The sequence below is a fragment of the Equus quagga genome, chromosome 1, assembly GCF_021613505.1.
Source record: "Equus quagga isolate Etosha38 chromosome 1, UCLA_HA_Equagga_1.0, whole genome shotgun sequence".
Lineage (NCBI taxonomy): Eukaryota > Metazoa > Chordata > Mammalia > Perissodactyla > Equidae > Equus > Equus quagga.
The window spans coordinates 43,060,121-43,204,299 of NC_060267.1; the positions used below are offsets into that span (position 1 = coordinate 43,060,121).

At 39.1% G+C, this 144,179-nt stretch overlaps 4 protein-coding genes across 8 annotated transcripts in view; 3 read left to right on the top strand and 1 right to left on the bottom strand.

Moving 5' to 3' along the window:
• Nucleotides 1-49,187: 49,187 nt before the first annotated feature.
• Nucleotides 49,188-52,975, bottom strand: PDE6H (phosphodiesterase 6H). The gene is made up of 3 exons (XM_046646464.1): nt 52,842-52,975; nt 51,771-51,811; nt 49,188-49,264 (listed from the first exon to the last, which is right to left on the bottom strand). Exons 1-3 carry the CDS (start codon nt 52,973-52,975, stop codon nt 49,188-49,190), a joined length of 252 nt encoding a protein of 83 aa, XP_046502420.1.
• Nucleotides 52,976-66,301: 13,326 nt separating this feature from the next.
• ARHGDIB (Rho GDP dissociation inhibitor beta) lies at nt 66,302-87,716 on the top strand. Of its 4 annotated transcripts, XM_046647914.1 has the most exons (7): nt 66,343-66,453; nt 71,060-71,112; nt 75,555-75,738; nt 76,392-76,475; nt 81,757-81,833; nt 85,199-85,262; nt 87,017-87,716. In XM_046647914.1, exons 3-7 carry the CDS (start codon nt 75,561-75,563, stop codon nt 87,214-87,216), a joined length of 603 nt encoding a protein of 200 aa, XP_046503870.1. In that variant the 5' UTR covers nt 66,343-66,453; nt 71,060-71,112; nt 75,555-75,560; the 3' UTR covers nt 87,217-87,716. The 4 variants fall into 4 exon arrangements, with proteins under 4 accessions (XP_046503869.1, XP_046503870.1, XP_046503871.1 ...); XM_046647913.1 differs by lacking the exon at nt 71,060-71,112 and having other exon boundaries at nt 66,302-66,453; XM_046647915.1 differs by lacking the exons at nt 66,343-66,453; nt 71,060-71,112 and adding an exon at nt 66,650-66,777.
• A 1,023-nt stretch (nt 87,717-88,739) lies between these two features.
• On the top strand, nt 88,740-109,581 carry ERP27 (endoplasmic reticulum protein 27). Of its 2 annotated transcripts, none has more exons than XM_046643524.1 (7): nt 88,740-88,861; nt 89,232-89,332; nt 91,340-91,477; nt 103,057-103,173; nt 107,051-107,176; nt 108,337-108,534; nt 108,775-109,581. In XM_046643524.1, the coding sequence occupies exons 1-7, from the start codon at nt 88,768-88,770 to the stop codon at nt 108,820-108,822; spliced, it is 822 nt and encodes a 273-aa protein (XP_046499480.1). In that variant the 5' UTR covers nt 88,740-88,767; the 3' UTR covers nt 108,823-109,581. The 2 variants fall into 2 exon arrangements, with proteins under 2 accessions (XP_046499480.1, XP_046499469.1); XM_046643513.1 differs by having other exon boundaries at nt 108,941-109,581.
• Nucleotides 109,582-143,666: 34,085 nt separating this feature from the next.
• Nucleotides 143,667-144,179, top strand: part of MGP (matrix Gla protein) — a 3,345-nt gene continuing 2,832 nt past the window's right edge. Inside the window, exon 1 of the mRNA XM_046645849.1 lies at nt 143,667-143,818. Coding sequence (XP_046501805.1) covers nt 143,758-143,818 — 61 coding nt within the window. The 5' untranslated portion in view covers nt 143,667-143,757. The remainder of the gene's footprint in view (nt 143,819-144,179) is intronic.

The window sequence follows — 144,179 nt, forward strand, 5'->3', positions numbered from 1 at the left end:
GTGCTTTATGATTTTATAATTGATAACTTTGCATCAGTATACATAAGCAAAAGTAGTCATTCTTTAGTGCAGTTTTTATCTGATATTGGTATTAATGTTATATCTACATCATGAAAGAATTTGCTAAGTTCTTTTTCTATGTACTGGAATAGCCTAAATGGCATTGGGGCTATCTGGATCTATAAAGGTTTAGTAGAATTTCCCAATGAACTCACCCAGAACAGTGATTCTGTGCAGGGGAGTTATTAGACAACTTTCTCTACTATTTCCATGGAAATTGGCCTGCTAGGATCTACTGTCTCAACTGCAGTCATTTTTAATAAATTATATTTTCTTAGAGACATTCATTTCATTTAGGGTTACAAATTTATTTCCAAAAGATGTATATAGCAGTCACACGATGTTTCACAACTCTTCAGCTTTGCTATTTATTTCGCTTTGTCAACTTTTTATTGTATATTTGTGCATCAGTGCCTGCGTTTTTAACTAGACTAGAAAAATGCCTTCCATTTTGTTGATAATTTCAAAATAGGTTTGATATATTCTTTAATTTATAATTTTTGTTTTCTAACGCAATTTTTTTTGGTTTTTATCTTTATTAATTACTTCCTTCTGCTTTTTGTATAGTTAAGTTTGATGCTTTTTCTCTAACTTTTTGAGTTAGAGATTTGATTCACATGTTCCCCATGAGCCCTTGCTATCTACTGCCCCAGGCTGTGTGGGAAAAGTGCTCCGGCAAAAGGCTGTACCTTTGCAGATCTTACCTGTTGCGTTTTCCTCATCTACGCTAGATTCCCTTCAGCCTGTACTTAGTCACTTGCTAGTGTCTTCAAATACAAGTTTTTTATGTAGTGTCTAGATTTTACTCTTATCTTAGAAGAGTTCATTTGACCCAGCAATTCTGCCATTACCAGAAGTTAGGATGTCAATCTGTTTGTAGAAAAAAGTTTGAAACGATTTAAAAAAACTGCCCTGTTTTCTTTATCTTACCTCCACAAATCTCACAGCTTCTGCCTTAAATAGAAGCAAAAAGAGGGACGCATTCTCTATCTAATGAGCTTTTCATAGGATTTCAAAAGCACATGTGAAATAAAGATAGGCTGAGCTCAGGGAAATAAGAATGGTCTCTGAGCCTTAAAAAATAAAGTAAACCTATAGTATATTAGAGATTAAATAACCAAAATTATTTTTCAGAGAATGAAGGGCCCTGAAAAAGAAGTGACTGATGATATTAACATAGGTGAAGAAAAATCACCTGGGTGCCAAACTCTTAAATAAAATATTTTCTCTCTTATTGAACTAGTTATTATTTAAATTTTTTGTTTAAATTTTAAAATTTTATTATGAACATTTCAAACATACAGAAAAATAGAGGTACCACTAGAATCAATCCCCTATACCTCAAAGTTTCTTTTCTTTTTAAATGCCTGATGGTAATGTAGTGTATGACTCAGAAATATGAGGAGGATAAACACCAGAAAATCTGTCATAGTGTTTCACCAAGTTACTAAGTGAAAGAGAAAAGTATCAATAGATGAAGAAAAAGCCTGTTACAATGTTCAAAATCTATTAGTAATAAAAATTATTAGAAAACTATGAATAGAAGAGGACTGCTTTAAACTCAGGACTTTCTTGCAGTCAACCTTAGTATAAAATTTTTAGACAAACTTTATATAAGTTTAGGAAGCTGACAAGAATTTTTGCCATGACAGTGACTCCTCAACAAAGCATTGTAGGTCTTGCTAGTGAAATAAGACCAAAAAAAGCTATAACGACAAGTAGATATTATTTATTAAGGATTTCATTTAGAATGAAATCCCAAGAGAATTACGATATAAACTATTAGAATTATAAGGAGTTAAAAAAAATTTACTCAATAAAAGAACTATATATAAGAATTAATACTGTTCCTCTATTGCAGCAATCAACTATAAAAAATTGATATTCTACAAAATTTATGATGTTGCTAGGAATTAATGTAAGAAAGAGAGTACAAGACCTTTATAGAGAAAATTTTAAAATTCTATCAGAGGACATAAAAGATTATGTGTATGTGTGTGCGTGTATGTGGGGGGGTGTTAACAATAGTTTGCCTCTAAAATAATTTATAAATTACATACTCCATGAAATTACAATTAAAATCTCAGAAAGTTTTGAAATAAGAGAGCTTAACAAATTGATTCAAATTTATATTAATGAATAAAAATCTCTTCATAGCTAATACATTTTGGAAAAAGAAGAGTAAAGATGTTTGCATACAAGCAACATTACAAAGCCAAATAATTAAAATAGTGTGCCATAAAACAAGAACAGATAAATAGGACAATATAACAAGTAGGAAATTCATAATAGATTTCTATAAATATTTGACAATATATGATATCTGGGAAAGAATGAAGTGATTTTGTATGTGCTTTTAGGATAGTTGGTCATTGTATGGAGAAAAATAAGGTTGGATATCTACCTCACATCATGTATTAAAATAAAATCTAGATAGGTAAAATCTAAATGTAAAATAATAAAGAGACACAGGAGAATGTCTTTGTGACTTTATAGGGGGAAAATTTCTTAAATACCATCCTAAAGTACAAGCCATAAGAGGAAAAATATATACATTTGACTACATCAAAATTAAGATTTCTCTTCAATAAATGACACCTTACACAAAAATGGATAAAAGACAGACTGGGGAAATTATTTGTAATATTTATAACTGATGAGGGTTAATATTGAGAATACACAAGGAACTTCTGAAATGAGCAAGAAAAATATTGGAAAGCCAATAGAAAATGTAAGGTGCATATACCTTTTAATCTATCATTTTCACTCTTGGATGTATACACCAAAAAGCTCAATCAGAAGGTTGAGTGCACCTGAGCATTCACACCATATGGCTTGTGGTGGCACAGGTGGACGTAACTAACACAACCATCGCTAGTGGAATGGCTAAGTAGCACGTGATGTATACATAGAGTGGAACTATCATTGCAGCAGTCAGGAGCCATGAACTAGACTTCCCAACACTGATGGTCATCAGGAATATAATGTTGTGTGAAAATAGTAAGAAAGAGAATGCAGGGGCTGGCCCTGCGGCCTAGTGGTTCAGTTCAGCACACTCTGCTTCAGGAGCCTGGGTTCGGTTCCCAAGCATGGACCTACATCACTCGTCAGTGATCATGCTGTGGCAGCAACCCACATACAAAATAGAGGAAGATGGGACAGACGTTGGCACAGATGTTAGCTCAGGGCAAATCTTCCGCAGCAAAAAAAAGAGAGAGAGAGAATGCAATTATAACTTTTATTTTATGGAATTAAGTTTTGTATGTATTAAACTGACAAATTCACACCTTACATTTTTCAAAGATTAAAATTTTTATGGCAGGTGGATTGGAGGGACATATATTACAAATACTAAAGTGGGTACCTAATGAGGGGAGAAGGAAATGGAATTGGGCATGGGAGCTGGTAAAGGACAAGATAATAAATATCACAAAATAAACATGAAGTATTGGACAGGATGCTGACCATAATTAGCCATAACTGAGGAGTATGATCAATTCTGTTCTATTCTCCCAAAGGGAAAGAAAAGTAGTATTCAGAGTGTTTTTAGGAAGAGACGCTGTGGTGGTCAGCAATAAAAGTATAAAACAAGAAACACTGACTTTATCATTCACTGTCTGGAGATTACTGTGTCCTGACAGACTGACTCAAATGTACCATCCACCTTGCACATGGGGCTGCTATTCAGCAAGCATGCACCATTTTGGTAGATTATGGCCAGAGTCCTAATTGGTGACAATAGCTGTTCCAGTGGGTTGGAGCATGTGTTGACCCCTTGTAGAGGCAACTACATGGTGGAGACTGAAGCGTCAAACTATCTGAATTTGACGATATTAAGCATTTAGATCATATAATTAATTCTTCTGTTCTGAGCCCAATCCTCCGGGTAACATCATCATTATTTTGCCTATAGGAAACAACTGTTGTACCTGACAGCTTTATATTTTAGTGTAAATTAAGAACATTGATACTGTGGCTAACTTTTTATAATACAATGTCTTGAACATACAAAGTTGAAGATGAGATCCTGCATCTTGATAAATTCATCAAACTGAGATTGCTTTTTATGTGTACTTGATTTAAAAAATAGAATTTCTGTGGATTTTAAAAAATATTTCCTAGCCCCATTTCAATATTTGTACGAAGTCTGAATTTGAATCATTAAACATGAAATTTCTCAGTAAATTTTTTATTGTTGAGAGAGTCTTCCAATAAAAAAGGAATTTTATTATTCCGTTAATATTATTTTATTGTTCTGGGCCGTTGTCTGAAATCGTTCTAAACTGTTATAAGATAATAATCAAGTTGCCCTATGCACGGACATGAAAAATAAACCATGACTCCCAGAATGTCTTATAAAAACAAGAAATGGTATTTGATTAGCTACCTTCTTTCTTGTAATGCCTTCTTGGAGTTGACATTTTAATTACGCATTCAACCATTTATATTTTAGTCCTGCAAGAAATAATTTACGCTTCTTTGGCCATTTGAAATACCTACAAACTAAGGGGTCTCTGAGCTGAAATTGTCTTTCTCTTTTCCAAGAAAGAACCTCCTTCACAGTGTGTGACCTGCTGTCTCAAAGAGAAGAAGACATAAAGGAGGTATGAACACTTCTACCTAAAGAGTGGTGCTCCTGCTCCAAGCCACAGCCTCTGCATCCCTCGGGAGCTCCTCAGAACTGCGGAGTCTCGGCCCCCACCTCAGGTCTACTGAATTGAAATCTCCGTGTTAACAAGAGGCATGGGTGAATCACAAGCCCTTAGAGTTCAAAAAGCACTGCTGGTCTCCCCGAATCTAGCCAATCATCAAAATCACAGTGGAGAGCTTTTAAAACTATCAAGTCTTGGATCTTGCCTGTGGAAATTCTGATTCACTTAAATTGGGATGGGTCTAAATCCGTTTTTAAAATTTCCAATGTTTCGTCAAATTCAGGAACTACTGTGTAAGATGTTTTCATCAGTAATGTCCAAAGATTAATTCCATCAAGGTTAAACAACTGTTTGGTTACATACAGGAAATTGCTCCCATCCAAGATGACAGATGCAGATGCAACTTTGAAGCATTTAACGACGTACCCTCTTGAGATAAATATTCTGTTCTATGGAAAAGAAAATTGTGTATGGAGATAAGAAGTGATTTGTTTAAAAATTACGTTGTTAGTAATTCCAGGACCAGGGATTGAACACAAACATCCTGCCTCAAAAATAAAGGAATCTTTCCACTATGCCAGAACTATCCTTTCCTTCTTTGTCTTTTACAATCATTGAGTCTAGATTGACAATTTCCTTATTGCTGCCTGTTAGGGGAGGAGAGTGAGGATGTGGGCAGAAGAGCCCACTTTCACTGTAAGTCTTGTGTTCCCTTCTCTCTGGAAGACAGTAAATTAGGCTAACTGAAATCCAAGTTACATCTATTTTTTTCCTATCAAAGCTATAAGGTATACAATTTACTAAGCTCCAAACTCTAAATTTGAATATTATTTTCACATTTCATAGGGAAAGAAAATCCCACAACCTCACCACACTACTACAACTTCTATTTTTGTATTGTCACGTCTGGGTTTTATATTACATGTATTGTATAGACGTAGTCTATATAGAGATAGTGAAAATTACTAAAGCCTTAGCTTCAAGAATTCCTCAAAATCTCCCCTCCAAAATCCAATGGTGGTGACATGAAAGTCACTGGATTCAGTCTGGTACAGAAGGACAGCAGCAAAGGTAGGGAAAGGGAGAGTCTTGGGGCTCACAAAGAATGCTTCCTGTTTGCAGTCAAAACTTGGATTTGGAGCATGTCTTTGACACGGTGATATCAGCATAATTTCTGCATAGACTTTCTCCTTCTCCAGTGTCGTACATCATTCTGTTTACTTTGGTTCTGAAGGTAATCAGAAAGAGTGACATTAGCAGTGACTTTGATTAGCCTCCCATATCCAGACTTCAAAAACTGTGTAATTTTAACAAAAAAGACATTGGCTTGCTTGAATATTTTCTCTCCCCTCAAGCAATTGTCCTACATATTTTTCAGAGGAACATGGGTTAGGACAATGGTTTTTAAACTGTTGGCCAAGAAAAATGGGTTGGGCTTGAGTCTCCTCCCCAGCTGTCTCACTTCTACCAGAACCACTCAGATCTATATGTTTTATTTCTGTTATATATCCATGTTAAAATCTGAAAAAAACAAGTTCCTTTGATTTTACAGATTTTAAAGATTGGTCTGGCAATGGGGCTTCAATGTACGATGTTAATAAAGAGTGGAAGATAGGGATGCAGGGGGAAAGGGTGGCAAGAGGAGTCGCAAATGCCCAGCATTTCTATGTTTTGCTACTCATAGTGGCCACAATTAGAGATGTCTGTATCACTACTTTCCCCAAGGTGAAATTTATTTTCCCATAGGTGTTTTGCATTTCAACCTGTTTATTTCTGACTGAATAAGATAATTTGGTCCCTCAAAATTTTTCAGTCATCTTCAAGCATGAGAACATCTACGGTGGGACCCTTTCCAGTATTCACACAAGTAAGACAGACACAGCCTGGAAGAAAAAATAAAATCTGTTTGTCATAGCTTCCACATATTTAAAACTCTCAGATCCTAGTGAGAGCAGAATTCTGGGAACTCAACAAAATTTTAGCGAATATAATGAAACATCATATAAAAAAGGAATAACAATACATACCAACCGAGTAGCACTTATTCCATGTGTGTACGCTGGTTCAATATTCAAAATTTAATCTATCTAATTCACATAACAACCAGTTAAAGAAGAAAAATCATATGATCATATCAATTAACACAGAAAAAACATTTGACATAATTCAACTTCTATTCATGATAAAAAAAAATCTCAGTACACTAAGAATAGAGGAGGACTTTTCAAACCTCACAAAGAGCGTCTGCAAATAACCGACAGCTACTGTCATATTTGATAGTGAAAGATAGAATTCTTTTCCTCTAAGATCAGAAACAAGGCAAAAATTTCCATTCTCACCACTTTTATTTAACATAGAAATGAAAGTTCTAGCCACTGCAATAATAAGGCATGAGAAGAAGCAAAAGGCATACAACTTGAAAAGAAAGAACTAAAACTACCTCTATTTGCAAATGACATCCTGGAGATAAATAAAATTCCAAGGAATCTACAAAACAAAACAAAACCTCCTAGGACAGTTTAGTAGAGTCACAGGATCCATGATTAGTACAAAAAGTCAATTGTATTTCTATAAGTTAACAATGAACAAGTAGAAACCGAAATAAAACATGCAATACCATTTACAATTTCTTAAAACAAAATGAAATAGATATTAATGTAACAAAATATGTACTGGATCTGTATGTGAAAATTATAAAATGCTGAGAAAAAAACTCACAGAAGACTTAAATACTTGGAGAGAACATACCATGTTCATGGATTAGAAAACTCCAGACAGTAAATGTGTCAATTCTCCCTAAATTTATCTATATGTTTATCAAAACTCCAATCAAAATATCAGAAATTTTCAAATAGACATAGACAAAGTTACTCTAAAATTTATGTGGAAAGAGAAAGGCTCTAGATCTTTATTTTTCAAAGTAATTTTGAAAATTAAAGTGGGAGGAATCACTCTTCCTGATGTTCAGGCTTACTACGTAGCTGAAATAATCAAGAGAGGCTAGTACTGACAGAGGGATAGAAATAAAGATCAATGGAATAGAATAGAGAATGCAGAAACTGACCCTCACAAATATAAAGATCAATGGAATAGAATAGAGAATGCAGAAACTAACCCTCACAAATACGTCTAATTAATTTTTGACAAATGAGCAAAAGCAATTCAATGGAGGAAGGACTGCATTTTCAATAAATGGTGCTGGAGAAATTGAGTATTCGTTGGCAAAAAATGAAATTCAACTTATATCTCACACCATATACAAAAATTAACCTACACAAAATTTAACTTATATAAAAATGGGTCATGGACTTAAATGTAAAATTATAAAATTTCTAGAAAAGAACATAGGATAAAATATTTGAGACTTAGGACTAGCCAAAGGGTTCTTTGACTTAACACCAAAAGCACAATTTATAAGAGAAAAAAATTAATAAATTGGATCTAATTGAAATTAAGAAGTTTGATATGCAAAATATCCTGTTAATAGACAGAAAAGACAAAATCAACACTCAGAAAATATTTGTAAATCACATATCCAACAAAGGCCTTATATTCAGAAGCACATGAAAATATGTTCAACATCATTAGCAATTAGTGAAATGAAAATTAAAATCATAATGAGATAAAATGACATACCTACCAGAATGGCTAAAGTAAAAAACAATGACAATGCCAAATGCTAGTGAGGATGCAAAGAAACTCATCACTCATACACTGCTCAGGCAGATGCAAATTGGTATAGGCATTCTGGAAGACAAACTGGCAATTAAATAAAAAGTAAATATGAAACTACCTTATAGCCCAAGAGTTGCACTCCTGGGCATTTATCCCAGAGAAATGAAACCTCATGTTCACACACAAACCCATTGTTCATAACAGCTTTATTCACAATACCAAGAAAGGAGCAAAATCGCAGATGTCTTTCAGCAGCTGAATGGTTAGACAAACTGTGTTACATCCATACCATAGAATACTACTTAGCGATTACAAAAAAGAACTAGGGGCTGGCCAGGTTGCCTAATGGTTAAGTTTGCATGCTCCACTTTGGCAGCCAGGGGCTTGCAGGTTTGGATCCCAGGCGTGGACCTATACACCACTTATCAAGCCATGCTGTGGTGGTGTCCCACATACAAAATAGGGGAAGATTGCCATGGATGTTAGCTCAGCGACAATCTTCCTCAAGCAAAAAGAGGAAGATTGGCAACAGATGTTAGCTCAGGGCCAATCTTCCTCAGGAAAAAAAAAAAGAACATTGGTACATACAACAACTTGAATTAATTTCCAGAGAATTGTGCTGATTAAAAAAATCCAATACCAAAAGGTTCATACTATATGATTATATTTGTGTAACATTCTTAAAACAAGAAAATTATAGAAAGGGAGAACAGATCAGTGGTTGCCAGGGGTTAAGGAGGAGGGAGAAGGGAGGTTAATTTCAACAAACCTTTCAACAAAGGTTAATTAAAAATTTTTAAAAGAGGTCTGATATTACCTCTGATGCTAAGAAACTCAATCAATTATGATGCTTCTCCCTCCAAGAATAAGAATTTTCTGTGCCTCCTCTTCCAGTCCTTCTCTCCCACTCTTGACCTTTGCTGGAGACACCATGACGTAGACACTGTCAGTACCCACCCACACCCCATATGATCTTGTCATTGCAGTGAAAACTACCCAATTTTCAACTGTCTGAGGGCTTTCTCTGCAAGCTGGAACCTGCAAAAACCTTGTTATGTGTGCTAGGAAATCAACGTTCCCCCTTTACACCCGTCTCTGCAGCATCCCTTAACTCTCACCCCTTGAGCAAACTATGAAGTGCATTTTCTACAATAGGATTAAGCTCTGGCTAGTAACAAACAATGATAACTGGCTTGATCATGCACCCTTTATTGACTGACTTCCCTTTCCTTTCTCAATTCCTCACTCTCCAACTGATTTTTCCTGGAATCATCACATCCCAATCAAACTTCTTGCATTGAAATCCTTGTATTAGGGTCTGTTTCTGAAGAACCCAAAGGAAGACACTTAACTCCACAAACCTAGGAGGTGGAATGGTCTCTTCCCCTATGCACGTTTCTGCACTTCGCATACCCTTACCCAGACCTTGGAAGCATGAAATCCAAGGACCCATTCTTTTCTCCTATTTGCTTTCACCTAATGAACAATGAGTAGAGTCTAAGCATTCCTAGTTCTAATACAATTCCCTCTCCTTGTTAACTGCCTGAATTCAACAGAGACAAACAACCTCACCGAGTCTGGTTTTTTTCTTGGATAAATAGGAACAACAGCACCGGCCTTGCTCCATCACAAATTTGTCGTGAGGATAAAGTAGGAAAGTGATCGGGAAAGAAAAAAGCATGATGAAATGTGAAGTCAGAACATTTGTCCCTTTCTTTTCACAGGGAAAATTCTCTCTGAAATCCCACTGCTCTGGTGTGACCGGTGGCAGCGGGGGGGAGAGGCTCTGAGTCATCCATTTAACCTTCCCCTTCAAGGCTTTCTCTGCATTCCACCAGCACCACATGGCTTTCATAAGCAGTGTAAATCTGGTTGTGTTCCGTCTTGTTAGGAACATCAGGATATCTTATTCCCTTTTCACAAACCCTGCCCCAACGTCACTTCGTGTTCAGTCTAAGCCAGCAAAGGAGCTTCGGTTCTGTAAAAAAAAGTCTCCTGTTCACTTTGTTGTTCTGTGTGAATCTCTAACAAAGCATCTGAGTTTTAGGAATTTTCCCCTCCCCACATTCATAACAGAGATATGCTATTTCCCCCTGCTTTTTAATTCAAAGGGAAGATGTTGCCCAAGGCAGAGACTACTTATTATCAGATATTCATTTGTCACGTAACTTTCCCGCTGCTGTGGCTTACTGTAGAGATGATGAAGCTAAAGATCTCAGATAATTTGTGTTTTCAGTAAGTATGACAAAGGTCTTTCTTATACTTCTTGGCTGAACAGATGCAGATCTCTTGAAATGAGGAAAACTTTAGGAGTAAAGAAGTGAGAAATACTTGATGTGCCAGGTTCTAAGAAGTTAGGCCTCCAAAGTCTTCTCCAACTTCCAAATTCTCTGTTTCTACATTCTCTTAGAGGCAGTAACAACTGTAATGCCAAAGAGGCCTTTACAGTGTCTCTTATTTAATAGCTGTGTGGCCTTCAATGAGACACTTAACCTTTGGGAAGCTTCATCTGGAAAACAGGGATAATAATCATGATTTCTACCTTATGGGTAAAAATGCTTAGTTCCTGGCACAAAGTAGGCTTTCAAAAAATATTCACTGGTGCTGTCATTATCAGGGTCATCAGTAGCATTAATACTATTTTTTTCAAGATTAGTGTTATGGTCATTAGGACTTTCTTTTTAGAGATGTAGAGCTGTTGACAAATACTTTTTAGTCACCATTTTCCCTTTCTTTAAAAAGTATTAATCAACAGCTCTACATCTTCTAAGGAGAAAGTCCTAATGACCATAACATTAACCTTGAAAAAATAGTATTAATGCTACCGATGATACTGACTTTCTTTAAATAGCAGCTTATTCATTTGCTTCCAATGGTATGGCGATCCTGGCTCCTTTGAGAATCTATCCCACTCCACAGAAAGACAAAATTTTCATGAGTACCCTGAGAATCACCAGTTTTTCCCCTGTAATGCTTGGCAGTAACCATCAATGCCAAGAAAGAAATGTCTGCCTGTGTTTCACAAATGTCATCTTTACTTTAGCTTCTTAATGTTCCTGCATTCAGTACCATCAGGGAAGGCGCGTAATAAAGCAGATATAGATGGTAAGTAAACTAATTACTTGCCTGTTTTCAGGAATTGGGGTGTACTTTTTAAATATACAATTAATAGAGTTAACTTTTTTGAGTAGTTTAGGTATATGGAATATTGAGCAGAAAGTACAGTGTCCCCATGTACCCCTTTAGTGCCTCACTCCCCAGTTTCCCCAATTACTAACATCTTGCATTATAGTGGTCCATTTGTTGCAACTGATGAGCCAATATTGATATATTATTGTTAACTAAAGCCCATAGTTTTTATCAGGGTTCACTTTTTGTGTTGGGTACGTCATATTGGTTTTGACAAACATATAATGACATGCACCCACAATGAAAGTGTCATTCAAAATAGTTTCACTGCCATAAAATTCCCTTGTGCTCCACCTACTCATCTCTCCCTCCTTCTCTCTCTCCTCCCAAACCCCTCGCAACCACTGCTCATTTCACTGTCACCATAGTTTTGCCTTCACCAGAATGTCATTTGGTTGGACTCATACAGTATGCAGCTTTTTTCAGATTGGCTTCATTCACGTAACAATATGCATTTAAATTCCTCCACGTCTTTCCATGGCTGATAACTCATATCTTTTTATTACTTAACAGAATTCCATTGTATGAATGGACACAGTTTGTTTATCCATTCACCTATTGGAAGACTTCTTAGTTGCTTCCAGGTTTTAGCATTTATAAATAAAACCGCTATAAACATTCATGTGCAGGTTTTTCTGTGGACATATTTTCAACCCTTTTGAGTAAAGGAATGTGATTGCTGGATCATATAGTAAGAGTATGTTCAGTTTTATAAGAAGCTGTCAAACTATCTTCCAAAGTGGCTGTACCATTTTGCATTCCCACCAACAATGAATGAGGGTTCTTGTTACTCTATACCCTTGCTGGCATGTGGTGTTGTCAGTGTTTTGGATTTTAGTCATTCTAATATGTTTGTAGCGGTATTTCTTTGCTGTTTTAATTTGCAATTCCCTAATGAGATATGATATTGAGCATATTTTCACTAGCTTATTTGTCATCTGTACATCTTCTTTGGTGAGGTGTCTGTTTAGATGATGTGTACTTTAAAATCAATAAACTAATAATTTAAAAAGTCATGAATCACCTACAAGTAAGACTCTATATGGCTAAGAAAAGGGCATTCTCTTTATGAAAGAGCTCACCAGGCAAGCTTTGCAGGAGAGTATTCCAGTTAAAGGAAATAGTGTGCAATGGTACAGAAGTGAAAGCAAGCCTAGTGTGTCCTCAAATAAAGAGTTCAATTTCGCTTGCGAATAGGATGAAAAGGTAATATAAGTAAGGGATGGTGCTTGAGAAGATGGCCAAGAAAGAACTCAAAAGACATTGAAAACTGTAGAGATTTAATCTTATAGGTAACAGGGAGCCACTAAAGAATTTTGCACAGAGAAACGTACATACTCAGATTTGTGTGTTAATGTCACTCTGAGAGCAATGTGTCAGATGGATTAAGGACGGTCAAGGCTCGGTGGATAGAAACTAATGAATCTATTAGAATAATTCAAGTGAGATCATTCAAATGAGAACTCAGGCAGTGGCAGTAAGATGAAGGAAAGGATGTCATATCTAAAAAGTGTTAAGAGATGAAATTAACAGACTATGTTGGGTCTTTCTAGGTGAGGAAGGAATATAGAATGACTCCCAGTTTCTGACTTGAGCAATTAAACTGATTATACAATTTTCTGAAACATAGCATGTAAGAAGAGATGAAGATCAGAAAAGGGGATAAATTGAGTTTTAAATACGCTGAGTTTGGGACATTCAGGTAGAACTGTCTAGTAATATATAAGATGTAATTATTCTGGAGTCCAGAAAAAGCAGTTTGAACTGGAGATAAGATTTGAGGTCAATAGCTAATTGACGAGATTTCCTAGGGAGTATGTGTTGAGAAGAAGGGCAGCTTAGGATCGAACACTGACAAATACCAATATTTATGGAGCAGGCACACAAAGCAGCTCTAGTGGCAAAAGAACCACGTGAAGGTAATGTTCTGGAAGCCAATAGAGAAGAAAGTTTTAAGAGGGAGGAAATAGTCGATGAGGCTCTATAAAACATGCTTCTAATGTATGTAGTTACTAGAAGGTCATTGCCAACCTCAGCAAGGGGGAATTTACAAGAGATGCGGTAGGAAATGGAAATCAGTTTTATTCATTGCTGAATTCCCACCACCCAGCACAATGATTGGTCCCTCCTAGCTGTTCAGTAAATATTTATTGAATGATTGCATGATATATCTTTTTCTAGGTCACATAACAGACAGTGTGCAGCAGAATTGTTGTTCTTTCCTCTCAGCGTGCTCAAAATTTAGTGATTCTCATTCTCTAATCTGAAAGTTTACCTGAGAGACTAACGTAATCACCTTCACTCAGCTACACCCCATACATTCTGTGCTCCTACTCAATTAGTCTTGCCAGGATTTTGAAACAAAGTCTTTTTCTTTGCCAAATAGTTTAAAAGAAATTTTAATACTTCTTTATTTTTAATTGTGGTAAAAAAAACATAAAATTTACCATCTTAACAATTTTTGTGTGCAGTTCCCTAGTGTTAAGTATATGCGTATTGTTATGCAACAGAACTTTTTCATCTTGCAAAATTGAAACTCTATACCCACTGAACAACTTCCTATTTCCGCCTCCCTCCCCAGCCCCTGGCAGCCACCATTATACTTCCTGTTTCTATGAGTTTGACTACTTTAGATAACTCATATAAATGGAATCATACAGTATTTTGTGTGTGTGTGTGACTGGCTTATTGTCCTCAAGATTCATCCACGTTATAGCATATAAAATGGACCTGTTTTTTAACAAGCTTTCAGCGTTTTTCTCACAAAAGTTCTAAGCATCCAACAACACATATAAATCATACAATTTCAAGTTACAGGAGGAATCATATGGGTTTGCTCACCTATTTTGTGAGTTTCCTTAACGTGGAAGAAATCGTTCTTCCTATTAGAAATCATTCAGTGATAGAGAACCCACTAAGTTTGGGGGTACCTACTCCATTTTTCAATACACTTCACCATTAAAAGCTAACACCAATCTGTTCTCTGTAGTTTTCTGGAGATGCATTTATTGGAATCCTAGCATTTGACAGAAATAAAGCAAATATCTAAAGCCAGTTGAGAGCACTTATTTTCCTTAAAACCTTATAACGTTCTTCAACTTGTCTTGAACTTTCCAGCAGCCAGCCCATTCTATTCCTTGTATCATTAAACTGCAGTTACTTATTAATTATCCCCCAACAGATGACTGTAGTAACAATGTTTTGCAAATACATTAACTCTGTGGTTTTGGGGGTGAAAAGAGGGAGAAGTATAGAAGAGGAGGGTTAGAATCCATCCCCAAAGACCAGAAACAAAGGAAAAACAGTCTGGTATCTCAGCTGCTGATGGCTACCTCCTACACTACTAGATTTTACTATAATTAAGCTCTCAGTTTCCAACTTGGTAAGATTGCAGTCTCCAACAGCATTTCAGAAATAGAAAGCCTAAAGCAGATTTCCACACATTTTTATTTGTAGTTTGGTCACCAGAAAATTCAAAAATAAGAAAGGATGATGTCTAACTTTCCTTGTAAACAGAAGATGAGGATAACCCAGTCGTTGTGTTTATAGCTTCACTTCTCAATTCGGCCACATATGTAGTCCAGTAAAAACTGGGTTAATTTTAGCTGAGGTGGTTCTTCCTTTCGGCCAGGTACAAAAGTCTAGGCTCCCGAGGGTAAACATGTTTAGTTATTTTTACTAGACTTGAGCAAATAAGCACCAAATCTTTCCTTAAAACTTGAACTGATTCTCAACATAACCTTTTAGAAAGTTCCAAAAGGTTTTATGGCCTTAGGTTTTCAACCTGGTGTGTTCACTTGTTCTTCTCTTGTCTAGTAGCCAATCTTAGTCTTAAAGAAAATGCTTTGAGAAAGATTTTATCAGGTCTCCATACAGGATATGAAAAAAATTTCTCTGTACAGTTACCTAAAATACCTTTCTAGGTTTGTGTCGTGTAAGTATTCTTTCCACCATAGAACACAAGCAGTATAGACAGTACCATGGCCTTATTACTAAGATTTACTAAGAATCTTTTTCTTTGGGAGGACCCATAAGTATAAGTTGAGATTCACAGAAATTCCTTTATATGGAAGATGATAATAGTTGAATTTTACTCTCCTATCTACTCAAATAAAGCTTTACACTCTTGGAAGCCCTTCATAAATGTTCCTGAAGCCCAGAAATTCAGGGTTAGATTATGAAGGATGACCTAGGTTTTTATTAAACTACATGAGTCTGCTCTGCGATGGAGCTGACTCTCTCTATCCCAGGCCCTCCACAGTTTTGAGTTACATCCTCTTAGCCTTCCAACTTATGTATGAGACACAGCTGTACAAAAATAGTAATTCTTGACACTTTTATAGAGAACACAATTATAAAATATGTTCTCATATATTTCCTTAACACAACAATCTGAGATAATCAGGTATGGAAACATAGCTACATTTTATAGATAAGAAAACTAAGAATAACCCATGATCTAAAGACCAAGAAGGGAGTCGAGGGGAAACCAGATCTTTGGTTTTCTGACTGTCCATTGTGTTTTCTTCCTTCTGGTTATCTATGTAAGCCCTATAGAGAAGGCCACATTGTTCTCAATGTTTCCTCGTCCGTTCAGTTGTCTTTCTTTATCCCTCATCCCTGACTTGCCCTCATCCAGTCTTCTTGTGGCTTTTTAGAAGTTATCTCTGTCTCCTAATAGCCAGTTCATATCTACACTCTGTAGCCACTTCCTGAGACTTTCTGAGCTTCTAATTTTCCTGTGCTCCAGAAACTTCTCATCTGAACGTCCTGCTACACTATTGGAGCCAATTCACAAGGAACTAATGAGACGTAATAGTTTAGTACTGTAGTTCTCAACCAGGGTGATTTTTACCCCCAGGGGACCTTTGGTAGTGTCTGGAGACATTTTGTGCTACTGGCATCTAATGAGTAGAGAGCAAGGATGCTGCTAAACATCCTAAAATGCACAGGACATCCCCCCAAGACAAAGAATTACCTGGCACTAAATGTCAATAGTGCCCCAAAATGTCAAGGTTGAGAAACCTTGGCTTAGAGCAATAATCCATGCCACAATGTTTATTACAAGCATTTAACAAAAAGAATGACCAATGTCAGGGCTTTTTGTCACCATGATGGTCAGAGAAGATAATAGGTTTCAACAGAGGGGGAGGGTGACAGAGGGGTGGGGGTGGTGTGGTTTTCAATCAGGCCACAGAAGCAATAACCTACTTGGACTGAGTGAACTGATAATTCTTGTGGAATTATGGCAGCAGAGCAGAGACTTGCTGTGAGAGGAAAGCAGAAAAGTGAATGTAACCACAGAGTTCTCCATCACAGAGACACTAAAGGTTTGTTAATGAGTGTGTCCGACAATGAGCCTCCTGCTTCCAGAGGTGAGCTCTGGGCAAATGAGTTACACACAACAACATGAGATGATTATGTGATGGACAACAACCTTGAGGATTAAAAGACAAAAAAATATTTTTGATGTGGTATCCCACGATGAGGAACACATTGCAGAGGTGAGAACTTGAATGTGAGATCCATGGTCTACTCTTGCTGGATCTATCAGAGCCATGAGCCATCTAAATCCACTCCATCTACGGAATAAAATATTTTAAAAAATTCATTCTGGGACCTGTGCCATGTAACTTTCTAACCAATGGTGCAAAATTCCATTTCATCTCAAGGGCAAAGAATAATTTGCTCTCAGCTATGAGCTTCCTTCTTTTCTTCTCTGACATCATCAATTCTGTTCTTCTTGGTTCCTCCTGCCTACCCTCGCGTAAAACAAAGATGTCCCTTCTCCCCATTGTCTTTCCACTTTCATTTTCATGACATGCATTTTCAATATTTGAATGAGCTATCATCACTTAATTCTAAATTGTTTTTTGAAAGAACATTTTTCTCAAACTGCTTACTTTCCAACTTGAATTCTCTCAATCCAAAGACATCTCTCCTCTCCAACTTAGCTAAATCCAGGGACCACTCTTTTTTATCTACCTTCTGGACCTCTTTTGCATTTGACATTCTTTTATACTCTCCACTTTCCAGATGTAGCTGCAGAGGCATTTGATTTTTATCTTTCTTCTCTTATTGCTTATTTATATTACAAGAGCATTACATGTGCTTACATCCCTCTTTTCCTTCCTTTCGTCCTATAGGATTGGAAATATATGAGGACATAAGTTCTAGTTGCTGCCACACCTGGAAGAATGTATTTATTTTGAGCTTTCATCCCAATTAACTGTAACCCACCAGTTAGAGTCTAATTCATCTCCTGAGATAAATGGGCTTGAGTTCTCCTAAAATTTCTCCATTCCGTAAGCAATTTTGAGCAAAACTCCATGTGGGGTGTGTGCCTGTGTGTGTGTGTGTGCGCACACGTGTGTGTGTGTGTGTGACTATTGGACTATCACAAAAAGAGAGAAAGTAGGAAATTATTTTCAGGTATTTAAAGGTGATAGAAGTTTTTTTCCTTAAATTAGGATCTATCTATGACATTGGCTAGTATAAGTATGCAGAACATAACACAGTTTCCCCTTGTTCTTCCATTTCAAGGTTCAAAGCTTAAGGGTCATACTAAGAAAAGAGGGATTTAGGGCTGGATTAGTTTCAATTCACTATTGGAGTCTCTTCCAATGGGTGACACTTTTTTCATCCTTTGGCAAGGGGAAATTTTTGTTTTGCTTAGAAAATCCTTGGCAGTAATAGAAATTTCAAAAGAGGGTAGAATGAAGAAAGCAGAGACAACTATGTGACAGAACATTTTTCTTGATCTTTTTTCCTCAAAGTGGAAGAATGGAGGTCATTTAGAATGAGAAAAATAAGGTATACTTTGACCGCCATGAAGCAAACACTGTCTCTATTTTACCTTCACACTGAGCCTAGTTAAACTTCTACACCAAGTGAGTATGAGTAAGTATTATTATCTGACTGTTTTTGTCCTGAAAGTCTAATTAGAATACTCAGATAAGAACTTCTTCATGTGAAAGTACACATGTACCTTTCTAAGAAATCAGTTTAGAAGGTTAAACGAATCCACTCAGTGAAAGGGTACACAATGCCTTTAAAGTCTTCAATGTGCTGCTCTCTAGTGAGCATTTGTTAAAAAGACAGCACTGCCTGAACTCTTTGTACCATAAGCCAACAGCAGGGCTACAGCCTGTGGGGCCAAATGGGTGGTGATGGTGGTGGCAATGTGTGGAGGGGATCAGAAGAGGCAAGAAATTCACCAAGGAGCCTGAGACAGAAGGTCAGACATCTGAAATATGGAGAACAAAACTGGGGGGGGGGGGGGGGAATGACTGCTTATCAGAAGTATCTCTGACACATTAATAGATTTTGTGGATTAAACCAAGCCCAGGCGTAGGCATGGCAAATTCCAATGATTACCTAGACACTGTATTTTGGAAACCAGGGACTAATGTGAGTAACTGGGAGGTTGGCCTACCAGTTGGTGGTAAAAAAACAAAGAAATAAACCTGAGCTTCATGTATATCATCAGAATCCTATCTGACAGAGCTGGCTGGCTGTGTAGAAATACTCCAGCTTCCACACATCACCTTCTCTTTGTAAGTGGCATCTTCTTACCTCCTTTTATCCTTTAAAGTTACCCTTCCTACACACCAAAATTACTGTGGGAAAGGGAAGGCCACAGTGTGGACTTCGTGCCATATTGGGAAGTGGCTGAGGCTGGGCCCTGGGAGTCAGCAGGTCCAGAGTTGACATTCTGCCGAAGGTGCAATGCAGGAAACTGAACCACACAGCTTACAAAGGATGAGGAGTCTGGAGGTTTGACCACCCCTATAAATGCTGAATTTTTTATTTCAGCATTCTAAGGTAGCTTACTGTCCTCTTCTTGGGGATGGAATAAAGGATTAACTTCCTCAAAAGTATAAAAAGGTAAAATATATTTTAGATGCCATCTTTTTATATAGCAACTTTATTCCCTTTTGCAGCCTTATTATTATTAATGTAGGAAACATATGAGCCATTATTTTTGAATACCTACTGTGTCTTTCTTTAATCCTAAAGCTAACTAACTCTGGATGTAAATTTAATTGCCCCAGGGATTGCTGCTAAGAGAGTTGCTCATGATTTGGACACTAGTACATGGTAGTACTAAAAACTGAACTGTTTCGTCTGACACTAAAGACAAGTCTTTTCACTATGCTCAAGTTGCCTTCATTCCTGTTTAACAACCACTTCCTTTCGAGACATACCTAATTCTGTTTGCTCTTCAGGAAGATAATTAGTGAAGTTGATGGATTAATCTGACCAAAGGGAACCCTCCCTCTTCTCCTGAGTAATGTGGGCATCTGTCACCACGGCTTTTTGAGATGGTGTCAGATCCAAGGAGGTCATTGGACATTTCCAATGAGGCATAAAGGGAGACTAAAACTATGACAAAATAGTAGAAGCAATTCTGGGCAGATGAGACCTTACAATTCCTCTCAAATTAAACCAGCATTAGTTTGGACGAGCAGACTTTCCCCCCGCTTTCTCTTATCAATCCATTGTACTGTGTTGAATAGTATCCCCCATGATTCATGTGCATCTGGAACCTCAAAATGTGTCCTTATTTAGAAATAGGGTTTTTGCAGAAGTAAGTAGTTAATATGAGGTCATAATAGATGAGAGTGGGCCCTAAATTTAATGACTAGTGTCCGTATAAGAGAAGGGAGAAGGAGATTTATTATTTTTTGTTTTTTTAAGATTGGCCCTGAGCTATCTGTGACCAATCTTTTTTTCCTTCTTCTTCTCCCCAAAGGTCCCCAGTACATAGTTGTATATTCTAGTCGTAGGTCCTTCTGGTTGTGCTATGTGGGATGCCGCCTCAGCGTGGCTTGAAGAGTGGTGCTAGGTCTGCACCCAGGATCTGAACTGGTAAAACCCTGGGCCACCAAAGCGGAGTGCACGAACTTAACCACTTGGCCATGGGGCCGGCCCAGGGAGAAGGAGACTTAGACACAGAGACATAGAGGAGATGTAAGGATCAAGGGACAAAAGGAACAGAGACTGGAGTAATACAGCTACAAGCCCAGGAACACCAAGGATTGCAGGGAGCCAACAGAAGCTAGGAAGAAACAAGGAAGTTTTTGTCTCTTAGAGCTTTCAGAGGGAGTACCATCCTACTGACACCTTGACTTTGGACTTGTAGCATCCTGAATAGTGAGAGAACGAACTTCTGCTGTCTTAAGCCACCATCTTGTGGTACTTTGTTACGACAGCCCTAGGTAACTCGCACACCCATCACCGCTAACTGAATTAGCCACGTAGTTATCTCCTTGGACACTGAAAAAGCATAGACTCTGAGAGAATGAAACAGAGAATAGTGAAGTTTCAGCGGCTGCCAAAAGCAAAGGAGCAAGACATCCCAAGTGGCTGGAGGACAAACACAGCAATCTAGGAACGGAGGAGAAAGAAGACGAGATGAAGGGGATAGGTCAAAAGTGTGATATTGAAGGGAGACTACTTTTGTCTAAGGGTCCAGTGGAGGGCAACCAGCCCCACCGATGTCCTAAATATCATTTAGGAAAGTTAACTTAGAGGATGTTTTTAAAACCAGCATATTTCTTTCAAGTTATGCTTTTGATATGTTATATAAATAAAACCAATTTTCCCAATAAAAACATTATTTAACAAACTTTGATTCTGATACACTAAACCAAAACACACATTTTTAAATAAATGAGTGATTTTTTTCAACATAAATAAACTTCAAAAACTGATATTCATATGAAGGCCTTCCTAAAGTCAACAGTAAATGTACGTTTATATTAGTTCTAGCCAGAAAAACCTTTCAAAATGGTATTTGTACAAACAGTTCTTTGTTTCAGGTTTCTTAAAACCCTTAGTGAATACTTTTTGAGGCCCTTTAGAAAAACAAAGTTGGAGTTAAGTTGATTGCTTTCTCAGAATAAGCAAGCAAGAGTCTTGGATGGAGTGTGGAGATCCCTTCTAGTCCCATTCATTATTAAGAAAAAGACCAAAAGACTTCATAGTTTAATAAAAGGAGCCTTGTGCTAAGAGTCAGGGACTCCAGTGAAGTTACAGCCCAGGCTCTGACGTTGATTTACTCTATGACTTTAAGGCAAATATTTCATCTTCTGCTGTCTCGAGTTTCAACTTACTTTTTGCTGTGTAACATTGGACAAGTTATATAATAATGCTCTACCTCAGTTTCCTCATCTATTAAATGAACAATGACATCTTCTTGGGTTGCTGTATTAAATGAGTTAATATGTCCAAAGCACAGAGAACAATGCCTGGCACAGAGTAGCTAGTATTAGTAATTACAGTATTACAAGTCTTCTCTCTCCTTCTCAATCTTAAGCTTCTTGAGGACAGAGATCATACCTTACTCATCTTGGTGTCTCTCAAAATAACTTGAAAAAGTATCTTGCATATAGTAGTTGCTCAATAAATATTTACTGGCCTAAATTGAAACTTCACAGACAAAGGCTGTATATTATCTAGCTTGTTGGGATTGTATTCATTTAAAAAAAAATTTAAGAAGTTGTCTGGAAAAATAAGAGAAAGCATCTTTTGGGAAAACATCTGTGAGTGAAACATTCCCACGAGAAAGTTTCTATCAGGTTGGAAAAATACTTAGAAAAATCTTCCTCCAGTGAGAGCAGGAGAGTTTTGGTCTCTCTAGGCACCAGTCTCTGCCTTCTTAGAACAGCCTGGAATATACCCGCTGTCTGGAAGAGCTTAGTTTCTCTCTTGATCCCCTTCTCTTCTTTCTACTTCCCCCTTTCCAGCCCCACACCTCACCCCAGTTTCTTTCCCATTCTGCTGGAGGTCTCCTCCTTCTGGGAGAACTAACAGTAAATTCTTTATTGCTTTAGCTTTATTGCTTTAGCTTTATTGCTTTTAGCTCTGGAAACAGTGTGCTTTCAGGCGGTAATTATATTTCATTTATAAACGTTATCTCTAAGAAAATAGCTAATAGCTTTTTGGTAATACCATCTATAATTCTGTAGCTGCTAAATTTCTGTCAACTAGAATCTTGAAGTAAACAAAGTTTATAAATTGATTCCTGCAGAATGATGTAAGATCTTGCTAGACTCTAAAACTTCTCAGATCAGAAGAACTGAGTTCGTCAGCTAAGCTAGCAGTGAAATTAAAAATACAATTGAACATTCTGAGGAGTCTTCAAGAACCCTGACAAATTAACAATAAAACCCAAGATGTGAATGTCAGTTGCCTTGTGAAGAAGTCCGGTTACTGGTTACTCAGCCTCCAGAGGTTCATGTGGTTTTTCCCAAGTTGCTCCAAGCTAGCTTTTCCCATAAAAACAATTCAGATAGAAGGAGCCTTTAACCTTCACAGCAAAGAGTTCAAGGAATTGTAAAGAAGAATATAAATCACAGGTAGCTCTACTGACCTCTATATAGGGTCAGTAGATGAAAGCGCTTCTCAAATAGAAATTAATGTCTACTCTAATGTAGCTGTAATGACAGCGTCATGACCAGGATAGGATGGTGGTTGGATCCCATCTTCACACAGAGAGGCTTCTAAGGAAAACTACGTGCCTTCCCAACACTAAGGAGCATTGTGTTAGCAAACATCTGGATACTTTGATGGGATTCACTTTCTCTCTAAGAGGCAGCATTATGAAATGATAAACTGCATAAGCTCTGAGGGCAGAACTTCACGGGTTTATGTCAAAAAACTCTTTGAGTTAGACAAGCTGTGTCAGTTTTTTTCATTTGTAAAATGGACAGTAGTGGCCAAGACTAAATGAGTTAATAACAACTGAGGGACTTGGCACACCATAAGATACCAATAAGTGTTTGCAATTATTATGTTACTATTATTATTATTTAGAATATTTTTATTTAGAATAATTATTATGATTATTTTATTCTGAATTACTATATTATTTAGACTCACTATTTCGCTCTTTCTTAGCTCTTGCTACCTGAATTTTAGTTCAGGAACTGCCAAGCTGCTGCCACCAACTTTACTGTCCTGAAAAGGCATTCTGACATCCTTCTCTCTATGACCCCAGTAAAGACAATTCTATTAGTCCTAGGAAGGAACACCTCTCTCACTCTCTCTCTCTTTCTTTTAATTAAAGGACCAAACAAGAATAAAAATAATTACAATCTGGAAAGAAAGATAATACACAACACACCATTCCAAAGTGACTTGTTTTTACTTGTAAGGGAACTGAGGTCCCCCAGGGATCCTTTATAGTCCCTGGGGGGCCCGATATTCCTGGAAGCACAAGGAATTTAGACAGTTTTCCCTCCTCCTCTGAGCTGTGGCTTCTGTTTTCATCTACTGCAATTGCTTTTTCCTCAAAACTGGTTTCCGAGTAGACTGAAATCCTCCTGGGCTTTTCCCTCTTCGTGCTGTCTCCCCAAATTAACAAACAACAATTTTTCATCCAAGAATTTTATTAGTGATTACTATAGAGTTAAAGAATGGTGCTAAAAATTTTTTTAAACAAAAAATAAAGTTGGGAATCTACAGAGTTCCCAAAGTTCTATGGAACTCTGGGATTTTGACCCTGCATGCCTTTCCCAGATGGAGCACAGACCCCATTGTCCTCCAGCTCTTCTGTCAGTCTTAAAGGTGGCATTTACCAAAATATCATCCATTATTAAACCTTCTCCAAGTCCTTTCCTTTGTGAAGACTCTCCAAAATAAAGATAAGGACATAATTAAGGTGGATTAATTAGGCTCTTCTCAAATGAGTGACTTGTACCTTAGATGAATTCCTGATATACGTTTCTCATTTGGGGCCCTCTCCGTGTTCCTCCACTTCTGTACATGAAAGGTCACTAGGTGAAACCTGTTAATTTCAGGACTCAATTTTCATGCTTAATCCAGTGGTTCTCAAATTTGACTGTGCATCACAATCATCTGGAGGGCTCGTTAAAGCGCAGATTACTGGTCCTACTATCAGAGTTTCTTATTCAAAAGTTCTGGGATAGTGCCTGAGAATTTGCATTTCCCAAAGCTTCCAGGTGATGCTGATTCTGCTGGGAACATTCTATGAGAACCATTGACTTATGGTTCTCCTATCCTGGCCACCCTGTTTCTTCAAATGGGGAGAGCCTTTCTGCAGAATGAAGCCAGAGTGAGACACACAAAATAAAGAGAAAGGAAGGGACACATGAAGAGAAACTTAAACAAGACTGTTCAACTCTGGGATCCATCAGGTCTGAAGCCAGCTTCCACACTCCATTTCCAAGTTATATATAGTTTTTGCTAAGCTAGGGCTTGTTGGGTCTATGCCACATGCAACAAAAGAAGACACAGCCAATATAATCTCAGTAAAATGTATAATTATAAAAGCGTCCACTCAAGCGCATTTCTCATTGCTCTTGTAGGTAATCAGAAGTAACTTCTCCACTTCAGTTTATCAGCTTCATCAACAACAAATATCCATGACCAACTTGACAGCAACCCGGTGTTTATTCATGGAGATCTGATGGTGGTTGAAGCAGATGGAAATTCCTGCAGGTAGATATAGGCACAGAAGGTGAAGTTGAGCACATGTTTGGTGAGCCAAGAATCATTCATCCATTTATTCAATAAATATTTGTTAAATTCCAACTACATGCTCCTCAGTATGCCAAGTACTGGAATGAAACAGTGAAAAACACCCTTCCTGTCAAGTTGGGGTGACAAGTAAACAATGAGTTACAAAGGAGTTAGATGAGTGCTCTGCAGGCATCAACACGGTACCATTGGCTCTGGAGTGAACAAACGGGCACCAGAGCAGCAGGCATGTGCTCTGTAAACCATCACTCTGAGACAGTTTTGGGTGATGCTGAGAACGCAGTGGACGTCAAGGGTGGATAGATTTCAGTATTTCAGGGGACAGCTCTTGGGTTTTGAATAGACTTGGGTTTGGGGCATGGCTCCACTATCTTCTAGTCTAGTTAGTTATATCAAGTAATTACTCCTAAGCCTTAGTTTCTCTTATTTACAAATTGGGCTATTCATTTTACCTATTTTAGGTAAATATTTCAGTAAAAAGTGCACACTAGTGTCAAACCTATAATGAATGTTCTATCAACATTTGCTAAAGAAAATACCCCCAAATTGCATAATTTTAGAAAAACAGTAAAGGGAGCCCCCGTCTTCCACTAGAAAGCTACTTACAAGGGAACCGGGAAACCTGAAGTTCCAAGGACCAAAGTGACACTAAAATTAAATAAAGGAGGAATTTTGAGTGATCAATAGCTTCAGCCCTGAAACCTGAGGGGTTCTTCTTTAAGAATCAATACTGGTACCACAGAATTTGTTGAAAACATATAAGAAATGGCATCATACTGTTTTTGAAAACGGAAAACTAAGGGCCGGCCTGGTGGTGCAGCAGTTAAGTTCGCACATTCCGCTTACCGCTGGCCTGGGGTTCGCCGGTTCGGATCCCAGGTGCGGACATGGCACTGCTTGGCACACCATGCTGTGCTAGGCGTCCCACATATAAAGTAGAGGAAGATGGGCACGGATGGCAGCTCAGGGCCAGTCTTCCTCAGCAAAAAGAGGAGGATTGGCAGTAGTTACCTCAGGGCTAATCTTCCTCCAAAAAAGAAAGAAAGAAAGAAAGAAAATGGAAAACTAATGCGAATAAAATGAAGCCATGAGAGACCCGGGAGATCAGGAACAGTGAAAAATGTAAATCCTCTGTGGCCCTGATTAATGGAAAACAGGAAAATTGCCCCTGCAAGATTATGCATGAGTGCACATCATATTTTATAGTGGAAGGAGTGGGGAGAGAGGCAAAACATCAGGCTTTAGACTTAGATTTGACCAAGAACCAACTCCACCACCTTCTAGTTGTGGGCATTAAATTCTCGAATCATGGCTCATGATAAATGCTGTCGTCGTAACACCTACAACACCGGTGTGGGGAGAATCAAGCAAGCTAATGAGCTTAAAGGGCCTAGGGTAATGCTTTGCACCCAAGAGGCACTCAAAGGATGGGAGCTACAATAATTGTGAGAGGGAGAGGAATGAATTTATTGCCTCTCCATAGGTCAAGCAACACTCTATCCTGATGGCCTGAACCTTCCCTCTCTATCACTTTTTCATCTTTTGCAGAACACAAGAAAATGCTGTTTTTAGCAACGTCAAGTTGGTTCCTGGATCTTAGGTCAACAATTTCAACAATTCTGAGGCAGAAAGCCTACTGGGGACATAATGGCGAAATTACAAAGAATTTCCGCAATCTTAGATGGCAATTTCTAGCCCTGGGCTGGCCTCCGCCAGGTGTTCCTAATGAACAATCAGCTGTTGGAAAGCTTCTCTGACTCTGACCCAGGAGGAAATATAGTTTCTTAAAATGTGGGTCTCAAACTCTAGGCACCTGCATCCTCTCGTTCCATGAGCAGACTGGCAGGAATAAGCAAGGGGTCTGTCGGATTGGGCCCTCCTGAAAACTACTCCAATTATTCCATATGAAAGATAATTACCTTGCTGGGGATAGGATTTTAAACCCATAGGAAGTTTTTCTTGGCTCCAATATCATAGAAAGGGCTGATCTCAGAATTCATGGACTACTGAGTTTTCATGTTGCATTTTTAAAAAGAGGTGCTTTTAAAAGTGAGCGAACATTGATCCAGCTGAAATGTGTTAAAATTGATAAATTGGACCATGGCATTTATATTCTGCACGTTTATTTTATGTATTTAAATACCCACCATCGGAAAAACATTTTTAAATTAAAAGAAATCCTGCAATTTAAATTAAAGGAAGTCCTGCAAGTCTATGGTGAATTGTTGGAGCTTTGAAATATGGAATTTGTAGAAACACACACAACTGTAGGATAAAGAAGAAGGTGAGAATCTTTATCCATCCGAGTCCAGTTCAGGAAACTAGAAAGCACACTAATTACTTTAGTAGACGGACTTTATTATAAATTAAATATAAGAAATTGCCTAAATAGGTGTTAGAGGGCTGAAAATGCAAAAAGAAGACATTGAGTTAGTACAGAGGTAACTTCCAGAAGCAGGAGCCACCGTAGGGAAGGTGGAATAGAGGGAAGGAGTTGGGGGTTCAGAAGGGGTCCTTCCAAGCCCGACCAGACCTCTGAGGAGACAGCACTGCCTGGCTGCTGTTGACTCCTCCACAGACAGTAGGGGGAGCTTAGAAAGAACTGGAGAATAGAACCAGAACAGCTGCTACCAAGAGAGCGGAGCTGTTGCTGGGGGATGCTGCTGACAGCAACAGAAACTTCTCCCTCCTTCCCTCGGCCTCACAGCATGCCCCCAGCGCCGCCTCCTCCTCCAGGGAAACAAACTACATTACCGAGCCTTCCAGCCCAGGGTCACAAAGATGAATATAGAAAGGTGAGTTTGGATTGGAGACAGTAGCTTCACAAATCAGCACAGTATCTTCTTAACCCCTTCAGGTAAACTGAGGGAGAGTCAAATCACAGCAGGTGCTTCCACTGGCACCTGCAGTTGGCAAACTACGAACAGCATTGCTGTCTCTAGAAGAGGTAAGCCTCTGTTTATGCCATATTGATCTTTGCAACCATCCGTGCACACAGATAATCGTCTTATTCATTTATTCATGTATTTGTTCACTCGAGAAGTATTTATTGACATCCTTCTATTTCCAGGCATTTTCTAGGTTATAGGGTTATATAGGTTATATGGGGTGGTTATAACAATAAGGCAGACAAATTCCCTGTCCTCGTGGAGCTTGCATTCTAATGGGGTAGACAGACAACAAACAAACACACAAGCAATGGCCAGTACTGCTAGGTCCACGGGGGCAGGGAGTATTCAATCTACTTCCTTTTCCTAAAGTGACAGACACAGAACATTTTATAAAAGTAACTAAGTGCTCTAGTTCACCTAGACTGACATTTCCCTTTAACTTTCTATCTTTTGTAAGGCACCATTTCAGCTGTCAGTGGCTCATATGAAGCAGCCTTGCCGACACCGTGTTCCTGCTACAAGTCCTAAGATTTACTGCTTCCTGGGAAGAGGAAAGCACAGATCCGTCACCTGCAGCCCAGCACACTGAGGCGGGGGCTGCAGGACGCACTCTGTGAGGATGTTTTTGCGTCCCAGACTTTTCTGTGGGTGTCTGAAATGATCCTGTCAAAGAAATTTAGTGATGAGCTGCAGGCGCAGATTTTGTAGGAGGAATTAAAACCCAAAGGAGATGTCCCAGGGACCGGTCCTTCTTTCAAAGCTTCAGTGGCAAATCACTTATTTGTAGCTTAGTGTAGAGTTAGTTGCCTAGATAGAATAATATTGTAAGATGATTATTATTCTAATTTGCTTTTTTTTTTTTACTTTGGACAAAATATATATTATAGATGCCTTGACTCGAATTTGTTTTGTTTCTCCTAGGCACCACAACTATTGAAATATGGAGAATATGAATCAAATCTGTGTGTGTGTGTGTGTTGTAGTAACCTATGTTAGAAAAAGTAACATGTTATAGCATATATTTACTGATTCTTAACTAATTTAAACTCTATGTAACATCTACAGATTAGGTATACTAACTTTTTAAAATGCCATGAATATAAACTTTATTTTCAGGGGGATTAAAAAAAATTCTTCTCACCATATTCTTTCTCATACCTAACATTAAAACCCATATTCTGACTCCTCTTCTGACAATCTAGTAATACAGGGCATCAATTCCCAGCGGCCACCCCTTGTAGATGTCCCGTAAAGTGAAGCCTACACTCTCCAGTATGTCATCTCTGGTTCTGCTCAGCCAGCTTCACCCAGTTTCATTACCTACTCGCCTCTGGAGGCATTCGAGTTTCGCAGACTCTGTGTTCTACTGAATGGCTCAAAAGAGATATTAAAAACATTTAATAACAATAAGGCACGGGCAATAGAGTGAGGTCCCAGAGGTCTCATGCCTTGTAAGGCATTAACCCATGGTTTCTGAGTGTGTGGAGAAGAGGCTAGAGTACAGGGGTGTGGGAGACACTTAGGGGACCCAGGACAGTAGTTACTTACTTATGTTATGGAAATATCAATATTTGAGCAACCCATATGGTCTTATCAACTGAATATCAGAACTAGGTGCATACGCTTTGGGCGAAGGAGTCATGAAACTCATTCATGAGTTTACGGTGACTATTGCAGAAGGGAAAGATATAGATGGGAAAGAAGAGTTGGAGTGAAGAAAGAGGATGTGGGGTCTTCAGGTGCCTAGAACTTGAGGGTAGAAGAAAGTGTGCACGTGTGCGTTTCTGCCAGGAAACCTAACTAAGGAAAGCCGGTAGAGATTAGATGGAAGAACTAAGAAAACAGGAAGCTCTAACAGATGCTGTATCCAGCTTACCTGTCTCCTTCCACAGGACTAAGAGTTTCTTGTGCCTTTGTATTCCCCAAACAGAAGACAGTGCCTGGCACATCATATTCCTCCTCCCACTCCCTTCCAGCTTCAAGCTGATTTAGGTGTTCTCCCTTTGTTCTAGTTTATGTATCTCATCTGGAAGGTCCCTGAGGGAACAGACTATGTCCTGTCAACATTGCGCATAGTGCCTGACTCAGAGTAAGGCTTCATATATTTGTTGACTGGATAAGTGTATGAATATCAATCAATAAACCATCTTGGCAAATACTTGTGGGGAAAATCTGTGAGATTAAGAATTTATTTGTTCAAAGTATGCTGCTGATTTATGGAATAAGGGGACAGACACTGGTCATTGGCTACCCCAACATCATTCCCAGCCCCTTCATCCTTGTGGTCTCTTTGCATAGCAGCTGGGAATCTTTGTGGCTTCATTTGCTTAAGGATATCCACGTCATACAGTTCTGATCTGTAAGCAGAAGTTGACTGGTGTGGGGATAGGAGTAGGTGTGGTATTCTCTGGCTATTTTGGATCTTTCTCCTATTTTCTTCATCCTACCTTATGGATGTGATGGCTGGTGCTGAAGCAGCCATCTTGCAGTCATGAAAATCCAGGCCATGACATCTTTAAGCAGCCCTCACATCTTTGAGCGACTACACTGTCTCTAGCATCTGCATACCTTCAGTCTCTGTCTTTATGATTAAAAAAAAGTAAATGTTTAAAAAGAAAAGGTTTAAACTAACAGACAGATTTCCTGTTACTTGTAGCTGAACACATTCCTAATCAACAAATATCAAATGATAAATTTATCTGGAATAGAGCCTCTCTGATAAGCACATTGTGGGGATAGGGAATGTAGATGAACATCAGGGAATCTTGGATCTGAAAGGGTGAGGTGTTGGAAACCAAGGTATATATATTCTGAATTTTCCTTACAGTCTTCAGATAATTTCCCTTTTAGACACACACTAAGAATTAACCTACCCTGCTGGAAAATGACAAGACGAACTTAGAGATTTACCTCCCCCCTTCTCTGGAATGAGACACTGAAGCCTCTACTGAAGATTTTCACTGTAGAAAATGTTGGTAAACTTCTGGGTATGATCTCCATCCCTTTCCCATTTCCCCAGTGGCCTCTGCACCTCTGTGATTGGCTAAGAATAGTCCGCTTAGCCCTGTCCAAATCCTTCTGGATTTTCACAATAAGACTGTCTCAGTAAAAAGTGCTTTAACACCCTGTTACAATGTTACAAAACCAATTACAGTGGGAAAAGATTAATCATTATATTGCTACCCAGTAATATGTATCATTGAAAGACTAATGAATATTGATGAATTCAGCTCTGCCTGTCCTTATCATTCCATTCATTTCCAGCAATTTGAAGGCTTCTAGACCCAAAATAGAATAGGCTGGCAACTTTAAGAACTTCTAACTGTGATTATCGAATAATAAGCTGCAGTCATTGAAGGGAAGCTTAGAGACTCTATCACCTAATCTAACCTCCTTATTTTACAAATGCAGAAAATGAGAGACCTAAAATGGGAGTTGTCTTTACATATATTTTCATGCTTCCATCAACTGTGTCTACTTACATAAACTGATAAAGAACAGAGGTTTCTTTCACACATCTTTTTCCCTGTCCTGCCCATCTAGTGCCTGACATAACACCTTGTACGTAGGAGATGCTCAATTAGTGTTTATTGGAAGTGAATCCACCCATCTGATTGGGCTTTTTCTCATTCATTGGACCATAGTAGGCTGGCCTCCTTAGGGTCCTCATGGGCCTCTGAATTTACCTTGATCATTCTCATCTGCCCACCTTCTCTCAGTCCTCCCTCCTGCCAGCTCGGCTTTCTCTCTTCCATGGAGCCATCCACACAGTCTGCAGTCCTCCTGGCTCTCAGTCTGCTAAAAGAGCTTAAAGGATAATCAGTCTATTTTCTGCAATTTAGGATTTAATTATATAGTCTTTTACTGATTCTTGTTTTTCTTGAATAATTTTGTCCCTGTTACTGTCATTTAAACTCCAAGAAGGCAACAACAATATGTTATATTTTCTGCGTACCAAAGTGCACATCCCATTCCAGAGCACATCAAGGTCCTCAGCTAGTTGCTGATTTATTAATTGGAAGGAGCAGAAACTATCTCTAAGTTTCTTTATAAATCTCTACTCTAAAAAATAGATGTGAAATAATTTCTATGTCATGAAACTAACATCATAAAAAGCAAATAAAGGGAAGAATATTTTATTGAGAATCAGAAAATCACACTAGCACTAATGAAATAGAACATTTTAGCATCAAAGGGAATCTATCAAATTGTTCAAGATGGTGGACTGGGTACACGAATTTATGTTCTGTTCCTCCTAGAACACACTGAAATAGTTCAGAAGTGCACACACACACACAAATCAAGAAAACGGCAGGGATGAGGGCAAGAATAACAAATAGATGAGAGATTTCAATAAATCCCTGGAAGACAGAAAACAAATGGGAGTATATTGATGGACCGTAGTAAAGGAAGTCATAGCCTGGAATGTTCCATGAGGGGGCTGGGCAGGGGGGATGGGAGTACCATAATCAGCCAACCAGAATCTTAGAGTGATTCTGGGCTTAGGAGGAAGGCCTGTTCTAGAGCCTGGAAATAGATGGATTTATTGAAAATATAAACAGAGAAGAGTATGCCAGTTGAATTCTCTTCTCTCCACCTCCCTCATTGCTGACATTTGCAAGTCATCTGGGGAACTAATGCTTCTAGTGGGATGTTGGCACCCACAGTTAAATCCCCTTACTCTGACTTTTGGGGGAACCCCACCTGACAGTGGGAACCCCACATCTTCTCATTGTAAAGCTAAGCTTGCCATTCCACAAGCTCTGCCTGTGTAAAGAGAACTGCCTCCAAGAATTTCCATTCAGTGGAGCAGCCTATTTGGAACCAATATTGGAAACCAATATTGGAAACCAACAGCAGGGGAGATGCCTGTACTGGATCCCATCCTTTGTTCTTAAATACGAAGAGACAAACCAAAGATGACCAGACATGTGAGGAAAATCAGCAGAATAAAGAATAAAAAGAAGATAAACAAAAAGAAAAAAAAAACACAGGGGAAGAAAGAGAACTCAGGTATAGAAAAAGATTTTTACATCCATGAACAGGATGAAAAGAAAAAGGAGCAAGCAGAGAATAGTAAAGAGGTTAAGAATAGGATAACAACAGCCAAAAAATAAAATGACAGAAAAATAAAGGACAGAAATATCCAAAAATGTAAGCAAAATGATAAAGAACAATATAATACAAGAGAAAATATAAGAGAAATAAAGAACCCGTCTTTTGACTCAGAATCCAAGGGAGACAAAACAGAGAAAATGGCGGAAAGGATATTATCAAAGAAACAGTAGAAAAAAATCCCCAAAACTGAGAATGACAAAAATTTTCAGCAGAGAAGTGTCCCTTGATTGCTGAGTAGGATGAGTGAAAAATCCTTGTAAATTTTAGAGCACCAATGATGAAAGATAAACATTTCCAGAAAGAAAAACACAAATATGATCCAGAAAAGAGTGTACCTGAGATGGCATGGCTCTGCCACAACCATGGGAAACAACCAGTCCAGAGGAACCCAGTAGGATAGAGACTTTGGTCTCCCCCAAAACAGTTAGAGGACTTGGTGGCGATAGACAAAAGAACTATGAAGACAGATAAACTTAAGAGTATGACAAAGACATATCATTCTTTTGCCAGAAAAGAAAAAAAAAGACAATTTGAAAAACAAGAGGGAAATAAACAAGTAAACAAAACAAAATCTTCACAGGACTTTAAGTAATTGATGACGTGTAAGGCAAGAGATTCCTTTTGATCTTGATGCCAGAAAAATATTCCACTGAGCAGCCCGGAAGTGTAGACATCGAATGGATAGAGAAGGAAATGTCTTCTAAGCATATTTGGCCCTTCTTTGAAAAAAAAATTATATAGTCATAATAATGTAACTGCTGTGGATTAGTTTTGCCTCTGGAATCAACTTACAGGAAAAGTATAGAAAGTTCGTGTAAGGCTAGTAAACGGAATTGTTAATGCTGAAAACCCTAGAATGTAAAAGAAAAGTTGCGCCTGACAGAATGGTGACAAGAGACAGAAAAGTTAGAGGGAGAGGTAAAGGCACTAGGAGACTCATCCTGAATGAGCCAAGATGCAAGATAATGACTAAAGCTGACGGAAGAAGAAATATCACTTGAACTATGTTAGTGAAATTATGGTGATGATCAACAGGAGCTCTAAAGATAGTAAGTATTGAATTCAGAGAATGAGAATGGATAGGGAAAGTAGCCAACGGTATGACTTAATACCTTTTATAGCAGGGAGTCTATAAATATTGTTTAACTAAATAAAGGTATAAGCCTATTATTTAAAGTTATCGTGGTAACTATGAGAAGATAAAAAATAGAAACAGATAAAGAGCTGCCTCTAGGAAGTGGAGAACAGAAAGGATATAATGAGTGTTTGCTATGTACAATAAGCTCTCTAGCTTATTAAACCTGTATTTTTCCACTAACTTTATAACTCTAACTTTGTAATAAAATAATATATTAAGAACCATCTTCAGTCTCACCCCATTTCTGAACCTCATCCTATCTTTATTCTCATCCCAAATCCCATATCTTTCCAACCTGTGACTTATGCCATCTGACTCCATTGCTGGGCTAGAAAGGAGAGCATAGCTGACGGATCAAAATGACATATACGCTTGGCCAAAGGAAAATATCTTGAGTGACCAGTCATCGCATTCTCTGGGCATCAAGTTTTTTATTCTGTAAAATGAGGGCACACAGTGAATAATCTACAGTCTCTTCCAGTTTCAACATTTCTCAAGAATGTATGTGTACACATTTTGTCTTTTTGTCAGTACTAGAAAATGAAGCCAAATATCCACAAGATGGCAGTCTAAGTCCAGTTCTAGAAAGATTCTGCTTTTGTGTGTGTGTTCTTTTCTTTTCGGCTTTTTAATTTTCCTAGTGCTGCTGGTAGAAATTACACAGCATAAAGAACTAAGAAAAATATTTTGAGAAGAAGTTTAAAAGGGCCATAAGTAATACCCAGAGACCAGGCTTACTCCCCCATCCTCAGCCTTCAAGCACTTACTAAACCTCTCCAACAGCATGTGAATTGCATTGCCACAAGTCACAGCAGCCTGAGTGTTAACATATTTTCAAAATAACAATCACAAAACCATATTTCTCCAGTTGGGACCTCCACTGCCTCTGTGGGTAATTCAGTCTGCTGCCCACTACCCTAGCCCTTCCAGCTATTTCTGAGATCCTGGCAGGTGCTTCATCAACCAAACCTCTTAGCACCTTCATTTCTGTGTCAGTCAGCATTCCACCAGAGAAACAGACCGAATAGTATGTAAACACATTACGAAATTTATTCAAGAAATTGACGTGTGCGATTACAGGGCTGGCTGGGCAAGTCTGAAATCTTTGGGGCAGGCTGTCGAAAGGGCAGGCTGTCGAAAGGGCAGGCTGGAAACTCTCAGGTAGGAGCCGACACTGCAGACCGCAGGACAAATTTCTTCTTCATGGAAACCTCAGTGCTGCTCTTAAAGTCCACCCAGATCATTAGGATAATTTCCTTTGTTTAAGACAACTCACGGTAGATGTTAAGCACACCTACAAAAATACCTTCACAGCCAAACCTAGTTCGTGTTTGGTTGGATAACTAGATTCCATCGCTTCACCAAGTTGATACATAAAAGTGACTGCCACAATTTATTTGTCATTTTCCTTTCCTCTTTATCGGGCACTTTGGGGCAAATGTTGGCTCCCAAAGATGCTGCTGTTGCTGGTGCTGTTTAAGTGCAGTGTTTCTGGGACACTCCCTGAGTTACTGAAGCTGCAGCCACCTTATCCTCTTAACATTTCCCCTAGATTTCGGCAACGTGGACTTTGATGACAGCCTCCCTTCCCTGGGCCGTAGAACATGGGATAATCTGAGTGGGAAGAATCCAGTACACGCTCATGTGAAAACACACCCTCAGCCACTAGCTGTTTACTTTGGACTAAACTTATACACCATGACTTTCTCTTCCATCCTCTTAGACTGGACAAATAAAGGTCTAATTCTTGGCATGGCCTCTGAGGCACACATTGTCTGACCCCTCCGTCTCTCCAATCTCATCTTGCAATGTGTTCCCTCTGCCTCCCTACACTCCTGCTTCAATGGTCTTTCTGCAACTCCTTGAACTTGCCAGGCTCCCTCCTGCCTCGAGCCTTTGTACTTGCTCTTCCCTCTGCCTGGTATAGCCCCATCAACACCATCCTTTTGTTACCCCATCATCTAGATAATTACATTTTTCCTTCAGATGTCACTTTAATTGTCATTTCTTCAAGGATCTTACCTGGTTATTTCCCCATAATGCACACTTATAGTTTTATGTACCACAAATAATTATGAACCTTAGCAAAGCTGGAATTTTATTTTTCTATATGTCATTTTTGTTTACTATATTTCTTCCCAACTACAGTGTAAGTGCCACAAAGGCAGGGACCGTGTCTGTTTTTGTTCTTTTTTATGTCTGCTGTACCTAGACAAATTGGTACTCAAAAAATTGGGGGAATGAATAAATAATAAGCTTCGGTATCCCTTTCAGGACCTAACCCAGTGTATTAGTTTCTTAATAAACTGCCATGACAAAGGCAAATAGGGCTGCTGTAACAAACCACAAACCAGATGACTTACAACAGAAATTTGGTGTCTCACAGTTCTGAAGGCTAGAGGCTGAAATGAAGGTGTTGGCTGGGCCACGCTCCCTCCAAACCTCTAGGGAAGGATTTTCCCTCTCCTCATCCAGCTTCTGGTGGTACCAGGTGTTTCTTGGGCATGTCAGCACACCTTCAATCTCTGCCTTCATCTTCGCATGACTGTCTTCCCTGTGTGAATCTATGTCTGTGTCCAAATTTCCCTCTTTTCATAAGGACAATTGTCATATTGGATTACGGCCCCACTCAACTCCACTATAACCTCATCTTAACTTGATTATGTCTACGAAGATCCTATTTCCAAATAAGGTCACGTTCAGAGGTCCCAGGGGTTAGGACTTCAACACAGCTTTAGGGGAAGGATGCAATTTAACTTATCACACACAGAGGTTTAAAACTAGTTGATGATAAAAAGTTTATTAAATTTATATAAATTTCTCTAAACTTCAAGGAGAAATGTCATCACACAATTGAATATGTTTTAACTGAGGCCATGTATATGTTATTCCCAGAATATCTTAAAACAGTACCACTTTTTCCATGTCCGCGGAACTAATCATTTACTCTTTACTGTTTAAAATACTTTAAGTCCTTTTTAATCTTGTGCAAATAGATGTAATGAAAATAAATTTTCAATTGGTGTTCAGAAACCAGCATAATCAAAGTTCTGCTACTTTAACCTCACTGTCTTATTCTCCCATAGTGTAAAATGGTATTAATAATGTATATATTGGATTGTTATTCTCAGGACTAAATTGGATTAATCTAAATCATCAAGTACATAGGTGGGAGGTGTTAAATAAATATTAATTTCTTCTTTCCCTTGTTCAACAATTTTTCTACTGCTTCATCTGAGATCACACACACACACACACACACACATACTCATGCATACTATATATACATATGTATATATACATGTATGTATTTGTACATATATACAGTTTTATATATATTTGAGGGGTTGCTATGTCCACGTTTGCTATGAAGAATGGGAAAATCCATAACAGGAGCTGAAGCTTTAAGCCAGGAGTTGGTCATCTCCCAGGTTCTCATTCATGTCCCACCCCTAGCTTTCTCTGTAATTCTAGAGGATGTCACTCACTCCCTCTGGGCATTGTCTATAAAATAAGACTGTCCCACTTCAAAGGGTGGATATGTATTCAACATAATTAAAAATAAGATTGATTACAGCATCAAGGAACTTAGCTATATCAGACTCTGAAGTGTGAGACAAAATTTGCCACCACAATGTTTCCCTAAGCATGTTCAAGGGTATTAATAGAAAGGTTGAACAATAGAAATATAAAGAACAAAACCAGAAGCTTTGTAAATTAACCCCACAACTAATTATCTCTAACGGCCTTCTCTATACTGCTAGACAGTGTATGTTATATAATAGAGCTAAAAACGGGAGCTAATATGCCTAAATCTTTGCAGCCTCTAATAGAAAACAAAAGATTTAGTTACTAGATGGTGATTCCTAAAAAACATGGAGCAAAAGAATTCTGCTAAACCAGTGAAGAATGTGCAAGTAGGGTTCTGGTACATATGTCTTTAACTGAAATTTCACATGAAGGTTCTTGACTTTCAGGAAGAAAAGAGTGTATGTGGAAGTTTCAGATGAGCTTGCAAATGCTGAGCCTACGAACATCTAGGGTTTTGTCAATTTTGCCAAATGAGCACTCATGAATACAAGGCCAGTATGAAGGAGGATGCCTTTAGACTGATAGGAAGGCTACAGCCAGAGCCTTTTAATTCATTATTTATTAATTCATTCAACAGATATCTACTGAGTGCTTACTATCTGCCTGGCTCCATGCCGGACACTGAGTACACAGCCAAGAATAATAGTACAAGGTCTCTGTTCTCACAGAGTTTGTGTTCTAACTTCTGGGGAGACAGACACTGTGCTGCAATCTGGAGGACGTATTGGAGGGCAAGGGTGAGAACAGGGTGATTATTTAGAGGTTGTAAACCTTCATCCATGAAACGATGGAAATGGAGAGGAGTGGACAGATTCACTCATGTTATTACTCTTCCTGACTTTATTCCTCATCACTCCCTAGACACAACCACAACATCTACCAGTGCCATCGTGTAGCTGATGATTCCCTTCTCCTAGCAAACTGCAACCCTGTGCTAGGCTATACACACCTTGAAAGCAAGAGATTCAGAATAATAATAATAATAGAAATCATAATGTGATCATTGAGTATTTACTATGAGCCAGGCATTACCTTCTTATCTCATGTAACCTTCAAAATACACTCCCCTGAAATAGATGCTATTTCCTCCACTTTACAGATGTGAAAATGCATTTGGAAAAATCTTTACTTATTCATCTCTGTAGCTCCAGAGCCTTGTAAAACTATCCACAATAGGCCTCCATAATGTCCCGTGGAAGATTTATTGAATTAATACAGCCAGAGCATCCTATTTGCTTCTTTTTCCTATTCTGATCCTTACCTTCATGCCTGCATCTCACACCTTCCACCATGACATCAGGCAGGCCATGGAGAAGATCTCAAGTTGAGAAGACTGAAAAATGGCAAGATATGTAATTTTTTCTCTTGGCAAATGTCAGCTTATTTGGAAAAAAAAGAATTTATTCTGCCCAATGTCAGCATTTTATTTGATTCAATATTTGTAGACAGACATTATACTTTTCAATTCATCAGTCTCATGTGATAACATATTATTGATATAAAAAATACATTAAGCCTTAAATGACACCTTTTTTGGTTTTCAATTCAATTTCTCTTCAAATGGTATGACAGTATAGCAAAAGAAAAAGAAGTGATTAATATATATCTGGAAACCCCAAAGTTATCAAATAAAAAATGATTTAAAATAATCTAAGAACTTATTAAATTAGTTAAGTATGCAGTTGATCTATAAATGTCTATAGCTTTTCTATATGAAAATAATAACCAATTATGAAAGATAGTACTACTTATAACGGAAATTAATTAATAAGAAACATAGAAGTTCTATATGACCAAAACTTTAAAAGACTTTTAAAGTATTTAAAAGAATACTTGAATAACTACATATATTCAAGTGTATGATACTTGAATAATTTCCTGTTATTGAATAAGAAACTTTGATAACATAAAGGTATCAATTCTTTCTTAATTATGTACTAAATACATTTCTAATAAAAATACCAATAGAGGAGATGACATCACCAAGATGGTAGAATAGAAAATCTAGCCTTTATTCCCCACAAACACTTATTTAACAGAATGCCTTTATGAGATTTCCAGAATCAAATTAAGAAGCTGCAGTACCCCAGGCAAGCACAAAGCTGAGAACAGCTGCATTGAAATGAGTAAGATGAGTGATTTCACTTTATCTGTGTTAGCCTATTCCCCAGGCTGGCATAGCTCAGCACTGGGAGGGAAATACTCAGGCTGCAAATTTCCCCTTGGAGGAAAAGAGAATACTGGATCATGCTCCAAACATTCTAGCTTTTCAGAGGGCTCCCAAAGGGCTGGTTTCTGTGTCATCTCACTTGGAACACTGACAGAACTGGCATAGTTTGGATGCTTAGAGGCCACTGAGAACAAAGAGAAGGAGGCAGCTTTCTGCAGGTTGCATGGCTTCGTGCAATCAAAAGCTGCACAACTTGAGGCTTTTCCATCAAGAAGGAGGGAGAGGAGTAAACTTTTCAATTAATCAGTCTAATTAATTCAAAGTTTCCAGCTTTTTGGAGGGCCACCCAAGAGACTAGCATCAGCCTCATCTGACGATGGGTGCTGATGAGGAGCCTGGATACTTCAGATGCCTGGTGGCTGATGACAACAAGCGAAAGCAGGGCAGATTGCTGCTATAGAACCAGAGAACTTTCAGAACCACAGACATCAGAGGGAGCAAGAGATTACAAGCACCTGAAAAGAAACTGGCAAGCCTTTCTAATTAAAAAATTGTATGCACAGGCCAAGAGAAATTGCATCCCCCCCCCCCCAAGAAGAAAGCTGCCAGAGACCCCAGAATCTCTAGGAAGGCTGATTGGTGAGGGTCTCCCCAACTATGAAGCCAGTCCAAAAAGATTGGTAGACGTGATTGTTTTTTCAAATGTGAAGATCCAACATAAAGTTGTGAGACACACGAGGAAACAAGGAAACATAGCCCAAAAAAGGAAAAAAAAAATCTTCAGGAACTGATCCTAAAGAAACAGAGGTATATGGATTACAAGAGGGGTTCAACAGCAAACTTGATGAAACAAAAGAATCAGCAAGCTCAAAGACAAGTCATTTGAAATTATCAAGTCAGAGGAATAAAAAGAAAAAATAATAAAAAAGAGTCAGGAAACTCTAAAGGATTTATGGGACACTATAAATGAGACCAATATGCATATTATGGGGGTCCCAGAAGAAGAAGAGAGAAAGGGGCGGAAAATTTATTTTTAAAAAATGACTGAAAACTTCCCAAATCCAGAAAGGAAAGGGACGTACTGATTCAAGAAGCCCAACAGCTTCAACCAGGATGAACTGAAGAAATCCACACTGAGACACTTCATAATCAAATTGTCAACAGTCAAAGACAGAATTTTGAAAGTAGCAAGAGAAAAATGACTTGTCAAGTACAAGAGAAGCTCCATAATATGACAGCATCTTATATAGAGAAAACCCTAACAATTCCACACAAAAGACTTTTAGAACTAATAAATTCAAGAAAGTTGCACAATACCAAATCAATATACAAATATCAGTTGTGTTTTTATACACTAACAACAAATCCACCAAGAGGATTTAAAGCAAACAATCCCATATACAATAGTATCAAAAAGAATAAAATATTGAGGTGTAAATTTAACCAAATAGATGAAAGATTTGTACACTGAAAACTCAAGACATTGCTGAAAGAACTTAAAGAAGACACAAATAAATGGAAAGATATTCTGTGCTCGTGGACTGGAAGACTTAGTATTCTTAAAATGTACGTACTACCCAAAGCAATCTACAAATTCAAAGCAATTCCTATCAAAATCCCAACAACGTTGTTTACAGATATAGAAAAAGCAATCCTAATAGCCAAAATGGTCTTGACAAAGAACAACAAAGCTGGTTGCCTTAGACTTCCTGATTTCAAACATATTGTAAAGCTACAATAATCAAAACAGTGTGGTATTGGCAATATGACAGACATACAGACCAATGAAACAGAATAGAATGCCCAGAAATAAATCCATGTATATACAGTCAAATGATCCTCAACTAGGGTGCCAAGACTGCACAATGGAGGAAGGAAATTCTCTTTAACAAATGGTAATGGGAAAACTGCACATCCACATGCAAAAGAATGAAATGGGACCCTTATCCTACACCACAGATAAAATCAACTCTAAATGGATTAAAGACTTAAATGTAAGACCTGAAACTATAAAACTCTTAGAAGAAAAATATCATAACATTGGTCTTGGCAATGATTTCATGAATGTGACATCGAAAACACAGGAAACAAAAATGAAAATAAAGTGGGACTACATTAAACTAAAAAGCTTCTGCACAGCAAAGGAAACAATCAACAGAGTGGAAAGGCAACCTACAGAATAGGAGAAAATATTTTTAACCATATATCTAGTAAGAGATTAATAAACAAAATATGTCATGAACTCATACAACTCAACAAACAACAAATAACCTAATTAAAAAGTGAGTAAAAGACTTGAATAGACATTTCTTCAAAGAAGACATACAGATGGCCAACAGGTATATGAAAAGATGCTCAGCATCACTTATCATCAGGGAAATGCAAATCAAAACCACAATGACATATCACCTCACACCTGTTATAATGGCCATTATAAAAAAAAAGGAAATAACAAGTGTTGGCAAGGATGTGGAGAAATTGGAATCCTTGTGCACTGTTGGTGGAATATAAAATGGTGCAGCTGCTACAGAAAACAGTATGGAAGTTCCTCAAAATATTTAAAATGGACCTACCATATGATCCAGCAATTCCACTTCTGGGTATATACCCAAAATAATTGAAATGAGGATCTTGAAGAGATTTTGCAGTCCTGTGTTCATTACAGCATTATTCTCAATAGCCAGGAGGTGAAAACAAACTAAATGTCTATTGACAGACGAATGGATAAAGAAAATATTGTATATACATATAGGGGAATATTATTCAGCCATAAAAAGAAGGAGATACTATCATGTACTACAACATGAACGTACCTCGAGGATATTGTACTAAGTGAAAAAGCTAATTACAGAAAGACAAATACTGCACAATTCCACTTACATGAAGGATCTAAAGTATTGAAGTTCTTAAAAACAGAAAGTAGAACAGTATTTGCCATGGGCTGGGGTGGGGGGAGACAGAATTACTATTTATTGGGTATAAAGTTTCAGTCATGCAAAATGAAAAAGTTCTAGTGATCTATTGTGCAACATTGTGCTTACAGTTAACAATATTGTGCACTCAAAAATGTTGAGAGGGTAGATTTCATGTTACGTGTTTTCTAGCACAATAAAAAAAGAGTACCAAGAGAATTTTGGGTGAGGGTGTGTGTACAGGATGGGAGTAGGAAGACTTAGACGAGCTGATTCTAATTATAAATTAAAAAAACACATGCGATAATATCCTGAAATGTATGAAAAAGAAGCACAACGAGATGATGAAAGTTCTCTTAGACCTAATACTCTGAAGTTGGTAGCTATTTAAACGTGGATAGATCAGTGTAACAACAGAAAGCACAGAAAAAGAGCCACATAATAAACATAGCAATTCAATAGTGTGGAACTGTATTACTCAATAAACAAATTCTATTAGAATACTTCACTACTTACCTGGGGAAAATACTTTCTGCAAAGATAATTTTCAGATGGATCAAAGATTTAAAGTAAAATATGTAAGATTTTTTAAAATTTGGAATAGGAAAAACCTAAGTAAAATAAAATATACAGAAGTCCTTAAAATTGATAAATATGACTATATAAAATTTGAAATGTCTACATAGTGAAAAGTGATATTAATGAAAGTTAAAAAAAGAAAATGGGAAAAATATTTTTATCACAGATAAAAGGCAGATATTTCCTTTGACAGAGAGACAGAGACAGAGGTAGATAGATGATAGATAGATAGATAAGTGGATAGATAGATAGACAGATAGATAGGTGATAGAGATTAACATCTTACAATTCAATACAAAGATCAGTCATCTCGTAGGAAAACAGGCAAAGAACATAAGCAGACAATTCACAAAGACACAAAAGTGGCTTTTAAACTTATGAAAATCTGTTCAATCTCAGGTAAAATAAAATTTAATAGTATTCTGTGTAGGTGAGAGTATTAGAAAAAATACATATTAATTGTATATTTTCTGTTAACAGTTACAAAATCTTTGGTGGCTAATTTGGCAATATCTTTCCTTCAAAATACCTCCATTCTACTACTAGGAATTTATCCTAGAGATAAATCTGTGCGAATGTGTCATCCATGTGCAGACATTTGAGGAAAGATATAAAAGCCTGAAAACGTCCAAAATGTCCATCAGTATAAGACTGCATAGACAAATTAAATTCCAATCATACAAATGGAACTGTGAGGTAGATAAAAACGTACAGACATGGAGTAATGCCCAAGATTAAAAAAGTGAAAAAGCCAGGCATAGAAGAGGGAATATAGTATATCATTGTGCAAAGAAAAACTGTATATACACAAGTATGTCTATGCACAGATTGTCCCTGGAACCGTTCACAGCAAGCTGATAACAGGGATTGACTGAGAAGTGGATCGAGACACAGGGCATTGGGTGGAAGTGAGACTTACCTTGTGCTGTGTCCACATTTATATCCTTTTAATGCCTGTCTCATGCACGGATTACCTTTCCACAGCCAAGCAGTACAACAGTTGAAATTGGTCGATGAGTGAGAATGAATTCAGAACTAGCTCGATGGATTTACATCCTCTACTAGAAATGGTTACATCCCCACGTGTTCACGGAGTGCTCAGTCACTACAGCAGGTGGCAGTGCGCGACATGATTTGATTGGACTACTACGCCCAGGAGAAATGGGAAAGGCAAGTGTGTGAACTCTCATTCCGAAAAGAGCTGGACCTGGAGCCTCAGGGCCTTTGAACTTCTGGCCATAAAGGGAAAGGCTCGTTTATGCTTGAAATATGTTTAGATTATTCGACTTTTAGAATTTTATGCTGAAAAGGGTCTTGGTGATCATTTAGTCCAATACCCTTGCTTTTTTCCTCAAACGTTGAGCCCCAAGAAGCTGAGCGGCTCAGCTGATGATCCGGCGGTGCCGGGCAGCAGAGCCAGCCAGGACCCAGGCCTCCTGATTGTTCTGCCATGAAAGAAGGTGTGGTTGATGTGGACAATCAGTTTATGATTCTTGCTTTTAAATTTCCTTTTTCATCACTCTGACTCTGCCCTCGTGAAGGAGGAAGAAAGTTAAACAACTCATTTAGAGCTGCAAACTGCACTGTGCTGGTTTATACATCCACACATTTGTGGCCCGTACAAGCCTTTCCCTCTAGCCTTTTATGAAACATAAGTCCTATTCTGTTTTTCTCTTTAAAACAATTCTGTGTCATACTTGCTTAGTTGTTGTAATATCAGTTTTTATGTTTTTTAGTCTTGTGTGATCGTTTTTCCTCTTGTACTAGATATGGGTTTTATCAATTATTCTCGTCTGCATGAGTTTTTCCTTAACTTCTTTAGTTGTCGAGAAAAGACTCTCCCTCCTTTCTTCAGTTTATAGTGATTCTTGCTTTCTTCATTGTGCAAAGAAAAAAGTCAACTGCACAGTAGCAATTATTTGATAACAACTGTGTACATTTGCCTAAAATAGGGCAGTCCAGAGGAGTATTTTCTCCTTATCTCCTGCTTTCTGCTCTGGCTGGAATGCTACCGAGCCCTAGAATGTGGGTCGATGCCTACATCACCAGCACCATCAACCCCAACTTCTAAGCAAGGGTGTGAACAAACAGGAAAGAGGTGGAAGATAAGTGAAGGTCACTGCGGCCACCTGCCGAGACAGAGGATGCAGATGAGGACAGGGAGTGACCTAGGCTACAGAGGGAGGGTGACCATGTGAGGCCATGGCAAGAGGTCAGCCCTGGGAATGGTGGTGCCTTTTGGCCCTATACTTCTTGCAATTGCTTCAGTCCGACACATTCTGAACTCTCTGACATTCTTGCAAATGAAGATGAATTTTGCTGGGTTAGGTGTGGAGTAGCGAGGCATGCCTATTGTATCAGTCAACAAAACAGTCTGAGAATCAGAACACTCGAGTGTTAGCTCCTGTTCTCACACATGTTACATATGTTATTGGGGGAAAGTAGAATCCATTAAATAGATCACTGGGTGGTAATAATTAGTTAATTCCTAATGTTTAAAATATAGGCTTGGACCACATCAGTGTTTTCAAACTGGCACAAATATAAGAATCACCTGGGGCCCTCATTAAAAATACAGATTCTGGGGCTGGCCTGGTGGTGTAGCGGTTAAGTTTGCCTGCTCCGCTCCACCAGCCTGAGGTTCATGGATTTGGATCCTGGGCACAGACCTAGCACTGCTTGTCAAGCCATGCTGGGGCAGTGTCCACATAAAATAAAGGAAGATTGGCATGGACGTTGGCTCAGCAGCAATCCTCCTCAAGCAAAAAGAGGAAGATTGGTAATAGATGTTAGCCCAGGTCCCATCTTCCTCACAAGCAAAATAAATAAATAAATAATAAAAATACAGACTCTAAGATCTCTACCTTGGAAATCTACCTTGGAGATTTTTATTCAGAAAATCTGGAGTGGGGCCCAAATCTTGTGTTTTTAACAAGAGAGTCTCTGTTGTTCTAATTATCAGGAAAGTATCAGAATATTTCAAAAACTCCTCCAAACCCTTAAATTCTGTGGTAATTTCCTTCTGCAATTGTTCTTTTTCATCTATTGTGTCTTTTCTATTTGTTCTTTGATTTAAAACTGTCCTTCTGCCACTCCAGGGGTTTGTAGCAGAATCACCTTTGGAGGTTTTTAACATATCCATACTATTTCCCAACTGTAACTAAAAATCCCTGGCTGACCAATAGTATCTGTTCTTCAATATTATTGCTATGCTGAATCTTTCCCATTCGCCCCATCACATCCACTCTCCACCCTTCTCCATCTGAGCTTTGCTGTTGGAAGTGAACTTTACTGACACATTAATGGGCTCCTTTGCCCTCTGACTTCCAGTTGAGTTTATCCAACGGGAGGCATCAACAGGAGAGTAAAGAATGGGAGAAGAACTCCATTAACGTATTTATTGTCTCACCCGCACCTCCTCCTGATTGCCCACAGGATCCCTGTGGGTCAGCTATATCCCTGTACTGAAGGTCACAGTCCTCTGAGGAGGTCCTTTCTTATAGTTGGAGCAGACCTCCTGGGGTTCCTTCAGGCCTAGGGTTGGTAATGCTGTAGCCCCAAAGCTGTTGCTAACTCAACATTAGTGTGCTACCTTTTGTAGATTCTCCTTAACTCTTCCCCAGCCTTTGTAAATAGTCCCTTTGTTAAAACTTCCCCAATTACTCTGAGTATGGCATTTCTGCTGCCAGGACTCTGACGGGAACAAGGATTTACCTTTATCTCTTTCATAAGTGCTTTTAATATAATAGAGGTTTTTTGTTTCTTATTAGAAATAATAGAGATGATAAAATTAGAATTCAGGAATAGAAAGAATAGAATTCTACAGTTTGAATGGGCTTTATATCATATCTATTCCAGTTTACCACTAAATGCTAGAATACTACATGAAATAGGTCTGCTTCATCCTCTTCATTACAGGCAATTGCTGGCAATTATATTTTTCTCTCCTAGGCAAAATACTATTCATTCCTTCAACAGTTCTTTATTTGCATGGTTTCTAGATCTTTCTCCATCCTGGCCTTTGGATGCATTCTCTTTTTGTCAACGCTATTGCTTCACGTTTAGAGAAACATTTGCAAAGTAAGCTAAATGTGGCCCAGAGTCTCACTCAGCTGGAGAAGAATCCAGACCTCCCTCACTGACAGACACACTGGGGTGAGCAAGTGCAGACCGCAGGCTCTGGCTGTCTGGTGGAGCAGCTGTTTGGCAAGCAGGTGCGTGGGTGGAGGCGGGCGCTCCCGCTGGAGGAGGAAGTGCCCGTTACCTCCCCCATGTCATGGTTCCACTTTTGAATTTATACCTTACTTTCTCTTTTGTCATTTTTCTTTTCCACTAAGGAGGGAACAGAAGTAGAATTCTTGCCAGGCCAAGGGTTACAAGATAAATAGGAGCACTTTAAATTCCACAGTCTGTAAATCTGTAGTCTCCTTACCCTCTACCAATCCAGAAGGTCACTAGGTCGGTTGTGCAAAATAGTTCACACAAAGCCTGCAGAAGAAATTTTCTTGAGCGCTGATCTCTAATTCTCATGCTCAGACTCTGAGGACCTAGCTCAAAGTCACAGAATTCATTGCTACCACGAACCTTAGATTATCTAATTCAGGCAACCTGGAGGATCAAACAATAAGATCTTTGCCTAAAATTATGGAGCAATTTACTGGTAAAGTCAGGATTAGAACCCAAATCTTTTTCCTCTCCATCATCTTACCTCTCTTTTCAGTTAATTTACTCCATTCTTTTACCACAGATTACAAAACTGAAATGAAGAAATTAACACTGCTAGTACCTAAGGCATTCAAGTCAGACAGAGGCAGCGTTTGTGTTACACAATTGCTTTGAAAGACTTGGGGAAAGAAAGTTATGTGCACATTACATTTGACACAACCCCAGGGATGAAGCAAACCATCATTTTATTTAGAGGGTTCAGCTACCTGTCCTTTGCCTCTCAGTCTAAACTTTGTGGTATGTAAATCTTTTCAATAAATGAATCAAGGCACTTTTTAGACTCCCATCGTCAGAGTCCTGAGTTTAAATCTGCAGTCTTCCACCAGCTTAGAGCTGTACAATTTAAAGCTGCGTGAGACCTCAGGAATAGCCTAGTTCAATAAAATTCAGACCCAGAAAGTGCAGGATTTACAAAGTTACAAAGCACAATCAGGACTTGACTCAATCCTGTGCTCTTTGCCTGCAGTGTGCTCATTTCCTGCATGGCTGTGCCTTCTTTGTTTAATTGGTTCTCAGAAAAGGGCATCAGGTATTTCCATATAGCATTTAATACAACTTCATTATGAGATTCAAGGTAAATATCTCCTTTATTAAATAACAAGGGGAGGGGAGTGACATAAATGTTATCTCAAAAGTTTACTACTCATCAAAATAAATGCCTAGCAAAAATAGATTTGTAGGACTTAACAAATAAGCCAAATGTAGAGAAATAGTGGTGACTTCTAACCAGCTGATAGAAAAAGGTAGTAAAGTTTGAAATGCCCTAACAAAGGTTGGTTTTCACCCACTGTTCTGAGCTGAGCTACACAGCAAGAAAGTCTGACACTAAGCGAACTCTTGGTAGGAACTTATAGGAAATGACTGTGTAAGCCAAAGAAACCACATCCGAACAGCTGAATTTCAAGACTCCGGCAGATCAATAGGGCAGAAGTGATCAGAGTCAATATAGATGCTGTAGAGAGCGGCAGAACCTCTGGTGCCTCAGATGATCCCAAACTGAGCGAGCTCATGCAATTCCAGGTGGCTGAATGCCTCCCAGGGACAAATCACCGTGATATCTATAAGAGAGGGAAGAAGAACTCGTAAGCCAACCTCATCCTCAGGAAGGCCTCGTCTGCTCAAAAAGGCAGAGACGCCGCATTCCTCTCTCCTATTCATTGTCCCTGCGACTGGGAAGTTATCTAGAATGGCCCTGCAGCCCAGGAGGGATCAGATCAACTGCTTTATTAATCCTGCAGAGTTCTGATGCCCCTGGAACAGGAGCTCTCCCAAGGATTTTTTTTTTTCTTCCTGAGGAAGATTAGCCCTGATCTAATATCTGCTGCCAATCTTCCTCGTTTTTGCTGAGGAAAACTGGCCCTGAGCTAACATCTGTGCCCATCTTCCTCTACTTTATATGTGGGATGCCTGCCACAGCATGGCTTGCCAATCGGTGCCATGTCCACACCTGGGATCTGAACTGGCAAACCCTGGGCCGCTGAAGCAGAACATGCGCACTTAACTGCTGTGCCACCAGCCGGCCCCCCACCACGAGGCATTTTTGCTGGTTTTATTCTTTATCCTCTTTGGGGAGGTAACCCAAGGTTTTTGACTGAGGCTACCCTTTGGGGGTGCAGCTCACTGATCATACAAGGTCTCCCCAAAGCACAATGACTAAGGAAAGAAGAGAAGTGGGATTCTAGTTAGGCCAAGCGTTAAAATGAGAAATAGGAGCACATTAAATTTCCATAGTCTGGAAATCCACAATCTCCTTATCTTCTACTAATCCAGATGGGTTCCATGGGCCTCCGTCACTTGTTTTTCAGTTCCTTTACATTTTTTTAAATGTGAATATCAAATCACACATTGAGAAGTGACTTCAAGGCATCATCTATTCCAGTCCCTTGCATCAGGCAATAAGATATCAAACAGCAGTTATGGAGAAGCTGAATGATATCCAGAGAGATTAAATACCTAGCAAGAAACCACACAGTTGAGGGATGGCGCCAGAACCAGATCAAAGACCTCAGACTTTCCCTCAGTATAAGCCTTTTTCCACTATTCTAAGTATGTTGGCAGAGTTAAGCATATCTTCTGGAGTCCAAAGTGAGTTGGCTGGTCTTATATATACACAGCCAAAACACAGAAGCAGTTAATTTAGAAGAACAGCAAATGAGCTTTATAAAGTGCCTAGAAAATATATTTGAGATCCCAGGATTGGCAATCCACTGCAAAAAACGAATACACTGAGAATTGCTTGGTAAGGACACTGATTGCTATGAGTGCCACCACTTGTCAAAAGTGTATTGGATGAGTTGAAAAATTATGTCCACACAAAAACTGGCACAAGGATGTTTACAGCAGCTTTATTCATAATTTCCAAAACTTGGAAGAAACAAGATGTCCTTCAATAGGACAAATAAACTGTCATACAACCATACAGTAAAATATTATTCAGTGGTAAAAAGACGATCTCTCAAGACGTGTAATGACATGGAGGAAGCTTAAATGAATAAATATTGCTAAACCAAAGAAGCCAGTCTGGAAAAGCTATATATCCTTTATGAGTCTAACTATATGACAATCTGGAAAAGGCAAAATTATAAAGACAGTAAAAAGATTAGTGGTTGTCAGGAGTTTAGGGGGAGGGAGCGATGAACAGGTGGTGCACAGGGGATTTTTAGGGCAGTGAAAATATTCTGTGTGAAAATGTAATGGTAAATACATGACATTGCACATTTGTCAAAAACTATAGAACTGAACAACACAAGGAGTGAACCCTAACGTAAGCTGTAGACTCCAGTTAATAATGATGTATCGATATTGCTTCATCAATGGTAACAAACGTACCACACTAACGTAAGATGTTAATGATAGAGGAAACTCTACGTACAGGGAGAGGAAGGTGGCAGAAGGCGCATGTAGGAACTCTTTGCTTTCTGTGTAATTTCTCTATAAACCTAAAACTACTCTAAAAAAATAAAGTATTAATTTTTTTAAAAAGGAATATACAGTAATTTGCATTCATTATCCAATGAACGCAATGTTTTAGCCAATTAAAAAATACTGTATTGAATACATTTAGCGTGTAAGGCCCTGTTCTGGGTGCCAGAGGATGTGTAAAAAGAGGAAGCTGGTAAGGGGATGGTTTGCCTGCTAGAGTAGAAAGGTTCTCCAGGCCCCACCCTTGTTTCCAAGACCTCACTCTGTGGCCTCAGATTGTCACTCACTTAATTTATCTAGTCTCAGATTTCTTCTGAAAAATAAAGAAGTTGGGCTAGGCTCATTCTGAGAATCTGTCTACTGTGGAAGTCTCCAGTTTATCATTATATGCCCCCAAGAGTTGTTTAAGGAAACAAGAAGATTCATTAAACCTTGGGCCTGTCTGATTTCTTTTAGTTTTTGCATCTGGGCACACACATACTTACTTAGGAGGTTAAATTAAAACCCCACATTTCTAGATTTTCAAAAGATCTGCTGCCTTAGGCATTTCCGCTAACTTTCACCTGCCCCTTGAGGCCTGAAGTAGATAGAAACATGAAACTCCAAGTGTAAACTCTTCACTGAAATCCTTGGGTGGCTCACCTGTTCCTAGCCCCTCCATGCCTGGAATGTCATCTCCAAACCTATGGGAAAAAAGAAAAAGAGAAATTAGCTGTGATTAGAGCAAAAGCATCCTGGAATGACTCACGTAAAGAGTTTCCTGACTCAAGGGAGAAGAAGAAGAGAAGTTTTGTATTTGAGAAATTCTCTTTGTTTGGATTAAACTGGCGCAAAGAAAATGTTACTTGGGCAAGTTTTAGACAGTATGTCCCAGGGGAGAGAGATTTTTACCCCCTGTGAATATTTAGCCTAAGACAACTGGGAGTCAGAAAGAGTTATCGGTGGAGCAATTTGGTCAAGCTCTACTTTTTAAAATAGACATTGAAATGAGAAAGCAATATGAGATGCATTAAAATGATTCCTTTCTCCATTTGTTTTGTTATCCAAAAGCGTTTATTAAGCATCTACTATGTGCCAAGCATTGTGTTAGACACAGGGAGCTGAGGAAAAACAAACGAATTTTCTCTAAAGGATCTCAGCATCAGGGAACAGATGTAAATAAAGAAACGTAATACAAAATAATACAAGTTGTGATAGCTGAATGTACAAAATGCAAACATGAAAATAATGATATTTACCTAAGAGAGTCAGTAACGACTTCAGAAAGAAGTTAATATGTGAGTGTGTGTTGGAAAATAAGTAGGATTTTGCCAAGAAAAGAAAGAGAAAAACAAAGAAATGAAGACATAACATTTAAAGCCTTGAAAATAAACTGTGTTCTGAAATGAAAAGTTTTTCAGTATCCAGATTAAAGCATAGGATATGTTGGCAAAAAGGGGTGGTCAAGAAAAGTCTGGAAGGTCAAGTCAAAGGTCACTTTGCCAGGTTCCATTTGCCATTTTGAAGTTGGCCATAGGCCTGGGAGCTGAGAGACAAAGATTCCAGGGCTAATGGAAATGATTCAGCAAAGATTGTGTTAGAGAAGAAAATAGAGGATGGGATGGAAATTTTTGTAAGTCTGCTTAACATTGTAAGCACTAATTTCTCAAAACCAAAGCAGTTTTTTTGAGGGGGGAGGACAATAGAAAGTTGTCTTTTTCATCTTGGTCTTACCCTTTCACACCTTTCTTAGGAGGTTTGCTCTTGAATTGGCGAGTCTGCCTCTGCTTGAACTTGGGAGGCCCTTTGCGTGGGGTAGTGGGACCCTGGTTTGAAGCTGGAGGAGCTAAAGTAGTGCTGTCACTCATTCTGATGGTCCTTTGCCGGCTGATGGCTCTTTTTCAGGCTCCTTAAACAATGAGAGAAAAAAAGAAAATCTTTCAAGATGTGGGGACCATTGCTTATTAGACCTTTACTGTAAACTTGGGAAGAAAAGCACCTTGACAAAGAAGCACAGTATTTTGTGTTGACACACAAGAAAAAGTTATCTTTTAAAGGTATTTTAAAGAAAACATGATATTAATAGATGGAGGCACTCAATATAGTGGGTTGTAAACTGGCAACTGATAAATTTAAAAGCTCAAAAATCTAGGTAGATATGTTCACTGCTAGCTTTCTATGTGAATTTATTATAATGTTCTACTTCGCCTCTGTGACCACCAGTTCCATCTGTAAGAGAGGAAAATGAACTAATGATATCTACAGTCTTTACAGCACAGGTATGTTATTTAAGCTTTACATATTTCTCTATCCAGCTGCAAAATAACCTGACTCGATGTTTACTGGCTCATTTTTTATGGGCTTTGTTCTTCATGGTCCTTATTTTGTTTTATCCCCCTGTCAAACAGAGACTTCTCTCTTAGTTCTGGGAGATGACAATGTAGTTGTCTGGACAGGGAGAGCTCTGAACCAGGAATACAACATCCATGTAGTACTCAATACACCCCAACACACACACACACACACACACACACACACATACACAAATAGGGAAGTCAACGCAGAGTGATTAAGCAGGAAGTTGGTACTTTAACTCCACATCCAGACACATTTCTCAGAAATCTTCGATATTTTCTCCTATCCAAATCATGGACATATCCAACGTAGTTTTCACAGACTTTTATTTTAACTACAGAAATGTACATTGTCATTCTTCAAGTACAAATAAAAGAGCATGATTAACAAAGATAAATTTTAAAAATAACTATGCTAAGCTAACGGATGACATTGTTTTTTCTTTCTCCTTTTCTATCACAAATGTTGATCATACTTAGCCTGGGAAGGATGATTCTGAAAATCTCCAAAGAACTTCCAAGCAGCCTTAATTTCTTACCCTAAAACAACCCCTTCCATAGTCTACCGCCTGGGAGCTTTGCTTTATGAAGATTCCTTGTTTCACCCACAGATTTATGCTGATATTCTTAGCTTGGATTCTCTCTGACAATCTTTGGCTCATGCTAATCGTCTCTCTCTCTTTCCGCCACACTGCGCATCTTTCAAATCTTATTGTATAACCTCAAGTTCGTCAACTTTTTCTAATTACTTTCAAAATCAGGTTAAATTGTTATTCTTGCCTCCAAGATATTTTTTACTTAGTTTCTTTTCGCCAATTGCTATTTTCATTCTCCCCTGCCAGTCCTCAACTTCTTCAATAGAAATACATCGACTGATCCGTGAGCTGGTACCAGGGATGATGAACGTCAGGAGCCTGGATCACCTTCTCATGCTATGGATCCTGTCTCAATCCCCCACTGGAATATGCTCCAGGAGGCCACTTTTTCAGTTTTGGGTCATTTCTGTAGCCTCAAAACCTGCAACATTGCCTGGCACATAGTAGGTGCGTCATATATATTTGTCATATGAGTGACTAAATAAATGAAGAAATCTAGCTAATCCCTTGAACCTTGGGTCTTGAGATCCTGACCCTGTGACCTTCTCCATCAAACCAAAGAGAAAGCATCAGCTGATCTTCACCTCACAAAGCCCTAAGTAGCTTTAGGAAATGTATTACCAGCTGCTCTGCTCACTGACTCCAATTCTTGTGCTGTGGGCCCTCTCCTTTCCCGGTAAACAGGCAAAGACTGTGCCTCTCCCAAGTATAGTTGGGACCATGGGAATCACTGGTAGGCAGCCAAGACCAGCATTATTCTCAGAGTGTGCCTCCAGTAACTGACACATCCCAGCTCTGCCAAAGCTGCAGAGGAAAACTAGAGAATTTCTCTCAGATCAAGTTTTTTAGACTTCCCAATTCTTTCAAAGTAGTAAGAAAACACAAACTTTCCTTTCTCTCATCTGGAAAATCTACTAGGACTAAGATTGCCAGATTCAGCAAATGAAAATACAGGGCATCCAATTAAATTTAAATTTCATGTAAACAACAAATAATTTTTCAGTATAAGTATATCCCAAATGTTGCATGGTACATACTTATACTTAAAAAAATCATTTGTTGCTTATTTGAAATTCAAATTTAACTGGGAATATTCTATTTTATCTGAAACTCTAACTATCACCCTACCATGTTAGATCCAGAGTCTATAACATGAGGCCTAATAATTACAATCAGTTAAATTATCCTTTGGGAGACAATATAGTGTAAACAGTATGGGCTTTAGAATCAAATAGACATAGTTTCAAATTCCTGCTCCACAAAACTGGCTGTGTGACCTTGGATAAATTGCACACATTGCATAATGAGGCTCTCTGGGCCTCATTCCATGTATAAAATGAATCAAATAATACCTTCTTTTTAGGGTTATGGGGAACGTTAGAGGGGATAATATAAATAGAGTATTTGGTGAAAAGTACTCAAAAAAGAGTACCTGTGTACCAGATCTTCTGGAAGTCAAGGAAACCATGCACATGCACGCAAACCTGGTTGTGACACAGGTTCACCCACCCCGCGACACCCCTTCTCCTGGGCCGTCTGCTGCTGGTCACGTGCCCAAGTGGCAGTTGTCATCAGCACTTGCTGGATAATACTCTGCATTCCCCAAACCCCGAGCTATTAACTTATTCCTGGTCTCAAAATTCTGTCTTAAGAAGCTTTTCTTGGATTCCTTTGACACCACTCAGCAACTTTGGAGAACTTAAAAATCACACTTGACTTCCATCTTCCCCTGCTTACACTTCCTCCTTTTTCTTGCAAGTTTCTTTGGCAAGTTTATTTAATTTAGAAGTTGCACCTCTAGGCTTGGATAGAGCTCACGTCTAATTCTAGCTGTGATGCATCATGTAAAAGAATTCTCTTCAGGAAGATTACCTAAAAGCTGCCTGGTTAACCCCTGCATCCTCATGGCCCTCAGGATTTGCGCTATGGATGATGATTGTTATGATGTTTGTTGTATGTTTCACGTACAATATTTCATTTTTGAGTACCTAGGACAGTCAACCAATCCCTAGAGTGTTTGTGGCATAGATTCACCCTCTAGGTCTCCCTATAAAACCTTTAGAAGGAGCAGAGCAAGTATGACCCTTTCCTGCCTTGGAAGTCAATCGTGTCAGCCATAGATGTCACCAAGGCTAAACTTATCCCGACCATGCTTTCCTAGGAATTCCAAGGGCACCCCTGGAGCCAAAAATCCTGAATCCAGCATCAGTCTTGATTTTAGCTGTAAGAGGCATCACATTTTTGCCCCCAAAATTGTCAACTAATTCATTCCTTCATGAGGCAGAATGTTTTCCTGTGTTTTAAGCAATGTTAGCCCTTCCCCTTTTAAAGATTACAAGCTGTTCTTCTGCAGAAAGAAGCAGAGGCAGGAATGTAATGTTTCAAGACATAGTTTTGTAGGGAACTGGGGTTAGTGTCGCCTTAGACCCAGGGCAGCAGAGCTCAGCTGTAGGAAGCTGCAGAGGAGGATCCTCCATAAATTCCAGGTAAAAAAGGGCAGTTTCGGAAGATCCTTGAGTCAAGTTCTCTGATGCTGCTATTATCACCCTAGACTTCCAGTTCTGTCTTTCTCAGCAAAGACATGGACAGATAGATGATTCCTTTGTTAATGGACTAAGAGAGTGGGTGGAGTACTTTTCCTCCACTGATGAGGTTGGGCCCATAAATGTCACCCAGCGTCCTGCCAAGGCAGACAGAATCAAGTAATTTGCAGAGCCAAGGAAGACCCAAACCAAGGCCATGAAAAAGCAAAACCAAAAATCCAGCAAGTACCTTGCTTCAGATTGGAACAAACAAACACTTTAACCTCAGAAGAGGAAGGGTAAGCCACCCACAGTGCCCTGTGGTCATTCCCAAGCTGGCTCTCAGCTTCCTTTCTCCTTACCCTCACACGGTCTGTCAGCCTCTTGGTGCCTCGGCCAAGCTTTCAGGCACATCCTGGGAGTAGAGAACTGTTTGCTCTAAGGTCATGTAGTCCCCCAAACCCTCCTTTCCCAGAAAACTGTTTGCCATGGAGCCACAAAAAGGAAGCCTCAGTTTTGGGTTCCTTCTGAATGAATAATGACTAATAATCTAGGTTTGCAGTGACCTTATAATAATCAAATTTCACTTATTAGCTCATGTGGCATTTTAAGGAAATTTAGTTGCGTTTCCTCATGTTTTCTCCCATTTCCAACCCCAACCCCAGTCCAAGCCCACAAGTTCAGTGTGTTCTCTTCTTCCATTTCTTTGTTTTAGAACCAGCTCAACGCTCTCCCCCAAGCCCTTGATTATATTCTGCTTAAACTCATCAGAAATGGAGAAATACTCACTGAGCTGAATGTTGCTCCTATAAGCTGTCCAGTTGCCTTCTTCACAGTGGAAGAATAAAGGATCTTTGCATCCTGATTTATCTCTCTGTAATACCCTCATGCTACCTAATCTCCCCGTCATAAGCTTAGAGCACCAACCTAGGTGCAAAGAAGGTGGAGGAACACAAGGTGAGACTGGGACAGGCTTAGGAGTTTTCTGATAATTGGATTCTCTTACAAAACTGACTTGGGCTCTCTCCTGTCAACAAACAGGTACTGAATTCACAGACACACACAGTGTTGCTATACAAGGGTGGATTTGTGGTTTGTGATTCAATATCTTTTGTCCTTCCCCATTCCCAGCTTTACTCCATGCTACCCACCATTCCTTCCCTGACACACACATCCCCATGCACACAATCAATCTCTCTCTCTGTCACACACACAAATACCTACCTAGATACACACCATGACATAATTTTTATAGGACTCTAGATAACTAGAAAAAAGAGAGTGAACCATAGTGCCCCTTGCTGCAGTGGGGACACTGATCATGTGAGCAGTGACATTGAGAAGTATATAATATCTCTCCCTAATTGGTATTGTATGTATTTCCTCAGAGAGAGGGAACCACAAGTCAGGAACCACAGATGAGGACTGACATAAAACTCAGTGGTACTTGACAGAGAAAGAGCCCAAGAGATAGCTGGGAACTCTTAACTGATGACATTTATTCGAGAATTGATTGCTGGATCTTCCATACCCAAAGGCTTCAGGTCGTACAACTCAGGCTACAATCCAATTCAGTGGGACACTTGACTTCAATATTCCAATTTCATTGAGCCACTAGTATTATTTTGTACATCAGTTTATACAGTTTTAAATAGACCTTAGCCCATATGCCAGTATCATTAAGCTCTTTTGACAAATTTGTCATAGAGAAATTGTGATTTATTTAAGACTGCATATAAAGTTAGTTGTGGCACCAAGAGCAAGGCCCAGGCCTGGGAATACTTTTCATACTCAGCTGTCTCTCTACAATACTACAGCAAAGCAGACACGGACCAAGATGCATGTGTTGCCAGTTACTCTCATGCCTTGCCAGTGAATTGCAGTGTGCCTTCTCTAAGTTGTTACATCTTAGAGAATTGTCCTGCATAAGATTATAGAGAAAGAAGGTCAATTTATCCTTCCTAGGCAGGGAAAGATCCTTAACCTGCAGCCCCAAGCAGATCACATGGGCAGCTAAACAGCTTAAGGGTTTTAAAACAAGCTTTCCCATGGTCTTTACCAAAATTAGAGGAGTTTTGAAGGTAGCAAACACCTTGCAGAGCCAGCAGAGTGTTTGGTCTCTGGATAGGTCTTTCCACTCCCTTCTCTGCATCTCCATTACCATTCACATGTTTCTCTACTTCTACTCACCAGCTCAGGGATAATTAGGGGCTTATCTGTCAAACTCTCACATTTTCTCCATTTATTTGGTGAACGACTGCAATTCATAAGGGCAGTGGAAAGAGCAACAAGCTGAGTGTTCTAGAATGTTGCTAGTCAAAGTGAAACAGCATCAGCACCACTTGGGCACTTGTTAGAAAAGCAGGATCTCAGGCCCTGCTCCAGATCTACCGAATCAGAAGCTGCATATTAACAAGGTACCAAGGTGAACTGTTTGCACATTAACGTCTGAGAAGTATTATTCTAGACCCATGCGTAGGCTTGGTTTGACCACAAGTCTGCTATGTGAGAAGATTGCCACCTCTTTGAGTCTCAGTTTCCCCATATACAAAATGAACGATTTAGCATGCCAGGGTTCTCAATTGTTTTCCGTCCCAACACACTTGAGAGAGAGAAACCACATTCATCAGTGACAGGGTTTGTAACCCAGTGATTCTCAATGTTGAGGGCAGCAGGGGAGGGCTGCTATGCCACAACTCTTCTCCCTCCGTGGGAGACTTAGGAGAATGGAGAGTGAGGGGGGAAGGGGGTGTGGAAAGGCCAAGTATATAATTTGAAAAGACTCTCCCAATGTGATTCTAATACAGCTCTCAAGGGTGTAGGATTAGAAAATTCTTAAATTGCTTTACAGACTTAAAAGTTTATGTTCTTGCCAGTTCTGGACCAACATGGAGTAGACATACTTCTTCCCATGCTTCCTGCTAAATACAGCTAAAAATCCTGGATATTATACATGAAGCAAGCATAAGAATATTTTAGGAAGTCAAGAGAAGAAAGGAGACCAAATAGGGAACTTAGGACTCAAGAAACAACATGGTAATAAGTTTCCCTGTTTTCTTTTTGCTTTGTATATCCTGAAGTGCATGCAGGACAGCAACCCAGAAACATCAACAGAAGCAGACAAAAAAAGCCTCTCAAAAAGCCTGTTCTCTCTAGACAAATGACCAGGAAGATGAAATCCAGTAAGGCAGAAACCATTTAAGCAGCAAAAAAAACCCTACTCCAGTCAATCATCATGGAAAAAATATGGTCAACCTCAACTCCATCCACAAAGGCTGAGTAGGGAGATTTCCATCTTGGCCCAGCTATAATAAGGTAACCCTACCCCCACCTCGGGTAGTATCAGAGAAGGCCGCATGGGTGAACTTTCATCTCCAACCAGCGATAATATTCACCCCTCCTCCTCCCTATTAGAGTGATGTCAGAGGAGCCCCAGTAAGCAACCTGAATTTTCACTACCATTGTGCAATAACAATGTATCTAAAGAAGAATGAAATGAAAATTTTAGAACTGAAAAATACAATAACCAACATAAACGACTCAATGGATGTGCTCAACAACACAATGGAAAGGACAGAGAAAAAACTCAGTGAACTTAAAGACAGAACAATACAAATTTTCTTATCTGAACAAAAGAGAAAATAGACCAGAAAAATTAATAGAACCTCAGTGATCTGCGAAAGTAAAATCTCTAACATTCATGTCATCAGAGTTCCAGAAAGAGAGGAGAAAAGGTTGAGGCTGAAAAAGTACTTGAAGAAATAATAGCTGAAAATTTCCAAAATTTGGTGAAAGACGTAAGCCTATCTATGGTGTCACGAAGCTACCAATACCCAATGGTATAAACCCAAGAAAATCTCTGCCAAAATACATCATAACCAAACCAGAAAAAGAAAAACAAAGCAAAAATTTTGGAAGCAGTTAAAAAGAGATACCATCTTGCCTACAGAGGGAAAACAACTTGAATGACAGAGGATTTCTTATCAGAAACCATGGGGGAAGTGGCACAAAATTTTCAAGTCCTGAAAGAAAATAATTGTCAACTCTGAATCCTGTAGCAAGTGAATTTACCCTTCAGGAATGAAGGGGAAATAAAGACATCCTCAGACAAAGGAATACTAAGAGAATCTGTCACCAGAAGTCCTACCCTAAAAGAATGATAAAAGAAGTTCTTGAAACAAATAAAAGAAGAAATTTTTGAACATCTAGAAAGAGAGAACAATGAAAATAGCAAAAATATGGGATACAAGGGGAAGACAGGGAACTCAGTGACCCTCAGCAAGGCTTTGTGGAGAATGACACATTGTTCAAGAAACTGTGAAGATCTAAAGATCTGATTGTCTTGTGTCTTCATGGAATGCTTCCACTGTTCCCCGTTCCAAGTGGCTGCTCTTTCTATCTCTGCCTCTACTACTTCTGCTGCCACTGAGTCTTAAAGGATTTGGACAGACTGGCCAATCAGCAGTCAACACACACAGCCTCTCTTGGACAGAGTTCTTGTACTGCATCACTTCATTGGTCATTGGCTAGACTAGTGACGACCGACTTTTGCTCAGTTGTCTGTCTATGATCTTAGCAGCCAGCTAATGGGTTCACATGGCTCTAAACAAGGTGACGATGACCAAAGAATTCCTCTAAAAGAAATTGGGTGTGTTGGACACTCTAAGATTTCACAGACACAAGAAATAAAGCCAGCAGGAAACTTGCAGGGAAAAAAAATAGGAAAGAAATTGATAAAAATATGTAATGACATAGATGACTATGTACATATGGACAAAGATGATTCTTTCATATAGTAAACACATTTTCCATACGAAAGAATCTAGAGCCAAAGGTCTCTATGTTGTCTGATTTTATGTATGATATTTTGGAAAAGCCAAAACTACAGACTTGGAGAACAGATCAGTGGTTGCCAGGGATTGAGGGGAGGCGCTGACTATAAACAGAAAATGCAAGAGATCTTTGAAGGGTGATGGAACTATCTGATATCTTGATTGTAGTGGTGGATATACAACTCTACGCGTTTGTCAAAACTCAGAGAACTGTGCATTACAGAGAGTGAGTTTTACTGTACACAAATTTTAAGACTGAATATCATAAAATGCTTTTAAAAATATATATTCTATAGTTCTACAATCCTTGGTTATTGATGCCTTTGGACAGATAGGAAAGCATTATTAATTATATACAGAAAAGGAGTTAAAGGGCAGATGTTAAGTAGTTAGAAAGTAATTAAAATTTTAGCTGTCGCATAAGCTTCTTACACAAGAGCTAATCTCTAATCTTTCTTTTGTGTTTCTTAAAGTGCCAGTGAGTAGGAAGACACACATCAGATTCACATTTCCTCCACACTAGGAGTCTCATAGACTGAGCGACAAATACACAGTGGACTCCAGAGAGGAACACGCTAATTGTGAAGGAGGAATGTGCAAAGTTGGTCCTTCTTTCCCTTAATATCCTACTATGTTTATGGATTCTCCAGCACATTGTTGTTAATCTTGAAAAAATAACATTACTTAAAAACACAACATTCTCTTTCAGAAAATAGAGAGCAAGGAACACTTCCTAACTCATTTCATGAGGCCAGTTTTACCCCTATGAAATTGTTTTCAACCAAAACCAAAGACAGTAAAAAATAAAAAATACTGACCAATATCTGTCATGAATTTAGATGTAAAAATTCTTAATAAAATATTAGCAAATCAAATACAGCAATGTATAAAAATAATAATACATCATGACCAAGTGGTATTTATTCCATATATGCAAGACTTGTTTAATATTCAAAACTGAATCAATGTAATGCACTAAATCAAGAACAATTATGTACCAATTAATGCAGAAAATGCATTTGACAAAATTCAGCACCCATTTACAATAAAAGCTCTCAGCAAACTAGAAATAGAGGGGAGCTCACAAAGAGCACCTCCAAAAAACCTACAGTTAACATTGCACTTAACTGTGAAAGACTGAACGCTTTCTCTCTAAGATCGGAAACAAGTCAAAGAGACCTGCTCTCATTACTCTTATTCAACATGGTGTTACAAGTTCTGGCTAATTCAATCAGGCATGAAAAGAATAGAAAGCATACAGATGGAAATGAAGAAATAAAACTGTTTTTATTTACAGATGACATGATTGTTGACACAGAAAATTCTAAGGACATATAAAATCCTTCCTATAACTAATAAGTGAGTTCAACAAAGTTGAAGGATACTAGATCAATACACAAATATCAATTGCATTTGTAGAAAACAAGTGAAAACTGGAATAAAATAAGTAATGCCATTTATAATTGCTCTAAAGAAAATGAAATATCTAGGAGTAAATCTAATAAAACATGCACAGGATTTGTATGATAAAAACTATAAAATGCTGACTAGAGAAATCAAATATTTGCAAATCACATACCCAACAAGAGATTCATATCTAGAATACATGAAGAACTCTCAAAACTCAATATCCAAAAGGCAAACAATCCAACTAGAAAATGGACAAAAACTCAAATGAACACTTCACTGAAGAGGAGCTACAGACGGCAAATAAACACATAACAAGATGTTCGTTGTACCTGTCCATCAGGGAAATGCAAATTAAAACCACGGTGAGGAAATGACTCAGGTATACATATCTGGGGGAGGGGCATTCCTGCAGCAAGAAGAACCCCTGAAATGGGAACCTGCTTCTCATGCCAGGATTGGCAAGGAAGCAGGTACCCAAATAGAGAGAATAGAGGCTAAGTGTCAGCAGATGAGTTTGGCGTGGTACAAGGGGCCAGCTCATGAGTGTATTAGTTATCTAATAACAACATAAAAATTCCCCCCAGACGTGGCAGTTTATAAGAGTAAACATTTGCTATCTCCCATGTTTCTGAGGGTCTGTCCAGGAGTGGCTTTGCTGGGTGGTTCCTGCTCAGTCTTCCATGAAGTTGCAGTCGAGCTGTCAGCTGAGGCCGCAGTCATCTGGAGCTGGAGGATTCGCTTCCAACATAGCTCACCCACATGGCTGTTAGCACAATGCCTCGGTTTCTCCCCATGTAGACCTCTCCACAGGGAGCTTGAGTATCCTCATGACATGGCACCTAGCTTCCCAAGAATGAGTGACCTAAGAAAGATCAAGACAGAAGGCACAGTGTCTTTTATAACATAGCCTCAGAAGTGACATAGCATCATGACCGCTGTTTGTTGTTGGTCACACAAACCAACCCTGATACAATGTAATCAGGGCTGAATACCAGGATCACCGGGAACTGTCTTGGTGGCTGGTTACCACCAAACCTGCAGGCCATGGTACTACTTCGATTCTATTGTAAATGGATGAAAGGTCTGCAGAAGTTTGAGAGAGAAGGAATGATGTGATCATGAGTATGCTTTTTGTGTTGACTACTGCGAGGAGAAGGAAATTTTAGAGAGGCTACTGTGGAAGTGGGAAACACAAAGGAGGCTGTTGTAACAGTCCAGTGGAGGCACAACAATGGTGGGACTGGGATGCTAGCAGAGGAGGAGATGAGATGCAGTCAGCAGGTTGCAAATCAAAAGTAGAGCTTTCATAAAACAGGACTTCCCCATGCTTGGCCAACTTCTCTCTTGGTGATATGGTTTAAACCAGTGTTTCTCAAACTTCACAACTTACCTGCAGAATGTTTTAAAACATAGATTCCTGACTCCAACCCTAGAGATTCTAATATAGTAGGTTTGGAGTTGAGCCTAAGAATTTGCATTTCTAACAAATTCCTGAGTGGTGCCAATCTGCTGGCCCACAGACCATGCTTTGGGTAACCTGCACGGTTTAAACTACACAAATTTAAACTACAATCCATAGCCTGATGAAATATAAATCTTTAGTTTGGGGTTGAAATCCAGGCTTATATATCTTACTCTCTGTCAGAAATCACCTCCTAGAAATGATGCACTTTTTTTAAACTAAGCATTCAACATATCCAAACTCAAGTCATTATCTCTCCCAATACATTGCCTTCTTCTTTCGTATTCTCTCTCATTTGGCGGTACCACCAAGGACCTAGCCATGCTAGCAAGAAACCCAAAAGTCACCTGTGATTCCTCACTCTTCCTCACCCTCATCCTTCACATCCTATTAATCACCAAGTCATGCCAAGTTCATCTAAATATTTCTCGAATCTGACCGCCTCTGTCCATTTCTATTACGGGCACTCTATTTCAGGCCTAAAGAATTTCCAAACTGGCGTTGTTCCCATCAAATCCATCCACACAGCTACCAGAGTAGAACACAAAACAGATCATGTCCCTCCTTTACTGGCTCTCCATCACTCACAGAATCAAGGCCAATTTCCTTATTTACATAGCACAAGAGGTCTCCTGTGGTCTGGACCCGGTGCCTGCCCCCTCCAGGCACATTTCTCATCTTTATGTAATGAGCCCTTTGCAGTCTAGCAACCTTGAGCTGCTTCTTTATAATTCCCTGCACATACCACACCATTTTAGGATGTCATGCCTTTGCTCATGCTTCCCCTTTACCTCAAATGCCTTCTCCTCCACTTCTAACCCTCCCCATATCAACTAGCCAGTACCAGCTATCCTCTAGCCAGTACCAATTATCCTTCCAGACTGAGTGCTGTAGTCACTTCTTCCAAGAAGCCTTCCTTGATATCTCTACTTAGTGCTCTCGTAATAGCCCACATATATTTGTTTTCCTAAGCTCAAAAAAGTTTTTAAATATGTTTATTTCTGTCTTCCCCCACTATATTGTCAGCGACTTGAGGTCTAGGGCTGTGTCTTGTTTATCTCTGTACCAGTGCACAAGTTCTGGTATGTAACTGGGAATTATTACAGGTTTGTTGAATTAAGAAATGAACTTTATGCCAAGGCTATAAAATTCTGCAGAATGCAGTTCAATGTGTCATATATATAAAAGAAAAGAGGAAAAAGAAAAGTCAGTCTCACTATAATTAAGCATTTATTACTGGCAGCAGCTATGGAAATGTATAGAGTAACTGTGGCTTGGGTGCTTTAAAATCTGTTGGTTCCCTCAAATGGTTTATATATGGCCCCTGCAACTTGTTCCCATTTAAATTACTTCATAAACCATTTCCTCAAATACAATACAATGCCAGTTTTAGCACTTGTTACAATCAGAAATTCCGAGTTAGAAGACTGAATTAATGAAGTCTTACTTTATCTTATAATCTGCATGCCGAGGTCTAATCAAAAGCAATGCTTTGGAGTTTTTTTTCTAATTTAAATGAAAAATTAACGAAAACTACAACAAATAACATTTTATTGTTTATGCCGCAATACAAAGCTACATCTTGAAATTAGGACCAACAAAACTCTAAAAATTTGTTTGAGGACAATTTTTTAAATTTAAGACCAAATATATATGCAGTTAACATTTACAATTTTTTAGCACTCTGCATTCGCTGCCAGCAAACTTTCAACATATCTGGCTGATGAAGAAGCTGGCAGGGTCCCTGAGGGAACAGAAGTTAGTGATGTAAAGCCTATGTGAATTTACTGCTACTGGGTTTAACTCCCTGCCTCAGCAGGCTTATGCACTGAAATGACTTGATTTTTAGACATATCTGCAAAATTATTCATATCACTCAAGGCTATAGGCACTATACCCTTGCGCGAACACTCACGCGTATCCATGTTCACATGGGCAATCATGCTCCCACATGTGCCATTAATTGACAAGACTGCTGCTCAGAGCTGGCTGATAAAGAGATAGGCAGTGCAGAGGAACAGGATTTGAGACAGCCCCGGGTTTCCTCTTCTAGTAGGTTTAGAACATTTTTTTTTTCTCACTAACTTCCTTCCTGTTCTAACTGCCTGACTACTCAGAAGTCAGAGTTGAGAGACAGAGGCACCCAAGACAGAGACGTGAACCACTGAATGTAAGTTGAAATACCACGGGGGGAGGCAGGCTGTGGGTGGGCACAGAGAAATGTGGGAAATCTCTAAACTGGGCTACGGCCCTCAAAGTTCATTTTTTTTCCGAGAGTGGTTCTTGTTTAAAACAAACTTTATGATAAGAAAGTACTAAGGAGGCTGCAGAGACAGTCCTGCATAGAAGGGGAAGTCAGAGCTGGGAACGGTGGCAATGAGTCAGGGCAGGGAGGAGAGGGTGTGCGCTGCAGCCTGGGAGATGAAATCTTGAATATCCTGGAGAACCGGCTGAGTACAATCACTGGGGAGTGCCTGGAGGGCTTTCCTACAAGGTAGGAGCAGGCATCTGGCCAACCTCAGAAGCAAAAAGACTGTAGCTCTAAACTGATGCGAACGTGTTGGTGGATGGTGGTTTAGGGCTGGGGTGGAGATGTGCGGTTTCCTGTTTTTAAGTAGACTTAAAGAGACTGGGTGAAAAGAAAAAAAGTGGTTCAAAAAAATGACACTAATGTTTAGTGTCAAACATTAAACTGTTTGATACTAAAGAATGTTCTGGTGATATAAGAGAAATGCATAATGATAGCCTCCCTCTGAGTACAATAGGGTTTAACCATCAAGGGGGAAGTACAGTAGAAGGCGTTGTTATTTACTCATCAGTCGTACAGGGATAGAATTTTTACCACTAACAAAAACCATGTATTGAATTCCCGAGGTGAGATGGGCAGAGAGATAATTGCTGTTGTTGCCAAAGAATAGCTCTGACACCTGAGAGAACGAAAAGCCAGCAAGGAAGACATCAAATAATTTATTAGGAGATAGGTTCTAGAAAAATCCAAGTGGGCCCAGCTAGGATTCCTGGCAGTGGGCCTTCGAATTGTCAAGGTCATTGGCCGCCATTAGAAGTGCTTTAAGCTTGACCTGAAATACCTTCTTCCTTTTAAAGGATGTCCAAGTCAGCATGTTTTATAAGCATTGTAATTAAACTCTAGACCTAGGGTAACTTGTGCCATGGGTCAGACAAACCCTGAGCTGTTCACCTATTCAAGGTGAGGGAAGGCAGACTACTCTCACGGGGATGTTCCATTGTCACCCCTTCTCATAGAGACCAAGAACCACTGAAATCAGCATTAGCATGTTGGATGATCAAGCCAGGGAAATCAAGAGGTCTGTGTTGGCCACAGCGGGGTTCAGTCACAGGCAGGCATCATTCATCTTTGCCATGGCTTTCTTTTATTAAATTTAAAAGAAAATCTCCCTCCCAAATTCAGATATGACACAAGCATAGTAACAAGATCATCTTAGTCTTTTATGAGAGGTGTGGAATTCTGAGAGAACAGTTCATTCTCCATCCACGCTGCACAGATCCAGCACATGTGGAGTAACCACGTTACAGCTTCACAAAAACTAGCTGACATCTCCCAGGCACTGGAATTTGGTCCTCCCTTGCTTGGAAGAATATAAGTTTGTCCCTAGGGAAGTATACTCCAAGCAACATCAAGGTTCTGTTTTCAGTGGAAGTTCAGCAAGGGCAAAGTCATTCTGACGGAAAGGCGAGGGCCTGGGCCAATTTATGGGAGCACAATATGTTAGAAACTTCAGCCAGCTCTGGGAAGGAGAAATTAAGCAGATAGAAAAAGAAAGCCAACATATGTGGAGAGCCTTCTATGTGTCAGGCCTAGCGTTAGAAACTCAAATTGAATCCTGAGTGGACACAGGGAGGAAAGCAAGCCTTGGAAATGTTAAATGGCTTGACTAAAGTCATCCTGGTATGGAAAAGAACCCACAGGTACAATGCCTCAGAACAACATTTTAGGAAATGTCCCATGGAAGAAATTTTCTTTAATCTCACATTCTGAGCATCCTTGTCCCTGGGTCGGTGTTATCACTGCCCAGGATCCTCGATTAGAGTCCACACTGGCACAGCCAGAGGTGGGTCTCGTATTGCTCCTGGAACTTCAACAACATTTATCCATTCAATAAACAATTAGTCAGTCATTCTGTGCTGGTGTCCACACACTCTGGCTTCCACAGCCAAAGCTGGTAAAAATTCACATGAATTTTCTTAAAGGGGCTGATAGTCTAAGTACAAGAAGTCATAAAAATTGGCTTTACTTTTAATTTTTCATGCTTAATTTAAATCCTCTGTGAATGTATCGAGTTATTGCTGTCCTGTCTTTTGCTTAATAATGGCTTCTTTAAATGCATGTTTCTTTGAGAATGATTTAAAATAAATATTTGTGAAAGCACCTAGCACTATGACTTCACATGGTGGACGCTCAGAAAAGTTTAATGAATTGAGTTCTCGATCTTTTGCATATGAATCTGGGTTAGAGTATACTATGAATGCACAGATAAGAAATAATATATTGTTTCTCTCACGAAGGGGAATATTAAAGAATTCTGCTTCTAGTAATTTGTATCCTCCTCTGGATTGGTTTTAGTGTTTATCGTATCTAAGAAGACATTTCCTCCCAGGCACTCGGTTGATTCTTCTCACTCAGCTTTGCAGTGTTAGACATTTTTCTTTTTCCTCCCGAAGCCCCTCAGTACATAGTTGTATATTCTAGTTGTAGGTCCTTCTGGCTCTGGTATGTGCGGTGCTGCCTCAGCATGGCCTGATGAGCAGTGCTAGGTCCGTGTCCAGGATCCAAAACCCCAGGCCACCGAATCAGAGCATGAAAAATTAACCACTCGACCATGGGCCGACCACAGTGTCAGTTTTCTTAATGGGGCAGAGATGGTAGAAAACAGCCGTGAGGATCCCAGGAAGCACCAGTTCCTCCATGTTGCTAGGGAATACTGAGACACCATGGAGGACTCCAGGACTGAGACAGCTTCTGGTGTCCGTGGGATAAACCTGGATTCCCTAAATGAACCCAATCATCAGGCAGGCAGCAAAGCAGACCCAAATCCTTGAGTATCTCTGAAATGTCAGCAGTCTTTCAGAGATGACCCAACTCTCCATGACCTGCTGTAGAGCTGCAACTCCAGATTTGGGGAAAGTAGGACATATCCTGGTCAATGGGGTGTGGAGATGACAGAGGTGACAGAGAATGCTGATGCTTTCATAGGTACTTCTCTGATGGAAATCCCCTACTTCTGGTCCTTCCACATTTCTCTCTCTCTCTCCCTCGTCTCCTCCTCCTCTATCTCATATTCATGGCCTGTGCATCTAGCTGCACGATCTGGTGACTTTGGGACGTGAGTTAAGTCTCCACAGCATTTTGCTCCACAGCAATTCTCTCCATTCGCTGTGCTTGTGTCTTCTATCTTTTCTCATCATTCACACAGTGACCTCTGGCTTCAATTATGAAAGAGAGCAATAAATAGAATCTAAAATTAAATTGTTCATGAGGAAGTTTTTTAAAGAAATATTAGTGACAATTCCATTTTAAGACTGATTCAGTTCATAAACAATCGTTGCAATTCCCAGAACTCCTTGTCTCTTCCGTACTCCTCCAAGAAACAAAATCTATTTTTAAGGAGGAAGGAATGGACGTTGTCAACACAGAAGAGCCGAGAGAAAGCATTTGGTGCCTAAGGAGTCAGCCACTTCGCTTCGCTGAAGCTGTGCAACAACACAGCTTCACGGGGAAGGGAGGAGAGGAAGGGAATGGATAGTTACTGAACATCTACTAATGGTCATGATAGTTCTAGAACTTTCCATATGTCTCTCCAACTCTTCAACCCCGCATAGAAAGATTGATATTCCCACACTACTGATGGAAAATCTTGGGCTCAGCGGTGTTAGAAACTTGCCTAAGTTCTGTAATAAGTCAGTTGCAGAGCCACATTTTGAATCTCTGATCCATCAAACTCCAAGACCACGTTCCAGTGGGAATAAAGATCATCTTTCTCTGAATTAACCAGGTGATCGGTTTCATCTAAACTCAAGAGTTTCACCTTTTCTTGCCTTCAACTTATTTGGATCTGCATGAATGAATCAGACACGTGTTCTCTATCCTGAGATTGGCGTAAATTCTTAAGCGTAATTCACTTTCAGTGTCTTGGAAATTTCACTGAAATTGCAAGCAAAAACACCGATTTGTGCTATGTCATACTCATGCCATGAGCAACCAACTTAATTTAATTTGGCATTTTAATTGAGCAAGAGAAGATTAAGGCCCCACCTCAGCACATCTAACCCTTGACATTGTTTCGCTGAAGAGCAGACATAGGGGCGTGAGGGCTCCTCTGTGAAAATTCATCTGTGTAGGCATCTGTGAAGCAGAAAATAGAGATAACTGGAGTAGTAAGCACTTGAAAAAAAGCGATATGTGCTTTAGGGCCCAAGAGAGTCCACATTAATCTCGTTAAGTATATAATTGCTAATTCTCCATCTCACTTTTCCTGTGTAAAGAACCAAAGTCAAAAACAACATACAAACAAACAAGCAAAATAACCCTGCTCATGGAACAGCGGGCAAAGTGCAGAGGAAGGTGAGAAAAGACCAACCAGAATGTTCTGTGCTGACTGGCTGTGTTCTCCCCAACCCACTTCCACTTCCTCTTTTCCTTTCTCATTTCACAGCCTTCTTTACATTAAGGAGCATTAGAGTCATTGAATTAAGAAGGAGCCTCTGAGGTCTTCTAATGAAACAATTTCATTTTGCAGAGGACGAAACTGGAGTGCAGAGACAGTCAGTGACTTGCGCAAAGTGACACAAGGTAGAGTTGCACTGAAACTCTCTTCATGTGACACTTCCTCGCTTTGCTCAAGCCGTCCCTGAAGAGTGTTGCAAAGAAGCCTTTACTTCTGCCTGTGCACCCCTGGATATATTCCCCAATAACAAACGAGCTCTATAATTTCATTACTACTTAATAAAGACAGCTGAAGCAACAGAGAGCAGTGCCTAGAAGTCAGACAACCTAGGCTCAGACATTAATTCTGCTCCTTATGCAATATGTCTTCTTGGGCAAGTTATTTACTTGAGCTTTAGTTTCCTGATCTGTAGAAGAGAATGCTGATAATGTCTGCCCTTAAGGTTGTAGTGAGGACTAAATGAGATAATCCTCATGAAAGCATGCAGCACTATGTATGGTAACTATTCTAACTATTATCATCAATAGTAAGCCAGTAGTCCTTTAGATGATGAGATTAGAAAGTAGCCTGTAGAATTTTCCTAATATTCCCATTCTCAGTTTCCCATAAAATGGGAAAATTAAAAGAGAAAATTGACATTTGTGGCTAAATATAACTTGGGAAGTCATTGTCAAACTATATAAACTATTTATGTCTGGGGCTTTGGAAGAATCTGAGGTTCCTCATGGATGAAATGTGAAATTAAAAATGCAGCATCTTTTGGGAATTCAGATGAATTTGAAATACTTAAGATGGAGATAGTCTCTTGTATAAACTGTTGAAATAACGTATCTGAATGGCAACTTAACTGACCCATGACTGCAGGTCAGGAGAAACACGCAGATAGAGATAGTCTGCTCGAGCCCTCACCTCCTGAGATGAGGAAAGTAAGATCCACAGCGGTGGAAATATTTGCTCAGGGGGTCACCGCCAGTTACTGGCTAAGCCACAACCCAAACCCATGCATGATGAGGCCTAGTTCAGTGAAGAGATCAGTATCCAAAATCAGGTAGATTGACACAGAACTCCTCCTGAGTCGCTGGTCCCTGTGCACCTCTGCTCCTCTGCCAGGCTTTGTGGTCACGCTCCCTCAGATACAGATGTTACCTGATATCTCCTCCTGTTTCTACATATCTAGCATTTTGGGTGCATAGTCATGATCCTTAGCTTGAGGCTAAGTTGTGTCATCCATCTGGCCAGGCCTTGGAGCCAAGCAAGCTTTCCCCTTAACACTCAACTCTCTGCTTTACGTTTCCAACCGTGACAGTTTCAAGGCCATGTTCCTAAGCTTGGACTCCAGTAAAGTCCATGAAGGACCTCAGGGGTCCATGAACCCCTAGACTGCATGTACAGTTTTGTGGGCTTATTCCTTTTTCCCTTTTATAAGGACCATGACTTTCACTAGATTTTTTTCTGTTTTTGAGGAAGATTAGCCCTGAGCTAACATCTGCTACCAATCCTCCTCTTTTTGCTGAGGAAGATTGGCCCTGAGCTAACATCTGTGCCCATTTTCCTCTACTTTATATGTGGGACGCCTGCCACAGTGTGGTTTAAGCAGCGAACCCCGGGCCGACAAAGAATAACGCGCGAACTTAACCGCTGTGACATTGGGCAGGCCCCTCACCAGATTTTTTAAGAGACCTGTAATCTTCAAAAAGGATTAAGAAGCATCAATCAAACCAGCTGGGCCTTTTTAGTGTGGTTAGATTGCCCATCTTCCACTGCTTCTCCACTTTGGGGTAAGTTAAAACACCACTATGTGCTAAAGCACAGTTCCTTGTAAACAGTAGGTGCTCACCAAATATTTGTGACCTTAACTTTGCTTTAAAAGGGCTTTCCCTGAAAACTGCTTTTCCAGTCCTTTATTTGCCATTTTATCACATTTTCATCTTTTTCTAAGCAGCTTTCAAGACTGAGCTGGTTTTGGGTTGTCTGGCCTCATATCTCTGTTTTTCTTATGCCATCTCGTCAGACCAAATTATTTTCATGTGGTCCTGAATTTCCTATTCTTGACTGCCACAATTTTATATAGTAATCCCACATAGTAAATGCCCTACTCTTTAATGTCTTTAAATAAATTTGTGTCTCATTTTCATGGAGCAATTATCATATCTGTTTGCAATGAATCAATGAAATTTAGAACTGACGTAAGTCTCAGATTTACTAATGAGAAGATCAAAATCCAGATGACAGATAAATTAATTTGCCAGTGATCACACTGTTAGAGGTTAGCAAATCCCGTCCTAGACTGGATCTTTCTCTGCCTCTCTCAATCTCTCATTCTCCTTTAAAAATTGAGATTTAAGTACAGAATTACAATTCCCTGCAGGTTATTGAAATCAACTTGAGCTAGTTAGTGGTTCGGTGTGATGTTACCATCTGATGATCAAACTTTAAGCAGATGACACGTTAGAACCAAGGGATATATTCCAGAAAGTTCTGTTCATGGGAATTGAGATGTCCTCATCTGTAGTCAGCCTTCCTGATGCTCTGTCCACAGGTTTCTTATGTGACCTTCACCCTGAGTATCTAGTCAGGCTCCTGGGTGTCACCAGAGGAGAACCTGTCTCATCTGATTAGTCTTATCTGGGTCGCTCTTCATCTGCCTCTTAATGATTGTCCTTAAACTACCCACAACCTATAGCTTCCACCCACTGCACCTTTCATTATTTTTCCAACCAGCTCATCTACTTTCCCTGAGTATTGCTTGCAATACGAGTTGAGTTTGTCACGAGTTCATGGTACTGTTCTCTAGAGGCTCAGCTTTGAGTGGTGCTGGTTCTTCAGCTGAAGCAAGAGTTGCCATAGGAACAGGCCTACATGTTTCCTTCCTGCACAGGAAGTGGACCTGGGCATTGCACGGCTGTTTTTAGAGCTAATGAAGGCTCGTAGTGTTTGGCTTGTTAAGTTGCTGGAGGAAGATTAATGAGCCAAGAGGTATTTCTTTTTCTTTTCTCTTGTTTTCTGTTTTTTTTTTCTGTTAAAATTGCTTTTGGTTGACTTCATTTCCAAATTATTTTTCTTCTTCTTGCCAATGACAGTGACATCGAAAGTTAAAACCACAACTGATTTTGGCCAGAGATAGCTTCACTCTCAGGGGACTTTATAAAGGTTTGCAGAGTGACTGAGGATGAGATGTGAGAGATACTGTCTTATAGTTGTGCCTGTTGGGAGCAATGAAGGCTTTACGCACAGGCCAGGAAGGCGGTTACCCTCAGGGTAGAACTGAAGGAAATCAGGAAATTATCTCCTTGTCCAAATATCTCCCTTGTTTCCCAAAATAGGTCCATTGCTGCCAACCATGGGGCCTGAAATTCTTCCAATAGAGATTTCTTTCTCTTTATTATGAGACTGCCTCTCATCCAGCTATGTGAACTTGGGCAATTCTCTTAACCTCTGGGTTTCAATTTTCTCAGTGATAAATTAGGGGTCAGAATATATCACATCTAAGGATTATTTCAGCTCTGAAAAGCTCTGACTATACATGCCCAAAGAGGAATAATTTCTAAACCTATTATTCTGTCTTTAACACTTAAGTGTGAATAATTTTATTAGATCTCCCCTCAATGTTTTAATATAAAACAAGTAAATGTAGATGATCGTGGAAGAAGACAGACTCCAGGTACGCCCAGGTGAGGTCTTAGAGCATAAGATCACTGGAAATCTGGGCCAAGGAGGGAGGTACTAAAAGGGAGGTAGGTCCAGAAAGAGGAGATTGATGGAAGGGTACTACAGACATAGTTACTACTTTGTCTAGAGAAATTTAGAGTCCTTTGCTATTTTGTGTCATTTCAAAAGAACAGAAGATCTTTAGATATAGAACCTAATAAATCAATCAATGAATGTTTAGAAAATGCCTGAACTATTCAAGCGTTATGGGAGATTCAAGAGAAACACAAAACTTAGTAGCTGCTCTCAAGGAATTATTAGTAATATTGGGTAGAAAACATTCAGACATTTCGGGGAGGTATCACGGGGCCTACAACTTCTCACAAGTTACCACTGAGGTATTGCAGGAGTTCACGGCAAGATTCAATGAATGGGAAAAAGTCAACTTTCTTTGGCAAGTATTCCACCAGTCTCTTGACACCCTCACAACTGAGACGGTATGTGCTGAGAGTGTTGATACTAGCAAGGCAGGCTGCGTTTGAAGGACAGTGATAATTTCTTTAACGATTTGAACTGGGGCTATTTGCTCCTTATTCAAGACTGCTTGTGCTATGTTGCTCCGTTTGTAGTGTATAGTTCACAAATGAGTTACTTCTTTTTTGTCAGTTTTATCCAGTAAATAGATGCTCATCACAGTGTGCAAAAATTCAGGCAGGTCAGAGAAAAGACTGGAATGAATTATATTCTTATTTTATGAAATACATTGAGGTGGAATTAGGGGAAAATCTCCTGAAAAATCACTGATAATTACAGAAGTCCACCAGGGCAAAGATGGTGCTAATAATAACCCCACAAACATCTTTCATGTCCACTGACCTTTGGCTAATGGACTATCATCTTCTCTCTCTCTCTGAAACAGATCAAAATGACTGAAAAGGCCCCAGAGCCACACCTGGAGGAGGATGATGATGAGCTGGACGGCAAACTCAATTACAAGCCTCCCCCTCAGAAGTCCTTGAAAGAGCTACAGGAGATGGACAAAGATGATGAAAGTCTAACTAAGTACAAGAAAACGCTCCTGGGGGATGGTCCTGTGGTATCAGGTGTGTGTGTATAGGGATGGGAGCAGGTTGAGGGTCTCAGAGAAGGCACACATGTCAGCTATTCAGGAGCAGGTGCAAAGGAAAGCACCAAGTGCTTCCAGGGTTAAGCGAGTGAGGCACAGTCTATATATGCTGCCTAAAGCAATGGATTGCATAATTAAGGCTTTTTGGAAAGAAAGTGCAAGTCAACATTGAAACAGGCAAAGATAACACATAGGGAGGATTTAGAAAAAATTCCAGACTACCACTTAAAATTGTCTTCTCTTCGTCTCTCACATTTTCTTCCTGTCTTCTCCTTCTCCCTCCTTACCTAACCATTCATCTCTTCCACATACGCAATGGCAGACTAAGACATGGCCCAAAGATATGGATGGGCAGTGCCCAATTAGCAGCATACTTTACCCACAGTCACTTGGGAAATGTTTGCTATTGAGAATTAAGATGGATCTACAAGTGCCTGAATCAGAAACAGCATTGCTGTAATTTATAAGGCCATTAAGGCAAATCATGGTGAATCTGCCACTTCCATTTCTATTCTAGATGCAGATACCACTTTTCTTTTTAAGTTCTCTCTCTCCTACTTGAAATGCACACACGTACACTGTACATACATGTCTCTTCCCTGTGCTTACATTTCCTTTTACATCCTGCAGACCCAACAGCCCCCAACGTTACTGTTACTCGCCTCACCCTGGTTTGTGAGAGTGCTCCTGGACCAATCACCATGGACCTCACTGGTAAGTGGACGCATCTGTTCAGAAGAGCCTAATGTTATCACTGGGAAAACTTGATCTTTGTCCTCTTTCCTAGCAAAAGGAAACCCTAGTAAGGTTAATCCCAGAGATAAGTATGCTGGGACCAGTTCACAAATCATTGCTCTCAGAGTACACGCTATTTACCATGTTTAATGAAAAGCCCAACCTCTGTCTCTATTTAACTGAAGAGAGTGCAGGTATAAATACTGGATACATTTACTTGTATCATATTTACTTCAGAGTTTTATCTCTACATGATAGCAGGAGAATTACTATTCATGTAAAAAGATTGCTAAACATCAGAGAAAGTATTGATCTTACATCAGCTACAGAACTTACCGGGAGGCAAGAAGCAATCTAAGACCTCCTGAATAATGCTAGGAATTCCATTAATTGAATACTCATTAATAGCTTAAAGCTCTGATTCTTTTTTTTCCCCTGAGGAAGATTAGCCCTGACTTAACATCCATGCCAGTCTTCCTCTATTTTGCACGTGGGTCGCCACCACAGCATGGCTGATGAGTGGTGTAGGTCAGCACCCAGAGTCTAATCCTGTGAACCTGGGCCGCTGAAGCAGAGTACTCTGAACTCAGCTATTACATCATGAGTCAGGCCCCTCTGAATCTTTTAAATAAGCAACTTCCCCCAATATAGATGTACAAATTAAGATGTTGTTATTATGTTTCACTTTATTGCAACAAGGGTCAAGTCCTTTCCTGAGACTAGGTCTTGAGGAGATAAGGAGAGGCTGGGAAGGTGGATATTATGGGGAAAATGGACATCTGAGAGAAATGAGAAGAAGACCACAGAGCTAGGAGGTTGAAGGCATCAAAGGCAGGTCTTAAGTAAAAAGAAAATTTGTTACCAGATTCAAAAAGTGGACTCATGAGACAGAGCAAAGCATCACTCTAGATCAGTAGGCTTAGCAGCAAGGTAGTTCCCCTCCCACAGGACATATCCACTCTTTACCTTATATGGGCTTTTTTGTCAAAGGGAGGAAGCCAGAGGCTGAAAAGACACACTTCCTGTTCAACCGAAATCATTAGAGCAGAGACACCAATTCAGCTACCCCCACATTCTAGCATCTCTCCTGGAGAGAAACTCTCTCTATCTCTCACCAGGACTCAGACCTCTTCCTGTGTGAAATTGTGTAATGTTACCAGGTGCAACTGTCATTTCACAAGAGCAGGTCTGAATTAGCCCTCAGGAAATCTGTTCTGCTCAGAATGGCTTGATGATATTGTAGGGAAAACTTGGTCTCCGTCTATTTTCCCAGCAGCAGAAAACTCAGATTTGGTTTTCTGTTGCAAAGAGGCTAATGAGGTGAATCTCATATATGTAGAGAATGCTGGTACCAGTTCTGTGCATATGCTTCAGACACACACACACTCCTCCTGAATGCAAACTTATATAAGATCACATTGGTAAAACAACAGAGAATGACAGCCTTTCTAACCAGGAGACAGGAATTAGGGGCAGATCTCAGTTTCATGGAGCCTGAAGCTTTTATAAGTTAAGTGACTTGCCTTAAGAAAGATAATATGAAATTGCAAATGCAAAATTAAATACAAAAGTGAAGAGTTATTTAGAATAATAAAAAGAATCCAAAACAAGTAAATTTTTTTCTTTTTCTGAAAATTTAGGTGAGTTTATTCTGAGCCAAAATGTGAGGCCCATAAACCAGGGCCTTCCTTCCCCCAGGAAGGAAGGGCACCAAAGAAGTGGGGTGTACAGAGTGGTTATATACCCACAAAGAGGATGTTTCACATATGATTGAAATATCCCTTTTACAATAGTCATGAGACTGCTCTCTCAGCACAGCAATTGATGGACACAGCAGGGTGGCAGGTCTGTTGTCTCCATCTGGGTGGTCACAGGTGAGCACAGCAATCAGTTCCTAAGCTAGGGAGAGATCCTTATCCTTAAGGAAATGCCAATGTAGGGGAAGTTGCACATTTATCTTAAGGACTTTTGTTCTTGTCTTTGGGACATAGCCAATGCTTAAATCAGATATACAATGCATGCTCAATAGCCGTGTCAGGCCCTTTTGGAAAAACAAAGTCAGGCCGAATTAGGTTTACCCCAAATGGCTTCCTCATATACTTCAATATATCCTACTGCTTGCCATTTCTATTTGTCATTTTCATTTTCCCATTTTGATCTATAATCTTTCAGTAGAAAGCATTGATGATCAAAATATTGTCCCTCAGCACCAGGGTGGTTACTGCTTGCCCTGGGTCCATCATGTCCCTTGGTGCTAGGCTTTTATCTCATTTATTTTCCAAGTTTTCCACATTGGGGGGAAACAGTGGACAGGCATAGAGGTATATATATTAACAGAGGAAGCATTTCATAGGTTATATAATTTTCAATTAATTTTAGGTTGTTGCACAAACATTGTATATGTGCTTTTTCATGATACTTCATGTTTACATTGTATATGATAATAGAATAAGTACAGGAACAATGATAATAATTCAACATATTTGAAAACATTCGTTTAAAATGAGTTCTTAGACATATTCCTTATCAGAAAAGGAAATTTGTCCAGGGTTATAAGACAGATCGACCATCTCAAATCATCAAGCAATCATCACTCTAGTTTGTATGCTATTCTTACAACACTGAGTAAAGAAAACAACAATCAATTTGAATATTATGACTAGTACAAGAATTCCAAGAAGTAATAGAAATAGGAATTGCAATCTAGATTGAAAAAAGGGGACCAGTACTGGAAGGGAGCCAACCAAACAAATCGAACTGGGTGTAGGATCACGTAAGGCATTCGCCTGTTTTTTCATGTGCTTTAGCAGAGATGACACACTGGAAAATTCATCACATAATAAAAGCACAGCATTCAGTTTGAGTGGTTGTATACGTACCACCTTGGGATGCAGTAAGACTATCTAAAGCCATTCTGTCTTGAAGGACAGTCTTTCTCATTAAAGACATTTCAGTATTTAAATAAGGTTATTCCTGCCTGACCATCATTAAGGGCTTGTTGAGTAAATTTAGTCAGTGCTTCCATATGTGGTAATGACATCTTTTAGCCCCAAAGAAAGAGTAAATATAGCTGCTTGGTGGCCATACCAGTGGAACACTGAAGCAGCTCACCTGGCCTTAAAGAGAGGGAGATTAGCAACAGGTGTTAGCTCAGTGTGACTCCTTCCCTGCATCCAAGGGAAACTCAGGGTGCAGTATTTTCACCATCCAGACAGTAGCCAAGGCCAGCGATTTGTACCGCATACCATTGAGTTCCATTAGGAGATACCCAATAAATGCCTGGCCTTCAAGAGCAGTCTGTTCCAAATTAATCACTTTCTTTAAGTATGATAGTATTCCAAAACCTTAAATGGGACAATTATAAAATAGGTAAACAGTTTAAGTAAAACAAAGGTTTAAATGAGGAGATATAAAGTTGGGAATACAGGCCTGGTCCAGAGTCTTGGGACAGCTGTCTACAATAGATGCTGTCTTCTTCTCATCCTGGTGTGGTCCTTTTCAACAGGGCTGCATTTATTTGACGTCTCTTTTGATAAATAAATTATCTAGGTTGTAGTCCACGATCCCTAAGTTCTGGGAGTTCTCTGTGAAAGAATCAGCTACCAATCTTTCATTTCTCTTAAGCTTCTCAATTAGACCCTGACAACAATGTAATACATCCCTTAAGCAAAGTTGGTTCGTATATTTCTTCATCTCATTGCATAGGCTGTTGTATTATTATTTCAAAAGGAGATAGCTGATGTTTACAAAAACTATAGATCTAAGATTAAGGAGCACTAGCAGAAGAGCTTTTGGCCATGAAAGAGTAAATGCTTCTGAAAGCTTTATAAATTGAGTTTTGAATGCCGTTAGTTCTTTCCACCAATCCTAAGGATCAGGGATGGTAAGCGTAGTGGAAATGCTGCATTATTGGCCAAATATTACAAATAGATTTAATTATTTGTCTGGTGAAATGAGTTCCCTGGTCACTGTGTAACTTGGTAGGAGTGCCTCAATCAGGAATTATTCTTTTCAATAATAACTTACCTAAAGCCATCACTCTTCTACAAGGAAAAGCCCCAACACAATGTGAGAACATTGAGATCATTACAAGATAGATTCATCCTTGAGATGGTGGCTTTTGGACAAAGTCCAATTGTCATACCTCAAAGGGTCCCTTAGGAAAGGAAAGTGGCCTTGTGACAAGGAAGTGGCTTCTCTGGATTATGCTTTGGGCATACAGCACAAGTATAGGCTTTATGAGCCACTGTGGGAGAGCGTTTCCAAAAGTATTGTTTCGCCGTTTTGTGGCCACCTATATATTTTTTTTTCTTCCATAGCGATTTCCTGAGCCTACAGAAGGAAATCTCTTTACTGGGTCAGCAGAGTTAACAGAAAGTAGCAGGCATGCTTGAGGCTGGACAACATCTCCAGCTTGATAACATCCTTGCTTATCGTTTAAGTAAGACCCATCTGTAAACCACATTAAATAATAGAATGCAGTCGTGGTCTTCTCCCCAGGGTCACCTGAAGAATGCAGTGATCCAGGGTGGATGGGGAGCTCAGTGGGCCCCTATTGGCACCGAATTCTGGTTCAGTGTAGATTCCAGGTGGTCTCCAGTGGGTTTCTCTGAAATCCTGCTGTGACTATGCCAAGAAATGTCAATACAAATAATCCATAAACAACCTATAAATCAAAATTAGGGTGAGTTTATTCTGAGCCAAAATGTAAGGATCATAGCCTGGATCCAAAACAAGTACATTTTTGAAGGCTGGAAAATACCACAAACATTACCAAATCTACAAAAAATAGCTGGTACACTTATATAATATTTTTCTTATATTTACTTATTGGAGCAGTAGGAACATATTCTTTAATCATTTTTTCATTTGACCACATTTTTGTAGCGTTGTTTTCAATACAGAGAATAGAAAGATAGTTCAGACTTTCCTCTAGGATGATTGATTTGTTATTGACAATTACAAAAGACATTTTCAAATATAATTCATTACTGGTAATGTTTTGCATACTCTTAGAGTTGTCATCAACCTTGGAGGAAAAAGCTCTATTATATTTCTTTCATATCTAAGCTGTAAGATTTCAGGGATTTCAAGTGTGTATTTGTGCCGGGGCTCATCTTGACTATTCTTTAAATCAAGGGCTGTAGGGACCACGTGGCTCCGATGCGCCCAGCAAATGATTCTGGAGCTTAAACTTCATTCACCTTTTTGTTTTTCTCCTTCTGAGGTGAATAAACTCTTTCTAAATCCACTTCCACAGGTGATCTTGAAGCCCTCAAAAAAGAAACTTTTGTGCTAAAGGAAGGTGTTGAATATAGAGTCAAAATTCACTTCAAAGTAAGTATCTTGTCCTGTATGTTTTTATAAAGTTTAGATCCTCCCTATCATAAGAGGAAAAAAAGAATCAAATTTCTTATGTGATCATGTTGGCATATTTTTCGTTTGTTTCTTTTTTCCCCTGGATCTGAATTGTCCTCTTCCCAGCTCTGAGCTCTACCTGTTGAGACCTACCCTTACTTCCTGCTTTTCCCAGCCAGGACTCTCTCCTTGAACTCTCCATTGATCACTTAAGCCAATGGGATCCCCTCTCTGTGAACTCCTGGTACTCCCATCCATGAGGCACACACCACTCTGTATTGTACCATTTGTGTCATTTCTCCCCTACTCAGCCTGAGCACCTTGAGACAGGGAGAGATTGTATATCCCTTCTTTCAAAATGTGTCATGCAAAACTCTGTAAATGGTAGATATTTAGCGAATGTTTATTGAGAAATAGATAAATGAATAAATCAATTAACAGGCAAAGAAAATAGGACAGACATAGCCTTAGCTGTATTTCCTCAATGATTACATAAATACAGGGAGTGGGGTCCTTGGTAAATAACTGAAAATTACAGTTTAGTTGTGGAGGAGGTGAAAAGGTAAGAGCAAAACTAAACAGATAAACTGACATATCCCAATGAGCAGCCAAAATCGAGGAGAAAAGTAACCTTGACTCTGAAAATAAGTAAGCCAGAAATTCACTGTTTGCCCTTAATTGCTTATACCTGTCTTAGTTGCCCCTCATTCACATTCAGTCATATCCTCCAGGGCCTGAGCTTCACCAAGGAAGCCTCTATCCGCCCTCTCTGTTCACTCACCAGGCCCTTCTTTCCTCTGGGTGCAGGGTGTGATTCAGGGTTCATGGACAACCATTCTCCACCACATGCAAATATGCCTCCCAATAATTCCATTCTGAAAATATTTGTTGATGCCCACTCTGTAATAGGCACTGAACTATGGTTCACGTCCTTGTTTCCTATAGAACTGCTCTTTACTAAAGCACCTGAGAGCTTGGGGAGGTGTTGTAGCCAAATATTCCTGGAAGGGCTTACACATCAGCCCAGTTTTTAATTATTAATGCTACTGCCTTGTCAATTTAGTAAGACAGTTTTTATCAAATGAAACATGAAAGGTAAAGTTTGATGTGAATAAGATCAGAAGGACTAGAGCATGGGCTTCTGCTATGAATGGGGAGGCCAGGGAGGAATGTGGTGCTATGGGGCCTCAGCAGTCATGGTGACACACTAGGGTGATGGAGGAGGCAGGCACGGAAAGGGGTTTTCACATCCCATCCACGTCAGAGATTTGAGCTTGTGTCTAACAGGAGAAAGATCACTCTCTACATGTAACCGACATAAAGTTGAACCACCCTGTGGCCTGTCCCAGCGTAAAGCTGTAGTTAGAAGAAACATCACTTCAAAATTTAAATTCAAAAATTATCCAAGAAAGTTTCCATTTACAACACCAGCAACACATCCTAACATCCTCTTCATCTTAGTTTCTCTCAGCATTCTTTCTCTCCCAACACTCCACAATACTCGATAAAAACTTGGCTTGAGATGGTTCTTCCAGTTTCTCCCCCTTTTCCTTCTGCCTCCTAAGGAAGTGTAGTCTATCTGATTTCCATAGATCTCCCTGTTATTTATGTCACCAAGCGTCTTCCTTTTGTGGTGGGAGAGATGATGGGGAGGGGCGTGCAAGCAGGGGAAGAGAATACTAGAAACATTCATACTTTTCTTTTACCCATCTCAAACATATTTACGTTAAGTAGACCCGCAGTGCAGCCGTAGAAAAACAGGAGATCTTTGTTTTGAAGTCCTTAGTACCACTCCACCACCATTCCTGTTTTTAGGAATTTTCCCACAAGACCACATCTCCTAATAGGCCCAAGGGACCAGCTTAGAGACTTCTAGAAAGATACATTCATTTTCCTTATCCCTATGAACCACACATGGGAGTAATTAGAAAGTTTGGGTTTCATTTTGTCACAATTTTTTCAGTGACTCTGTTTTCGTTCTGTCTGCTTTTGATAGGTTTATACCACAGATTTTACTGAGTGACAGCTGAGAACCTAAGCTGGCAGTATTCATTGCTATGTTACCGCATTGCCAACAAAACAAAATGTAGCATTGAGAGGTTGGTTTAATTATTCTGTCCAAAACAAAAAGGGAGCCATAATTATTCTTGTGGAGAAATTATCAGAAGATGCTTTAATTTTTCATATCGGTGAACAATTAACCAAGCCCTCCAGTTAATGACGCAACGTCCACTTTAATTTGTTTGTATAAACATGACCACTGTGTAAAATTAACAGACAACCCAGTTCAGTCCTAGGTGAAATGAATCATGGAAAAACAAAGTGCTTGGGCTGTCTATATTTTCATTCTGTTTTAGTAGATTTCCTTTGAGAGGCTTGGGAAAGTAGCAAGATCTCAGATAACATCTGAAAATGACAGACATCAGAAATACTTGCCAGACACAAATGGATTTCACCCAGTATTTACATAAGGGAAGGACGTTTTCATGTGGCCCATCTCCTCAGCTCCAGACTCAGCCACAGTTACCGTACAGCCACGACCATCTTCTCAACTTGATTTTCCATTAATGCTTTTCTCCTTGTTGCTTGTTTTTCATATGGTAGACGGATCATTTCTGAGGTTAGGATTTTCAGTTATTTACATAATATTTTCCATTGGTACCCTTGTAACATTTCCTAAGACAAGGATAGTCTTCTAGCTGGTAGTATGAGGGAGGGAGAGCTCAACAGCATTCTTTGGACCATTGAGAAAGAAGAAATGTACTGAAAACTATTGAGACAATGTTTTAGTTAAATACTCCCTTCTCCAAACCAAAAATCACAATATTCAATGATAAAACCAGGTTGACAACGTTGAGTCTTGTGATGTCTTCTTTCCAATCTCTGCCTCACCGCCACACTAGAGCATAATAGTACACATTTTTATGTCTGTTTTTTGTTTTGTTTTTGTTTGGACTTTAGGGGGGTGGTTTTTTGAGGAAGATTAGCCCTGATCTAACATCCACTGCCAATCCTCCTCTTTTTGCTGAGGAAGACTGGCCCTGAGCTAACATCCATGCCCATCTTCCTCAATTTTATATGTGGGATGCCTACCACAGCGTGGCTTAATAAGTGGTGGGAAGGTCTGCGCCCGGGATCTGAACCAGGAACCCCAAGCTGCTGACGTGGAGTACATGAACTTAACCACTGCGCCACTGGACCAGCCCCAGTAACACTTATGCTAAACTAAATCTTCAGTCCTTTCATCCTCAGAGAAGACTCAGCGAGGTAGAGTCAGCATGAAAGATGAGGAAAAGTGATAGACCTTCATTAAACTGACCTGCTTGGATTCTTCCCACCTCCAGGTGAACAGGGATATTGTGTCGGGCCTGAAATATGTGCAGCACACCTACCGGACTGGGGTGAAAGGTAAGGGACCCAGGCTTTACACTGTCCCAAACTCTGCTTCTTACTGATAGTTAAACTTCTGGTTATCAGCAACTGTTAGTCATAGACTCGTTTAAGAATCTGCTAAAAGCTGTGGACGCTCACCCCGGGAATAGGGCACATGTATACCTCTGACCTAGATATTAACGGCAAGGTCTACATTCAGGAGACCTAGTTTAGACTGTCAGCCGCTAACCTTCAGCTTTCAGCTTCTAGAATTCAACTTTATTACTCATAAAGGGGAAGAGTCACCAAGATAAGTTTGAATAAAATAAAGTACCTAAAAGCACTCTCAGAAGTAAAGAAAAAAGGTAGTTCAGAGATATAAAACCTGAGTGTCAGAGAAATCCAGGCCAGGAAAGACCCATCCAATGGCACGTGCGCTTGCTGGGATGGGAGTTGGTAGCACCATGGGTTCGGGGGGTGCGGGGCTGATGGAGGTGGGGCAGCACTCAATTTCCTAAACAAAGAAACAAGAAAAATACTCTTTCTAGAATTGAGAAAAGCTGTCGAATTGAAACCAACAATATAACATTACTTTAACCTACCATTGTTCTTGACAAGTTGTACCTAAACACCACATGCCTGGGGAAACTGTTCAGTTTTCTTCCGTTAATATGGGCAGGCAGAAATGAAAGGTGGAAGGCTGATGGGAGCATTTTTACAATTCCTTTTTACCTGAGGGGCTCTCTTCCCCCAGAGGTGTGAAACAGTAATGCACCAGTCAGTTCCGACAAATCAATAAGGGATGGGGAGAACTTGTCCGATAAAATTGCATGACATGGAAAACCACTCAGTTACGTAAATTCCACAGAAGATTGTTGACCTGAAAGAACTTAATTGGTCTTTCCAATACCTAGTCTCATGAAAAATAGTTCTGTTTCCTATTTTCCTTTGGGCATAGAAACTACGTTGCGTCACCATGATGTGTCTGTAGCTGTTCCTTCAAACTTATTCAGAACACTTAACAACTATGTGTTGCCTGCCTGTCTATCCACCTAGATGTATTTATACTTTCTAATTCCCTATGATTTTTAATATATGCCCCAACTATTCACCTTTTAATATCTTTGGTTGTCTATTTTAACCCTTTGTCCCAGTTATTTACTTCTTTTTTTTTTCTTACCAAATTATTGATTATCCCCTTTTATCCAATTATTCCAATCATGAATTCTGTTCATTCTGATCATCAGATATTACCTTGTCTCCCCTAATTAGTATGTTCATAGAATGATAGTTTGTAGATAGAAGACCCTTGAAGTTTATTATATATAGAAAGAAACAGAAGCCCCAAAATATCATATGACTTAGGTAGCTACAGAGCTGAGACCAGAACTCAGGTGTCAACTAGTTTGGGATTTTTTGTGGTATAATCCCTACATCTCCATAAAAGAGTCTTGATCCCCATCCATTTAGGGCACTGATTCCCCAACTTTCCTGATATTCAGAATCAGTTTGATGCTTTTTAAAAACATTATTTCTTAAAACCCACAGCAGATTACTGAAACATAGTCTCTGACACTGGGTCAAAAGAACCTGTATTTTTAAAAGGTACTCCAATAAAAATTTTTTTAAAGAAAAAAAAGATGCCCCAGGTACATCTGATGTTTAGTCAGACTTGGAAACTGTTGCTCCTGGCTTTGTTCACTGTAAACTGTGCTCCAAATTCTCCAGGTTGCAGTGTTTGTTTTTCCTCTCTCAGACTCTTACCCGAATGAACTTTTCTTTCTTCCTAGTGGATAAGGCAACATTTATGGTTGGTAGCTACGGGCCTCGGCCAGAGGAGTATGAGTTCCTGACTCCAACTGAGGAGGCTCCCAAGGGCATGCTGGCCCGAGGCACTTACCACAACAAGTCCTTCTTCACCGATGACGACAAGCATGACCACCTCACCTGGGAGTGGAACCTGTCCATTAAGAAGGAGTGGACAGAATGAGTCTGCCTGCCCATCCCTTTCCTTACCCATGCCCCGTGGAAGAATCCTCTCAGTCGGTTCACCACCCTGTCCCTCCTCCCTGTTCACAGCTGGGTCCCTTCTCCAATGCTCCTCACATTCTCTTGTTGATGCATCTTATCCCACATTGTCTCTCAAAGTGGTCTCTAGCACAAGATGCTTAAAACCCAGGCTTAATCCTGCCCGCTGCCTCTGATCCCCCACCATGGCCAGATCTTTGAAGTTCGCCAACTCAATACACAATCATTTAATATTTTCTCCTCTTATTTCCATTTGAGCAACTAGAGACCAGGAAATGGGCAAACTATCACTAACAGTCCTTTTGCCTTGGGTTCCAGTAGCTCATTCCCATGCCTAGATTCTTCTGTGGTTGCTGCTGGCTCAATGAAGGTCCCTAATCATATTCCCTGTCAGTTGGGGTTCTTCTTTTCTGGGAGACACTGTAAACAGCACAAGAGAGTAAATAAAACAGTTGTACAATCCGACTGAGACCCTCATTTACCTGCTTTCTTCCTTCGAACAGATATGGTAATTGGATGGTTCACATTCACAAGTTTCCTCAGGGGGCTGGTGGTGGGGCACAGGAGAGGAGGTATCTACATCAGTGGGAACAGTTTGATCCCTTTGTTCCAGTGTGATGGGCAATGAACATTCAGAATATGAACGGTAGAAAAATCTCAACTTATTTTATTTTATAGTATTATCATATGTAAGTTTCTTCTAAGCTTGAGACCTGTATGTCCCACTGCCTGTGGGAATCTCTTGGATTTCGGCAAACATCTGTGGGCCAAAGCAGACACTGTTTCTCTCCTGCTGAAGATTTTTCAATGGATTTCCATCACCTACAAAATAAAACTGAAGCTCCTGCGCTTAGTGTATAAGGCCCCCTGCGATCTGGCCCCAGCACGCCTTCCTGTCCATATTTACCATTCCCTTCCCTTCGTAATACTCAATTACTAATAAAGCTCTCACATGTGACATTAGCATCTCTGGGCTTTGGCTTTTCACACGAAACTCTCCACCTTTGTTACCTGGTGATATTTTATTTACCCAGGCCCCTACTTAGGCATCCCTTGCAGGAAGAAAGCCTTTACTGAACCTCACCATTGGCCTGAATGCCCTTAGGCTGTACTCTCACAGCACCCTATGAGTTTCTCAATTTTTTTACCACCTTCCTTTTTATGTTTCAGTGATCTGTTATTTGTCCATCTCTCACTTTAACAATCTAAGCTGGGAGAGAGGCTGGATCAGATCATAGTTAACTTTTTATTCCTAGTGCTTAGGTCAATACCTAGCATAGAATATATTTTTTTTATTTAAATCAACTGACCTGACTTTCTTCTGGTTGGTTATGTTCTGAGGCCCTGTCACTGAACTTGGTCTTTTATCTCAGAAGTTGAAGGTCCCCCTAGAGCCAGCTGCAAAGTTCCCAGAGCACTAATAACACCACAGCCAATTAACCACAGAGCAGGCTGCCCCGCGTCAGTATCCCAAAACACCACGTCCAGGGCTCCGAGCAGGAGCAGGAGAACAATGGAAGCCGCCCGGTCCAGATGCCTGTTTCTGTTACTGCTCTTCACCTGCGAGCTGTCCCCAGAGGTTGCTGCAGAAGTTCAGGAATCCTCAGGTAAAAGAAAAAAGCACTTGGGTGACCACAGGGTGAAAGCTTTGTTAGGAGAAGGGAAGGGAACACGGGAGTACTCTGGGTACTTTCCTCCAAACCCAGAAAACTTTCCAGGAAATGCCAGTTAAAGACCTGTGTTGCCTAGTGGAGAAGAGGGAAGTCTGCCTTTATCCTTCAGAGAGAGGCCACCAGGTGGGGTCATCTTCCACGTTAGTGGAAAAATAAAGCCTTGGAATGGTAACCGCACCCCTAGATCTCCTTGACCTTGGTATTAAGAGAAAAAGTAGAGATGCCCTCATTATTTAGAGCTGCCGCTTCTCTGCTCGGTACCCAAACACCTTCTGCCTCTCTCTGACTCTCTGTCTCTGTCTAGATGGTGCCGGTGGCTCCCAGGAAGCTGTGTGGCTCACAGACGTCCCAGCTGCCATGGAATTCATCACTGCTGCTGAGGTGGCTGTCATAGGCTTCTTCCAGGTTTGTCCAGATACTCCACTTTCTATTCCCCCAGAGAACCAGAAATGGTCTACCTCAGGGAGCCAGCACAGTCACCTGCTGGCCAGGTGACATGCATTAGAGGCCAAAGGGCACAGAGTCTGCTTTCAGCTGGTCAGTCGAGATCTCTCAATTTCTAGACATTCCCAGTCTCTCTGAATTATCTTTCTTATACTTGCTTCAAGATTTCAGAGGCTGCCGACTGGGTCTCCTCATCTACGGATGATATAAGCTTAAGTCAATATCTGGATTGCTGAGGCAGGGGCTGGAATAAACCCAAATTCTATCGTCCAGACACACATTAGTCAATAGTTATTTCTGTCTAAAACCTTACCAAATGGGTAGCCCCTCCTTCTTCTTTCTCTTTGTCTGCTCTGATATGTTGAAAAAAGATGGCATTTTGTATATTAAAAGTATTAGCCTCCATCTTCCAGAATGGCTGCCTGGCTAATAAAAGGAGCCGTAAATGAGAGAGCATCCTTCCAGCCTCTTTATCTTTCTCTGGAGACAACATCCGGGGATTCTCACAGCTGATCAAGCCCCGACTCTCTCCTTGCAAACCTTCTTGTCTGTTTCCATTGATTAATTCCATTCACCATCACCCTGTCAATTCTGTACACACAGTCAGAAGTAGCTGCGATGAGATGGAAGAGGGGGAAGGAAGACAAGGGAGCACATTTTTTAGTGATGAGCGATCTCTAAACAAAAACAGCCGCCCTCAGGAAGGCAAGGGGTGGCAAGAAAGTGGAATTAGAATGCAATAACATAAACAGCCACCAGATGCCGCCACTAGATCCCTGAGCAAGTCCATTCTAAGGAGCAGAACACAAAAAGAGAAAGCCTAGATCGACAAGTGTTCATAGCCTCAAATGAACTCCACACACCCTTTCAGATGAACTCCTTCCGCTTGACCCCAGATGCAAGTGGCCTTGCAGCTTCTTTTCTCTTTAGACATTTCCTCCTTTAGCCCAGAGAGGTGTCAGGGAAGAATACATTCACTCCCAATTATTGCCTGGAGCTGGTGCCGGCTAAGTTCCCGTGATAGCAGGGAAAATGATGCCAGCTTGCTGCAGAAGGACTGGAATCATCACTCAGAAGTGACTTCCCTGTTCCCAACTGCCACCTGGGTTCCAGAGTTACAGCAACACATGAACAGTATCTTCATGGACAATAGCTCACAGTGGAAGGAGCAGGACTATTCTTCCATGTCCTGCACAAACCTTTGTTAATAAAACTTCTAAGCTTCCATTTTAAATTTCTTTTTTTTAAAGGTGTCCTTTTTGGTGAAGAAGATTGGCCCTGAGCTAACATCTGTTGCTGATCTTCCTGTTTTTAATTTTTTTCCTCCCCAAAACCCCAGTACATAGTTGTATGTCCTCGTTGTAAGTCCTTCTAGTTCTTCTATGTAGGATGTCACCACAGCATGGCTTGATGAGCAGTGTGTATGTCCGCACACACGGGATCCAAATCGGGGAACTCTGGGCCACAGAGGTGGAGTGCACAAAATTACCACTATGCCAGGGGCCAGCCCCTATTTTAATTTCTTTATTCTTTTAATTTTTTTACTGTTTATTCTTTTCTTGGCCCTTTTGACAGCACCTATTTTTTACTTTTGCATTTCTTCTTTCCTCCCTAAGTTGTTCCCAAAACATTTGCCTCCTGGGCTATATTAATGATGATGCAGCCCAACTCTGCAGGCCTCTATGATTTTGAGGTTCCCCTCAGCTATTAATAAACTTCAAGTTCTATGGTAAGGAGTGCTAGGCTTAGCCACAATTTTCTAGTTACCTATTAACCCACCCAGCCTGGAAAATTCAACAATGCCATTGCAAATTTAGCCTGTGTTCTCAGCAGTAAATATTTCACTGGATAATAAATCAAGTCTATGATTTCTGATATGAGTGAGCACATTTCTATTCTCTATTCTGTTTCTATGTGTCTCTCATCTAAAATAACTTCTGTGGGGTTTTTTTTTCCTCTTGTTTTTAGGATTTAGAAATACCAGCAGTGTCCATATTCCGTAGTATGGTGCAAGATTTCCAAGACGTGTCATTTGGAATCAGCACTGATTCTGAGGTTCTGGCTCACTACAACGTCACTGGGAATGCCATTTTCCTCTTTCGGCTGGTGAGTTAGGTGGGCAGCTCAAGGCTTCTCCCAGTTGTTCCTTAGGTTGTGGATTCACAAACTTGTGAGACTAGAAAAGAGTCTATGTCGTTAACACTAATGATGATGCCAGAGTCAGGGACAATGATGGCAAGGATGACGGCTCAGCTCAAGCTTCCCAAACAGATACTGTCATGAAATGGGAAGAGGACTGAACTGAGAATCAGGAGACGAGATTTGTAGCACTGCTTTGTCACTTACCAGCCATGTGACTTGGGCAGGTCACTTAACATTTTTCAGCTTCAATTCTTTCACCTATAAAATAAAAAGATTTGACCATTTCATTCTAAGGTCATTTTGAGCTCTAAAATTTTATATTTTTATATCTTTGGGAGTTCACTTACATTTATCAAGCATAGATTAAACAACTACTGTCTGCCTTATGCAAGATATTGATAATAAAAATATAAGTATATTCTCCTCTCTCATAGCTTTTAAAATATAGCAGAGATTGTAAACATAATCTACAAGTATCTATAATACAAAGAGCATCACTATGGATAAAGTATTATAAGGGTTTAAAGGATAAAGGCAGTGTAGGAATTCTGATAAAAAAGTTGATGAAGGAGACAACTGAACTGGGATTTAAAGGACAGACAAAATTTGGGCAAAGTGGAGGAGAATTCATGGCCAAGGTGGGAAAAAAAATTAAACTTAGGAAAGAGTGATCAGGCCTATTTGACTGGATCTCAGGGTACATGTTTTGGGGAAATGAATATAAAACAGAAAAGCTTGATTGGAAGCATATTGTGGAGAAATTTGAATACCAGCTTAATGGGTTTGCACTTAATTTAGTTGACACTGGAAAACCCCTAAAGCCTTTACACCCGGGGAGTAACATGAACAGGAATGTGTTTTAGCAAGATTATTTGGCAGCAATGGGTAAGATGTATTGTTAGGCAAAAAGACAAGAGTAAAGAGAACTTTTGTTAGGCTGACAAAACAGATCATGTACTAAGAGTCTGTAGCAGAAAGAGAGCAATAGAAAGTGAAGAAAGGCAGGTCCTGCAAGGATATCAAAACTACGGAAAGGAGGCCAAGTTTCAAGCGAGGGTAACTAGGAATAGTGAGGGCACATACAGAAAGAGGGATTTACGGTGATTTCGTCAGTTGTTGAGCTTTTATTGTTGGTGGAATATCAAGGTAAAGATGACCAAAGTCCACTGGAAATGAGAAACTAAGCAAGAGATAAAGTTTGAAGATTTCTGGACTGAATGTCCTTCCTCTTCTAGCCTCCAACCTCTCTATCTCGTTCACTTCTCATCCAAACCTCTTTTAAATGTGCTCTATATTCAGTGTCTCCAACTCTCTTTAAGCTCTTAAATGCACTGCTATCTAGTTTATGCTCCATCAGTCCATTAAAACTGCTGCCATCCCGGTCAGCATGGCTTCCGTATTTCCAAATCCAATGAACGCACATTAGGTCTTATTTTACCAGACGTTCCTGCCATATTTGACACTGTTGACCACTCTTTTCTCTTTAATATTCTCTCTTTCCTTGACCTCGAGCAGCCTTCGACTCCTGGCCCTCCTCTTCTTTTCTTAGTCTCCGTGAGACCTTCTCTTCCTCCATCTACACTACTGCCTGACCCAATGCTCTTCTCAATCTAGGTTATAGAATCCATGCTCAATGGAGGCAGAGACTGTTCGTTCACTACTTCAACCACAAAGACTGAAAAAGTGGTGCCTGTCAGGGGCTTGCCCTGTGGCCTAGTGGTTAAATTCAGCACACTCTACTCTGGCTGCCTGGGTTTGGTTCCCAGGTGCCAACCTGCACCACTCATCAGTGTCCATGCTGTGGCAGCAACCCACTTACAAAATAGAGGAAGGTTGATACAGCTGTTAGCTCAGGGTGAATCATCCTCAGCAAAAGAAAAAAAAAAGTGCCTGCCATGTAGTGGGTGCTCGTTAAGTGTTTGTTGAATAAATGAATATGTAAATGAATGAATGAATTAATTAATTAATGTGTAATCCTTAGGTAATATAATTCTTTCTCATATTTGACTATTATCTGTTGCTGAGGATTTGGAATGTTTTACCTCTAGCTTCGACCCCTCTCATGATTCAAATGCTTGCTGGATATAACTCTTTGGATACTCTCAAAAGCGCTACAATCTTAACATGCTCAAAACTGAATTTATCATCTGCACCTACTGAATCATGTACTATTCTTGAATCATGAATAGTGTATCGTTCAATAAAATGATACACTATTTTATCGAATGACTATGTTCATTCAGTCTGTAATTTTTGCCAATTGTACTCTATCTTATTGAACCTATATTTTCCTCCACTCTTTCTACTTCATTTCTCATTTAGACTCAGCATCTTTGGCATAAACAATTTCAAAAGCTTCTTAATTGATCTCCCTTTACTACTTCATATCCAATTTCTAGATTGGTATCAAAATGATGGATTTAAAATGGAAATTTGACCATGGCACTCCTTTCTTAAAAATTCTTCAATATTCCCCATTTCTTACAAGATCAAAAGGATGATATTTAAACATATAGTGTTTTATGACCTGGCAACTACCTGCTTTTCTATTCCCTTTTCCAGCACACTCTCATCCTGGGCTTTAAACACTCAATACCCAACTATACACGGTGTGATGGTACAATTCCATGATTTCACATAGGCTATTCCTCTGCCTAGAAAGCCACCACCCCTACTGCCCCCTATCACTTAGCCTCACCCAGCTAAGTCCTCCTCATACTCCAGTGAATCAGTTCAGGCATCTTATCCTTCGCAAAGCTTCCCTGGAATCTCCAAATTGGCCCCATTTTCCCTCTAGACTTCCTTATCTCTATTTTCATTTACCACTTTATAGTGCACGGCATGTATTTATGCAGCTGTCTCACCTCTTACCCAGTTAGACCACGAGCTATTCAAAGGGAGGAACCATGACTTATTTATCTTTGTATTCCAAAGGTCAACAATATACCTCAGGTACCTAGAAGACACTCAGAAAGTCTTTGAGGAACTGACTCACCTCCAAGAGTCTGTCTGAGGGCGCATGAGTCCCTTCGGCAATCTTTCCCCCACCCGGACAGCAGTTGCAGGTTTGCATTTTTACCATTGTGAAACAGGAATAAAGCAAGCCCTTCTGTGAAAAGCTTTGGTAAGAAAGCTATGGAAGGTTAAGCTAATGTCTTTTATGTTACAGTCCAACCATTGGCAGTAACCCTTCAATACAAACATTCGAATCAGCTCCAGCTCCACAAGAACCTCTGCCCGAGTCTGTTGTTTGTGAATCTCACGAAGGTGTGATTTAAAAGTCTTGGTACGACCAAGATACACATGTGGGGAAGAAAAACAAGTGCTGGCGCTTCCAATGTCTCGGCCTGCTTTACAGCCTCTAATGGGCTCATTAGCTTTGCTTACAACTGATTCTTTATAAAGCCCCGTTGATGACTTCCCAGAGCTGTTCGCTGTCCTTTAGCATCTGTTTTTTGTTTACCACTAAAAGAGAGACCCACTCTGACTGAACTCTTGGGACCTCTGGGGAGAAGATTATTGAGGAGCCTTACCGAAAACAAACACACTGGTTCCTGCCCCACTCCTGGTCTGGGGAGGCTCAGCTTTTCGATAAATATTTTTTTCTCAGATTACACTTTGAAAAGTTGAGTCCATATTTGAATAGGATTATTATTCAGGAGTTTGGGGTAACTTTTTTTAAAGAGAGCATCAACCAAGATTATTCTTTTTTACATTGGGAAACTTGAGCCTTTTGCAAATTTTTTGTACCTACTTTCATCTTAGATCTAGTTTCTTCTGTTTGTTTTAGTGCCTAATTTATGATAAGCACTCTGCTAGGTATTTTCCTATGTTCTACCATTTAATTCTCACGAGAATCTGATTAAATCATTATTATCATCCCTGTCTTATCAATAAGAAAACTAAAGTTCTATGAGATCAATTTGGTTTCCCAAAGTCTCACAACTATAAAGTAACAGATACTTGCTTCACACCAGCATTGCTGACCCTGAAGCATCCATTTCTTACTGTACTATAGTGACTCCCTAAGATGGTTAACCCGGAAGAAAACCTTTGTTTTACTGCTAGATTTTATCTACTCTAATGCCGTTCTTCTAAAGCCTTTTTTTTTTTTTTTCCAATCACTATCTCCTAAACCATTTCTCTATGCCCCTGGCACTATTTAATCAAACTCCAAGATTATTTCCCAAGGTTTAATCTAAGCACTACATAATTTGGCAAAGACATTTCAGAATTTAGATGTATAGAAATTTCAATTGTAAGAACATATTTAGAGATAAGCTGAAATAATGATAAGTGAAGAAATAATAAGACTATAGTGAGCTGACATTACCAAATGCTTGAAACGCTGGAGCAGTAAGAGGCCAGCAAATCATTCACATCATTCTCCAAAAATAGTGCAAGCCGACTATATAAACGTTATCAGGAAGAATTTAAGTAAAATGGAATAATAATAAGTTGTGTATGACGACCTGTCAGTTTGAGGATACAGGTTGTCTTTTGTGAGACAGAGGAAGACCCTCCACACTCCCCAACAGGGCTCTTATTGTTGCCCTCATAGAGATACAACCCTGGGTCGAATAAGCCATGAAACTACCCTAAAATGGAATTTCAGATATTATGTGAATGCTTACCCTGCTTTGGGTATTCTCAATCACTTCTATTTTAAGAAACGTAAGGATCCTAACTTTGACCCAATGGGATAGTAATGGAAACACAGTAGAGGCATTCTTGCATCCATTTGACAGATCTTTGTGGCATTCCTATTATAAGAAATGCACATTGCCAAACAAAGAGAATCGGAAGGAACTAGTGCAAAAAAATAAACTGATAAGAAATGCAAGAAGTAAGATGTGTCAAATTATTAAATATTTTTTCTAAAGTACATATTTGTCAAAGATATGGTAAGCTATGCAGCTTATGAAAACAAACCTGGGGCATGAGGGCACTTGTTTAACAGATGATTTCTCTGTGCTACCCAAGATATTTAATATTATAACTGCGGTGTCCACTAAGACAACTTTAACACATTTTATGAAAAGTTGGGCGGGTAATTAGAGAAGTTCCATGGAATACTGCTGAAATGCTAATGAACAGAAAAGGAGTGATTGAATCTCTTGGGATAATGTGCTATAGTGTCTTAAAACATAAAAGAAGCCACTTCTAGTCCTCTTGGGGAAACTCAAAATTACGTTTTAAAGTGGCCTCCCTTCTGGTTTACTGCTTCTGTTTTTCTTCTGGTCCTTCTTTTCTTGGGGAAAGAAATAACATGTAAAATTCTTTCCCCAAACTGAAAAAATACATAAAAATTTTTTTTCCCAACTCTTTGTTCCAGGGTCAGATTTTCTTTCCAGTGAGTTATGCAAATAATTCCTTTTACAGAAAGGAGATATCCTCTTCAAATGTTGTTTCCAGGAATCCTACACATGACTGTTCCAGAGTTTATTAGTTTAAGAAATAGTGAAATAATCAGGCATGTTTTGTTAAAAGAAGCTCCACAAACTGGAGAGACTTTAGGAGGGTGGTTTTATGAAAGCGCTTTGCTTCTTAAAGAATGTTATCACCACTTAACATCCTGTGCCTCCAACAGACCGCATTCCTTAAGTCCAGAAACACCTGGAGTCAGTGGTGTTTCCTGTTCCCCCTGTTCTGGGAAATGTGAGGGACTGCCTGGAACAGAGAGCAGAGTGGGAGGGGGCCCCTGGCCAGAGCACAGCTATGTCTGCGGAGGAGCAGTGCCAGGCTTGGGAGTTCCTAGAAAAATAATCAGGAAGTATTTAGACGTATTAAATATTAAAAGGGCCCTGATTGCGATTATAATAGTGATGATTTTGATGGTTGCAATTAACAAAGCCTTAAGTATGAAGGAGACATGCCAGCTGGCCAAGGCAGGACTTCAGCAGCAGTAAAGATCCTGTGCGCTCATTGTCTGTCTCTCCTCACTCTTCCTGGCTTGGAGAGGAGGATGGTAGAAGTGGGGGCAAGGACTCCACCCAAGATGATATTTTCTCTTGCTTTTATATTTCTGCCCCAAGCTCTCTACTCAGAACCTTGTGAATTTTAAAACAATTGAATATAGGAAGGGAGTTCACATTTTAAAATATCCTGTGGTTTTTATGAATTTTTTTCAAAATTCTTTTTTGGAAATACAAACATTTTCTGCACATCTAGATTTATTTCATAAATTTGAGTTGTGAAAAACAGTTCATAAAATAAAGTGATTAAATTGCTATCTGAGTGCATGTCAACATTTCCGTGCCTCAGTGCCTAACATATAGAAGGCAATCAACAAATAATTCATAAACAAATGGATTATAAAAGAATAACCACATATATTCAGAATTAATATAATTAACCATAAAGAGCGCAATGGGCTTTTTAGAGGTTCATATTGCTTTTAATTAACCCAATGGGGGACCATCTTGAACAACAGAAGTGAAAAATAGAAAATGGGAGTCATCATGGAGATGACAATAATGAACAATTTTGGATTCTTACTGTTTAGCAACTTTAATTTACCTCTGCCTGAATTCCCTCCTGCAGAAACTAAAATGAGACCTACCTCTGACTTTGCTGGGCAGACTGAGAGAAAGTATCTTGGAGGTAAAAGGATGGCACTAATCCAAGGCAAGATCTGATTGGGGAGGATCTATATGAGATAGCAGTTGTGAGGGGAAAGGGTTAAGGAGATGTCCAAGGGGGGGGTGGCCCAAAGATCTCAATAGTGATCCAAATTGTTTTAGGAAACAGAGAAAATTGTTCAGGACCTAGCCCTGATAATTTTATCTGCAGGCATAATTGCTATGGGTGATGGGAGCTTTATCTTGTGTCTTTATGGGCACAGGTAGATTGGAGGAGGGGAGTGGGAAGTCCTGGGAACGATGATTGGCGGTATGAAATTCTATCTTTTAATATATCTAAATATGGTGGAAAAGTTGTTCTAAAATGCAAATCTGGGATAACGGACTGCGTAACTAGACAATCCCTTCCATCAAAGATGATTTTTTAAAGCCTGGGCAAAAAGAAAAAGATAAGAATAAGGCATGGGAGAACTAGCAAGAGAGGGGAACATGTCTAGACTAAGATTTAAAAGAAGACGGAAACCGAAAAAGAGGAACCCTGTATTGGGCCTGCTTTTCCTCTGGGAGGCCTAGCCAGTCCTCGAAGAAGCAGTCAAGAGGCTGAGAGGTTTATTAGCATTTTTGAGACCCTCAAAGAGCCAGAAAAGTAAACGTTGGAGTCCAGGGCCCACAAGAGGAAATAGGAGGCAGATCTGGTAAACACTCTTTGCCCCACTTAGGACCCTCAAGATAAGAGTGAACCCTAACTAGATCAGTAGATCAGTCCTCCCAAGGGCTGCAGCACAGATTCAAATCACCTCAGTCCTTGAAATTGGATTAGGATGCTCCCATATGAATATCTAAATACACACATGCATATACACACACACACACCGCATCCATATGTAATTATGTATCTATGTAGCATATATAATCTATCCTCCACCATGCCATAGCATAACAGCTAAAACCCAAAGTAAAAGGGAAATATCTTAAATCAGAGAAAAAAGATTACCCTCAAAGTAATCTCAAAGGGGTAATATTAAAGATTCACAGTTGACTTCTAAATAGAAAGAGTGAAAGGCAGAATGTAAAGAATTATATCTTTCAAACACTGGAAGAAAATAACTGTCAACTTAGAATGCTACCCCCAGCAAAACTAGCCTTCAAAAATAAAGGTGAAACAAAGATGTTTTAAACAGCCAAACTGAGAGTCTATGTCACCCAACAGATCTAATTCATACTAAAGGAAATACTAAAAGGTGTTCTCTAGGCAGAGGGGAAAAAAAGCCCAGATAGAAGCTCAAAAATGCAGGAAGAAATGAAGAGAACCTTAAATGTAAATATGTGCATAAATGTAAATGTGTGTTGACTATATAACAATAATAATAATGTCTTCTGAGATTTAGAATTAAGACACAGGACAATAATCGCCTGTGAGTCTTGAGTGTGGAGCCAGGGGATGCAATTGGAAGGAAGTGACCTGTATTAGTATATTCTAGTATCTGCAATGGCCAAGAAGGATAAAACTGCCGATTAATATCAGATTCTGATAAGTAAAGAATGCATGTTGTGTCATGCATGCTGGTAATCCCTAAGAGAATAATTACAGCCTATGTAAGTTCTAAACCAATAAAGGGAAAGAAGGAATAAAATAAAGTGCTCTTTCAATTCAAAGTAGGCCAGAAGTGAATGAAAATGGGATTTGGAACAGGCAGAACCAAAGGAAAATACGTATTTAATTACATACACTAGCAAATACATTATATAAAAATAATCCAATTGAAAGACAATCTGACTGGATGAAATAATATGATTACATACTTTTTACAAGGAATACGTCATTTTAAAACATAGGGACTCATGTAAAACATAAAGATAGGTTACAAGGATAGAGATATACCAAGCAAACACTGCCAAAAAAAAAAACTAATAGAAGCATATTAACAGTAAACAAAGTAGAATTTTAGGCAGTAAGCATCGCTAGAGGTTAAGAATGATATTTTATAAAGATAAAAATTTCAATTTGTCCAGAAGATTTAATGGTTTTAAATTTGCATTTACCTAAAACATGGCCAGAGAATATATATGCAGAAACTGACAGAATTGTAAGAGAAACTGGTTAAATCCACAATCATGGTGCGAAATTTTAATATTTCTCTCTCGCTAGAATAAACTGGTTTTAAAAAATCATTAAGAATATAGACAATTTGAACTATAAAATTAATGAAGTGACCTGATTGGCATGTACAGAATCCTGTATTCAAATATTGTAGAATATACATAATTTTAAGGACACGTGTAATATACATTAGCCCCCACTAATCAGTAGTTTTGCTTTCTGTAGTCTCAGTTACCCTTGGTCAACCACAGTCCGAAAATATTAAATGGAAAATACTGGAAATAAATAATTCATAAGTTTTAAATTGTTTGCCATTCTGAGTAACATGATGAAATCTCCTGTCATCCAGCTCCCTCCTGCCAGGGCCATAAATCATCCCTTTGTCCAGTGTATCCACACTGTGCACGCTCCCTGCCAGTTAGTCACTTAGTAGCTGGCTGGGTTATCAGATCAACTGTTGTGATATTGCAGTGCTTGAGTTCAAGTAACCCTTATTTTACTTAATAATGGCCCCAAAGTAGAGATGCTGGCAATTCCAACGTGCCAAAGAGAAGCTGTAAAGTGCTTCCTTTAAGTGAAAAAGTGAAAGTTCTCAACTTAATAAGGAAAGAAAACAAAATCTTTATGCTGAGGTTGCTAGGACCTACAGTAACTTTTGCTACAGTATAATGTTATAATTGTTCTATTTTATTACTAGTTATTGTTGTTAATCTCTCACTGTGCCTAGTTTATAAGTTAAACTTTATCATATGTATGTATGTATGGTAAAAACATAGGCTATATAGGGTTTTGTACTATCCACCATGGGTCTTGGAATATACCCTCAATGGATAAAGGGGACTACTCTATATGGAAGTTAACATGTGATGTAAATAAAATGTAGAAATTAAGCAATAAATCAATAATAAGAATATAACCAGAAAATCTTACATTTTACAATTAAGAAATACACTTCTAAATAACTAATAGGTTAGAGAAGAAATAACAGAAATTAGAAGACGTTTTAAACTGAATGATAATAAAATCTACATATAAAATTTGGGGATGCATTTATAGCCTACACATTTCTAAGAGGGAAATGTGTAGATCTTAATGTACATTTTAGAAAAGAGTAATCCTAAAGATCAAGGATCTAAGCATCCATGTAAGAAGTAAGAAAAACAAGTTTTATGTGGGTTTTAGATATATTCGTGAAAGTCAAAATAATGTTTCTAGGGGATAACATAAAAGAATATCTTCATGACCTTGGTGTAGTCAAAGATTTTTTTAAAAACAAAACAAAAACACACACTAACTATAAAGAAAGATTGAAAACCTCAACTACTTTGAAATTACCTTCTGTTTATGAGCAGTGACCATTAAAAGGGAAGGCCCCAGTGAGAGAGAAGATATGCAATATAGAGCTAACAAAGGGCCTGTACCAGAATATATAAAAACATCTGCAAATCAGCAAGAAAAAGACAGACAACTCAACAGAATAAGCGACTTGAACAGAAACTTCCTGTAAGAGGATATACAAGTGGTTAATCAAGGAAATGCAATTAAAACCCCAATGAGATACTACCACATGTTCACAAAAACAAGTAAATTCAGAAAGGCTGATAATACCAAGTGCTGACAAGAATGTGGAGCAATAGAACTTTTTGAAACAATTCAGGTGCAAGTGTAAGCAATTATCCATTTTGGAAAATAGCTTGGTATTTTCTGCTAGTGGAAAATACACATACTCTATAATCAAAAATCCCAATCCTAGATATATGCTCAACAGATAAGAGGCATATTTATACCAAGAGACGTGAACAAGAGTGTTCATTGCAGCATTATTTTAATAACTGGAAACTGGAAACAACCTAAATATTCATCAACAGGAAAATGAATAAATAAATTTTGCACATTTCTACAATGGAATATTATACAGCAAGGAAAATGAGCAAACTCCAGCTACATGCAATAACATATGTGACACAAACAAAATGTTAAGCGAAAGAAATGAGGTACACATACAAAAAACATACTTCTTTTCCATTTACATAATGTTTTTTAAAAAGATTAAACTATAGCATTAAGAGATGCATCTTTAAGTGGTAAAGCTATAAAGGAAAGGATGAAAATGGTTATCATAAAAGTCAGGATAATAGTTACTTTTGGAACAAATGGATGGATTATTGATTAGAAGGGAGTACAGAGGGCTTCAAGTTTTCTGGCAAAATTCTCTTTCTTTACTCAAGTGGTAGCTCCTCAGTTGTTTGCTGTGTAATAATATACTGTTTTACATTTTCCGTTTTGTGCTTTTCTCTATATGTACCTTTTATTTCACATTAAAAGGGTTCACAAATAAAACATAAAACTGACCATGGAAATGTCTTCCCTTGCCTTCAGATTAGAGTTTAGTCTTCTTACCCTGGCTACCCCACTGACCTGTCTCCTTCCTCCCTGCACTTGGCATCTACTGCTATAGTCTCAGTAAACTAACTGCAGCTTCCAGAACATGGCATCTCACATCTTTTGGCCTTTTGGGAATACCGTTCCTTACTTAAAATTCCCTCCCCATCCTCATTCATCTCACCAAATCTTAGCCATTTTTCCGGAGCTACCTCTTCCTGGAAGCTTTTCTGCTCGTCCTTGTGGGACATACAGGACTGTGACTCCCCTGTGATGACATTCGCCACACGTGGGACATTTCTGTCCACTTCTCTGTATCCCTCAGGACAGTGTGTTCCTCAAAGGCAGGGAACATTTCCTACGTAGTTTTCCATCTTTGGAGCTTTAGATAGTGCCTGACGTGGTAAGTGGTCCAGAAACATTTATCAATGAATGAATTAAGACAGAACAGTAATAATTTTATCCTTTTTGTTACCCAGGTGGATAACAAGCAACTGGATTTAAAGAACGAAGACATCGAAAACATTGATGCCACCAAATTAAGCCTTTTCATTGAGACCAACAATCTCCACTTGGTGACAGAGTACAACGATGTGGTAAAAAATAGTCCCTGTCTCCAGCTCCTTCAGTCCCCACGCCAGGGAGGGTACTTTTCATAGCAGAGATCCTTCTGTCCAGGAGTTCGAGTCCTTTGACCAATAATAACAGTAACCACCTTTAACTGAACACCGAGTTGTTTATGTTGCCATCCTTCCTACAACCCTTTATCATTGATAGACTTGGCCCTACCCAACAAAGAAACAGAATCAGAAAAGTTAAATGACGTATCACACGACTAGTAAGAAAGAGCCAGAATGCATAGTTAAGGTGACTGACTCAAAAACTTCTGAGTGTTACAGCCTGAGAGTGTTCCGTGAAGGCAACTCTGATCCAAGCAACTCTCTAGACCTTGCTTCTCAAATAAGATTGCAATCCACACCAAAGGTCCATTTTTTACATAAAGCGTTGGTGACCAATACTTTTGTAAAATAGAATAAAAGTCAATTAACAGACAAATGAAATTTTGAAAAATAAAACCCACTGTTCACATATTTGGATTTCTATGTAACGTAAAATTTCTCTATGTTTTAAATACTTATTCCCATTTTCTGCATCTACCCCCTTATGGACTAGTATCTAATGGATCCTGGTCTGGCACCACCTGCACGTGCCTAGACTCTCATGCTGCCTCAGCTCCCTTTTAGGCTTGTCTTCCTTTGATGTTGCATGCTGCATGCAACCTGGAGGAAGGTGTTGCTCCACCTGTCCTGATAATCTTCTGGCCTTCTAACATCCTACAACTTATAGAGTCACCATAGTTCCTGCCTTTTATTTTCCATGACATAGATCAGAGTGACAGAGTATTAATTTCCAGTGATCTACATCAGCTCAGAAATGCTGTGCATTCTCTAATGACAGGACTTTACAGGCATGTCATGATTTTTAGAACTTACAAATCTCTTTCTCGTCATTTTCTCATTTAATCCTCCCACTAACTTTTTTGAGGTAGAAGAGAGAAAATTATTATGCCCGTTTTACAGAAGAGAAAATTCAAGGTCCAAGTGACTTATTCAAGATCACACAATGAGTATGTAGAAAAGCATCATTTCAGGCAGAAAATTTACCTGATGATGCGTTAGCTCATGTTGTCTATTTCCATTTTACAGGAAAGGAAATGGAAGGTCAGAAAAGTGAAATAACTTCCTCAAGGCCATATGACTAGTAATTTGAGCTTCAGAGACATCTGTATCCACTGGTCCCTGCTTTTTTCATGAATGTTCTGTCTGACAGTCCTGTGGTTTTTCCATTGCCCCACACAGCCTTCAGTAGAAAACACGCCTTTTCCTGTTGACTAAATTCCTGTCCACCTCTCACATCATGTTTGTCTCTGTGGAGCAGTGACTCCATTTCCACTTTTGCTAAGATTCCAAACACATGCACGCCGGGGGTGTTGGCAGCAAGAACCAAAAAGGCATTTTTCTCTATAGGGCTGCCAGGTGTGCATGTGGGACCAGAAAAGATGATCTTATGGTCCTTGGGTTTGTGGCTTCAGCATCCTGGGATTCTTCAGTCTAATGCAGGAGTAAGGAGTAAGGACTGGCCTTCCTGAGTTCTTATGCCTGGTCCATGTCTCATCTTACAGAACAGTGACATATTTTTTTAAGTCTCACATTAGTAGTGAAGGCAAATCACTTCAAGAAGAGATTAGGTAAGAATTTCTTTAGGGAAGCAAGTTCAACTTTTATTTTGACTTTTTCATTTGCCAAAAGTAGTATTTTTCTCATTTGAAGACCTGCCCACACCTCTATAGTTATTTCTCATCTGTTGCTGGTGCAGAGGTTTGTACCGGTAGCAATTAGGCAGAAACTCACAGATGTGTACTTGACCTGCTGTGCACTTTTAATGCCCATGCAATATGTGGCTTCAAGGTGAAAATTCAGGCTGTGTCTGTTAGGATTAAACTAATCACCTCTGCTATGCTCAATCCTTTCTGCTAAGACAATGGTACCTTTTGACTCCTTAGCTTTTATTTCTCAATTCTTCTCAAGAGTTACCCTTCATCTCTGCTCTAGGAGGGTAGATGCATGCTCTAAATTTAAGTCGCAGGATCTAGTAAAACAAGAGACAATTATTTACCATCCAATCTTCCAAATTTAAAATCTAAGAGCTGGTTTTCAACTCCAGGGAGATAGTTTTGGGAAAGAACTCACTGGGCTCTCCTTGCCTCCAGCCAATAGAGCTGGAGAATCTCTACAGAGCAGTGTGTAGCTTCCAGAAGGATCCTACCTAGTTGCCCCTCTTCCCACCATCCTAGGACTCTGCCCTCTGGTTCGTTAATCCACCGTACTCTGTCTTCCTGGGCACATACTAGTTTTACAGCAATGCTGTGTGTATTCAGAAGGGAGAGGTAAAAAGGAATGGAATTTGTTTAAAATAGAGACACTGGCAGCACTATTTAGGAAAGTGAAATGAAGGGAGCCACTGCCATAGTTTCACCCTCTTTCTCCTCTCCTCACTCGGGCTTATGACTGTCCCGCTTCCCTCCGTCATTGACAACTTCATAGGGAATCACCATCTCTAATCAGCAAAAAAGGGCCAATGCTTCTCCAGAAGAGCTTACCTTATTCCTGACGGGGGGCAGACTGGTTCAACTATGCTTGTGGTTGGATTGGTTTAGATGGGGTTTTGCAATCAGCTGTGTACGAGGCAGTACACCCCGCTGGTTAAGAGCACAGACTCTGGATCCAAAGTGCTTGGTGTAATTCCAAGTCCACCACTTTGTGACTTTGGGGAGTTGCTTAATTATCTGTGCCTTAATTTCCTCATTTAAAAAGCTGGGACCTTGGGGCCACCCAGTGGCATAGTGGTTAAGTTCACATGCTTCACTTTGGTGACCTGGGGTTCCCTGGTTTTGATCCGCGGTACAGACCTACACACAGCTTATGAAGCCATGCTGTGGCATGTGTCCCACATATAAAATAAAGGAGAACAGGCACAGATGTTAGCTCAGGGCCAGTCTTTCTCAGCAAAAATAGAAGGATTGGCAGTGGATGTTGTCTCAGGGCTAATCTTCCTCCAAAAAAGAAAAAAAAAAAGCTGAGATTTTGAGGATTAAATTAATTCTTACATATAAAGACCTCAAAATAATGCCTGGTACACAGCAAGCACTTAGTAGGTATGCGCTACTAATATGCGGCCAAAGGCCACATTTCAAGAGTATATGACTGCACTTGCAACACAAAGAGGGATTGAAATAAGTAACTAATGTGTTACATGTTACATTAGTTGTCTATTGATGCCTAACAGATTACATCAAAGCTTAACAATTTAAAACCATAAACATTGATTATCTCATCCAGTTTCTGTGGGTCAACAATTTGGGAGTGGGTAGGTTATGTGCTTCTGATCTTGGGTCTCTTGTGAGCTTGCAGTCATTGGTCAGGGCTGCAGTCATCTGAAGGTTTGACTGGGGCTGGAGGATCTCCTTCCAAGATGGCTCATTCACATGGCTGGCAAGTTGATGCTGGCTTTTAGTAGGAGGCTTAGTTCCTTGCCATGTGAATCTCTCCCTAGGGCTGCTTGAGTGCCCAACATTGAAGCTGGCTTTTCCCAGAGTGAGTGATATAAGAGAGAGCAAGGCAGAAGCCATGGTGTCTTTTATATTTTGATCTTGGAAGTCATGCTCTGTCATTTCTGCAATATCCCATTGGCCACTCAGCTCAGCCCTATTCACTGTGGAGAGGAAATCTACACAATTGCATGAAAACCAGAGCATGAGATTTATTGAGAGCCATCGTGTAGGCTAGTTATCATTTGTGTTAAGAACGGACAACTCTCATTACTGTTTCAGTCCACGTATTCACTGGGTTGCCACTAATGGGGTTTTTCCTCCCTCTCTCTTTCATTCTACCATAATACATTTCTACTTGCCAGACTGCGGTTGGCCTGTTTAATAGCATGATTGAGATTCATCTTCTACTGATGATGAACAAGGCCTCCCTAGAGTATGAAGAAAGCTTGCACAGATACCAGGAGGCAGCTAAGCTCTTCCAGGGGAAGGTAAGTCTGTAAGGGGAGACATCCTATTGAATACTCAGCCCCAGGACACTAGGAAAAGGAAGATGGAGCCAGGAATAAGGAAAAGTAAGAAAAACAACAAGTATGGCTAAGAGGTAACAAAGTGATAACTGGGGCATAATAAATCACATTACTCTGATTTAATATTAAAGATGTTGTATTTTGTATTATTAAAAGCCCATATTTTGTATTAATAAAGTATTATTATTATAGTGAAATCTTCCCTTAGTGGTAAGTCTATTTCTTTTTTTGTGCATTAACAGGTGGAGAGAAAATAGAGACCCAAAGATACTGAAAAATAAAAATCACCTATTAGTCACCATTTGTTTATTCCTTGTCATCATCTATTAAGGTTTTAGACCTCAGGGCTTATTTCTGACATAAAACACCAATCACGTACCTGGTGCCTATTGGATGTCCAATAAATATTTCTTTCCCTTCCCTACTTTGTGAAGTTCTGCTCAATATCACTGAAATAGTAACACTTCAACCACTTCAAGGCTGCTGCATTGAACTAGAGATCTCCTCAATGATGAGAGCTGTCTGGTAATAAAGAAATTGACTTTCTAGTGGTTGTTTCCCTAACACTCAAAGTTTTCAGTGATCCTGAATGTAGATGATCCTCTAACAAGAATATCATAAAGAAGATTTCTACTTTGGGTAAAAAATTTAATTTAAAAATATAAAATAGTTAACATTCAACAAGCGCTCGCTATGTGCTGAAAACTGTACTAGACGTATTGCATGCATCCTCTCATTTAACCTCCCCCAACAGAAGCCTATTTTTCTGATAACACTGAGTCTCAGAGAGGCTGAGTAATGTGCCCAAAGTCACACAGCTGGAAAGTACTAGAGACAAAATTCAAGACTAATTCTCCACTTCAACCATTAAGCTATACTTTCTCCCTTAGCTAGTTGCTTAAGTCTTTTCCAATTCTAATTTCTTAAAATTAAACAAACCTGATCAAAGGGATAAAATACCAAAGCAATGCTAAATAAGGAGAAGTTCATTCTAAACTGAGATTTAAATTGTGCAGCACAGACCACAAATTCAATCAGTATAAACTGCAATAATTACAAGCTATGTCTTTCTGCCCAGGACCTCAGATAGATCTTTCTGTTTCAAATTTCTCCAAATACAGATACTTTTTATTCTGGTGGACAGTGGTGTGAAGAAAAATGAGAGGGTGATAGCATTTTTCAAACTTAACGTGTCTCAGCTGCCTGCGCTGGCAATTTACCACACTGTGGATGATGAGTGGGACACGCTGCCCATTACGGAAGTTGCAGTAGAGCGTGTGCAAAACTTCTGTGATGGATTCCTAAAAGGGAAACGGTTGGTAAGTGTGAGACTACAGGTAAAGCCAATTGAGCTTTCTTCCTCTTTATGTCCCTTTTATTTCCTGTTGAGTAAGAATTCTACTGGATTTGATTAAGAGCAAAAATATATGAGGATATGGTGGTCAGAGTCAGGATGCTGGTTAGATTACAGTTATGGGAAAAGAACTACAAAAGCACTTTTGGAAAGGTCTTGCGTATTCAAAGGAGTTGAATTTTGCTTCTCAACATTCTGTTTACAGTATCAATGGGAAAGAAATCAACTTGCCTATAAAGAGTTCATGAAATAAAAATTGAAGATGGATTTACGACTTCCGGGAGTGGTTAAATAGCTCAGTTTGCTAATCTCAGAGCTCAAAAACAAGAGTGGATTCCAAGTCTAAATTTCAGTGTCATGGTGTTTTTCAGAAACAAAATCCTGAATCAGAAGAAAAGACTCCAAAGGTGGAACTCTGATTTCTCCCTGACACTTCCGCGTATTACCAAGTATCAACTTTACGCTGAATAAAAAGGGGCAACTCAAACCTCAGAGACACTAAACAACAGGATCCTCAGGCCCTCAGACACACACGCACTCAGCTGCATTTTGCTCCTTAAAATCCCATTTGATCTCTTGTCTTTTCTTTTAAACTTCCCATCCTCACGCACTATCCATCCAGTTTTCTCTTATGCATTCATACTGCACAGGCCCACGCACTATAGCACCACCATAAAATCACTGGATGGAGGATTTAAGAGAAATACTGCGAACCACTATGAAGGAGAGACTTTCCTAGAGGGAGATTGTTCTGATTCATCATTTAATATTGAATTTCTACACTGCACGTCTTACAGCATGGCTTCTGCTCTTTTAGGATTCCCTGGGGGTGGAAACTCTACTTTCCTCATAAGCACATGTTCCTCTCTCACTCAGGACCAAGAACAAAAGGATGATTTTAAACACCTTTCTGGAATTTTCTTTTTGCCAGAAGATAATTCCAAGTTTCCGAACTCAGCAGAAACAGGCCATTTTAAAACTCTGTGTTTATTTAGCATTTCTAACTCCCCCTGTAAATCAACAACCACATAATAAATAAAAAGCAACAATGTTATAGGAAAAGACTGGCATCTCTTTGCAGGCCCAACCTTTTCCAAACACCCACTTGCCCGACTAAGCAGCATGCACCTCACCTTTCGATGCCCACTGTTTAGTGTCAGGCCGTGAACCATTAATGTGTTATTGTTCACTCTGTGGGTGGGATGGGAGGTGGGTAGAGACCTTGCTGCATGAGGACTGGTGTAAATGTGGCAAAGGGGCCAGGAACCAAATTAAGCAAAAGGTTGGGGAACGGATAGGAGAAGGGGGGACTTGGCGAGGGGGCAGGTTGGGGCTGACTAGCCATGGATTATATTGCAGGTGAGGTGGGCAGCCCATGTGGGAAGGAGAGAGAGTTTGGCTGAGTGTCTCTGGCCCACAGGCTGTTACTGTCAACACACAGATGCTACATTGTTCCCAGGAGGCCCCTGGCTCAGAAGGAAAGGGCCTAAGTGCTGAAGAGCTGAAAAACCACAGTGTATACCTAAGGGCTGGTCCAAGAGAGGAACGGAGAATGAAAGGCTTAGTTATTCCTTTCTGTGGGGAAAACTCCACAGCCCCCGAGCTGGGAGTCAGCAGCTGGCAAGGACACTGTGAAAGCAGCTGTGTACGGCACGCCTCTCAGCAACATGAGACTGAGGGATTCTGAGAAGGCTATCCAGCCCATCCACAGGGCTGCAGAAAACCACCCACTCTCTTGCTTGAGGCTGAAAAATATTCCTAGGATAGGCATATCCCAGAAGTCTCCCTTTGATCCTATAAACCAGAACTCTTGACATTCACAGTCAGGAAATTCTTCTGATATCCAGCTGAGGTCATCTAGCCACACAAGCTCGTTTCTTCTTACCTACACACCATGGAAATTCTCAACAGCTGCCAATCAGCATCTCCAAATGCCGCCTTCAGCTCTTGCTGGTTGCTCTTAAGCCCCCTTATCCAGTCTTCTTTTCTCCATACTTACAATCCAGCTCTTTACCCAATTTTTTTTTTTGTTTTCAAGTCATTTGATTCACTTTATTGTTTTTCTCTCTTCCCTCTTTCTCAAGTTTCCTTCTTTCTTGCTTAAAATAGTGGGATCCCAAACTATTGTAGGAATTTGGTAAATGCTAAAGGATGATTTCCCATGAGCTATATTGTATTCAATGTTGGGTTGAGTTTTCAATTATTTTACTTGAAGTGTTCCCCCCGACGACTAGGGTCAACACTGACCACATAGGTCTTAACATCTTTATGGTGTATTTTGCTGCTGGATGACATTCAATAGCAATTTTGTTATCTGTTGTCTTTTGTTTGCTTATTTTGATCTTTATGGTATTGAAGTTAAGTATTTCTTTTCAGTTAATGGTTCTTCAAAATTCCAAGACATTTTTGCATGTCTTCTTCACAGTCAATGCTGTTCTTTGTAGCTCTGGGGTTCATGACCAAAGAATGGAACTTCTTCAGAAAGAAGAGATTTCTGAAAGTTCTCATTCATTCACTAAAGACCAGCTTTGTATTGTGAACTTCTGTAATTTCTAGATCTTCACTGGCTTTGGGAAATATCTTCCTAAAATAATACATTCATTTCCCCAAGGCTATTTTATTGTTGAAATATCTAAATGTATCTTCACTACTTTTCATCATGGACTCATTCATTGGCCCTAGCTGGCAAGACGGCCATACTTTTTCTTTAAAGTATGAAAGAAGTAGTGATGTTATGCAAGAGAACTCTGTAAGAGATAATGGAAGATTTGGAAGATTATGATAGAAGGAAGGAGCAGGAGCAGAGCATGAGTCAGAGGAATGCCAGGAGAGTGTGTGTTTGAGTCTCACCTCTTCTCTGTATGTGGCTGTGACCTTGGGAAGAACCACTTTCTATCTTTGAACTTCAGTTCACTGGGTATAATACAGTAATTTATAGGATTTTTGGAGAAATCAGAGTAATAATACATATTAAGTAAAGTCTATCTTTACTCTTATTTGTTTTGTTTGTTTAATACTACAGTGCCTTCTCTGAGTAGTAGTCATTTCTCCAACTGTCAGAACTTATGGAAAAGGAGAGGCTTCCTCTAGGGTCTTAGAAGAATTAATATGGGAGGCCTCACACTTGAGATTAGAGCAGTATTTGAGATAACTGTTAAAATGTAGGTTTTATTATTATTTGAATATGGTTAGGCCAACAGATCAGGAGACAATTGCCATTGAAAAGATAGTTTGTTACTCACAGTTCCCAAGAGGAAGGAACACAGCGTGCCATGTGGGGAAGCACTAGTGTTCACAGGAGCAGGGGATCAAGGGGAAATGTGGGCAAGAGCCTTTACTGTGTTTTCTATGGGAAGGAACAAGCATGGCAGTGTAGACAGGCTTAGGATTGGCTGTCTGAATACTTTCAGCAGGCTTGGGGCATAAGAGCTATTCCTAGTTGTCTGGAAACTGGCCTTGGGGTAATCAGATCAGGTGGATGGTGGCCCAGAGTGTGAGAGTCCTGTGAGAGCTCAGTGAAGGAAGTGGCTACGTGTGGGCTCTGGATTGTTTGGTTTACATATGAAAGACGTTCTAGCAGTTGAGTTGTTTACTATCTCTAGGAGTTAGCTAGCCCTGGGAGGAACAATCTCTCCAGGGTCAGCAAGGCCCCTGATGTCAAAGCATCAAAAGCACATGGTTAAAATAATACTCAAACATCTACATATCAGGGTATTTCTCTCCAACTCAGCTAATTTGGTCATGCTACAAAGGAAGCCATGCTGTCTTTATCACGCCCCTCTTAATACACATAAATCTTGGGTGGGTGGGGATAGCATGGGTGCTAAGTGGTATATAATGAGAGAGCAGTTGTTTATTCATATACTTATTCATTCATTTCAATACTCACTAATCAACTGCAAAATTGCCTCCTAAGAGAGCAAAGCTGGCCTTGGGTAATGAGCTACGGAACAGGGAGATTTCAGTTGTAGTGACAACAGGCAGCATGGAAGCCATCAGACTGATTCTGGGTCATGGACAGAGAACAGCAGAACAGGAAAAGCGGGACAGAAAGGAAGAGGGATGGACAGGAGGCTGTTAGTGGGCTGAGGAGGCCTCAGAGCTCAGGGAAGAGAAGCCACAAAGGGAAAGGGTCTACCACAAAAGGGAAGAGACTCATCATGAGCAAACTTTATTCCACAATTGAATTGAGAAGCAGCTCTATTTATTTCACCTTTCTAAAAGTATCTGGTTTTTTAAGCAGAGAAAAATAAAACAGGAAGTGGGATATGTCTGATCCACTTTCCTAATTGTGGTACTTTTACGTAGAGAGACCTAGAGAATAGAAAAAGCAGGAAGTAAAAACCTTCTTTTGAGTTTTGAACCTTTGGAGAAAAGATAGTCTAGAAATTAAAAAAGGAACAATTTTTAAATCATACCTCTCTAAATCTGAGGAAGATTTACCCTCTTTGAAATCATTTCTAAGATAGGCCCGTGTGCATTCTTTTCTTTCCATTTTGTAAGCAGAGGTCATTGTTCCTGTGGGTTTGACCGTGATTTATCTGACTGACGCTAGGAGTGGAAGGTAAGAGAGAGGAAAGGATTAGGTGGTTAAGCTATGTGTATAGGTTATGAAAAGTTATGTGGAACCCAGACTTTAGTGTTTCATTGTCCAAAGAGTTGCACAGGATTCACTTTCTACTTTAGGCCCACTGATCTTAAAGTGGTAACATGATGTTAGCCTAGGCTCGAGGATGTAAAAATACATGAGATCTGACATCATTCTAGCTATGGTGAAGTAAGAATTTTTAAATTAACAAACATTTTGTGTTACAGGTCATGTTTCCCAGGAAAAGGACTCTGAGACCAAATTTCCTCGCAGGAAGTTTTTTGAGGAGTGCTCTTGGCACCTGTAGGGAAATGAAGAAAGTAGGATTGGGCAGCAGGAAAAGTTGGTCTGTGATGTAATCACAACCAAGGCTCAGATGATCCCATAAAGAAATCGCTGCTGAGAAGTCCTCTCAGAGTTGTCCCAAATTGGAGAACGAGAGCCAGGCCTTTGGACCCTCACACTGATCCTTTGGTGTGGGCTGCACACAGGAAGGGTGTGTGATCATGGGCAAAACGGCTCATCTCAGCAGAGAGCAATCTCTGGGTTGGAGGTTGGTGAGTAAGATTCAGCTAAGAACTGTCATCTGTCAACACATTCAGCAGACGGGGTGCTAAACTCTGAATGTTTGTGTGGCCCCAACATTCATGTGTTAAATTCTAATGCCCAATATGATGGTGTTAGGAGATGGGGTTTTTGGGAGGTGATTAGGTCAGGAGAGTGAAACCCTCATGAATGGGATTAGCGTCATTATAAAAGAGACCCTAGGGAGATTCCTTCCACTTCCACCGTGTAAGAATACAATTAGAAGTCTACAACCCAAAAGAGGGCCCTCACCTAATCATGTTGGCACCCTGATCTCAGACTTTCAGCCTACAGAACTATGAGAAATAAATTTCTGTTGTTTATAAGCCACTCAGTCGTGATATTTTGCTACAGCAGCCTGAACAGACTAAGATATGGGAGAACAGTGATTCTGACCTAAAAAAGTTGAGGGTGATCTGTGTGGCTCACCACAGCACCCACTACACATGCCTAGAAGAGTGTCTTCTCTCGGGCTACCGTAATGATTGCACCAATGCTATGCAAAAGAGTGAGGAAAGAATGAATTTATTTTATCAAATAAAATACTTAGAAGCTTCTTTGAATTTGTCTTGGGGGAGAACATATGTCTATGTTGTCCTCACAGAACGGATTAGAACAGGTTTCCAGGAGTGTACACGAGTGCTTACTCTCATAGTCATTCACTCATTCATCCCTTCATCAACCATTTATTGAGTACCTCTACTACAAAATGAAGATGTATCAGGAAACTAAGCAGACTCCACAAAGCATAATGTTGACTTCACCCCATCCTATCCCCAGCCATCTGCTTCCCCAGTGTAGGACAAAATTCACCAGGAATTTGAGCAATGGTCTGTTGGTTTGAAACCTTGGGAGTTCCCCAGGTGAAATCTGAACACCATACACTCAGGGCAAGGAGAGACTGAAGAAAGAGGAAGATCACTCCAGATTGGCAGGTGGGAGTTTTAATAAGAAAAGGAACTTATATGAGGCTCATCTGGGGCAGCTGAAAGACAAATAGATCTCCGCACCCACCCACCAGAATCTTAAAACTTTATGTAGAACCCTTAACTCGGCTCAGTCATTTATTCACTCCACATGGCCTCAACAACACCTTACTCTCTCAAGGCTATGTCCTTGAAACGGCTCCAGCTATGGGAATGGTGGGCAGAATGTACATCCTAAGGACAACGGAGGAGGGGAGGAGCCTTTGATTGCCTGAGTCCAGCTCACAGGTCAAAGTGTAGTCACATCCTCTTGATGACCTCTTCTAACACGGTCTGAATTTCTAATGTACTTAGTAGATACTCAGATATTTTAATCATGATGATGATAATGTATACTCAATAAAGAGAAACAAAAGACTTGAACAGCAATTTGAGAGTGAGCAAAAACCAATGTCAGATTTGACTCTAAATTCTGACCATAATACTTATTTATACCAACTAAATTTCATGGACCCTATCATATTTCTCATTAAATATCTTTTCCCTTTATATCTAGAATCGGGGGTGCCTTGTTTTCCTGCCTCTACTCCCTGCTTCTCACTCCTTCTGGCACGTCCACCTTCTTGCTAATAATTACCCACCCTGTGGTCCATCCTTTATTACTTTCCTACCAATTCATGACCTCTGTCTCTACTTCTTCCTCCATCTTCACCTCTTCCTAGGATGTTACTCCAGGTGACTACGTGGGGAAGAGGTTGAGGTAGGTTGAGTTATAGTATGGGAGCTGGGCACAAAGGAAAATGGTCAAGGAAGGAAGTATCTGGAGGAAAGTGGATACACACTGAACAGTATATTGAAAGTTCTGGCCCTGTCCTGCAATCTCTATGCTTTACACCATGACCATGAGAATCTTAGTAGTCCCAAAGGGCACTCCACCACGCTTTGGCAAATATGCCATGGAATGAGTAACCCTCACTCCACCACACTTTGGCAAACATGCCACTGAATGAAAATGGGAAAGAATTACTTGTGATCTAACTCCTTAGACCTGCAGCCTCTCCTGGATTGACTCATTCTTTTCATTCCACATGCTCTTTTCCCTTCACACCACTAATGATACGCCAGGGCTGGAGAGAGGAAGAGGCTAGGTCAGTCAACAGTGGAAATGTTAGGTGTTCATGGGCAGGTAGGTGTTTTGTGGTAAGGTATTTACATGATTGTGAAACTCAAGAATGGTAGTGGCCAATAATGTGATGTTGATTTGTAAGGTGAGGGCTAAAGGTCAGAGAATCATTGCTCTTTTGGGGTCAGCTGTTGTTTGGAAAAGAATGGTAGCTAGTGAGGTTAAGTCTGTATATAATTATGGAAGCCAGACCAAGTGTTAAAATGGCAATTCATAAGGGCTACAGTTGTAGAACTGTCATAAGCTTATGACCCGCTAGTTCTCCTTCCACCTTCTCATTTTCCAGTTTCCTAAATTACAGAATATTCAAGTTCATCAGGATTTCCTCAAGGAGAAAGTCACCATTTTTCAATCGGTGTGATTCTAATTACATCTTAGTATCTTAGCATAGCCATTTCGGAAAAGCTCAAGTCACAAAACACTATTTCCACATAGTTCTCAATATGTCTGGTTTTAAGCACAATATTTTCAAGTTCTAAGAAGAGATAGAATTATAAGGATAAACCTAAAAGGACTTTGTTGCTAGATAACTAATGAAGGAATGAGGAAAGCTGTGATAACCATCAGGCAAGATCTTGCAAGGGATGCATCTGGAAGAGGTCACACACAGTTACAGCTCTTAGTCATGAAAAACAAAATAGAACCCAAACCACAGCAAAGGCTGTATTGTTTGTGAAGCTAATATTAATTTCTCATGACCCTCTACAAATTCGTGACCATGTTTCTGTAAGAGACATACCCTTAAATAAACAGATACTCAAAAACTCAATAAGATAAAGGGTTTTCCTTTTTCTGGAGGGAGATGGAGCCCCTAAGATCCAAGCAAAGTGGTCACAGTTGTAGGAAAGGGAAGACACTTCAAGGGAATGGAAATCTCTGGAAAAAGTCACTTTTCCAAGCAGCTGTCCCTTCCATCAGAGTTATTTCTCTGTTCAGCACTTCAAAGACTGTCATAAGGTTTCATTTATTTAAGACATTTTGTCTTTTACAATTTGCCACGGTAAAACAATTGTCTGTTAGAAGACTCAGGCGTGGAGTACTGCTCATTGCAAAGAGGACTGTAAAAGTGTCTGTCTCTTTAATCTAGATATGGAGAGTTAAATTTTAAAACAATGGGGTCCGGAAAAGAAGTGGCTCTCAGGTTTCCAAATGTCATACATCCCTTCAAAATCAACCCAATGTATTGAAGCAATTTAACTAGAACCATCTTTTGTAAAAATGAACATGGGGCATATGTATCTTCCAGTATTCATTTATTACACCACTTCTCTAATGGAGAGGAGTGGTGGCCAAGAGTGGCCTGCTGTTATGAAAACTGAAACAAGGAAGAGGATATTTGGGTTTGAATCCTGACTTCTCCATTAAATTCAGCATGTCATCTTGGGAATATTGCTGTGTCTCATTTTCCCCACAGGTGAAATGAAGTTAATTTTCACTTTCCATCTCCTTACAAGTGTATAGTTGGGACAAAATGAGACGAGGAATGAAAAGCATTGTGAAATGTAAAAATACACATTGACTTTGACCTGGACTCAGAAACTCCTATGAACAAGCCCTCTACAAATACACACTACTCCCATGGGTCTAGATGCTGAAGCACTATTAAAGGTAGCCTAAAATGGCTAAGAAGGAGAGGGGAGAAAATGGGATAATCCACAAACACAGAGTCGATCAATTCATAAAGAGCTGATTCTGTGAATTCATGCTAAAGTATGTAGAAATGGAATTGTTCCCACATTTATTTTCCCAATCCAGAGGAGCCAAAACTGAATCTCCCCATTTGTAGGTACTGTCTAGTAATTTATGAATATGTCATTCTAATCTAATGCTTTTAAGGGAAGGGGAGGACATCGAACTTCTCAAGTCTCAGTTCCCTCTACGCAAAATAAGATGTTGGGAAAAATTACTGTAAGGATTCTTCCTGACTCTAACAATTTGAGTCTTGAAAACTGATGGAAAAAGAGGGCAGAGCTGATGAACTGACAAGTTCATGTCCTGGGCACCAGTCCAGACATTTTGCCTCCCCATTGTCTCCTCATAATGAAAATAACTGTGGTTCAGTTAAGGCCAATGCAGCTTTAATCTACCCCTGCTTTGTAAATCAGTTATTGGACTCAACTCAAAAGCAGCTGATTCTATTTCTGTCTGACTTTCAGTGCCAAAACTCAACCCCCAGTTTGTTTGGTTTTAATAAATTTATTCTGTTGTTGCGGACATTGTGCAAAATGGAAAGAACAAGTCTAGACTGTTCTGAGTTCAGGAAGTTAGGGCAGGGTCTCTGTATCAAAAATAAACATCCTCCTTCTTGCTTCCTTTTCACTCTTTTCTCACAAATCTGCTCCCAACAGCCCTTGTAATCTGGGCCTTCAACATGTGATTATTGCCCCAGATCTATGTAGAACACCTGACCCTTCATGAATAATAAAGCCAAGAATACAAGAAGTCCTTAAAGGCAGCTGACAGTAATACACATCGAACACGACAAAAAATCAATTACCTGAACCCTGGGAAGATCTTTTATCTTCCTTTGAGAAAAGTTGGCACATTAATCCAAGTGATTGAGACACATTTTTGTCTGAATCTTGTATTCCATGTTTTTTGGCACTCACAGCTCTTCTAGCTTTAATTAAAAATGGTGGCCTTCACCAGTTCCTGTTCCAACATGATATTCAGATCTATCACTAAATCCAGGATCAAGTTTGTTTTCAGCCTTCTCTCTTGCACCTTTTAGGGTTTTCCTTTCATTTTGGGTCTGCCTCCTCCTTTTCTCCTCAGGAGATTTTGTGAAGTGCTCTTAAAACATAGGGCTTTTAATTTGTGAAGTGCACAAGTGACCTGAAAAATGAACCACACTAATGCTTATGTCTAGTCTTTCAACAAACGTTTGGAAGAGCCTAGTGGAAGGCAATAGAACACTCATAGGCTCTGGGGTTGGACAACCTGATTCCACTCTTAATAGTAGTGTGAACTTTCACAAGTTTCCTAATTTCTCTGTGCCTCAGTTTCTACAACGTGAAATGGAAACAATAACAGAACTAACTTCCTAGGCTTATTGTGAAGATTAAATGAAACACACAAGTTAAGGACTTGGAACATCACATGGCACAGAGCAAACGTCAACTATTATACTTGATCAATGCCCCAAAGTGGGCAGACATCACACACTTCACAAGCTTTCTTTGTTTTTCCTTTTTTTCCCTGGTTCGTGCTAAAGCACCAGTTGTTCATTCTACCGAGAATATCCACTCCACCTTCCCTAGTTGGCAGTTCCTTCATCAGCCATCTAGGGCCCCATTCAAATGGGTCTCTCTGGAGCCTCCCTGGGGCCTCTGGGCTCCCTAGCAGCACATCAGTAAATTAATCATTAGACTCAACTCACATTTGGTACAGGCTTCAACTAGTATAGCATTGGTTGCATCTTATTGCCACTATTAATTTATTTATAAGTATCTAACTTTCTTTAAAAAGCATATAGCACACACTGAGAATTCAATACATAGTTTAAATATCTCTGGGATACATCCAAAAACCTGATTTCACTGGTTTTTTCTCACCATCGTGTCTATGCTGATCAGAAAATGTATGAGCACAAGACAGCGACAAGTCACAGGGGACAGAGCTGCCTGGGGAAGACAGAGGTTTTGAGCACAGAGCTGGAGGACAGCAAGTAGGGTCTTAAGCCTCAGGGCCAGGTCTGAACAATTCAAGAGACTCCACAGAGTTTCTCTTTTTAATTTAGAAAATTAGCTTGGTAGCCTCCAAAAGTGAATTTGCTAGAACTTACTGATTTTCTCCTCTAAGAAACTGTTTATATGCTTTTCCTCCTTGGAAGGGCATACAAATTATTCCCTGCTAGAGCCTTTGGAAAATTATAAGTATAGATTAGATCAGACATTTACCGATGGAAAATTACATCAGGGAGGTGGGAGGAAGGGTTGAAGTATGATAGAGGAAAACTCATTTTTTAAGTCAAGGAGTGTTTATGAACAAGGAAAAGGACAAAAAATGATGAAGGCAAAAAAGAAGAAAACTGGAGCTTTTCTCATGTGAAATGAGGAGACACAAAATGTGGGTGTCTCTCTCTCCTTCTCTCTCTCTCTCTCCCCTGCATGCGCATGCATTGGCTCCTGTCTGGCTCTGGAGATCGTCACAGAAGCTCTAGGAGAGAGGCAATATAACTATGTAACCAATGATTCAGATTAATCAAATCAACAGATCTAAGGCGGCCTGGAGTAGTGGAGAGAGCTCAAATCTGAGTTCTGATCACAACTCCAGCACGTACTGGTTCAATCTTTGAGCAAGTTAACCTTTCTAAGCCCATAATGGGGGTAACATGCAAACTTGGAAGGGTTTTTATGAAAATTAGAAATAATATAGGCGAAGCATCTAGAATATAATTGGCACTTAATAAATAATAGATATTATTATTATTACAGAATATAAAGCAATGTAAGTAAAACATGATTCCCAACCTCAAGTGGGTTATACGCATATGACACATTAAATTTTAAAATATGACTAAAACATCTTCTGCAATTATTTCCTGAAAATAGAAATTTTTCAAAACAAAAGAAGAGGAAAACCCTCTGAAAGTTCTGGAGAAAAATGCTTAAAGACACATAAAAGCTTGCAAAATTTACCTCTTTAAAACAAACGTACTACAATGACTTGGCATTTTTATTAGGAAATAGATTTTTGCCCAATTGTCCTCAGGACAATTAAATATTATGTCAGTGGTCACACAAGACGTAGGACTCAAGCTGGTCCGCAGAAAAGAGAAAGGATTTAGATAGGCAAAGAGAGAGGAAAACATTCCAAAAGAAGGGAGTGGAACAAAGCAAAGAGGCACAAGTGTCTGAGAAGATGCTGAGCCTCTAAATGTCCCCAGAAACTCCTGACACTACGGTTTTATTCAGAGCTCCATTCCTGACTTGCTTTCATGTTCTCGTATCCTTATGCTAGGCTCAGAGACCTATTGCCAATCTCTTGTCTTCTTGCCACATTTCTTTTTTTCTTTTTCTAAAGATTTTATTTTTCCTTTTTCTCCCCAAAGCCCCCCAGTACATAGCTGTATATTCTTAGTTGTGGGTCCTTCTAGTTGTGGCATATGGGGCACCACCTCAGCATGGCCTGATGAGCGGCGCCATGTCCGTGCCCAGGATTCGAAGTGGTGAAACCCTGGGCCACGGCAGCAGAGCGCGTGAACTCAACCACTCAGCCACAGGGCTGGCTCCATTCTTGCCACATTTCTTGTCTACGGCCCTGAATTCTACCTAGGACCCAACATATAATATTGTTCCTCTGATTCTATCCCTTGATTCCCTTTCCTTGAGAATCATTTGAACTTGCCCCTTAAATAGTATCTTTTTCTGGTCCCTTCAGATGATTACTCAGCGCAATCCCATGAGGTCATTAGAGTTAGGGTTCATGCCAAGTCCTTGGTCCCTAGAGAGGGAATGGAAAAAGACATGGAAAATACAAGATATTTGTAAATGAATTTGACTGAGGCAGAGCATTTGGGAAGGTGAGTAGTTAAAAACATTGCAAAATCTTTTGCAAAATTACACAGTTCTTTCCACATCACCTCTCTCATAAAACACTCTGTGTTTGCCAAATTATAATAGCTGAGAAGGCTCATGTCCCACCAAAGGCTAAGTGACAGACTGAAACCTTGGGTCTGAGGTTATGCCAGGTCACTGAACTATGTAGCCAAAGTCAGCCTCTCCAGAGTGGGAAGGACTTTCTCTTGTCTTCTTAAAGGGGAGTAGAAAAGTATTTATGGTCACAGTCATGTTTTTTACAACAAACTCAATTATAAGCCATCATTATAAAAAGATTTAGCAATACTTTTAGCGCAACTTGGTCAAACAACAAATATGTATTGATTGCCTACTCTGAGCAAATCATCCCAACGGACTTATGTGGTTTAAACTTTCTCTATATAACTCAATTTTACTGAGATTATGCAATATATTGTTTGGTTTTATTATGATTACTCATGAGGAGTTAAAAAATAGTAAGCAAAAGGAAATGACAGTCACTTACTCCTAAGGACTCATTCTCTTCATCCATCTCAGAGTATAAACAGTTTGTTTTATGGAGGAAGACAAGTGGGAACCCATTTAGGGAAAGGTTTATTTTCATTTATTTTGAAAAATAGATGTGCTTTATTTGTATGGGCTGATGACTCCCAAATTTGTATTTTAAGTTCAGATCAGACACTGAACCCCAACCACTTACTCTATATTTCTATCTGGATATTGCAAAACCATATCAACTCACAATACCCATTTTCATTTCTCCCTGTAAAGTGTGAACTGCTCTAGATTAACACTTATTGTGCAATCTAGAAACAAAGAAGCCACCTTTGACAGCACACCTTTACTGCTACTTTCATTGGTTCAACAGTACCCTCTAAATAACTTTCATATCCCTCTTCTTTTCTTCATTTTTCAACACCATTCTAATTTAAGCTACCATCTCCTAGCACTGGGCTACTACAATGGCCCCCCAAACTATCTTCCTGCATTAACTCTTGCTCCTTTCCAATCTGTTCTCTACTCTGCAGCCAGACTCATTTTTTTAAAACACAATCTGTTTATGTCTCTCTTCTCCTTCTTAAAGTTCTTCAGTGGTTTCCAATTACCTTTAAGATTAAAAAAAGTTAGATCTTTAGCATTTTCACCTGGTTCTGCCTAGCGTTGTCTTGTGTCTTTTCCCCCCAGTTTTATTGGGGTATAACTAACAAGACTGTAAGTATTTAGGTTGTACAATTTGTGTTCTTAAACTGTATAACGTGATGAGCTAATGTACATTATGAAATGATTGCCAGAGTCAAGTTAATAAACTCATTCATCATCTCACATTGCTACCTTTGTGTGTGTGTGTGTGTGGTGAGAACACTTAAGATTCTGTGCCTTTTAAAACACAAAATCTCATTCCACCTTACAACTTACGTATAGTGACTGCTCCTTCAGCCTGTAAGACTCCTTCTTTTCTGTTCTTACTGCCCCTTTTACACATTTAACTCTTATGTATACCTCAAATTGCAGATCAAACACTCTTCTTCAAGATTTTTTCTAACCTACTGAACTAAGTCTGGATCCTCTGTCGTGTACTTCCTCAACTCGCGGTACTTTTCCTTCACAATATTTATCAAAGTTTATAATCATGCATTTTCACGATTATCTCATTCCACAAAACTGTATGTTCCACATGTGTAGAGCTCTATCCATCTGGTTGATTAGCGTAGCATAACGTGATGAACACATGTTGGGAGCAGATGGGGGTGGGCTGATCCAAAGGAACACCCAAATATGAGTAAGCGAACCAAAGATCATGTGAAATAGGTGCAGAGCTTCAAAGCAATTCCTACAATATTTCCATTTCCTCTTAGCATTTACTACTATCTCATATAAAATTATTTACTTATTTTTACTAGTTTATTGTTTGTCTCCTCTACTAGAATTAATCTCTGTGAGAGCTGTTTTTCCGCCTGCTTTGCTCAGTCCTATACTTTATTCTCTGTGCCTGGAATGGTACCTGCGCAGAGTAGGCTTTGATAAATAGATGGCTTGAAAAATGAGTGAAAGTGAATGTCACGTTAAAATGAAAAAAAAAAATAATGAACCAATTCAAGAGAAATGACCCTCATACCAAAAAACGAATTTGTACCTCAAGGAAGAAGAAAATTATGTCTGTAATTAGAAATCAGTATAAATGTTTGAGAGTAGTCAGTGTCTAAGAATAACATGTATGACTGGAAAGTGGAGATGAGTACCTAGAAAGGTGGCTATAGACAGAGCACTAGGCAAAGGAAGGGTCTGTGAGATGTGTAGTTATGTTATCACAGTTGTTGAATGCATCTTTGTAAGTCTCCTCTATTATAATTGTTATTATCGTATTAATAAGGTTGAGTAAAACTAACAACTAGAAGACAGAAAGAGAAAGGAGCTGATTAATTAATCCTTCATGGTACTCACCTCCATTTAACCACTTCAGTGAAGAGTGAACTTTTAATATTTGTTCCACCGTTTTTTTAATATATTTTAAGCAGCCTAAGTTTTGAAACCCTATTATGGCAGACATATAAGCTACGAGAAAATGTTGAGGCCATTATTCTAGGCTTGGTTGAGCTGTGGAACTTTTCAGAGGCTGGAGAAATGAGCAGCACAGACCAACCAGGGTTATTCATGCCAATATTTCATTTTTTCCATTGAGAAAAGTTAAAAGCAAACAAACAAAACTTCCTGGTTCTGGAATCTGAGAAGGAAGTGTAGTCTGTACCCTCTGACAAAGACTGCCAGGCTAACTCCTGAGGAGGCTATACTTCCTTGACGTGCAGAAGCATTTACATTTTTCTACTGTGACATTTGAGTGACTAACTGAGCCTTTGTACATTTTGAGTTTCTTGAGATCTGTGTCAGGTACTATAAAGATTCTAAATCCAATTGCAATGTCAGGGAGGGGTTTTCCACACACCAGGCAATTCTCTGCAACATCAGTTAGATGTCTTACAGTTTAACTCAATTCTGACACGATTTACCTGGAGATGGTGTCAGATGCCACATTTTAAGGGCATAGTCCCACAAGACTGCTCCCACCCTTCTTCAGATGTCAATCCAAGTAGTAGGTCTCCGGGTTACCCACAATGCTGTCCAATTTGGCTACAAATTGGAAGTTCCCACAACCCCCTCCTCAGGTTCAATTAATTTGCTAGAGCAGCCTACAAAATTCAGGGAAACACTTATTTACCAGTTTATTAAAGGATACAGGTGAACATCCAGATGAAGAGATACATAAGGCAAAGACTGGGAGGGTCTTGAGCACAGGAGCTTTTGTCCCGGAGAAGTTGGGGTGTGTCACTGTCCTGGTGTGAATGTATTCCCAACCTAAAAGCTCTCCAAACACCATACTATTGGGATTTTATGGTGGCTTCCTCATGTAGGCATGGTCAATTATTAATCCCATTTCCAGCCCCTCTCCCCTCTCTGGAGGATGAGGGGTAGGGTTGAAAATTCCAAACTTCTGTTCATGGCTTGGTTTTTCTGGTGACAGCTGCCATCCAGGAGCCCACCCAGACTCACCTCAGTAGAATAAAATATGCTGCCAGTGCTCTAATCACTTAGGAATTTATAAGAATTTTAGGAGCTCTGTGTCAGAGATGAGTCAAAGACAAGTATTAGAACAAGAGATCTCTTATTGCTCTTACCACTTAGGAAATTACAAGGGTTTTAGGAGCTCTGCCAGGGAGTAGGGGCAGAGACCAATCTACATATTTTCTATTATCTCACGGGCACATCTTTGTATTGAAAACAGCTAGCACCTAGTACAGTGTGTAGCACACAGTTTATACGTGATAAATAGTGTTGAATAAATGACCAGAAAAAAATTCATCCAGCAGCACAGAGAGATTGCTTGGAAGCTTGTTGATATCTGGGAATAAAAAAAAAAATCTCCCAGGAGAAATCAAAAAGTTAGGCCTACTCTGCTGATGGGTTTGGAATCAAAATATATACTACCTTTGTGTCCAAGAACTCTCAAGTTGATAAATTAGCAGGAAATTCTGTCCCTTTGGAGACAGAAAGTAAGTAAAAAGTAAGACAATTCTGAAAAAACAATCTAATGACTTGTAGCTTAGGATCCTCACAAATAACAGCCAGAATAAGATAAACTAACTATCCAAAATTACGAAATATATGAGAAAACTCATCAAGAGTATGAATCAAGAGACATAAAAATCAAGAACAGAAAATCAGTGAATAAAAGGAAAGGTTTTAGCAAACTACTCAGAATGCAGTAAAGAGATAAATAGTCAGCATGAAAGATGCATAAGACACATGGAGGATAAAATGAGAAAGTCCAACATAAACTAGTAAAAGCTGAAGAAGGAGACACTAAAGAAAATGTGGCAGAGGCAAATTTGAAGAAATAATGTTTTAGAAAATGCCTGTATTGTAGGAAGACATGAATTCATCAGATTAGAGAAGCACAGTCCTGAGCCATGTAAATAGAAACATAGCCACATGTACCCACATCACAGTGAAACACAGAGCACCAAAGAATTAGAGAAAAATCTCAAAATCACTGATGAGAAGAGGCAACCAGTCAACTGGCCCCAGATTTTGCAACAGTATCAGAAGAAGCCAGAAGATGACAGAAAAACATCTTGAAAGTATGAGGGAAAGCATCTTTCATACTAAAATTTTATGCCTAGGTGAAATGTTATTTCAGAGGAAGCGCAAAATAAATACATTTTTAGATGAATACTCTAATTGTTCACCATTCACAAATCCTTGTTGGTAAAGGATTTACTCCCGAATATTGTACAAAAAGAGAAGAAATTGAATGCAAAGAGATTGGTAAACATATATGTAAATCACATAAATCAAAACAAACATTAATGGTAACAGTGACTAATAATGGAAAAAATCTAATTGGCATTAAAACCTTTTAATGTCCTTGTATCGTTTAGGAGATATATGGGGGTATTGATCAATTTTTGATTGTGCTAAGTTAAATATCATTTAAAAAATTTGAGAAAATTCTCTCAAAGATTTGATATAAAATGTAAAATTTAGCAATTAATAAGGGAATAAAAATGAAATAATGAAGTCTTAAATAAGCTAACAGAAATAAGAAAGAAATTTTTAAAAATATAAGTATAAAATGAGGAGCATATGAAAGCACAAAATAATATCTTAGAAATAAATTTGAATAAATCAGTAATGAGAATAAATACAAATTAATTAGACTTTTAAATTCTATTTGTATGCATTAACGAGAGAGCTACTTAAGATATAAGAATTTATAAAAGCATAAAGAAAAGATATTGAAAAAATAATACCAACAAAATACTTAGCTAAACAAAGCTGTCATAGCTAAATTTAATGAATATAAGTTAGCATAAACATTAAGAGGGAAAGCCTGCTATAGACAAAGAGGCACACTGAATGACAATTGAAGGAAGAATTCACTGGGAAGCTATGAAAATTCTCAACTTATATGCACCTACCAATATATCTTTAAAATATATAAAGCAAAATTGTGAAAATTGCAAGATTTAAAAAATCCACAATTAGGACTGGAGGTGTAATCATTAATGGGTTAATCAATCAGTCAAAAATAATTTAATAAAGTCACGAAAGTTTTGAAAAACACAATTAATAAGCTTAATAAAATAAACATATATATAGCTCTGCATCTAATAATTTAAAAATAAATTTTATGCAAATATGGAACATTTATAAAAATTGACGATTAAGCTAAAAAGGACAGTCTTGAAAAATAACAAAGAATAAATATCATAAAGATCACATCCTCTACTGACCAACATGCAATAAAACTAGAAATCAATAACAAAAGATCTTTAAAACCATGTATTTAGCAAAATTTAAACACTATTAATTGAGAAGTATCTGAAATATTTTAAAAATCTAAAAATTCTTATCTTACATAAACTGTACCAGAGAATAGAAAAAGAGGGAAATCTCTACGACTCATATTATAAAGCTGGTAAAACTTTTCTATCAAAACAGAACAAGAATAGTATACTATGATATCTCAATAGATGAAGAAAAAAATATTAGGTAAAATTTAACACCCCTTGGTTTTAAAAATAATAACTCTTAGCAAATTAAGATTAGAAGAGAATGTTCTTCTCCTGATAAAGAATATTCACCCAAAAACCTATAAATATATCCCATTATAATCAGAGGGAACATGAGAAGCATTTCCTTTCATGTTAGGAACAAGGTAAGGATACCTACTAGCTACCATATTCCTACCAGTGCAATAAAACAAGAAAAAGAAATCTAACATATATGATTCTGAAAGGAATATGCAAAACAGCACTGCTAATACTTATGGATTATATAATTGCCTACATAGAAAATCCAAAGAATCTACAGATACATTTTTTAAATTAATATGAGAGCAATAAATTTGCCATGTTGTAAGTATAGTATTTTTTAAAAATCTACAGTGCTCCTAAATTTTAAAGTAAAAGTAAAAATTATATTTAAATGTCACTTTTTAAATGCCATTCACAAGAATGCTGAACAGGATAGATCAAACAAAAGATAGGCAAGAACTTTGGGGAAAAAATTGTAAAATTTCCATAAGAAATATAAAGTAACTAAGGAAATGTTAAAATATATCGCACCTGTGGATGAAGAGATTCAATATTCTAAATATATCATTTCTCCCCAAATTCATCAGTAAATCCAAATGAAATGCCAAGAAAAATCCCAAAAAGATTTTAAATAAAATTTGGCGAGTTAGTCAAAAAATTATATGAAAAGTCAAAAAGCCAAGAATAGCCAATACAATCTTAATAAAAGGTGGAAACTTGCTCTTCTACACAGCAAAATTACTAGATGTCTTAGGAAATTAGAAGATATGTTACTGGCACAGGCATAACACCCATGTAACAGAATACAGAAACTAGAAACAGATCCTGTTCTATGGGAAATTGAGCACACCGCAAATCAATGAGGAAAGAATGAACTATTACACAAAAGGTTCTGGAACAATTAGCCATTCACATGGAAAAAGACAAAATTAGTCCCTACTTCAACCCATATGAAAATATTTTCAGATGGATTAAAGACCTAAATGTGAAAAATAAGAAGTAAAACTTTTAAGAGATTATGATGTCTCAAAATTTACAACTGGAGTTTTTATTGGGATTGCATTTAGTTTATAGATTAAGTTCAGGAAAATTTGTATCTTTAAAATATGGAAACATCCTGGGGCCAGCCTGGTGGTCGAGTGGTTAAGTTCACACACTCTGCTTTGACCACCCAGGGTTTCGCCAGTTCGAATCCTGGGCACGGACATGGCACCGTTCATCAAGCCATGCTGAGGTGGGGTCCCACATGCCACAACTAGAAGGACCTACAACTAAAAATACACAACTATGTACTGCGGGCTTTGGGGAGAAAAAGGAAAAAATAAAATCTTCAAAAAAAAAAAATGAAATCATCCTATCCATGGGCATGGGAGGTATTTCCATTCATTCAGATTATCTTCCATCACTATTGTTGAAGTCTTAGAGATTTCTTCATAGAGATTCTATGTATTCTTGGTTAAATTAATTCAAAGATGCTTGATAGTTTTTGTAGGTACTGTGAAATGTACTCTATTTTCGTTGTATTTTCCAGTTAGCTATTGCTGATGTAGAGAAATGGTACCATCGTGTATAGATATGTTTGCTAAACTCTCACTGATTCTAATAGTTTGTTGATTGGATGATTATTTTTTATGTTGTTGAGATAATGCTGTCTCAAAAAATGTTGTTTATCCTTTTCTAACATTCCAGTCCTTACAGGTTTTATTTTGTTTCTCTCTATATATCATCAGCCTGGCCTTCCAGTCCTGTGATAACTAATAGTGATAACAGTGAGCACCGTTTTCTTATCTCTAGTTTTAAAGAAAAGGCATTTTAACTTTCTCCATTAAGCAGAATGTTTGCTGTAAGTTTTTGGCACGTAACCTTTATCAATTTAAGGAGTTTCCCATCTATCTGTAAGTTGAAAAGCTATTATATATATTGTATACATATATTATTTATACATAAATATATTTATTTATAAGTATATATTTAATATAAATATATTATAAATATATCTATATTATATAAATACATTTAGGTTTTATAATATATAAATTTTAAATTTATAAATACAAAATCAATATTTAAAATATATATAAAGTTAAAAGATGTATATCATTAAGCTTTTTCTGCATCAATTGAGATCATTATACAATTTTTCTCTTTTGATCTATTGTGGTGAATAACATTGATATATTTTCTGAAAATATTTTCTCAAAAAGGCTTGCATTCCTAGTATAAACCTACCTGACTAGTATGTATAATTTGTAATATTTTTTCAGATTATGTTAGTTAATATTTTATTTAGGATTCTAGTATCCACATTCATAATCGAAATAGGCCTATAATTTTGTTTCCTTCTTTGTTCTTTTCTTTGTTTTTATCTAGTTTTAAAATCAAGAGCTCACTAGTCTCATACAATAACCAAAACATCTTTAACTTTTTAAAAATTTTGTTGGAACAACTTGTATAAGATAGAAACTATTTTCCAGAAGATTTGTAGGTCTGCACTGCAAAGCCATCTGGGCCAGCGGAATTTTGGAGAAGAGGCATTTGGCTGCCATTTTATAGTTTCCTTAGTGTTTATTGATCTGTTCAAATTTCCTATTTCTTCTTGTGCCAGTTTTGGGTTTAACACTTTTGTGTTTGCAGAGACACCTCTATTATTTCTCTTTCAAATAATAAATTTCTATAAATGTCTTCTATATTACATTTTGTTCTCTATTTCATTGATTTCTTACTGTATCCTTGTCATTTTATTCCTTCTTTTCTTGGGTAGCTCTGTTGTTCTTTTTCTAACTTCTTGAGTTGCATGCTTAACTCATTTGTTTTCAAATTATTTTGTTTTCTGATTAATGTATGTAAAGCTATACATTTCCCACCCAGCACTAATTTGATTTGAATCACACAAATTTTTATATGTAGGGCTCTCATTATTATACAGATCTAACCGTTCCTTTATTTCCTTTAATCCTTTATTTCCTTTTATCTTAGGAATTATTTGGTAGGTATATTTTTAATTTCCAGTGTTTGGCATTTTTTTGCTATACTTCACATTAAAGTCTAATTATGATAAAAAATTATGGCCTATATGATTCTGATACTTTGGAATTATTGAAGCTTCATTTGCAGCATGATATAGAATATTTTTGAAAATATGGTGGAAAAACAATGAGATCTCTTTGGTAAGCAGTTTCTGAGTTTCAAAGAAAAGTACGTTAAAAATCCAGGTGTGCAATTTATTTGTTTATCCCTGAACTCCTATAATTTACTGTTTTATCTGTTCTCAGGTTGCAAGGTTGGGTGCACATGTGTTGAAATGTTAGGTGCACTCATGTTCATGATGATTCTATTTCTGTTCTATTGATAGTTTTTCAGTATAAAACATACTCCATTGTTCTTTATGAAATTTTTCCTTGACTTCTATTTTCTCAGACCTTAAAATTGATGTTCCAAGTTTCCTTTGGTTCACATTTGCTTGAAATAATTTTTCCATTCTTTTTTTTTTTTTTTGGTGAGGAAGATTGGCCTGAGCTAACATCCGTTGCCAATCTTCCTCTTTTTGCTCGAGAAACCTTGTCACTGAGCTAACAGCTGTGCTAGTCCTCCTCTATTTTGTATGTGGGACGCCGACACAATGGCTTGGTAAGTGGTGTGTAGGTCTGCACCCGAGATCTGAACTGGTGAACCCCAGGCCCCTGAAGCAGAGCATGTGAACTTAACTCCTATACCAGCAGGCTGGCCCCTTATTCTTTTTTTTTAAATCTTTTTGTATCTTTTGGCCTTAAATGTGTCTCTTAGAAAACATATATTAGTAGACTTCCTTTTTTTTTTTTTTTGAGGATGATTCTCTCTAAGCTAACATCCGGTGCCCATCTTCCTCTTTTTTGCTTGAGGAAGATTAGCCCTGAGCTAGCATCTCTGCCAATCTTCCTCTCTTTTTCATGTGGGACACAGCCACAGCACAGCTTGACGAGTGTTGTAGGTCCACGTCCTGGATCCCAACCCAGGCACCAAAGCGGAGTGCACAGAACTTTAAATCACTCAGCCACGGGGCCAACCCCTAGACTTCTTTCTAAAAGTCTATTCTAACAGTCTGTATTTTGATTGGTGAGTTTCACCTATTTACATTAACTAGAATTACTGCTATAGTAAGACTATTTTCTACAGTATAATGCTCTTTACAGAACTGATTAAAGACTTTCTCACAGTATTTATAATTATTTGTTTATATTTCTTCCTATCCCTCTATAGACTATTATTTTTCTGAGGACAGATATGAATTCTAATTAATACAATATCTGGAATAGTGTGGGTAGCTTATAAGTGTTTGTAGAATAAATGAGCAAATGAATGAACTATTATTATTGTGCTTAGAAATTGCCCTGATTGTTACTGATCTGTTAAGTTGTTTTTATAAGTTCTATTTAGCAAATAATTATTAAGTGCTTACTATTTGCTAGGCAATGTGCCATGTGTTAACATTAGAATACAGACATCATGTGTATTGGAATACATAATCTTCACTCTTTCGATATCTATAATCTAATATAAATGATATGTGGTCTAGTACAAGTGATGTATATGCAAACATATAAATATGCACACGAGAACTGTTCTAAGTCAGGTTAAGCCAAAGGCATGCAAGCCCAGGGGACCTCTTGGGATAAGCCACTTGACAGCTCTGAGCCTCCATTTCCCCATAAGAACTTTATAAAAATAAATTATATTCCTAGCTCAAGATAATATTTTAAACTATATTTTGTATCCATATACATATATGAATTCTTATTATAGATTTGTTTACTTGTTTGCATACCTTTTATTCCTGGTCCTCTTTGAAGAGGACTAAAAATAGCCTCTTTTACGCATATATTCTATGTATTTTTTCAATTTTGATGTATGCCATTAGTGGAAATTTTTTCCTTGAAGTATCGTCTAAGCCCTAGACAGTTTAAATAATAGGCTATCTGCCAAGCCCTGTATAAATTTATTTGGGTCATCACTGAAATGTTTCCATATCTTTTCCTTTCTTGATCTTTTCTTTCAGGACACACAATACGCCTTAGGGATCTTTAACTGCTGTGTGTTTGAATAATTAATTTTAATCTCACAACATATGGAAATCATTCCCACAAGTCAGCCTTGCCAAACCTCTTCACGGCAGCCAATGTTGTTGTTTTCTTCTTGTACAACAGAAAGAAACGCTGGCAAGAAGAGCAGTGAGTCAGTTTTTTGACTTATCTTTGAGCATACACAGGAAAACTCCCAGCCAGATGAACTGTGCATGGCCCCAGAAGGGGTGAGTGCAGATACAAAGCACAATACGAAGACCAAATGTGGGGGCTGAGAAATCCAAGTGAAGGTTGCCAGACTAGCTAGCTCAGGTCAAAATTGACCTCCAGCTGTTCCGAGAACATTTTAACTTTTGCACCGTTGTCCATTTGATTTATTTCTGGCTCCAAAATATTAAGTATTTAAACACTGCTTTTCTTGAGAGTCCACAGTATAGAGAACAGCCAATATCTGTATCTGAGCTCCTTCTCGTTCCCAGGAATCTTTGGCTTCAAAACACGTAGCCCCACATATCCTTCATCTCTGGCTGCTGACCTTGTGAGAAAGTTCATATGTCACCGTCATCTCAAGACGGGAAGAAAGGACCGAAACTCACTCCAACAAATACATCAAACTTCTGGGAAAAGACAAAATGGTACCAAATTTTCTTCCTTTCAGCTATTCAGTAAAAGTTCAGTGAATGCAAAAATTTGCATACATAGAGAGAGGAGAAGCTTTTGAATAGCCATACTCTCTTTTCTTCATGAATTAACTTTTTTGATGATTACTTATAGATAAGACACATATTTTTCCTTTTCAGACAAAAAATTGTGCTTTTGTTCAAGCTCTTTGACATAGATGAGAAATGTTTTGGTCCACTAGAAAAAAATTGGAAAAACGGAAGAAATGAGATAATATTTAATTAATCAATACTTATTTTTCATTTTTAGTTTAATGAAAAAAGAAATTGAATTAACAGTTAATTCTGCCCTTTAGCAACCTTTCATATATTCTTGTTTTCTTTCCATTGAACTTCTTATATCCATAATCCTCCAAGGTTTGGTGCTGTGCATGGGGTCAGTTTCTTTCTAAGATCTCATGTTGCAATGTGCAGCTGCACTCCAGGAGTTCAATGAGAAAAATCTAGATGTAAAGAAAAGCACATAAGGGGAGAATTTACATCCCACACACGGCAAGGGAGCATTTCTTGTTTTACTCTTCCAGAGGAATTCTTGCTATTCAAGTGATTTTCCTTGAAGAGAGTGTATACTTTTTCATGTATTTACCCTATAACTCAATCTTACAATGTTATTATCTGGAAACTTTCAGGAATATTGCTGTTTTATAAAGAAGATAAACAGCTAATTTAGCAGTTGGATTGCTACATAAGAAAAAGGTAGAGAAAACAGGAGTGAAATAGCATTTTTTCCCTTCTTTAAGCATACTGTACAACTAGTGTTTCAAATCATAGCAATTTCCTATCTTCACAAGCAACTGAATTTTTACTTCCATTAAAGGGTAGGGATATTTTGAGTATGCTTCGGGAGCCTGCTGGAGCGGATGGTTACGGGCAACTTCATTGAGCTCTTGTGGTTTTCAAGCACTGCACTGGGTTCACAGATAAGACAGTGTCTATGGAACTGGGGCCACAAAGAGGAAGAGAACACAATCCCTGCCATCCATTAGGAGTTTAAAATTCAGTGTAGGCCACAGTCGTGCCAGCAGACAATTTCAGTATTCTGTAATGAAATCAGGTAAGAGCTATGAAAGCGTTCATAGGGTTACTATGAGGACACACGAGACGCATTTAACTCAATATGTGAATTCAGCAAGGGAATTCTTTCTTCTTTCAACAAGAAAGGATTTGGTCTTTCTAGAGATGACAGTTTCCTAGATAATGAGTTGGAGTCTAGCGGATAAATGGCTCTGAGGTGGAGGAAGATGGGGAGACTGGTGACTGTAGCATCAATAGCTGGGGAGAGGATGTGTGGCAACGTGGAGAACAGAAATACCTGTAATTCAAAACAGAAGAAGGTATAGACTAGTGAAAAAATAAAATAGAGCGCTAAGGGAATGTTTAACAGAAGGGGAAACAACCCATTTGGAAAGCTGACTTAAGGAAGACATCATGAAGTAGGTGGTATTTGATATAAGCCTTAAAAGATGCCCAGGGTTGCTATAGACAGAGACATGGAAGCAGAAAAAGAGAGGATAATGAGCCAAGGTGTGATGGCAACCACTCAGGGACATCTTAGGAACCAGGTGCTTAGGTTGGCTGGGGTATTGGTTACACGCAGGGAAACAGTGAAAGAAAAGAATGGAAAAGACCGCTGGAAATAGAGGGAAGGGAACATTTAATGAGCAACCACTATATTGCAGACACTGGGTATTTTACAGGGTGATTTCATTAAATCCTTACAACAATTTATGTAAAAATTGTCTTCCCTCGCATGCTACAGTGAGGAAATGACTTATCCAGGGTCACATAGCTAGTTAGATTTAATAACAATAGAAATATAACAATGGCTCCTTTCATGGCATGTTCACTCTTTGCCAGCACTGTACCAGCTGGATGCTCGCATGCACTATCTCCTTTAATCCTCACTCCAATTCAATAAGCTACTTTCCATTATCGCCTCCATTTCTTTTTAAATCCAAAAACCCTGAGAATTAGGGAAACAGCAGAGATCACTAAGTGACAGAGTAGGATTCATATTCAGTCCTACTGACTCCAAAGCCCACGCTCTTTTCCACTATCTATTATGTCACCAGAGAATTAGGGATGCATTTAAGAAGGATGTTGTCTTAATTCAAGCAGTGAGCAGCTGTCGTATGTTTTAAAGACAAAAAAGGTCCAGAGAATCTGCACTTCAAAAACCTCTTCCACCTCACAGTCTGATGCAAGAGTAAGACAAACAAAGTTCTTGCCAGAATCTCATCCTTACTAATCCCACACCCCGGCCCATATCCATTTCACCTACCCTTCTATTGCTCTCTCAAAACAAAACGACAAATTACATCACATCTTGTTCCCTTCACTTTATCTTCCATTCCTTTTGATCCCGTTCTTACTCCCACTCATTTATCTCCTAACTGAAAGCCAGAGAAAGAACTCCAATGAAAAATCCTTTCATTCCCCCAACAAAATAAAAGTCTCTTTCAAAATTCCATAGTGGCAGGAAATAAATAATCTAAGATGTTGAGAAAGACGGAAAACACAGAGAATGATAAATTGGAAGAATCAGAGTCGGGGAGAACCCACCAAGATTCAGACAAGCACTGGTGATAGGACTGCTGAAGCGAACGCCAGCACACAGGGTTGAATTAACTTTCCCCGGGTCGCCCCAACCCACATTTCACTGTGCTATTTTCCATCACAATTCTATCAGGGAGAAACTGGATGTGGAAACAATCTCTTATTTCAAAACCTGTTCACTTATTTTGATCAGCGGAGGCATGTTCTGCACTAAACCCTCCCTGATTATTAACCTGGAATTTTTCCTTTGTGTCTTCTCTAAACTTTCTTTTTCTGAATTTCATCCTATTTCCAGAATTTGCAATGACTAGAGGATGAAACAAAGGAGAGGAACTGCAAAGTTTCAGATCTCTTCTACGAGATTTTTCTCTCACCGACCAAAGCCTGGCTGCAAATCTTGCCTTTTTTGTCCCAAGCCTTTCAAAGCATATCAATGTCCAACTCAAATGGATAAGGTTATGTGACTATACTGAGAAATAACAGCAGACAGGATCTACTGGCAGGCAGTGATTTGAATGGAGCTTTTGCAAGGCATCTTGCTAGTGGTTTTCAGGCCCAGGGTGGATGTCCAAACACCAGTCAGCCCTGGAACACCACTTGCAAAACAGCATTAAGAACAGAGTGTTCCTTCAAACACTGGATTATATAATAATTTCTCTATCTTGTTTATATATTTCAAGGATGAAATAATCTAGAAACACAAAATTATAGAAATCTATTCCAATTTCTGTTTGAAAAGGAGAATTAAATGGTTCATTCAAAAGTCACACAGGCATTGCGTGGCACTGTCAGAACTAAACTGAGCTCTTCCAGCTCCCACTTTGGTTCCCATTGGATAAGATCTTGCTGATTCAATCATCCCAACTTTTTGCATTCTCTCTGCTTTTGTCATCCTCGGCAATCTATTCCTCAGCTCTTGGGGGAAAACAGAAGTAACACTAAACCAATGGAGTTAAACGAATCTTTTTAAAATAATATTTGTTTTGTGTGTGTGTGTACTCCATGGCATTACATGCCAGCCATTAATTGAGGTCTACGTTTATTTTTTTATTTAATCCATCCAAGCATCCATGAGTCAGATTTATAAGCCCTAACTGTGTCACTGAGAAATATAAGGCTCAGGAATTTAAATGACTTGTCATATGTCACACAAGCAGTAAGTGGCAGAAGAAGAAATCAAATCCAGGTTTTCTTTTTTTTTTCAATTTTATTGAGGTATAATAGACAAATAAAAATTGTATATATTTAAGATGTCCAATGTGATGATTTGATATACATAAACATTGTAAAATGATTATCAAAATCAAGTTAATTAACATATCCATCACTGTACATAGTTACCCATTTTTTGGCATGGTAAGAACACTTAAGATCTACTCTCAGCAAATTTCAAGTATATGATACAGTATTATTAACTATAGTCACCATGCTATACATTAGATCCCCAGAACTTTCTCGTAGTTGAAAGTTTGTACCCTTTAACCAACATCTTCCCATTTCTCCCACCCTCCAGCCCCCAGCACCACCATTCTACTCTCTGCTTCTGTGAGTTCAACTTTCTTAGATTCCACATATAAATGAGACCCTACAGTATTTGTCTTTCTGTGTCTGGCTTATTTCACTTAGCATAAGGTCCTCTAGATTCATTCATGTTGTCACAAATGGTTTTTACAGCTGAATAATATTCAATCGTATTCATACCACATTTTCTTTATCCCGTCATTTGTCAGCAGACACTTAGGTTGTTCCCACAGGCTTTCTTACTCCAAAAACCAAACCCCTCAGCCGGAAGAGTTATTTACCTTCTACAGATCCTTTCTTCACAGTCCAATCTAGCTTATGTGATGATTGTTTGTCTAAGGAGATACCAAAATTATGGAGGGGATACCAAGATGGAGCGAAGATGAGGCTGCTCACTCCCCCTAATTTGTTTGTTTGTTTGTTTTGTTTGAGAGAGCAAGAGGAGAGCAGGTAAAAAAGATACAGTCTGAAATGCAGAGGAATTTGGTAGATTTGATTCATGCAGCTACCAGATTTTCTTCTGGTCAATCTATTACCTAAAGTTAAAATCACTTTAAGAATGTTTTAAATTTCCATTTACATGAAATACCTTAGGATTAGATACCAGGTCCATCCAGACTGAAAAATTTCACAGAGTATATTTTCATTTCTCATGTCAACTTTAAAAGTCACCAGCTATGTTTAACTTTTCTTAATAGCAAATGTTATCATTACTATGTTTACTTAAGTCCCTCTTAAATCACCCACTATTTAAAGCTGTTGCACTATCTTCTCTAAAACTACTTCTTAAAACTTATAACTGTGCTCTCAGATTCCTGTGTGCCATGATTTGATGAGTGAAGCTATCAGCCTCTCCCTTTCCTTAATGTTTGACAAATACTAAACATACTCCTGCTCTGCTTCCTTCTCCTTCAGAGAGACATCACTTCATCTTTCTCACATCCTATCTCACCAGTCCTGCCTTCAAGTCTCCTGTTTCTTCCAGTCACCAATATCTAAACTTCTACAAGTAACTTAGGTCCATTTCTTGCTGTTATGCATTTCCTGAATGTAGGAAGGAGTATTTTTAAGGTGATGAGTTGGAATAATGAAAGGAGAATTCAAGGATGTGGCAGACAGTGGGATGATGGTGGAACAGATCTGAAAGTGCTGTTTCCCCTCCAGTGGAGGCCATGCTTCTGAGGGAGAAATATTAGATGACCAGCGTTTCCTAACTCCATGTCCAGCCAAGACAGGGGACAGAGGACCTGTTCTCTATTTTACTTGAGTTGAGGGAACATGTTGTGAATTGAGCCTGGATTTCCAGTTTTGCTTGAGGTCTAAGTAACTGTGGAAATTGACTTTGTAGACACTGCAGAACCTATATTCTTATACAAAACCAGACATAGTGTCAGGTGACAGTCAGCAAACATGAGTGTTCATAGACCGTGATGAGACTTGTTGATTCCCGAACTAAGATGAAAGGTTTTGGAAAGCAAGATGGTTGAGCTACAGCTTGTCTGGACAACATACAGAATGTGTGCAGAGTACTGGATAGAAAAATAAAAGACTTGCGTTCCAATACCAAATTCATCACTTTCACAGATTTTATAAGTCATTTAACTATCTGGGCTTAAGTGGTAATATGCAAATCTTTAATTCCTCTTGTCCTATTTAAAGAACTTTGAGAATTAGCATTTTAAATATGTATATCTTTGTATAATTTTATCTTTAACTCTGAAACTGCAGACTCTAGGATCCCTGTGGCCACATTCACAGAATTACTTAAGCAGGTGTCAGAAACTTGGGGAATATTGTGTGATTGTATCAGTGGTTAAAATCCTATTCTTTGAAATCAAACAGCCCTGGTTTGAATCCTGCCTTTGCCATTTAGTTTCTATATGACCTTGGATAAAATATAACTTCTCTGAGCCTTAATTTTCTCATATATAATGTGGATAGTTATACTCAGTGTGTAGGATGATTACCAGAAGTAAATAACACAATGAATAAAAAGTGATTAACACAGTACCTAGTACATAGCAAGCTCTTGATATGTGATAATATTACTTAGATAGCTGTATAATTATTATTTGATATTTGACATCTTATTTAAAACTTGAAGCTTTTAGTGGAAAGGAAGAGCATAGAGGAAATGATCTATATTGGAAGAAAAGAAAAATTACAGCTGTTCTAAACCAGGAGCTCAGTTTATTTAAAATCCAGGCTTCTCCACTTTTCCCCAGAAGTTTCTGCCCACGATTCCCCAGATGGTCCTCCCGTACCTGAGTTTGACAAACATTTATTTTCACTTAGTTTAGCTAAGGCAAATGAAGAAAAGGACCGAGGGATTTGGTGCTTGGGCAGCCATGTCAATTAAGAAATCTGAGCTGTAGAATCCAGTCAGGGGACTTCCCTTAAAAGAACAGAATGAAGTGGTCAGCACTGTCCCATGACATTGGCCAGATCTCTCTCTCATTTAGTTGCCCTTTGATGTCCTAGAAAGTGATTTCTGTTTTTATTTTCAGGGCTGCTGCTTCCTAACTCTTCTCTCCTTTGCATTTTTCCTTTACTGGTAAAGAGTAAGGGTTTTAGTGCTGCCAGTAAAATAACAATACGAACTCATAAAACCAACATTCTGTAAATAAAGCTGAATCTCATGGAATAGCAACCAAAAAAAAAAAAATCTTTCCCAGAGCCAGGAAAATTCCTTAAAGAGACAAAATGCCTAGCAGTCTGAAAAAGAGTTAGAGAAAAGATAAGCTAAAACAGAGAGAGGAGGAGGTAGAATTGATGTGGAAATACATTACCTTTATTATTGCTGTGCCATTATTTCAGTCACAGAAATACAACAGAAAAAGGATAACTCTTTTGGTATATCCTCCAGCAAATGCTTTTCTGAGAAACTTCTCCCCACAGTAATTCCTGGCAGCTCTGCAAACTTTCCCTCTCCTCCATTCTCTTGCTGAATTCAGAATCATCTGAGCTTGTTATCCGTGCTTTTTTCAACGTTCTACAAACAAAAATGCTCCTGAGTGCCCCAAAAATGTTCAATCTAATGTGAAAGCATATCACTTGGTCTTCTCTAGGCCAATTTCTGGCTAACCAAATTTTTTAAAAAGAAGAGCCACTAACGAAATTTGTGATCTAAGAGCAGACTTGATTCACAAGGGTAGGGTTCATATCCGTATTTTTCTCCACTATATTTCCAGCTTAGAGTTGGCACAGAGTAGATGCTCAATACATTTGTTAGATGGATTGATGGTTGGATGGATGATGGATGGATAGATGGATGGATGATGGATGGATGGATGGTTGGACAGACGGATGGATGGATGAATGGAAGAATGACTAAAACCATGAGGTTAATTTGGTTCTGTAAGGCACAGTCTTGCTTCTCTTTTCCTCCTGAGAGCAGGTGGAATAGGAGATCTTGTACTGCTCTGTGGCTTCTCATGCCTGGGTTATACCACACTGCCAATCTCACATGAGGAGATTTCCGTACAATCTAAACAAACTGGCAATCATGAGGCTGTCTCTCTCATACTTTTGTTGTCACTTCTGGGAATGTCTTAAATATTCTCCCCATTGAAGAATACTCCTCTTTAGTTAGAGAGAAGTATCTATATAAATAACTTTCATAATTATCTAAAACCCAAATATAAGTTGGAGCTTCATGTGGTCTAGTCTTTACAAGATATCCCACTTAAGAAAATAAAACTAGCAGCCAACATTAATTAAAAACAATTTCAATACTTTCTGGCAATTCTCAAACAATACTTTACAATCTCAAACAATCCTATTCATAACCAAAGCAATTCTTATTTGTCTTTTCCCATGACTCACTTTTAATAGGTCTCACAGCCTGCAGCTTCCTCAAAACTTTTCTCTCTACCTAGAACTCAATCCCAACCTAAAACTCCCACCCAGCAAATTAAATCCATAAAGCTCTTCTCATTTCTCCTTCTGCACTTTTTTCCACCTCTATTTTTTTTCTCTTATCTCTGATGAGTCAACCTTGGCCCTTTTCAATACAAAGCCGCCATCAAGTTAGTCCAAATCCTCTTTATAAAAAACACATGGCTGGAGTTGGCACATACAAAATTGTCTTTCAGTAATATGGGAGAAGAGAAAAAGAAGAGCTCTGAATTCTCACACATGTTAATAGTTTTCATGAATCATTTATAAATGGGATTTAGCACAGAAGAACCCAGGAATAGATGGAAAACAGTGGAAAGGAAAGATGAATGACTGGTGAGAGACAGTTCCCAGCAGAATGTGTTAGCCTTACAAACAGCAAGATGATACAGAGAAATGCTTAAAATTTAGGAAATCCAGTGGAAGCAGTGATAACAAAGACTTGTGAAAAAAGACAAAGCTTAAGTTGGAAAGAGAAGTATAAGATTTTCAAGGTTGGATTGAAAGAGTGTAAAAAGGAACCACTGTGATGTCAGAAGGCTGACAGAGCACAGCTGCCATGTGATCTGGGGAGTAGAAGAGACATTTAGAACTGGTTGGAAAAGACCAGGTTAACTTACATTAGAAAGCACGTATCTATGACTGGAAAAGAGAGAATTCTCTTGAATTCTGAAGATAGAGTGGCGAGATGAATAGCCTACACATTTTAGGAGTAAAACATCAAAACAAAACTTGTTTCATATCATATTAATTTGGGGTTAGTGACTAAGCTGAGCACATATAAAATGCTACATGAGCAAACCGTGTCTAGCTTGTTGCCCCAAAACCATGCAGTGTAGTAAACTGACTTTTGCAAATATATTGATTTGGGTGATTTATCTTGGGAAAAGGCCACAGAAGCCAACATTGAGAGCAAGTCCATGATTTAAAGAGGGGAACAACCACCAAGCTTGTGAGTAGAAACTGTGATGGTTGAATTTATCAGAGATGAACATATATTGTCTTCTTTTTTAGGTATTCTTTAAGATTTTGTCACAAAGGCTGTATCTCTTAATATGGAAAAAATCTGGAAGGAAAACCTGAATTGTATGGGTCCCTCAGAACTCACTAATCCTTCAGATTACAACTGAGTTATTTCCTTCAGCAGAGTATCTTTTTGTATTTATAAAAGCTCTTTACAGGGTGGTGTTAGGAGGGAAAGTCCATCCCAAAGAGACAAAAAGAATAAGGCATGAGGCCTAGCTGTTTATCACGGCTCCCTGAAACAAATCATTATTGAAAAGTAGACCCACCCACTCCCAGCCCAGCCCTTTTGCTGTTGTCCAGCCCAAGAGTCCGAGGTCCTACACTTTTAGCACTTCTGCAATCTGCTGCTTTGTGACTCAAGTCTATTTGTATGGGACTCTTGGGTACCCAGGCAACAGAGACACTCTCAGAAAAGATTTTCTGATTGTCCAAGAGACAAAAAAAAAAAAAGCAACCAAAAGCGTTCTGTCTACAAGATAACCAGAGGCACCTATAAGAAAAGAAACAGCATTTCCGGTCCTAAAGGTATAGTGGAAGTGTATGTTTGTGAGAATCTGTGTTTGAGGATACATGACAGCTAAAGAGCAAAGTGAATGGTAAGTAGCTCTTACTTACCTCCTTAGGAAGACGTCTTGTTTGTCTCTAGATCCCCCACAGCACCTAGCACAGTACCTTGCATCTCATCTGTCACTCACTAAAAGCATATTGAATGAGTTAATTATCAAGACAATGCCTTCAGAAAATGAGATGAGTACCCTCTTATCCTTGCTGCGCTTTAGATCAGTGATATTCAGCCTAAGAGAGCATTAGGGCACAGGTTTGGACTCAAGTCACAAAACCGGATGAGCGAGTTACAACAAAATCAATTGAGGAAACAGAATTCATGGGGTCACTGTACATCTTTACCCTACTGAGCTCTTGGAAAAATGCAAATGGTACAATGTTACCAGGTGATTGCCCAGTTGGTCCAGGATTCACAGTTCAGCCCTACTGGGAAAATAAGTCTAAATTAGAACCAGCATAGGAAGCGAAGTCCTTTCTCCCCCCAGAACCTTTCATCCATCCACCTGGGGATTAAGCAGAACACTATGGCTCTGTCTGTGGACCAAACCTGAAAGGCCCGCAGTCAGGGCCAGAAGGGTAGATCAGAGGAGGAATTAGAAAGGCAAACACGTGTTTGCGGCAACTCCTTTCTCCATGGACTTTTGCCCAGGTCTGGCCCCAAACATAGGGTGGCCACAACTGCTGTACCAGGGCAGCATCTGGCCGTAGCACAGCCAGGTCCCGGAATGAGGGAAAGCTGCCCACTCAGAGTAGATAATATCTGGAAGGAATGAATATTTGGGAAACGTCCCAGTGCTAGTTTAGTGCCAACCAGTCCCCACCTTCTCGGGCCTCCTCCCACTGGTTCCTCCCCTTTCAGCTGCTCTGGTTCATATAAAAACTCCACAGCCTTTCACTCACGGCCTGAAGGAGCCTCCCTCCCCACTGCTGCCGCACAAGACAGTGAGAACGACCCACAGGACCACAGAGAGACATGAAGAGCCTGCTCCTTCTCTCAATTCTGGCTGCCTTGGCCATGGCAGCTTTGTGTTACGGTGAGAATCCTTTCTCCTGGCGTTTCTCCAGTTTTTCTTTGCTGCCTCTGACTTCAGTTCACTTTGATTTTTCCTCCACCTCCTCCACTTCTTCTCTCTTTCTCTATTATAATCTTAAAGTACCATCAATTTAACCTTTCCCAAGCCCCATGGACATTCATCCGTTCCATCAAGTTTTTTTTGCATCTTAAATATCCAGATTCCTGTATTCAACTTATTAGGCAAGTTCTTTCTATGGTAAGTCACTATGCACCTGGAAACTTCACTATTTCAGAAAGAAGATAGCCAATTATTGGCCCCTGAGATCTCATTTTTGAGGATATTTATTTAAACTTTGGTTAAAAAAAATGGTTAAGGATAT

Excerpts from the sequence above, each read along its gene's own strand:
- ARHGDIB (XM_046647913.1), top strand. The coding sequence starts at position 75,561 with ATGACTGAAAAGGCCCCAGAGCCACACCTGGAGGAGGATGATGATGAG. Across the intron at positions 75,739-76,391 it reads GGATGGTCCTGTGGTATCAG|ACCCAACAGCCCCCAACGTT; the intron begins GTGTGTGTGTAT and ends TACATCCTGCAG. Across the intron at positions 85,263-87,016 it reads CTACCGGACTGGGGTGAAAG|TGGATAAGGCAACATTTATG; the intron begins GTAAGGGACCCA and ends CTTTCTTCCTAG.
- PDE6H (XM_046646464.1), bottom strand. The coding sequence starts at position 52,975 with ATGAGTGACAGCACTACTTTAGCTCCTCCAGCTTCAAACCAGGGTCCC. Across the intron at positions 51,812-52,841 it reads CCTAAGAAAGGTGTGAAAGG|GTTTGGAGATGACATTCCAG; the intron begins GTAAGACCAAGA and ends TTTTTCCCATAG. Across the intron at positions 49,265-51,770 it reads CATGGAGGGGCTAGGAACAG|ATATCACGGTGATTTGTCCC; the intron begins GTGAGCCACCCA and ends CCTCTCTTATAG.
- ERP27 (XM_046643524.1), top strand. The coding sequence starts at position 88,768 with ATGGAAGCCGCCCGGTCCAGATGCCTGTTTCTGTTACTGCTCTTCACC. Across the intron at positions 103,174-107,050 it reads TGACAGAGTACAACGATGTG|ACTGCGGTTGGCCTGTTTAA; the intron begins GTAAAAAATAGT and ends TCTACTTGCCAG. Across the intron at positions 108,535-108,774 it reads TCCTAAAAGGGAAACGGTTG|TATCAATGGGAAAGAAATCA; the intron begins GTAAGTGTGAGA and ends TTCTGTTTACAG.